At 43.6% G+C, this 135,772-nt stretch overlaps 17 protein-coding genes and 2 long non-coding RNA genes across 24 annotated transcripts; 7 read left to right on the top strand and 12 right to left on the bottom strand.

Moving 5' to 3' along the window:
• Window positions 1-1,087: 1,087 nt before the first annotated feature.
• On the bottom strand, window positions 1,088-4,357 carry LOC130518792 (secretory phospholipase A2 receptor-like). Of its 2 annotated transcripts, none has more exons than XM_057021691.1 (6): window positions 4,017-4,357; window positions 3,515-3,664; window positions 2,969-3,166; window positions 2,375-2,601; window positions 1,832-2,145; window positions 1,088-1,654 (listed from the first exon to the last, which is right to left on the bottom strand). In XM_057021691.1, the coding sequence occupies exons 2-6, from the start codon at window positions 3,652-3,654 to the stop codon at window positions 1,463-1,465; spliced, it is 1,071 nt and encodes a 356-aa protein (XP_056877671.1). In that variant the 5' UTR covers window positions 3,655-3,664; window positions 4,017-4,357; the 3' UTR covers window positions 1,088-1,462. The 2 variants fall into 2 exon arrangements, with proteins under 2 accessions (XP_056877671.1, XP_056877679.1); XM_057021699.1 differs by having other exon boundaries at window positions 1,832-2,133.
• Window positions 4,358-4,501: 144 nt separating this feature from the next.
• foxr1 (forkhead box R1) lies at window positions 4,502-6,370 on the bottom strand. The gene is made up of 7 exons (XM_057021798.1): window positions 6,208-6,370; window positions 6,041-6,133; window positions 5,470-5,651; window positions 5,304-5,363; window positions 5,116-5,243; window positions 4,810-5,042; window positions 4,502-4,671 (listed from the first exon to the last, which is right to left on the bottom strand). Exons 1-7 carry the CDS (start codon window positions 6,326-6,328, stop codon window positions 4,643-4,645), a joined length of 846 nt encoding a protein of 281 aa, XP_056877778.1. The 5' UTR covers window positions 6,329-6,370; the 3' UTR covers window positions 4,502-4,642.
• A 236-nt stretch (window positions 6,371-6,606) lies between these two features.
• atp6v0d1 (ATPase H+ transporting V0 subunit d1) lies at window positions 6,607-10,109 on the bottom strand. Its single transcript, XM_057021711.1, has 8 exons — window positions 9,883-10,109; window positions 9,112-9,283; window positions 8,794-8,972; window positions 8,623-8,702; window positions 8,432-8,509; window positions 8,156-8,332; window positions 7,965-8,042; window positions 6,607-7,754 (listed from the first exon to the last, which is right to left on the bottom strand). Exons 1-8 carry the CDS (start codon window positions 10,007-10,009, stop codon window positions 7,593-7,595), a joined length of 1,053 nt encoding a protein of 350 aa, XP_056877691.1. The 5' UTR covers window positions 10,010-10,109; the 3' UTR covers window positions 6,607-7,592.
• Window positions 10,110-10,462: 353 nt separating this feature from the next.
• LOC130518558 (protein NLRC3-like) lies at window positions 10,463-18,702 on the top strand. The gene is made up of 12 exons (XM_057021261.1): window positions 10,463-10,593; window positions 10,684-10,786; window positions 11,273-11,389; window positions 12,386-12,502; window positions 12,650-12,745; window positions 12,828-12,900; window positions 13,093-13,321; window positions 13,464-15,264; window positions 15,336-15,509; window positions 16,660-16,833; window positions 16,908-16,954; window positions 17,574-18,702. Exons 2-12 carry the CDS (start codon window positions 10,698-10,700, stop codon window positions 18,131-18,133), a joined length of 3,477 nt encoding a protein of 1,158 aa, XP_056877241.1. The 5' UTR covers window positions 10,463-10,593; window positions 10,684-10,697; the 3' UTR covers window positions 18,134-18,702.
• Window positions 15,885-20,018, bottom strand: LOC130519045 (uncharacterized). The gene is made up of 2 exons (XR_008948207.1): window positions 19,882-20,018; window positions 15,885-19,554 (listed from the first exon to the last, which is right to left on the bottom strand). It is a non-coding gene; the product is annotated as an uncharacterized LOC130519045 (long non-coding RNA).
• Window positions 20,019-25,357: 5,339 nt separating this feature from the next.
• On the top strand, window positions 25,358-27,558 carry LOC130518910 (hatching enzyme 1.2-like). 2 transcript variants are annotated; one of them, XM_057021839.1, is made up of 9 exons: window positions 25,358-25,548; window positions 25,654-25,678; window positions 25,765-25,815; window positions 25,902-26,033; window positions 26,148-26,268; window positions 26,472-26,650; window positions 26,906-26,987; window positions 27,061-27,182; window positions 27,257-27,558. In XM_057021839.1, coding segments are annotated over exons 1-9 (774 nt in total). In that variant the 5' UTR covers window positions 25,358-25,488; the 3' UTR covers window positions 27,259-27,558. The 2 variants fall into 2 exon arrangements, with proteins under 2 accessions (XP_056877819.1, XP_056877809.1); XM_057021829.1 differs by lacking the exon at window positions 27,257-27,558 and having other exon boundaries at window positions 27,061-27,202.
• Window positions 27,559-30,439: 2,881 nt separating this feature from the next.
• LOC130518902 (hatching enzyme 1.2-like) lies at window positions 30,440-33,038 on the top strand. The gene is made up of 10 exons (XM_057021817.1): window positions 30,440-30,485; window positions 30,571-30,644; window positions 30,756-30,786; window positions 30,886-30,936; window positions 31,024-31,155; window positions 31,299-31,431; window positions 31,560-31,738; window positions 31,884-31,965; window positions 32,144-32,265; window positions 32,493-33,038. The coding sequence occupies exons 2-10, from the start codon at window positions 30,579-30,581 to the stop codon at window positions 32,495-32,497; spliced, it is 801 nt and encodes a 266-aa protein (XP_056877797.1). The 5' UTR covers window positions 30,440-30,485; window positions 30,571-30,578; the 3' UTR covers window positions 32,498-33,038.
• A 376-nt stretch (window positions 33,039-33,414) lies between these two features.
• Window positions 33,415-36,180, bottom strand: LOC130519051 (uncharacterized). Its single transcript, XR_008948211.1, has 2 exons — window positions 35,984-36,180; window positions 33,415-33,714 (listed from the first exon to the last, which is right to left on the bottom strand). It is a non-coding gene; the product is annotated as an uncharacterized LOC130519051 (long non-coding RNA).
• A 21,664-nt stretch (window positions 36,181-57,844) lies between these two features.
• Window positions 57,845-62,526, bottom strand: LOC130518923 (hatching enzyme 1.2-like). Of its 2 annotated transcripts, XM_057021873.1 has the most exons (10): window positions 62,283-62,526; window positions 59,648-59,717; window positions 59,513-59,543; window positions 59,373-59,429; window positions 59,119-59,250; window positions 58,892-59,012; window positions 58,572-58,750; window positions 58,403-58,484; window positions 58,200-58,324; window positions 57,845-58,110 (listed from the first exon to the last, which is right to left on the bottom strand). In XM_057021873.1, exons 2-10 carry the CDS (start codon window positions 59,699-59,701, stop codon window positions 58,106-58,108), a joined length of 786 nt encoding a protein of 261 aa, XP_056877853.1. In that variant the 5' UTR covers window positions 59,702-59,717; window positions 62,283-62,526; the 3' UTR covers window positions 57,845-58,105. The 2 variants fall into 2 exon arrangements, with proteins under 2 accessions (XP_056877853.1, XP_056877842.1); XM_057021862.1 differs by lacking the exon at window positions 62,283-62,526 and having other exon boundaries at window positions 59,648-59,870.
• A 1,262-nt stretch (window positions 62,527-63,788) lies between these two features.
• On the top strand, window positions 63,789-78,441 carry c1qtnf4 (C1q and TNF related 4). The gene is made up of 3 exons (XM_057021678.1): window positions 63,789-63,945; window positions 73,855-74,216; window positions 74,957-78,441. Exons 2-3 carry the CDS (start codon window positions 73,857-73,859, stop codon window positions 75,713-75,715), a joined length of 1,119 nt encoding a protein of 372 aa, XP_056877658.1. The 5' UTR covers window positions 63,789-63,945; window positions 73,855-73,856; the 3' UTR covers window positions 75,716-78,441.
• Window positions 78,442-78,849: 408 nt separating this feature from the next.
• ndufs3 (NADH:ubiquinone oxidoreductase core subunit S3) lies at window positions 78,850-81,309 on the bottom strand. Its single transcript, XM_057021887.1, has 7 exons — window positions 81,174-81,309; window positions 80,759-80,824; window positions 80,410-80,507; window positions 80,120-80,269; window positions 79,613-79,738; window positions 79,404-79,523; window positions 78,850-79,113 (listed from the first exon to the last, which is right to left on the bottom strand). Exons 1-7 carry the CDS (start codon window positions 81,226-81,228, stop codon window positions 78,946-78,948), a joined length of 783 nt encoding a protein of 260 aa, XP_056877867.1. The 5' UTR covers window positions 81,229-81,309; the 3' UTR covers window positions 78,850-78,945.
• Window positions 81,310-81,561: 252 nt separating this feature from the next.
• On the bottom strand, window positions 81,562-83,755 carry ptpmt1 (protein tyrosine phosphatase mitochondrial 1). Its single transcript, XM_057021930.1, has 4 exons — window positions 83,481-83,755; window positions 82,485-82,565; window positions 82,203-82,394; window positions 81,562-82,079 (listed from the first exon to the last, which is right to left on the bottom strand). The coding sequence occupies exons 1-4, from the start codon at window positions 83,625-83,627 to the stop codon at window positions 81,951-81,953; spliced, it is 549 nt and encodes a 182-aa protein (XP_056877910.1). The 5' UTR covers window positions 83,628-83,755; the 3' UTR covers window positions 81,562-81,950.
• Window positions 83,756-84,239: 484 nt separating this feature from the next.
• Window positions 84,240-89,610, bottom strand: prc1b (protein regulator of cytokinesis 1b). Of its 2 annotated transcripts, XM_057021413.1 has the most exons (15): window positions 89,442-89,610; window positions 89,066-89,198; window positions 88,423-88,545; window positions 88,085-88,318; window positions 87,843-88,013; window positions 87,571-87,720; window positions 87,231-87,378; window positions 87,010-87,146; window positions 86,756-86,851; window positions 86,527-86,673; window positions 86,336-86,446; window positions 86,126-86,239; window positions 85,692-85,847; window positions 85,442-85,476; window positions 84,240-84,925 (listed from the first exon to the last, which is right to left on the bottom strand). In XM_057021413.1, exons 1-15 carry the CDS (start codon window positions 89,450-89,452, stop codon window positions 84,877-84,879), a joined length of 1,815 nt encoding a protein of 604 aa, XP_056877393.1. In that variant the 5' UTR covers window positions 89,453-89,610; the 3' UTR covers window positions 84,240-84,876. The 2 variants fall into 2 exon arrangements, with proteins under 2 accessions (XP_056877393.1, XP_056877401.1); XM_057021421.1 differs by lacking the exon at window positions 85,442-85,476 and having other exon boundaries at window positions 89,442-89,607.
• Window positions 89,611-89,855: 245 nt separating this feature from the next.
• On the bottom strand, window positions 89,856-95,377 carry vps33b (VPS33B late endosome and lysosome associated). Of its 2 annotated transcripts, none has more exons than XM_057021403.1 (24): window positions 95,102-95,377; window positions 94,679-94,806; window positions 94,242-94,322; window positions 94,104-94,165; window positions 93,974-94,023; window positions 93,427-93,494; window positions 93,302-93,347; window positions 93,130-93,224; window positions 92,613-92,717; window positions 92,432-92,522; window positions 92,286-92,363; window positions 92,034-92,107; window positions 91,881-91,967; window positions 91,715-91,805; window positions 91,568-91,642; window positions 91,425-91,489; window positions 91,264-91,318; window positions 91,138-91,184; window positions 90,912-91,044; window positions 90,708-90,781; window positions 90,526-90,627; window positions 90,373-90,448; window positions 90,169-90,288; window positions 89,856-90,069 (listed from the first exon to the last, which is right to left on the bottom strand). In XM_057021403.1, exons 2-24 carry the CDS (start codon window positions 94,772-94,774, stop codon window positions 89,990-89,992), a joined length of 1,851 nt encoding a protein of 616 aa, XP_056877383.1. In that variant the 5' UTR covers window positions 94,775-94,806; window positions 95,102-95,377; the 3' UTR covers window positions 89,856-89,989. The 2 variants fall into 2 exon arrangements, with proteins under 2 accessions (XP_056877383.1, XP_056877373.1); XM_057021393.1 differs by having other exon boundaries at window positions 95,090-95,283.
• Window positions 95,157-96,598, top strand: hddc3 (HD domain containing 3). The gene is made up of 4 exons (XM_057021944.1): window positions 95,157-95,362; window positions 95,888-95,943; window positions 96,024-96,264; window positions 96,394-96,598. Exons 1-4 carry the CDS (start codon window positions 95,251-95,253, stop codon window positions 96,522-96,524), a joined length of 540 nt encoding a protein of 179 aa, XP_056877924.1. The 5' UTR covers window positions 95,157-95,250; the 3' UTR covers window positions 96,525-96,598.
• A 512-nt stretch (window positions 96,599-97,110) lies between these two features.
• On the top strand, window positions 97,111-100,532 carry mfap1 (microfibril associated protein 1). Its single transcript, XM_057021531.1, has 8 exons — window positions 97,111-97,338; window positions 97,937-98,153; window positions 98,245-98,425; window positions 98,537-98,724; window positions 98,825-99,094; window positions 99,180-99,339; window positions 99,732-99,821; window positions 99,953-100,532. Exons 1-8 carry the CDS (start codon window positions 97,257-97,259, stop codon window positions 100,130-100,132), a joined length of 1,368 nt encoding a protein of 455 aa, XP_056877511.1. The 5' UTR covers window positions 97,111-97,256; the 3' UTR covers window positions 100,133-100,532.
• Window positions 100,533-100,561: 29 nt separating this feature from the next.
• On the bottom strand, window positions 100,562-101,870 carry hypk (huntingtin interacting protein K). Its single transcript, XM_057022056.1, has 4 exons — window positions 101,669-101,870; window positions 101,238-101,293; window positions 101,102-101,153; window positions 100,562-100,791 (listed from the first exon to the last, which is right to left on the bottom strand). The coding sequence occupies exons 1-4, from the start codon at window positions 101,828-101,830 to the stop codon at window positions 100,696-100,698; spliced, it is 366 nt and encodes a 121-aa protein (XP_056878036.1). The 5' UTR covers window positions 101,831-101,870; the 3' UTR covers window positions 100,562-100,695.
• A 3,944-nt stretch (window positions 101,871-105,814) lies between these two features.
• Window positions 105,815-116,814, top strand: serinc4 (serine incorporator 4). Its single transcript, XM_057021487.1, has 11 exons — window positions 105,815-106,253; window positions 108,420-108,587; window positions 108,700-108,878; window positions 109,442-109,521; window positions 109,882-109,975; window positions 111,403-111,614; window positions 112,242-112,337; window positions 114,026-114,152; window positions 114,235-114,347; window positions 114,444-114,597; window positions 114,689-116,814. The coding sequence occupies exons 1-11, from the start codon at window positions 106,134-106,136 to the stop codon at window positions 114,894-114,896; spliced, it is 1,551 nt and encodes a 516-aa protein (XP_056877467.1). The 5' UTR covers window positions 105,815-106,133; the 3' UTR covers window positions 114,897-116,814.
• On the bottom strand, window positions 115,801-135,510 carry adamtsl5 (ADAMTS like 5). Its single transcript, XM_057021453.1, has 14 exons — window positions 135,201-135,510; window positions 134,862-135,079; window positions 129,083-129,158; window positions 126,027-126,193; window positions 125,300-125,360; window positions 124,521-124,626; window positions 124,182-124,309; window positions 123,290-123,413; window positions 121,619-121,705; window positions 120,913-121,076; window positions 120,124-120,319; window positions 119,063-119,179; window positions 118,911-118,982; window positions 115,801-118,815 (listed from the first exon to the last, which is right to left on the bottom strand). Exons 2-14 carry the CDS (start codon window positions 134,879-134,881, stop codon window positions 118,475-118,477), a joined length of 1,659 nt encoding a protein of 552 aa, XP_056877433.1. The 5' UTR covers window positions 134,882-135,079; window positions 135,201-135,510; the 3' UTR covers window positions 115,801-118,474.
• Window positions 135,511-135,772: the final 262 nt, after the last annotated feature.

The following is a 135,772-nucleotide window of genomic DNA, read 5'->3' as shown; positions in this document are numbered from 1 at the left end:
CTACAGCCGAGATCTCGTGATTTTCAAAGCATCACACATCTATCCAGCTTCATTTTGGGGGGAATTAAACTTTTTGACACACCTCCACCCTCTTTAGGGGTTTCAATTCCCATAACACAGTGAAATATTCACAACTCCGCCAACACTTATTTTACACCGATTATCCCCAGAAAAAAAAGCAGTTTCTGTCTGATATGCACCATGTTTTTTTGTCTAATTACTTCCAGATCTGCTGTCTGGCTCACATCTTCCCCCTTCGACACAGCTTCTCAGCATGCCTGTGTCTTTCATCATTAGTATTCTTCTCTTCAGGACCCTGGTTGACACTGGACGTTTCCCTCTCATTAAGAGTATTTGTGAATAGAAAAGCCCGCGTTAACTCCATCACCCAATTATGCTGAATAACACAAATGTAAAAGGTCACAGGAGGGAAATCACAGGTTCTATAAGAGTTCTAAAGAGAGCATCACTGAACTCCTTTGATTTCTGGGTAATTAATCAATCACTCAATCTTTATTTAAATATTGTCTGCTACAATCAAAATTGTTTCTAGGTGCTTTACAGAACAAGCAACAGTGGCAAGGAAAAACTTCCCTTTAACAGGAAGAAACCTTGAGCAGGACCAGGCTCATGTAGGGGGACCATCATGCTGATGGGTGGCTGGGTAGAGAGAGGGGACAGGTAGAGGAGAGAATAGGCAGAACATAGAAATAAATTATATTAATTAAAATATGCTGCTGTTAGAGTTGGGTTTTAAATTTGCTTAAGGGGATAAAAAAAAAAAATCATTTATCAGGATTCTGACATTTAGTCAGGTGCTATATTAAGACCACACACTTACCTCACAGTTTTCTGATAAATGCAGCTGAAAGGACTCGGAGCTCAGGTGTCTGCCCAAAGACACCTGCTGTGTTATTAGCTCACTTTATTAGCTGTTTTCAGTTCTGCTGTATTTTACCAAGTTTTGTTGCCCTCTGTGAGTCAACAATAAAACCCGAAACTCTCGCAGTAAAGGCGATGGTACTTCATTTAAATTATCCGTGCATAGTTGTTTTGATGTTATCATTAAATGAGCTATAGCTCTCCCTTTTAGTTTTCATGTGAGCGGCTAACAAGTATTTATTTTTTAATGAATGATGTTAACATTCGGTTACTAAAATCACAATAGGTTATTCAAAAACAACTTCACAACAGCAAAAACATTTTTAAAAGGCTGATGAATTCCAAGTTAACATCTTTTCACTAACAATTCTCAAACCGGAAACGCCACGGCCCACTTCCACGTCTGGTTGTCGCTGCTACACCACATTTGACCAGAGAGGCCGCTAGAAACAACTCCTACTAAGTTGTCAATTAAAAGAGCACTGGAACTTGACATTTATGACCATCTAATCTAAATCACAGCATTTGCTCTGATCTTCGTTGGGTGAGTAGCTTTTCCTCTGCACCAGACGTTTAAATGCTAAGTTGAGGTGTAACAGAGGAAATTCAGCTTCCGCGAACAGTCTGTGATCTCCACACTTCCTTTGTCTTCCTTGGAAAGAACGCCACACCGCTGCCCCTGCTGGGGGCAGAGGGGCAGTTCAGAGTACCGAACAGTTGCCTTGTTCATCCACAGCCAATCACCAGCTAGGAAACGGAGACCTGTCCACACCTGGAGGGAGGAAACCTCAGATGAAGAGAATTCAATTAATCTTTACTTGAACTGGATCTGTTACAATCACAGAAACGCAACACCTGACCCCAAACAAGCAGCTGCGGCAAGGAAAAAGTGCTTTTTAACAGGCAGAAACCTTGAGCAGGAGCCTGGTCTCATATGGGGAGAGCCCACCTTGTTGGTTTCGGCCTCCATGATATAGCCCATCATTCTCCGGTGGTCTTCTCCAGGCTGCACGCTGACCAGCTCATAGTTGAAGGCTCGACAGTGCTCCAGAGCCTCCTGCCACGCCTTGTTCTCCTTCACCAGGATTAGATTTTCCTTCAGACAGACAAAGGGAAAGCGGGCTCTACAGTCCTGGGTGGACATCTTTCGGGTTATAGAAGAAATGGTCACGCAGTCACCATCGTTCTTTGGTTCGCCTGTTGCCCAGTTTCTGTATTCGGAAGACCCTTTGCTCCATTTCCACATTTTTCCTGCAGAAGAGACTGAATTCCAAAGAGTGTTTTCAAAGTTTTTTATGATTCAGTTTGGGAGTCTAAAGACAGAGGCTGTCACAGCTGTGCAGATTGTAAACCCCTCTGAGGCGAATAATATTTGTGATTTTGGGATCAAAATTACTTTAATGGGTGGAAACACACATTTAAAGGGCTAACATGCTGCTACTCTAGCTGGTTACAACCTGCTGGGGTGTTGAGGGCTGGGGTTGTGCTTTACCTTCTCTGTACAGGCCAATCCAGACTGGAAAGTCCTTCTGAACGACTGCCGATTTCAGACTGGTGTAGTCCTTCAGAGTTGCCAGACTGTAGAAGTTTTCCTTGCAGTAGTTCAGAGCTTCTGTCCACGTCTTGGACTGTGGCACCAGTGTGTAGTTCCAGAGACCATTTACAAGTGAGTGTTGACAGATGAAGAAAAGGTACTGCTGACAGTGCTGGTCAAGGAACCTTTCAGAGAGGAAGAAAAAACAAATCCTGTTTATCCTCATTCGGGTGGGTTTATTGACCTTTGACCTCTCGCTGCTAACAACTGTCTGTGCCAAATTTAAATCTCACACACTCCAAAATGAGGATCTGTTAATGTAAATCATCTTAGAATTTTCAAGGCGTTAGTTTGACCACAGGCCCAGAGTCAGATCTCACACACATCCTTGTACTTCCATCTTTGCGAGGACCTTAAGAGACATAATTCATTCCCCAGCCCCTCACCTGAAGCACCCCAACTAACTCTAATCCAAATTCTAACCTCAACCTTAAAACCATGTTATTTTTGTTCTCAGTATGGAGCAAATACAAGAACACACGAGTCACTTACTTTTTTGTGCTGGACTGGACCGAACCACAACTGGTATCATTGGGATCCTCCCCGGTGTAGTGTTCATTGATCCAAACAGAATAGTCGTTAGTCCATTGTTCGGGCATGTAGTATCCGATCCAGGCATTGTAAGTGTCAATCAGTATACGATCTGCGTCTGGCTGCTGGATGGTCGCCAGGTCAGTGTGGGGAATTGTTCTATTGGAAAATATGTGCATGAATGTCAGAAGGAATTAATTTAGTCACAAGTGATCAAGACTTTAACCATATTTAATAGAAAATTATTCAATATTCTTAGAAAATGTCACATTGGCCCTAAATCTGGTACCATCGTGTTGTGTAGTTACTTCTCTTACCAGAAGGGAGTGACGAAAGTTCTAATTTTGCTCAACTCGAAATATAAATATAGACACTACACATTTTAATGGGATACTTTCAATTATTTATAACAAGTTGAAGGCTGTGCTAGTTTTGTCTGGTGAGATGAAGCTGCAGTTAACAGCATTACAGCGTGTAATTATCAGTACTGCCAGCAGAGGGAGACACCTGCAGCGCGACTGGGCCTCCTGCCAGGTGAGATGCTGGGAGACGTGCCCATAATCCTTCACAATCACCGAGTCATTCCCGAGCACGCTGCTGCTGAAGAGGAGGGGGAAGAAGAGCCCTGATAAGATGCTCTTTGTCATCGTTAGAAATCTGTTGTACAGAAAACATCAGGCGGGATTATTGGCAGACGGAAAATCTGAACTATACTCGGAGATGTTTAAGTCATGTGAACGTGAGATCTGTGCAGTTTAATTGAATTTAGACAGTTGAAAACACGTAAATCCCCAGAACTGTTGCTCCATTCCCGACATTATAAAATTGTGTTATTTAACGGAACTTCTGCTCTCATTTGCCCTCTTAACTTCAGTGATTTTTTTTTTTTAAATTAAAAGATTGAAACGAGCAAAACAAAACAAGACCAGCCGTGGCTTTAATCACGGTGCATCGCAACGATGAGTAAAGTTATAAAACATTTAGTAAGGAGAAGTTTGAGTGTTCCTACCTGCTCAGGCTGTACTTCCAAAAGCTGATTTGACTGGCAGACGCATTTAAAACTACTTATACAGAAACAATTTGACTGTTTGCCAACGACGCGAGCCTTCAGCCGACCTACAGCGTCTTCCATGTGTCCCGACTCATCCAGATACCTGACAGATGGGAACAAAAGGTGGTTCTGAGGCAGAAATCACTGCAGCACCAAGGTTCTATGTGATATTTGAACGTTTATAAGAATCACGACCTCACGGTTAATCGAGCTTTTGGGACAATATAAGTTTGATTTGAAGACCGACTGGCTTCTGCAGCTGGAGAAATTAAAGGCGTTAAAATAACGCAGAGAAGTCACGTCTTAGAAGTCGCTCAGTTTAAAAATAGATAAAAAAGGATGAACATGGCAGGAAGGAAAGAAAAAAACGTTTGTGAAGAAACTGGACTTCTGTTGGAGGTTCTGCAGAGCCTGGTTTTGATTAAACGCGACACCACCACAACTTCCAATCACCAATTTTAATATCCTGTTACAAGTTCTCATCCGAGTGCACTTCTGAGTCCAAGCAAATACAATTTTCCATTTACAAAAATAGAATAAATCAGCATGAAGTGCAGGAAAACCCTTGGTTTGATCTTCTGAGATCAGAGTGAGAGCAGCGTCCTTATCACATCTGAAACGAGGAGGGAATTCATTAGAAATATATTGAATCAATGTCGACGGCTCCCCCTAGTGGCAAATAAAGAGACTAAAGTAGTGTCATATGGGGGGAGTTATTTTCGCGGCCCTTTAGACCCGAGGAGCTCTTCACCTGGGTGGGACATGCTCCGCTCCAGCTGCTTGAAGGTTTCTCCCGGTAACGTGCTGATCTCGTCCAGGAGCCGCCGTTGGCCGTCTGACGTCAGGTGCCAAAAACAGGACTTCCTCTTCCCGTCCCTGCACATCTGGTTGCAGGTTTTGCGGAAGCTGCTGTTGAAGCACAGGTTGTGTCTGATGGTGTTCTTCCAACCATCCGGAGCCGTCTGGAAGAAGGGGAAGTTCTCCCTGTGAAAGATCCCCCCGACATCTGTTAACTTGGGTCTTATTTGAGTTATTAGAGGTGGGCGATCGCTTGTACCTGGTAAATTGGTAGATCTGCTGGACCTTGAGGCTCCCGGTGTGGCTGCTCTTGAGCGCCAAAGCGATGAGGATGCAATAGTTGACAGGCGGGCGAGGCCAACATCCTGGTTTCAGGTTCTTAAAGTCCTGGAAGGTGACAAAAAGCAGGTAGAAACGTTCTAACAGGAAAAAAGAGTCATGTTTTACCTTTATTGCCATGGTTCTCCCTTTACGTCGGCTCTTGACCGGAGGACACGTGTTCTTGATCTCCAAACCAGAGAAAGAAACTAATTTTTCTGCCAAACATTTTTATTTGCAATATTTCCAAGTGTTTAATGAACTTTCAGCGGCCGTTCGGGCGCATCGGGTGTACCGTGTACTCAGAACTCAGCAGAACCTCCTGGACAACAGGCACACGGTTCTGTGCAGGGTCCGTTTGGATCTCCCCAGCTGGTTCCGACGCCGTCTGCAGATCTGATGACATCTCTCCGTACTGGATTGGACAGGCAATACTGGGATTCACCAACAGCCACAAGTTTGGCTTCACGAAAGTGTCTGATGGAGAAAAAGAAATAGACTTTTCCCTTGAGTCTGCAAACCTTTTCCAAAACGCTCCGTCCCGATTCAAAGGCTGCTCATTCAATTTTAATTTAACAGCAATTATTAATGGGCGGATAGTTCCCGTATTCATTGACAGGTGCAGCAGGAAAGACTCCAGATCTGTTATTTCAACTTTAGCAGCTCATTGATGATTTTTCCATCAGCTGCTGAGGTTTTTTTTTTCTTTTTAAGTCATTTTTATAGACAGTAATAGAAAAACAATAAGTTGTTGTCTGAATGATGAAGCGATTTCAGGACACGTGAATGGATGAAGTCGCCTTTGGACCAGAGAAGAGCTGAAACGGACAGAAGAGAGTTGGGACTTCTCTACATCCTCGTCTCACCTGACATCTTGTCATACCAAACGAATTCATCTTTCCTCCTCGAGGCTCTGGCCGCGGGCCTCTGGACCACGTACTGCTCGTTCAGTTTGTCATCTGGGACACACCGCACACGGGTTAAACGTCTCCACAGGTTCTGAACCCAACTGAGGGAAAGAGGAGAGCATCACCGTGGTAAATCTGGTCCGTGGTGGTCGCCAGTTTCAGCTCCTTGTCCATGTCCCAGTCGGTCAGGCCCACGGAGCAGTGCAGGTCGAAGAGCCGGGCTTTGGTTCTGAGCTGCAGGGTCATGGTGGGTCATGGTCTCTGAGGGAAGAGCTGCAGCTGCAGCCCCACAGCCTGATTACTGCCAATCAAAGCTGAAGCCTTCAGGCTGTTCTCAGTGGAGCTCACAGCCAATCAGATGTCACTTGTTTCTGATCCGGTTCCTTCTGAGTCCACCTGGCAGAAAGTTTCCTTTATAATCACATCTAGCATGGAAGGGGCCACTTTTGTGTCCCCCTGCAGGAGCTGGGGGGAGGGGGCCGCGCCCCCGCTGAAGCAGGACATGGAGCTGAGAATCACCTGGATGCAGTTTAGTCTGTTTTAATGTTTTCGTCACATTTACAACACATTTCACAAATAAAGAGTCGGAGCAGTACAGCAATAATGCAGCATGGAGAAGAAATGTCATTGCTCCATAAATATCTATTTGTATATACTTTAAACATAGATTCTTTCTTCCTCCGGAGGCTTCACGCCTCCTTCAAACCACGACACTGACGACTGGAGGCTCGTCAGGTGAGATGTCAAACATCTAACAACCATCACAGACAGAAAACAAGGGGCTCGCTGCTTTCGTCGCTGGATTTTGGGGGGTAAAAATCAAAGGATCGAGCCGACGTGCATGCAGAAACCGCCACTTACACAGAAATAAATAAAAAATGATACAGCCGGCGATGCTAGGGGAATGTGTTCACGCGCTTCTCCATCAGGGGAAGATCAAGGTGACCTTCGACCTGTCTCACACGGATCTGGGGCGCCGCAGGAACACGCCATCAGGTTGACTGATGAGTTGGGGGGAAAAAAAATCAATACTGAAAATCTGAAATAGTTTTCCAAATTCTCCGATCAGAAAATTACTCTGAAATCAAGGATTTCCTCCAGCTGGAATCAAGGCAGAGAACATAGGCGGGGGAGGGGGGGGGATCAATCACTGTACTGGTTATTTGTTGGAATAGACAAGTGGGAAAGAAAGCATATTGTTTACAAAGCTTAAAATCAGACAAATTTGGGCTTTTTACACATTAAAAATAAAATCAATATCTAATCAACAGCTGAAAATCTGAAGAAGCTGAGTCGCGTTGGCGGTGAGATCACCGCCACTGTGATTGTGGGAACACTCGTATTGGACCGTGTGGATTTACTGGTTGAAAACATAAACAAGAAGAAACCAATTTAGCCTGACAGCGAAGATCACAGAACATTTAGCATCCAAAGAGAGAGCGCGACACCGCAGCGGGTGCGGGGACGCTGCCGAGGACATGACGGGAGGAATCGATGATGGGACGACGGTTTAGAAGATCGGAATGTAGTTGTCGATCTTGGCGCGGTGCCGCTGGGCGATGCACTCGGCGATCCACACGATGTTTCGGCACTCCTGCTCCTTCAGCTTGACGTAGGCGTAGAAAACGCTGAAGTGGAACTGGTTGAGGAAGGCCAGCTTGTTCAGCTTCACCTGTGAGCAGGGAGATAAGGACAGATCGGGTCAGAACAGGGTCAGATCTGCACCTCAAAATAATTAAAAAGCTGGAAATCAAAACTAAAATATTTCAAATTGGTATCTTTGTATCTGTGCAGCTGCTGAAACTATCAGAAAAGTACTATGTTGTGGAATAAAAGTTCCATGAGCATTAAACCGGACTTCATATCCCATGATGCATCTCACCTCATGCTCAAAGAAACGGTCCTCCAGGGTTTTGTCGCCTGGGTTGCTTCCTGCGCCCTCGAACAGCAGCTTGTACTCCTTCACAACAGTTGCAACAATTAATAAAGCTGTGCTTTATGTAAAAAAAAAAAAAAAAAACCCAAACAGCTAAAATAAAACACAGAAAGGAAAAATGAAACATTTATACTTACAGGATAGAAATCAGCAACAGCTTTGACCTGCTCGTAATCATCGGCGCGGGCCAGCTGAGCGAGGCCTTCAGGGTAGAGTTTTCCACAGTGGGGGAACAGCTTGGCCCGGTCCTCTTTGGACAGTTCCGTGCCAAACGAATTGATGGTGATGATGAAGGCTCGCCTGTCTGCCTCGAACTGCAGCACAAACAGGAGGACGAGGTGAGGCGCAGCAGGCGAGAGGACACCATCACAGGGCTTCTCTCACGAAAGGCTTTGTTTGAAATACTGACCCACCTCTAGAATTGGACACATGGTGTCAGCTGTGGTTCCTCCAAGGTTGGAGCAGAACTTATAGAAGGCCTCCAGATAAGCCTAAAGGATGAATAGTTTAATGATAAATTAGGTGTGAATCTCTGTGGAGGTATTCAGACTGCAGTTTGACAGTAAATTGTCTCACAATCTTACATCATTTTACTTTGTTTTACCTTGTATAGCGTGTTTCGAATGATCTCAATGTTCATCTCATCCAAGTCTTGTTCAGATATACAGTCCTGGAAAAATGCAGCTGAAATCCAGAGACAAGATTTCATGTCAAACAGACAGGACTCCTAAACAGCCGTTTAAGGATCAAACGCAGTCTATGGGGAGCTACGGACCCAGCGGCGTGTCCACCAGGATGGCGTTGTAAAGCTCGGCGGGAGTCTGTGCGATGTTGACCGCCTCCATCTGCTCGAAGCTGCCCAGCGGGTGACACTTGGGCACCAACTCTGAGATGGCCCGCTGGTGTAGGGTGCCCGTGATCAGCAGGATGACATTGTCAATCATATAGCTGTACCTGCAATCACAATGTCAAACGCTGTTTTTCCTCAATACAGAGCAGCCGATTGAGGCGCGTCACTTCTGCTTCCATTTAAGGACACATCGCTCGCACAATCCACTTTTTCCAACAGTCAACATGGCAACTATCTGCTTACGTAATGAAGTCCATGAAGCTGGCCAGCGGCTCATAGGACTGATTCCTCATGTGGCGAAACTCAACCACCATCTTTTCCTTCAGCTTGTCGTCGATGACGGACACGGTGAGGGGGGATGCCTCATTTGCCAGGAAGCTGCCATAATCAGTGCTCTGCAGGTGAAGCTTCAGATCTGCAGGGAGCACAGCCGCTTTAAAACTTGCTCATCAGTATTTCTAATGTAAATAAAATGTAAAAACACTCATATCTAACAGCTTTTTACGAGATCTTAACACTTAAAAAAGCTAAATGTATGAAAATGCTATTTAGTCAAATATATACATAAATACTTCCTTGTTAACCAATAGAGCAGGTTTTGATGCAAATAGAAAGGATAATGGCAGCGAGGGCTAATATTGATAATCCATATTTTATTAGGTTTATACTGGATGCAACCGTGTAAAACAACAGTTCTTCATTTTCACTTCCCCATCTTTTTAAGCATCTATACGGCCAAACGCCGTCAAGCCATGTTTGGATTAGCCAGCTAATGCATTCTATTGGTAGCATGTTGAGAAGGAAATGCCATCTTAGCCGCATAAACTGTGACGTGACAGCAACACAAAACTGAATATTTACCATTACAAATGTAAATACCGTTATCATTGACACAAACCCACATTTTAACACCCGAAATAATCCAAATAGAGCCAAGTGGCTTTGCGCCTGACAGACACCGTTAGCCGCTAGCGGCTAGCTCAAACCCGTTAGCTCACGTCTGCTCTCACTCACCTTCCAGGGTTTCGCACTGGACGAGATTGAGATAATCCGCCTGGGATAGAATTCCAGCTTTAAACCCCCTGACCAGCCCTTCCAGGTAGCCATTATCGACATTAAAATACAACTCGGGGAAAGGCATTCTGTCTGACCGTCACCTCCGTCTCTAGGAGAACCGTCCAACTGGCTAGCGCTAGCATCAGCTGACTGAACCATGTGACCGTCAAGTGATCTTACGTCTGGTCACGTGCGAGCGTGTCTGTGCGCATGGGTTAGAGTTCCAAAATAAGAACGTACATAATCAATAGAATATTAAAATCAGTTCAGGTTTTATCTTAACCTTATTTATCCCAGTAAGAGAGATTAAAAACCAATAACGGCAATAAAACAACCCAACAGTATTTTTGTTGTGTTAAACTCAAGTCAACAGTGATACAATTCTGACCTATTTTTATTATAATAGCAAGCAAAGGTTTACTCTAAGAATCTTTAATATAATATTCACATTTTGTACATAAAAGTGTGCCCCTGATCCAACGCTTGTCACTGTGGGAGATGACGTTGAATAAGGTTCACAAGTATGTGATCCAACCAGTGCAGCCACAATTGACTTTGCTTAAAGTGTAACAGAAATTAAAGGAGGAAACACAACACAAAATTAGAAACGCACAGAGACTTTGGGTTCACACGTTTGCCACTTTCCCAGGGTTTCCCAGGATTTGACAGGTATGAGCTTTAAATACAACTTGACGATGCCTCAGCTGATCATTTAAAATGATTCATTTTGGGATAAAAAAGTAGCTTGTTTGTCTAAAGGTGGTTGCTCCACCATGGACTGGTACGAAGAGAGAGGAGACTCTGCCATCCCTGTGTATAAGGGCCATGCCAGCTGGACCCCAGCTCAGACATCTGACTGGTTGTTTGTTTGTTTTTTACCCTTTTTAACCCTTTTTAACCCTTTTTAACCCTTTCTGATTGATCCGTAATAAAGTCATATTTTCACCAAGCAGCTGAATCTATGTCATTTTCTAATACTATGGATAAGGACCTAATAGTGATTTTAAAGAAAAAAGAAACATTCTTGAATTAATTATGGCCGTCAAAGTCACGCAGTGATGACGCCACCCTGCTGATGACGTAACGATCCACGCTTCACATTCTGAAGCGGAAGAAGGATCCAGATCTAGGAGCTCTGTTCCCAACTGTGCTGAGATTGGAACGGTTACGCTCCGCGGAAACGAGTCATGAATTTAAAAAAAAAAAAACTTTTCTTGAAAAGCTGCTTTAACCATGAATTTCAATTTACTTAGAAGTGTTTAGAATTGGTTAAAGTTGAATATTTTAACTTTGTGGTTACCATTGTTTTCTATGCCTGATGTCAACAGTGAGTATTTTCTTGTTTCAGCCCGGAGACGCAGGACAGGCCTGACTCACCTGGCCTCACCTGCTTGTCCTTGAAGAGCGACCGTTCTAAACTGCAGACCATCACCTTTAACAATGGAGGAAACACTGAGAATGAAATGTATGGACATTACGATCTGTGATGCAACACTGTTTATTATGCTGCACATATGTGACCAATCAGCAGTATTTAATGAGTTTTATCTCACTAAATTAGGGGGGGGGGGAGTTAGTCATTCATCAGAATTAATGTCTTTGTGACTTTTGAAGACCAATAAAAGACAAAAGGTCGGACTCAGGTGAATTCAGCAGCTCAAGAGAGGAAGTGCAGTTTGGTAGAACTTCTTCATCGCTTCTTCGCTGAAACCAAAGAGGCCGAAATCTGCAGATTTGAAGACTTTCAGGTTTTGTTCATTTTTGACGGTCTAGACGAATGTCGCCTCCATCTGGACTTCCGCAACAGCCAGATCGTGACTGACGCCATGGAGGGAACCTCAGTTGAAGTGCTGCTGACAAACCTGATTAAAGGGACGCTCCTCCCTACTGCACGCCTCTGTATAACCACCAGACCTGCAGCCGCCAGTCAGATCCCCCTGAATTCATTGACATGGTGGCAGAGGTGAGGGGGTTTGGTGAGCTGCAGAAGCAGGAGTACTTCCACAAGAAGGTAAAGAAGCGGGAGCAGGCCAGAAGAATCATCTCCCACATTGAGACATCGCGGAGCCTCCAGATCATGTGCCGTGTCCCAGTTTTCTGCTGGATCAGCGCTGAAGTTCTAGATCATCTGCTGAAAACTCAAGACATAGGCAATTTTCCCCAAACGCTGACAAACATGTACCTCCACTTTCTGGTAGTCCAGACCACAAAGGCGAATGAAAAATATCACACAAGCGGAGCTCTGTTCCCAACTGTGTCGAGATTGAAACGATTACGCTTCGTGGAAATAAGTCATAAATTAAAAAAAACAAAAAAAAAAACTTTTCTTGAAAAGCTGCTTTAACCATGAATTTTAATTCACTTAGAAGTGTTTACAATTGGTTAAAGTTGAATATTTTAACTTTGTGGTTATCATTGTTTTCTATGCCCGATGTCAACAGTGAGTATTTTCTTGTTTCAGCCCGGAGACGCAGGACAGGCCTGACTCACCTGGCCTCACCTGCTTGTCCTTGAAGAGCGACCGTTCTAAACTGCAGACCATCACCTTTAACAATGGAGGAAACACTGAGAATGAAATGTATGGACATTACGATCTGTGATGCAACACTGTTTATTATGCTGCACATATGTGACCAATCAGCAGTATTTAATGAGTTTTATCTCACTAAATTGGGGGGAAAGTTACAATCATTCATCAGAGTTAATGTCTTTGTGACTTTTGAAGACCATTAAAAGACAAAAGGTCGGACTCAGGTGATTCCAGTCTGTCCTTCAGCAGTTTGGCTCCATCTACTCATTCTGAGGACAAGCCCACCCAAATGTGACGACTTTTAAAGTATTTTAATTTTTTTTGAAAATATGACAGTTGTACAGGTGTGTTTATTTGTGTTTCACATTTTCAGGTATAAAGGCCATCGGGAGAGGTCAGAAGTTCTGAGTAGACGACCTTCCAGGGACCTGGACTCTGTATTCAATGTATGTTTTATTGACTCGTGCTCTGAGTTTTCTCTGAAGTATTTGGCCCATTTAAGATGGTTGCAAATTTGTTTGCTCACAAATTAACCTTAAATGGTGACTCTAATCCCAATCCACCCTTTATTTAAAGGTCGGAGGCTGGTAGATGTTCTTATACAGGTGCTCTACTGATTCTATATCTTGCTATTCCAGGTTCTCGAAGAAAAAATCATCACATTTGTGAGGAACGAGCTGAAGGCACTCAAGGAAGATCTGTGGCCAGAATCTTCACAAGTCCCCAAGAATCAGAGACGTGAGGATGAAGTAGTGGATGGTAAAGAGGCAGGGCAGAGACACGCCGACAAAGACAATTTTCTTAAGATCACACTGAGTTTTCTGAGGCAAATGAAGCAGGATCAGCTGGCAGACTCTCTGCAGAGAAGTAAGTGCTGTTTTGTATCCAAGGTGCACACCACAAATACACAATTGTAGCCGCCATATTAGCGACCATAGCAACGAAAGCGGTTCCAAGTTTGTGGTTGAGTCAACATATTGATCATGAACATTGTCTGCTGTTCCTTCAGAGTCTCTCGCTGTCATATGTCAACGTAACCTCAAGTCAAACTTGAGGAAAAAGTTCCAGTGTTTGTTTGAGGGGGTTCCCAAAGCCGGAGAGCCCAGATTTCTGAATGAAATCTACACAGAGCTCAGCATCTCGCAGGCCTGCGGTGAAGAGGTCAAAGATCTACAAGAGTTTGGGGACATAGAAGCATCACGGACAACACAAAGTGCACCAACATCGGCCACATGTGAGAAAATGTTTAGTCCTTTGTTTGGACCAGATGGATCAGTTAGAACTCTACTGACAAAGGGAGTGGCCGGCATTGGTAAAACTGTGCTCACACAGAAGTTCATCCTGGACTGGGCTGAGGAGAAAGTCAACCAAGGAATACAGCTCATCTTTCCATTCACTTTTCGAGAGCTCAATTTGATGAAAGAGAGGAAGTGCAGTTTGGTAGAACTTCTTCATCGCTTCTTCGTTGAAACCAAAGAGGCCGAAATCTGCAGATTTGAAGACTTTCAGGTTTTGTTCATTTTTGACGGTCTAGACGAATGTCGCCTCCATCTGGACTTCCGCAACAGCCAGATCGTGACTGACGCCATGGAGGGAACCTCAGTTGAAGTGCTGCTGACAAACCTGATTAAAGGGACGCTCCTCCCTACTGCACGCCTCTGTATAACCACCAGACCTGCAGCCGCCAGTCAGATCCCCCCTGAATTCATTGACATGGTGGCAGAGGTGAGGGGGTTTGGTGAGCTGCAGAAGCAGGAGTACTTCCACAAGAAGGTAAAGAAGCGGGAGCAGGCCAGAAGAATCATCTCCCACATTGAGACATCGCGAAGCCTCCAGATCATGTGCCGTGTCCCAGTTTTCTGCTGGATCAGCGCTGAAGTTCTAGATCATCTGCTGAAAACTCAAGACATAGGCAATTTTCCACAAACGCTGACAAACATGTACCTCCACTTTCTGGTAGTCCAGACCACAAAGGCGAATGAAAAATATCACACAAGTGTGCCTACAGATGCTCTCTGGAACCAAGAGACCAAGAAGACAATTTTCACACTGGGAAAACTTGCTTTTGACAATCTAGAGAAAGGAAACATTGTCTTCTATCAGTCCGACCTGGAAACATGTGGGATTGACACAAAAGCGGTCTTGATCTACTCGGGCCTTCTCACAGACATGGCCGATGACAGGACCAGACTGAAACAGGAGAAGGTGTTTTGTTTTGTACATCTGAGCATCCAGGAGTTCCTTGCGGCACTCTATGTCCTCCTGACATTCATCAACAATGGCATCGATCTACTGAGAAAAAAACAGTTCCCCCCTGAACCGTGTGTACCTTTACAATTCAAAACAAACCTTAAAAAGCTCTTCCAGACGGCCATTAACAAGGCTCTGCACTGTCCAAACGGCGACCTGGACCTGTTTGTCCGCTTTCTTCTGGGTCTTTCGCTGGACACCAACCAGTCTGTTTTAAGAGGCCTTCTGCTGAAGGCAGGGAGTACGTCACAGATCAAAAAAGATCTTGTAAAGTACATCAAGAAGAAACTTGGTGAATGTCCTTCTCCTGAGAGAAGCATTTATCTGTTAGAGTGTTTGAATGAGCTGAATGACCAGTCTCTGGAGGAGGAGATCCAGCAGAGCATCAGACCGGGACGCATCTTTGAGAACCAGCCTTCTCCATCTCAGTGGTCTGCAGTTGCATTCATTCTGCTCTCATCTCAGCAACAGCTGGACATCTTTGACTTGAGGACGTTCTCTGCTTCAGATGAGGGCCTCCTCTGGCTCCGCCCAGTGGTCGAAGCCTCAAAGAGGGCTGTGTAAGTCATAGCTAAGGTAAATTCTCCTACAGAAGAATAAAGATCATTCTCTCAGTGTTTCTCTCCATCAGGTTGAGTGACTCCAGCCTGTCGTCAAAAAGCTGCCAAGCTCTTGTGCCTGTTCTCTCCTCGAAGAACTGCAGTCTGAGAGAGTTGGACCTGAGTAACAATGACCTATACGATGCAGGCGTGACGCTGCTCTCGGTTGGACTCACCAGTCCAAACTGTAGACTGGAAACACTCAGGTCAGTAACGAAAGTAATGAGCTTTACTATCATAGACAGAGCGACAGTGCAGTTTGTGTTTTCTAGTTTTGCAAATAATTCTTAGGCATGCATCACCTCTAGTTTCACTTGACAAGTGACACCATGTTGTGCAACTACAGCTCTCCTACGCCCCCTGGTGTGGAAATCAAAGCATCCCAAATTTTTACTGTTTGAGGCTGTAATGTTTCCTTTTTGTGCTGAATATTTTCAAGAACTGTCATCCCTGTTTCTCAGATGAGTGACAGTTACATTTAAGCAGCATTCAAGCCAGACACAATGAGACCAGCACAAGAGTGGATGATATTGTTACGAAACGAGTTGTACAGGACCCGAACGCAGGCCAGGACACAATGGTGGAGTGGTCAAACAGTTTTATTTACAGGGGAGCAAACACTGACGACAGAAAACAGTCCTCCTGGACTGCAGGGGGATCGGGAGGCAGCGTCCGCCCGTCACAGGGCCATCGGCGAGTCCCCAACCAGACGCATTCCCCTGGACTGTGGCGAACTCGGAACACCAGTGAGTCCTCAACCCGAAGCATTCCCCCTGGACTGCAGAGAACTCGGGAGTCCGGCGCAACAAGCTCACCGGTCCCGCCACGGCATGAAGACCGCGAACGTGCCCCGAGACAATGAAGACAGGGCCAGTCCTCCTAGACTGCAAGGGGAGCAGGAACGGTCCTCCAGGAGACACGGAACAGGAGCGGCCCTCCAGGGAAACCGGAAGCTCAGGAACAGGAGCGACCCTCCAGGAAACGCAGAGCACCAACACACGACAGGGGAGGCGACTAAACAGCCTCACCACGAACAGACACCCTTACAAACACCAAGGAAACCGAACAGACACCTCTCACATACAGAAGGAAGACGAACAAACACCCACACTAGACAAACAGACACACTCCCCACGCGAACAGACACCCTGGCAGGCACAACCTGCTAAATTTGGCAACAAGATGCAAAATTGCCCACAGGTGCGCCCAATTGTGCTCCCCTCCACCCCCTGCAGGACAAAGACCGACACAACCCAGAAACCCCAACAGATATTACATTTTGGAGGAGGGGATGTGATCAGAGATCAGTACCCAGATCTCAACGTAGGCGGTAAACAAGTTTCTCCTTCATTACAGACTATCGGGATGTCACATTGGAGAAACAGGCTGTAAAAACCTGGCTCTGGCTCTGGAATCCAACCCGGCCCACCTGAGAGAGTTGGACTTGAGCTTCAATCACCCGGGAGACTCAGCACTGGAGCTGCTTTCTGCTGCAGTAAAAAACCCACGCTGGAAACTGGAAACTCTCAAGTACAGTCAAACACACAGTACACGCCGTAAGCATTTTCCCTTTCTGTCATTCAATTTCTTTTGTCCCCCTCCAGGACTGATCATTGCGGGAGCTGCCGAATGAGACCTTCACCCCGCCAGTGTAAGTATGAAAAATGGTCCAAACCTTGCAACTCCACAAGCATGGTTGTACACTCAAATGAGCAGTTCTGTGATGGAATATTCAGACACTTGTAAGGCACAAGGTTGAGGCAGGCAGTACTTTATAGAGGTGTGCGCATGGGTTCTTGCTGCACAGCTCTGGCTGGTGCCAAGCAAGCAAACAGAGGACTTCAACAACTAGGTACCAAAGATTTGCTCTGAAAGGATAGGCGCTGCGACTAAAAGGTAAAAACTTTAAAAAGATTATCATTTCAACCAAAGGTCGCAATTTTGGACATTTTTGGACTGTAACCTTTTGTTGAAAAATGTTGTAATAAATGCAAGACATTTTCAGTAAGAACAGCTGTATATTTTGTTTGAGGTGGAGATTTAATTCCGTTTTCTGATGCCATTCTTTACTTAAGAATAAGAATTTCTTGTGGAATGAGGAGGCAGGACAGGTGCATTTGTGATGCTGAAATGATATGAAACAGCTGTTGTATGTGCTGCGATTGCACAGTTGCTACTCTGTTGACTTTATAAATTTGGAAATGATTTGGGGAAGAGACTGAACTGCGTGCACACACCTAACATTGTGTCTTCGATGCTTTCTGCTTCAGTTTTCTGTCAGTTTTCACTGGACCCAAACACAGCAGCCACAAATCTCATGTTGTCAGAAAACAACAGACATGCAGCACTTGTGAAAGAAAAGCAGCCGTATCCGGATCACCCAGACAGGTTCTTCAATTGGACTCAGGTGTTGACTACAGAAGGAGTGACTGGGCGCCGTTACTGGGAAGTTAAGTGGAACGGAAGGGTGAACATAGGTGTGGCCTATAGCAGAACGAGGAAGAGCAGGGATGACTATGATTGCTGCCTGGGACGCACCGCCCAGTCGTGGTGTCTCCTCTTCTCTGCCCAGGGTTGCACTGCATGGCACAATAACATCCCCACCAACGTTTCACAAGCACCCAGTCGCTCTGGCAGGGTGGGGGTCTATATGGACTGGTCCGCTGGCATCGTGTCGTTCTACTCTCTCCCCTCCTCTGGGATCAGAACCCAGGTCCACCTCTACACCTTCCACTCAACATTCACTGAGCCACTCTTCCCCGCATTTGGTTTTGAACACTTGTGTGACTTTGGAACAGAGTCGCGGTTCAGTTTACCTGCCGCAGATTGAAGACTGAAAACTTTATTACAGTCGCATCCACTGTAACACTGTAACGCATGTCAATAATGAAATTGTTTAAACGCTTCAAGTGATCATTTTTAAATATGCATATTTGATCTGTCAGCTAATCCAGATAAAACCAGTGTTTTAAAAAAAATCATATTTCCACATGAATGCAGCCTGTGTGTAGAGGTCACCCGGATGAGGTGAAGATCATATACAGCAGCCTCCAAAATAAACATAAGCACTTATTTTACTGTAACAATGAAAAACAATGATATGAATCCATTTCCTCTTTTAAAATATGTAACGATGCTGCCAGTAACCGCAATGTCTAATGTCTCCACCCCTGTGTTGTGTTTATGCCCCAGTCTTTGTCTTTGTGGTTGTGTGTTTGTCTTGTTTTAGTGCCAGCGTCCAAGCTTTGTTTTCTTGCCTGATCTTAAGATATATTTTTTGAATGTTTATTGCCCGTAAATTTGATCTGCCTTTGCTTGCTGATTTTGTACTCCTGCCTTTGCTGCCTGACCGTCTGTGTACTGACCATTTGGATTATTAAAACCCTCTTTGTATCTCGACGTCTGTGGAGTTTTTGTTTGAGTCCAGTAATTTAAGTGTGACGTGGAGATTTAATTTCCTGCTTCAATCAGATGGAGAGTTTAACAATTTCGTTGTGACTGAGATTACATCTGGTTATCTTGGTTAACTCCAGGAATGTCTTCTTTATCTGTCTGAAGGCATATTTATGCAGGCAGGTAATTACATGATGTGCAGATAAGAAAAAGTAAACATTATATACCTGAAAGAGCTGGCAGATGAGATTTTAGTTGGATTATTTTGTTGGTCACCATTGCCAGAAGTCAGCCATAACATGACCACCTATTTTGAGCTCCAACATAGTAGAAACAGAGGTGTCCATTTGCAGTCAAAATGGATCCTCATGCTCCTGAGGAAGAATACTCATATCAAGGGTATTCAGCATGTTGGAGTGGACCATAAAGTCTCCCTTTATGTGGATGGGATGTTATTGTACATATCACAACCTGCCTTTAGATACCTTCCCTTTCAGAATTTGCCTCAAGAAATATAAATATCCTGGAATCTTGATAACCAGCAAACGTAAGGATTTGTACACAGATTTTTATTTTTTACAAAATCTTTCGTTTCAAAGTCAAACAATTATATTCTTTTGAACTTTTATATGGCACAAGAAACCACCTTAAATAGAGAAGTATACTTCAGAGACCTTACTGGATCAGAGGTACGGCTGTCCTAAACACCACTGATGTTCTGGAGGAACAATGATACGGCAGCTCCAGTGTAGGCAATCCTCTCTGTCAGCTTTATTGTGCATCTGTACCTGTCTCTCACTTCTCCTTCATCAAGATGGTTATACACGCAGTTAATCTTTGGAATCAATTCAGGAGGTCCTGCACCAAAAATCGCAAAATACCAAATGGAAAAGGTTTGATCTCTGTGTCTGATCTCTATATTAAGGATGCTTTTGCCTCCTTTTAACAAATGGATCAGAGGTACAATATCTCCAGATCCCATTTCCATAGGTTGCTGCAGCTTTGGAATTTTCTAGCACGAACTGTGGTTGCTTTCTAATGTCCCCTCCCACTTCTCTACTACACATGGTTTTGCATTTTGAAATCAGCCACAAACTGAGCTATCAGCTTGATTTATGATTTAATCAACACACACAATCAATCTAACAAATGTAAACATCCTTAATGAATAGGTGGGAAACTGACTTTGGTGAGGCGATCTTAGAAGACCTCTATTTGGCACGCTGTCATTCAGTTGAAAGGTGTCTGTCTACTCTGCTCCAAGGTCAGGCTTGTAAGGATGGATGCTGACATCGATCCCAAATGTGACAGATGCAGCCCAGCTCCTGCCACACTTCTGCACATCTTCTGGAATTGACCAAAGGTTCATTCATTCTGGCAAAACATTTTTTGAACTTTGTCTTAGATATGTGGGAAAATAGTAGAGCCATTACCATATATTCCTTTGTTTGGAGTGGTGGGAAACCACCACGATGGCCTTCTGCTGTCTTTTAGCTGTAAGACTGAAATGGAAAGACTCTGCTCTGCCATCATTTAACCACTAAATTAGGGAAGTACTGTGTCATAACAAACTGGAAAAGATCAAGTACAGTGATCTACTGAGACATTTTACACCATCAGGCAGCCTTTTCTGAGCTCTGTTTAATACTAAATGCTGAAAATATAATGTAAATCCTTTTATTTTTGCTGTACTGGTTTTATGTATGATGATGGCAATGTATGTTGTATTTAGACTTTTTTCTTTCTAATGTAATGGTAATTTTTGGGTGGGTTTAATTTCCTCTATAATTTTCCCTTTTTTCTCATTTTCTTTTACTATTTTTGATTTTTCTTTGTTGCATTATACTGTCCCAATATAATGGTAAAAAAAAGACTAAATAAAAACACAAAAAGCAAACAACCATTAAAAACAGAATTAATTGGACTTTAATCAGTTTTGTCTGCAGTACAGTCACATCTATACTTTCTGTTTCAGGCTTAGGTGATTGATGATTGACAGAAAAAGAGTTGCGTGTTCCCGAAAGAAGGTGAGTAACAAGTGTGACCAGTTTTTTCTCAGCAGTGCTTATAGAAGAATGCATTTCCTGATACCCAATGAGCAGTTATGAAAGGTAAAGTTGAGTTTTTTCTTGTCAAATACACATTTAACAAAAACTACAAGACAACAATAATGGCCAAGAGTAATCCAAATGTTCTCTTGGTGTCAAACACATGGCCAGCAATGACACTGCCCAAATGACTCTGTGAGAATTCCACGAACACCTATAGCTGCTCCTGCACATTTAGGTATCAGACGCCTTCAAAACCTACTACAGCGGTAACTGTAGCCACCATAGGTCCCTCGGAGTTGGCTGAATCCCTCTGTGCACGGTGTATCTATCACTCACTCACTCGCGCTCTATAAAAACCTGAGTGCTCTCTTTCTCTGAAGTAAGGTGGTAATTTCCACAACATGGAGGACACTTTGTGGCATTTACAATGTGCTCTTGTCCATGATTATTATAGTATCATGAAAAAGTGCTTCAGAGATACTCTTCATCATATTTTGAAATGTGATCTATCGTGATGTCTATGTAAAAGAGGAACAATTTTCCACAGAGGTACAGTACCACATGGAGGAATATTTATGACCTCAAATGCAGTTTTGACATAAAAATAAACAAATAAATGAATACATATTACAGCATAAAGAATGTTTTGCATGTAAAGACGAAAAGACACTAAGAGGATACAGTGAAATTGGTGAACTTAAACGGAAGCGTCAGTTTAAAAAAAGTTTTTGATTTTTGAAGTTTTGATTATTGACTGATGCCACAGTTTGTTTATTTAGATTAAATTGTGGTGGAGGCAGTTTATAAAGCACTGCCTTTATGTGATTGCCAACCACAGAGAGCAGCATGGGATGGAAATTGGAGCCTTGACTGCTCTGAATAATTATTCCAAACACAAACAATGACTTGTGTCATTGCTTTTAGTAGTTATAGTTCTGAGTGGATAAGCTGCTTTTTACTCAGCACATGACAGTCAGCAAATAATTGTGAGCCAGTTCTGGATAGGTCAACGAGGCAACAGCCCAACATGGTCAATAATCAAATGCTCAAATGGCTGTTTGACTGCCTGGGTTGGTTTAGTGACATGTGCGACACTTTTTGATATATACTGAGAGATCATGCTTCAGGCAGGGCCCAAAACAGTACTGCAACAGCAGGTCGTATCTTTCCTTTACCTCCGGAGGCTAGTCTACTTTTCTTTTTTTTTTTTACAAGTTTGAAACGCTAATGCTCGGAACTTTCTTGGCACTATGAAGTGAATAACAGGTTCCCTAACAATAGCTTCTCTATCAGGCACCCGGTCTTTCAACAATAATTCCCCTGAAGAGAATATGCTTTGGCATGAAAGTGAAAACACTCAGCCAGACACATCTTTTAAACTAGAATCCTTCTTGCTTAGCAAACAAACCCAGACTGTCACATAGACTTAAAGAGATCAGGCAAAGTTACACAAACCTCTGCAGTTCCACCCCTCCACTTTCTCGGTAGTAGAACCGTGTGCATCACGTGCACTGGCACTGTCACAGCACAGGCCAGAGACATAATGGCAACATCTGATACACTTTCTGGCTGACCTTGAATAGGTATAACTTACTGGCTATATTAGGGAAGTGGACTGGACACAAATTTTCCAAGGCCCAATGCCTTTGCAGCAACTACCGTACATTTCACCTACTGACTGCCTTTTCGCGCATGCCATGATCACTCTTAGAAAGAGTCTGATGCCCCTTTTTGGTGAATATAACTCTCTCAGCACACCTTATCAGAACTTGATGCATTGAAAAGGCTTTTTTGAATAAAAGCAGACTCATCGGCCAACAATGCCACCTGACCTGCTGTACTAACTTTATGGTCCATGATGTAATTACCCACATTATTAGATACAAAGTTTTTAGTTCTAATTCCATGTTACCAAGTCACACAGTTTCCCAAAATGTGTCAGTCTCTGATGCTGCCGGAACAACCAAACTGAGTCAGTCAGATCTTGCACAAACTCGATGAGGGTGAGCCATGTTCTTTTGGTTTGTGTGCATTTGAATGTTTTGTTATACCAAAAGGCCATGTTGATGGCAAGCTGTACTGCGGGGGTGGTGCAGGATGTTGTTCAAAAGAAAGGTGGGTAATCATGCAGCAGGTGTGCCGCTGACAGTGGACACACACAGATTCTTACCGTCGCCATCGTCCTTGTTTTATGATACTGTCGCAAATGGAAGGCTTTCTTCTTTGACTTTTCATTCAACTTAATGTAAGTGTTGCAGCGACGACAGCTGCGTATTTGTTAAGGGCACAAGACCATAAATGTGAGTCTGTGAACTTCATGATGTGCAATTTAAATATTCAAATCCAGTTGAAACAGAAATTAAACTTAAAGCTCTTTTAAAACAGGCTGGAAATACAGCGTGTGGCAGTCACTGATATGCTGAAGACACGCATACACGTAATCTACACGAGGAAAAAGAAGTTACTCCTTACCTACAAAGTTAACATTGTACATATCACATTACATGCTTGCTCTGTCAGCATTCTGATGCACTGTAGGTCCGGACTTTTCCTGCAGTTAGAGTTTCCTGTTATCGCTAGCAGATGTACAGAGAAGTCATGTATGCATCTAATTGATACTCAGGTGCAATACTCACGTCAATAGCCCAAATAGATTTCACACAGCTGTGGCCGTGCATCACAGTTAAGGCTTGTAGAATAGCTGTAAAGTTTGATGCGTGGTGAAGCTGTATGCTAATCGCCTGAAACATTTATTTGACCTGACAGAAAGATCATAACAAACGATCTCATTGATAGTTAAAGCTAACTCAGGCCAAGTAGGTAGGCTGGGAGGGAGATGATGGAGGATTAAAATGAAGGATTAGGTTGGATTAAAGCAAGGTGTAATACATACGGACGGCTGTTTAGAAACGTGTCACTATGCCCACAGTAGCACTGTGATGAGCTTTTTTTGTTTGCACTGTTGCAGTATTACATATCTAGAGAATTGTGTGTGGAATAAAGGCCTGTGAAAGTGTGCATGTTTGAAGATGAGGGGGAGGTGAAGAAAGCATGGCGTGCAGACTTTGTCAGGGAAGTTCCATGCACACACATGCCGCTGCTGAGAAATCTGAATATTTCAGCTAACAAATCCAGAATGATGACAAGAAGAGGAGTCAAGAGATGGACAGACTGATCTTCTGACAGTATTTTCCTGTTCATGCGTCAGCCATGCGAGTCCTCCAACAAAAGACGAGGAAAAGGAAATTACTTCCCCAAATAGTTTTTTTAAAACCATATGTATTGAAACATATAACAGATTTATAGTATTTGCTATTTCAAATTTTCAGATTGTACTTCAGCAAACATTACATGTTAGCATGTAAGTCAATAGTTACAGAATCTTTTTTTTAGCTCTGTGTGTCTGTCTGTCTGTCTGTCTGTCTGTCTGTCTGTCTGTCTGTCTGTCTGTCTGTCTGTGTCTCTGTGTATGTGTGTTCTTATATATGAACATCATAAGGGCCAAAATATACATTTCACCAGCAAACTTGAGGCATTTTGCCTCAGAGGTGTGTTTGAGGGTCCAGGGGTTTACTGTAAGTGGACAGGTGAGGGTTACAGTAAGAGGCTGAGGAATGCATTATGTCACTGAAAGGCCTTAGAAAGAAAAAAGAACAGATGTGTGTGAGAACATATAAGGTGAGATGGGAATGCAGTGACTGGAACATGCAGTTTTTCCACATGTCTGCATCTCACACTGTCTGTTGACATCAGAGCTCAACTGTACTTTCAGTCAGCTTTAATTACCTGGAAACATTCGCAGTAATTACAGCACGGAAACATATGGGGGAAGATCGGAAAATAACGATCAACAATTGCAAAAGTACTTTTGGGAGTATTGCTCCCACACTGAGAAGACTAAACTAAATATTGACTTTAACCCAGTCAGGCTGAATTAAAGACTGATTTGAACTTTTAATACCCCTGTTGAGTAATACGTATAATATTTTGTCCCCCTGTGATAACTCTGTGGTGTCAAACAATATTTGAAAACTTCAAATGACCGCAGGGGTAAAATGTGGGAGGCAGATTTCACTGACATCATTGACCTTTGTCACTCTTTGTGTTCAGTTTCAGGGACACATGTGAGAAAGGCTGAGTTGCACGTGCTTTTTTGACAAGTTTGACAACAATGTGCTTCCTGGTCAACGCAATTCTCAACGCTATTTATGTTCGACGCCATCTCAGAAGAGTTTTATGTCACTAGTGTTTTTATAAAGTGTAAATATGCAGTTTTACACAAGACAAATTTATACAAACAGCTTTGTTGTTTGTTTTACATGAGTAATGTTGCACAGAATATCGTGAAGTTGCCGCGATTGTGCGTGAAACCTCAAGAACATTAATGCTTAATCATTGTCAACATCACCACCATCCACATCATCCACCAATCAGGAGCCCAGAAAGTTAGCCCTGTAAATTGCCTTCATTATTTCTCGCTGAGCACTTTGTGAGGTGTACCCTCTCAAATTCCAGACCTTGCTTGATTGACAGTTGACAGCAGACAAATACCTGTCCTCCCACCCAGTGGGAGGACCATAAGGCATAAGCATATATAGCACATGGAGAGAAGCACCTGCTTCACTGAACCTCCGGGTACGACAGATACGCTCCTCACCGACCGCCACCTCTTCGTGGATGACCCTTTGATGTTCTGACTGCCAGGTCTTACTGTTCTTTCACATTCTGGGATCAGCTGAAGATGACCACCATTGTGATTCCGTTTCTCCTCCTCATCCTCACTTTGACAGCCGTTCCTCCAGTAAGTCTGAACGTTTCTTTGGTAATTAGAGGAATTCTTCCTTCAACACCATCAGATTCTAGAATAAAAATCACCTTCAAACATTTATGAGACCTTTTGTTTCAGAGTGCAGCCCAGGATGAAATTGAAGGCAAGTTGAAAAAGAGTTGAGAAGAACTTAAGCTCTCTTTGCGACTCCTGCGTTTCTTTCTGTAAATGTGTTCTCTCTGATTCCAGACGAGTCTTCGGATGTTACCGAGATCATCGCAAAGGTTAACGAAAACATAGGTATGGCAATGATTCTTTCTCCCAGCTGTGGAGTCAGAGGTTTCCCACCATTAAAAATGAAGAAATAAGAATTTGATTGTTTGCAGAACAAGGAATTGAGCACGGCGACGTTGCCATTCCCCGAGTCAGGAATGCAGACCCCTGCACTGCCACGGGATGCAAATGGCCTAAAAGTGGAAGATATGTCTACGTTCCTATAGTTATCTCCTCTTCATACTGTAAGTTGCTTCCTTGGGTCCTGAGAGTCATTGCATTTTTCTGGACAATCGATTTATTTATCTCTTAGAATGCAACCCTCCTAAATGAGACTTTTCCTGTCCACTTGTCCACAGCAACCTCGCAGCGTAACATCATCATTCGTGCCCTGTTGACTTTCCATCAACGCACCTGCATCCGCTTTGTCTGGAGGAGATGGTGGCACAGAAACTACCTGTACTTCTTCTCTGGAAGCGGGTATGATGACAGAAACCTGTTGCTTCCCTGTAAAAATTCAAAGAGATCATCCCACTGTTTTCGCTGCCCTATCAGCCAGCAAACAAAAGATCCTCGGGTTCTGTTCACTGTGTTTCTTTTCCGGGAGACAAAAATGCAGTTCAGTGCCTGAGAAAGTTCACAGAGGGTTCAATTCCGGTAACACCGTCACTCTTGTGCATCAGGTGTTGGTCCTACATCGGTCGCCAGAGACGAGGACAGGCGGTCTCTCTGAAGGCTCAGGGCTGCTTGTACACCGGCACGGTGCAGCACGAAGTTCTCCACGCGCTCGGCTTCCACCATGAACAGGCCCGCTCTGACAGGGACACCTATATCACCATTCTCACCCAGAACATTCAGTCAGGTCAGCTCTTTTCAGTTTACAGTTTTATAAACAGCACCTTCAGAGGTTTTCCAGTAGAGTCTAGAATTAGTCTGAACACTGCTAAGTCCCAAGTAATGCCATCTGTTACCTCTGATGACAGAAGAGGGACAGATTCGGTATCACAGCTGATGCTCCAGCACATCACAGATGGCTCCTCTTTCACCTGTTACTAAAAAAAAAAAGATGGGCCCACTGAAGGGAAATAACATTTGAACTGTTTTCTGTCCTGCCCAGGAGCAATTGGAAACTTTGCCAAGGTGCAGACGAACAACTTGGGTACTCCCTATGACTACAACTCTGTCATGCATTACAGCAAGTGAGCGCGGATCACATTTGTTCACGGGTGAACACTAACGAAAAAACTAACCACGTCAACCTCTCTCAACAAGGTACGCCTTCTCCAGCAATGGCCAGCCGACTCTCATCGCTAAGTCCGACCCAAACCAAGTCCTGGGATCGCGGTACATGAGCGCCAATGACGTCGCGCGCGTCAACAGACTCTACCAATGCTGTGAGTCAATCACCTATTAATCAAATAGATCCCGTGATCCATCCAGCTAAAGAAAGCTCTTCTTTTGTCCCCAGGAGGGATATCTGGAAATGTCACGTCTGATGGGTTTTGCAACAAAAACGTGACCAGGAGATGACAAAAAAATCGATTTAAATATTACCCGACTCTTTACTGTCTGCTTATTCTTTATCATGTTCTGTTTTGCATGTGTTTCTCTTCAGGTTTATGGGGATGTCTCTAAAGATAAAGCATTGACTAGAATGTAACCATCTTCCAATGGGCTGAATTTCTCCCTCTGTTCGTCTTTCTTTTGATGCTTCATGGGTTTTGTTTTCCTGGTGAGACATTTAAATCAATAAAATAAGCAACAAATGTCTGACTTTAAGCGTTCATATCCAAAAGGAACCAACAGTGGTCGGGTACAGGGCACTCGGGGTTAAACCGAACCCCGGTCAAAGAAGCATTTCAACACTTCCTCAACCAAATAAATTCAGAAAAGAGAAACCATCAAAGAAGCAAAGGGAGAAAATGGAATTTTAATGAAACACCCGTTTGATCATTCTATCTTTGTCTGACAGCCTGGTGAAGAACACAGAAAAGTACAGAATGATAGCATGGATCAAAGTTAATGAGCAAAGTTAAAATATTTTGGACTTTAACGACACCTACCAATGAGCAAAATCCATTACTATTAATTTTGTGGGAACACTCACCTGTCAAGCACTTGTGGGTTCTTCACACATCTTAATGTGATGGTAGTTTGCTCTGATTAAAGCCGTGCACTGATGTGGTAGAATCACTGTGATTATGTGATTATGAGTATAAAATACTGTAGTGTGGGCCTATTCTTGTGCATGCCACATGTGGAGGGCAAGAATTTGCATTCCACCTGCAAAGTGAGGACACTTTTGTGAAGCAGGGACATTTTGGGTGGTCCGTACAATTTTAAAGGACTGTTTAAAGGGTTGACTAGAATTCAAGAATCACAGTTTGGGGCCTGGAAGCGTCAACTAGGGCCCTCACAGAGGGAAAAGTCAGAATTTATGTGCCAGACCTTCATCAAACCCCAAAAAGAGAAGAATAAAACTCGAGACATCAGATGGTGATGAAGAGAACAGCATCATCATCAGAGAAACATGCTCCTGTACTTCAGAATCGACAGGCTCAGATAAACAAAAGGGTCTATTTTCATCAAAACTGTCTCAGAGTAGTAAAGGCAAGAGTGTTCAGACGGGATCTGAAAGATCATCTGACAATGTTAGAGGAATAAATCAAAACTGTCCATCTGGAACTGGAACAACCAGCACAATGGCAGCCAGAGTAATTTTTTAACCTTTAAAATGCATATACATCCAACCTGCTGCTGTTACCTCCAACAGGAGGAAAACAAAGGCCACCAAAGGACAAACAAGAACTAAAGAACTCCCAAAAGTAATTAAAAACTAGGGGCATCCCAAACTATGGTTTCTCAGAATATGGATCATCATCTGCAGTCGGGTTTCAGACTGAGCTAAAGAAAGGATGAAATTGTATTGAAACTATGATTCTAGAAGGGCTTCGGGACCAGTTCATACCAGATCTGTACTGCAGCTGGAAAACATGTCGCAGTCACTGGACTGGTACAAGGTAGGAGAATCAAGAAGGGTTTGGCTTTTGGTCCCTTCAGTTGTGTCAACTTCATGGGTGAGTGACAGCTAAATCTGTCATATAAAATCTTTCATAGTGCATGACACAACAAAACAAAAACATCATTGCATGCCTATAGCAAAAACAACAGCTCCACCTGATGCGGTAGGTTCTTGCAATATTCATAGTCACCGCTAGGTGGTAACAAACGCAAAACGCCTGACCTATACTGTAGTTTATGTATATTTTAACAATTATATTTATGGTTACTGAATGAGAACTTAATTTACTGTGAGTTATTGATCAAACATGTTGTGAAACAAAACAAGAAAAGAGATTTGAGTTGATAAAGTTCTGCATACATTCACCAAAGAAAAATGAATGGGGAAGAAATGGAATTTGAATTTGATGCCAACATATAACAACAGGAATGCGAGCTTAGTCACACACAGCAGAGCTTAGGGTGTTCATTCAAAAGCTCCTTTGTACAAATGAATCAGGAAATGACAGCCATTTCCAGCAAGCACATTTCAAATAATCTGGATGACATGACAACCAAAACCAAAACAATAGCATGGGATGATTTTAGTAATAAAAGGGATTTTTTTCAGAGCCAGATATGTCTAATCAAAAATATCCACATCAATGTGTCGATAAACCTTACAAGCCTCACCTAACACAGGGGTCGTTAAACTAGTCCCCCGATGCCTGAAAGCCAGCAGGGTTTTCTGAACACAGCGGGGTCCCAGTGTCCTTGGTGGAAGCAGTTGTCTCTCCTGGCAGGACAGGAATCCCTGCTGAAACATCAGCCTCACCGGACGGTGCAGGTACAGATGGTGTATCCGGAGAAAGACGCATCGACGTTCACAAGCCAGAAACTCCTAAAATTACTGTTCCAAAAGAATAATAACAATATACCGGTAATGAAATTTGATGCACAGTGATGAAAACTATATTAAAATTATTCGGTTCAGGATTTCTCAGGTGGCTGGGAAAATATCAGAACCCGAATTTATTTCTGGAGTCCGAACTGAAGAGAAAAACTATTAATTTTCGTTACGTTACAATATTTCTCGGTTGCCAGTTGGTGGATTCTAAAAAATGCTGCAGCAACATTAGAAAGTTTATCAAGTAAATTATTTATATAATATATGGCTCTAAAGCTTGTTTTTATTAGCATGGGGCTGGTCTGTTGCCCTGATGTGAAGGAATTTATGTTTCGTTTTGGTTTCCCCAAAGGACTTGCTTAGCCTGATCTACTTCTGTATTCCGGATCACTTTTGGCCTCAATGTTAATCCTATCATCTGTACGGCCCAAACCTCAAATCGAGAAGCATACCAGAGCACTACTGGGTCAAAACCAAGACTGTTGGCAAAAACAAGGGAGGCCGCTTGTTAATCTGGGAACAAATGTGAAATATACTGCCTCAGCATCGGAGGTTGACGTCACTCCGAGGACGCTCTGATTTTAAAGATGCAGTTTGGCCTCAGCTATGCGAGGAATATTTGTCTCTGTGTGACACGTGCTGCTTGGAATTAGAGCCAGTTTTTCTGCTTGGAGAGCTTTTATTTGACAGCCGACGATGATGAAACTGCAGCTCCACCCTGTGTGAGCAGCCTATAAAAACGTGGAGACAAACAACTGTTCCATCAGGCATCAGAATACAGATGCGAGAGGTAAACACCCATCCTGACCTTTGCTTCCAGAACCACTTTGTCTTTTCCTTGGTGTTAAGGTTCCTGCTGTTCTCTTACAATTTAGATCTGAAGATGACCACCATCATGACCCCGATAGTCCTCTTCCTGCTCTTCCTCTCTTTGACAGCCATCCCTCCAGTAAGTCTGACATCTAGTTGTTTTTTGTTTTTTGGATAGTAAATTGTTTAATATTTCAGCCAACACTCAAAATAAGAAAATAAAATGTAAAACTGTGCTGTTCTGTTAAAGAGTGCAGCTCAAGAGAAACTTGGAGACGATGGTAATATTGAAGATTCATTTGGTTTACGTCTTACAGGAGACTATTTTTATTACATTTTACAATTTGTTTACTCAATCTTCTGATTTCTGTTTGACCCAGACGAGTCTGTTGACATCTCTGCCATCATCTCCGAAGCCAACAAGAACATTAGTAAGTTCTACATGCTTTGACTTCAAAGGGCAACATCAGGTTTCATGTCTGAAAAAGTTGTGAGAATGTTTGTTGGTTGCCGAGCAGCAGCAGGTATCGAAGACGGCGATGTTGCCCCACCGAGAAAAAGGAACGCGAGTCCCTGCACATCCAGAGGCTGCAAGTGGAGAACATCTCGAGGTTACGTCCGGATCCCCTACGTTATCTCCTCTTCATACTGTGAGTATGGGGAGCATGTTGTTTTGGGGGGAAGTTTGACTCATTTATTCTTATTTTTGTGAAGTAGAATACTTTAAACGCCACATGTAGCAGTAGTAGTAGGAGCCTGTGCGCTGAACATGTTTTATGGTTTGTGTGAGCAGCCAGCAGAGAGCGCAGCACCATTATTGGGGCCATGAACATTTTCAACCGCTACACGTGTGTCCGATTCTTCCAGAGGAGGTGGTGGCACTGGTTCTTCTACCGGGACTACATCTACTTTACCTCACGAAATGGGTGATCACACGCACACACGCACACACGCACACACACACACACACACACACACACACACACACACACCACACACACACACACACACACACACACAATATTAACTGGCTGAAATTCTTTTGGGGGGGTAGATGTTGGTCCTACATTGGTCGTCAGGGGGGGAGGCAGTACATCTCCCTGCAGCGCCCCGGTTGTGTGAGCTCAGGGGTGGTGCATCATGAAATTCTCCACGCTCTGGGCTTCCACCATGAGCAATCCCGCTCTGACAGAGATAGATTCGTGACCATCAACTACGCCAACATTCAGCCAGGTGAGCTAAAGCAGTAAATGTCTGATTAACTTGGCCCCAGGCACCTCAGCATGACAGTAAAAACAGACTGACTTGTGTTTAATTTGTTGTGGACTTGATTTGACTGAAAACAAAAGTGTTTAATTTGTTTTTTTCTGTTTTGCAGGAAGACAGAGCAACTTCAGAAAAGTGCAAACAAACAACTTGGGCACTAGCTATAACTACCGCTCGGTCATGCATTACAGGAAGTAAGTGTGTGTCTGTGTGTGCGTGTTGTATTGTGTCTGTGCAATCCTCCATTTAATGCCTGGCTGTTCCAGCAGGCAAACAAGAGTTTAGATCAAAGTAAATCTGATGAATGACTTATTGGGTCCTAAAGAGATTTGGCAAGAGAATGAACTAACCAAGTCTACTTTGGTTGTCAAGGACTACTTTCTCCAGAAATGGCCTGCCAACTGTTGTTGCTAAGGGCAATCCAAATCAGATCCTTGGATCCTCATTCATCACGTATTCTGACATCATCCGTGTGAGACGGCTGTATGGATGCAGTGAGTGAAAAGCACATTTAAATTTTCTGAGTTGCTGTTGCTGCTTAGCAACAGATCAGCTGAATGTCATCTTATTTTTAGGGCATATAACGAAACCTTTCAATAAACTGACTTACATGATCATTCCAAGTTTCAATGTCACATTCTGCGTAATAAATAGAATTTCAGCCCATGTACCTGCACTTAATAAATAAAATCACACTGACTGATCATCTGTCCCCATCCAGGATGAAGAAATCCACCAATGGAACTCGTCCCAGCTCATACTGATCAAAAAAGGCCTCAATGTGTTTGACCATGATTATTTGCCGGCTAATCAATAGTCCTTACTTGTTGGTTTCAGACTTTTAGGTGATGTTTTCTTTGTACTCTCATGATCTGCAACAAGAGACATTAAACTTACTTAAATCATGCAGAAAAATGCATTAAAGTCCAAAAAGGTCCCTAAATTTAAAGCTGACGCCCTGCCATCCAACATTAAAATAGTTATGTGCCATCATAAAACTGATTAAGTAATGATAAAGTTGTGAGACAGTAAAGGTCAACCTTAACCCTGTAGCAAAAAGCTTCATAGGTAAACCTAAAATTAACATTTGATTTATTGTGGATAACAATGGATAAAGTTTGACATTCCCCAATCATTCTTTTAGATCATTTGGATCAAATCCAGTCGTCTGTGCTTATTTGGTGGCATGTGTTTTTCTTTTGCTTTACTAAATCAGTTTCTTCTCCTGATTACTGTTTGAATCTATTGATTAAAAAAAGCAGCTGCATTTTTTTGTTGTATTTCTTATTTCACCCAAAAAACAAGATGGGATTTCTACACCAGGACTGTGCACTACTACAAATCTATGCATAAAAAAGAAATTATGAGTCTAAATATGAAACAGAAAGCAGAATGTTAAAAATATTAAGAACATGGATAAAACACTCAGTCATGATGCGCCTTCCATATTTGAAGGGATTGATGAAATCTGGGGGAAGATAGATAAAATAAGTCAGATCAGATGAAATCAGAGAAAGGACAGTTGAAATCAGAGGTAGGTAAGATAAAATCAGGCCGAACTGACAAAATCAGAGGCAGAACAGATGAAATCTTTTACGATATGGGTTTTAGAGAGGACCCGAGAGCAGACCAGAACACTGTGGTAAGAGGGTCCAAATGAGTTTTATTACGGGAGGGCAACACAAAGACAAACAGTCCTCCTGGACTGCGGGTAGCTCAGGAGTAGGATCTGCACTTCATGGGGTCCAACGGAGAGTCCTCAGACCAGAAGCAGTCCTCCGGGACTGCAGAGAACCCAGGAACCGGGTGCGGCACGCTCACCGGTCCAGCAGAACGGCATGGAGACCTTGACCATTTTCAACCACTACACGTGTGTCCGATTCTTCCCGGATCTGGATCCCGAGGATGTGGTGGCACTGGTTCTTCTACCGGGACTCTATCTGCTTTACCTCACGAAATGGGTGATGTGACACACACACACACACACACACACACACACACACACACACACACACACACGCGCACACACACACACACACACACACACACGGCAAATTCACTGCTTATGCTGTTTGTTGGTCAGGTGTGGTTCCTCCATTGGCCGTCAGGGGGGGAGGCAGTACATCTCCCTGCAGCGCCCCGGTTATGTGAAATCAGGGGTGGTGCATCATGAAATTCTCCACGCTCTGGGCTTCCACCACGAGCAATCCCACTCTGACAGAGATAGATTCGTGACCATCAATTACACCAACATTCAGCCAGGTGAGCTAAAGCAGTAAATGTCTGATTACCATGGCCCCAGGCACCTCAGCATACCTCTATAACAGTCTTGATTTAGAGTGGCTGAGAACACACAAAGGTCAAGATAAACTCGCCTAAGTATATTTGTTTTTTCCTGTTCTGTGCAGGAAAAGAGAAGAACTTCAGAAAGGTGCAAACAAACAACTCGTACACTGACTATACCGCTCCGTCATGCACTACGGGGAGTAAGTGTGTGTCTGTGTGTGCGTGCACCGGTGTGTTGTATTGTGTCTGTACAATCCTCCATTTAATGCCTGGCTGTTACAGCAGGCAAACAAGAGTTTTGATCAAAGTAAATCTGGTGAATGACTTATTGGGTCCTAAAGAGATTTGGCAAGAGAATGAACTAACCAAGTCTACTTTGGTTTTCAAGTAAATTTTTCTCCAGAAATGGCCAGCCAACTATTGTTGCTAAGGGCAGGCCAAATCAGAAATTTGGATCCTCATTCATCACGTATACTGACATCATCCGTGTGAGACGGCTGTACGGATGCAGTGAGGGAAAAGCACATTTTAACTTTATGAGCTACCTTTAACAGAATATTTTCACACATCTGTCTGTCATCCATCCCTTTCCTGAATTTATTAAATTTAATTTCACAAACATGGCCAGACCAACTGAAGGAAGTTCTTGGTTTAGAGTTTCTAGCATTTTAACTTAGCTTGATCCATTTGAGTTACTGTAGCTGCTTAGCAACAGATTAGCTGATTTCTAGCTTCTTTTTAACACTTACAATACAACCTTTCAATAAAACCTCTTACTTAAATTAACAATATACATTATTCAATCCCAGTTCATGTCAAAATAAATGCACAAATTACAAATGCACAAGCAGATAAATGTTTGTGGCCACTGTTTTGTGCTCAAACCATAGAGACAAAGACGATATCCTGATATTACTAAAGAACAAACAGATCATTCCAAGTTTCAATGTCACATTCTGCATAATAAATAGAATTTCAGCCCATGTACCTGCACTTAATGAATAAAATCACACTGACTGATCATCTGTCCCCATCCAGAATGAAGAAATCCACCAATGGAACTCGTCCCAGCTCATACTGATCAAAAAAGGCCTCAATGTGTTTGACCATGATTATTTGCCGGCTATATGAATAGTCCTTACTTGTTGGTTTCAGACTTCTAAGTGATGTTCAGGATCTGCAACAAGTGTCACAGCTCCATTCCCCCAGTTCCCTCCTCTCCCTCCCTCTGCTCCACTCTCCCTCCCTCTGCTCCACTCTCCCCCTCTGCTCCACTCTTCCTCCCTCTGCTCCACTCCACCTGCCTCTGCTCCACTCTCCCTCCCTCTGCTCCACTCTACCTGCCTCTGCTCCACTCTCCCTCCCTCTGCTCCACTCTCCCCCTCTGCTCCACTCTCCCTGACTCTGCTCCACTCTCTCCCTCCCTCTGCTCCACTCTCCCTGCCTCTGCTCCACTCCCCCTGCCTCTGCTCCACTCCCCCTGACTCTGCTCCACTCTCCCTCCTCTGCTCCACTCCACTGCCTCTGCTCCACTCCCCCTCCCTCTGCTCCACTCTTCCTCCTCTGCTCCACTCCCCCTCCCTCTGCTCCACTCCACCTGCCTCTGCTCCACTCCTCCTCCCTCTGCTCCACTCTCCCTCCCTCTGCTCCACTCTCCCTCCCTCTGCTCCACTCTCCCTGCCTCTGCTCCACTCTACCTGCCAGCCACTCCCACCCCATCAGCTCAATTCCACTCACCTGCGAGCACAGCTGCAGCTTATTCCCAATCAGCCCTGCTTATAAGCCTCCCCTGCACTCTCAGTCCTTCCCAGATTGTTCTTCTGCGTTTCCATGCAAGACTCCAGCACTTCTTACCTGCCTGACCTCCTGTTGCTGAACCTGTTTGCCTCTGAGCTGCCTGCACCACCTGTCTCCCGGTAAACTCACCAGCCTTCCGTCCCTGACCACGACTTCTGCCTCAGTGTTTCTGGTTCCTGTCTGCTCACATTGTCCTGACTTCTCCACCTGGTCCCGACTTTGCTGCTGCTCGTCCCCAGTCTGCTCTGCTGCATCATTGGCCTCATCTCCTGTAAGCCCCTCCCTGTCACTCCTGCCCGCTGTAAACGGAACTGTATGGTTCCAAGGGTTCATGTCCTCCCCCTCGGTTCCGCATTCTGGCTCAGCTCAACCCAATCCCCGAGCCTGAAACCCATAGACTTTGTGTGGGCCCTGAGCCTGAAGAACAGACTGTTTCCTTGTCTGCCTGAGTTCCTGTTTGCCCGTGTACCGTACTAATAAAGGTCATTACCAACGGTCCCAGCTTTCCAGAGTGCTGCTTTTGGGTCCCAATTACACCCATCACAACAAGAAACATTAAACTTACTTAAATCATGCAGAAAAATACATGTAATATCTGATTAAAGCCCAAAAAGTCCCTCAATTTAAAGCTGACGCCCTGCCATCCAACATTAAAATAGTTATGATGGCACATAAGTATTTTAAGCTTAACCTAAAAAAGAATATTTGATTTAATGTGGATAACAATGGATAAAGTCTGACATTCCCCAATCATTCTGTTTGATCATTTGGATCAAATCCACTCTTGTGCTTATTTGATTGTGTGTGGGTTTTCTTTTTTTGTTTTTTTAACCTGTTTCTTCTGCTGATTAGTTTGAATCTATTTTTTTATTATTGTTGTATTCCTTATTTCCACCCAAAATGAGATGGCATTTCTACACCAGAACTGTGCAGTGCTTTTACTCTCTGCTTAACATTTAAATGATGAGTTTAAACATGAAAAATAAAGCAGGATGTTAAAAATATAAAGGCAGGTAACATGAAATCAGAGGCATGTGGGTCACCCGGTGATTTTAGGAGCAGATGAGGTCTGGTCAGGTGGAGAATGACAGGGGTGCGGTGGCCGTAATAAATGAAGAGGTGTGTGAAGGCAGGAAATGAGGCGCTTTACTGGTTATGCTGGGACAGAAAGGATAGTTGGACTCGTGTTTGTCTGGACGAGCATTGCCAATAATTGTCCACAGAGACACAATGTGTGAGCCTCTGATGCTCCTGAGCGTCAGCATCGCCTTTATCAGCACTAATTAGTGAGAAGATCATCTGCTACAGATACAAGTGCAGCTTCACAATACACTCACACACACGCACTCACAATCAGCTCTGCTACAGAAGAGACAAGGCAGCAAGCGGGGTCGGAGGTTTTCCTATAAAAGTTGATGGAGATCATTAGCAACACGGAGCAACATGTCAAAAAAATGCCACTGCCGCAGAAGAAACGGCGAGAAGAGGTGGAAGCTGCAAAATTAGCCCTGATAGTCCAAGACAAGGAGACAAGAGTCTGAAGCAGTCACCTCCCATTCAAGCACTCACGCAAACATCCCGAAACATCTGGATATCAATATCTTACTGAAGAATAAAAGATGAGCTAAAGTGTCAACGACTGAACACAAGCTGATCAGGAAATGACCCTTTCTGCTCCACATGGACGTAACAGGCTGCCACAGTTTGTCTCCCGTCAATTATTCATCCCGTCCATGTGCGCTGGGAGGAACATTTCACTCACTTTCCTTCCTGTTTTTAACTGAATGTGTCTGAGTTGTCCTGAGTGATGCTTTTTGGTTTTAATGAGGGAGATCTCTGCATTGAAACCGATTTGCCTCCCTGCAGCCATAAATCCAGAACTTTGCTATAATTAAGACGGACCCGCACACTACGCTCCCGTTCCTCCACAGAAGGATTCATTGTGCAGGTGGTTATTATTTTTAACCATCAAAGGTTTGAGGTTGTTTTCAGGCAGGTTGCAGAGGCCTCTGCCACTGTGGGCTGCCCTACTTTCAACATGCGGCATCTTTATGGAGCAACATGCTGAACTAAATATAGCTGCGCTGGGCTCAGCAACCAACCCAGAGACAATGGAGAACAACAAAGTTTTCCTTTGCTGTGGACAACAAATGCTAATGATGATAAAGATGAACCTGATGTGATGCTAAGAAAGGAAGAATATTAAGTAACCAGCTACCAATTCACCTCCGTGAGGTTTTAATCTGGAGCAGATCTGTGGAGTCGTCCAGCAGATATGAAGGTCATAGCTGAAGGTCACCGTTGAGGGATCCAAACAGGGTCCTGACTTTGTTTATTGGCACCAGAGCTGAGAACTTGTTCGGTGTTTCCCTTAGCTCAATTTTTTTCTAGCTTCTCTAATCCTGTTAGCACACATCTGTGTATCTGGGTGTGATTGTGTGTGTGTGTGTGTGTGTGTGTGTGTGTGTGTGTTGTGTGTGTGTGTGTGTGTGTGTGTGTGTGTGTGTGTGTGTGTGTGTGTGTGTGTGCACGCGGGAGAGAGAGACACACACACAGAGAAATTTCATGTTATCATCATTTCTCAGGTATTTTTGCAAGCTGAGACATATTTTGCCAAAAAGACACACACACACACACACACACACACACACACACACACACACACACAGATATTTCTATTCTTGTGAGTACTTTAATAGATACAATGCATTCCCCAGCTCATTACCTAGCCCTCACCATTCCAACTAACCCCCTAATCCTGACCCTAACCGAAACCATATTCTAACCCTCAAACAAAACTTTGAAGTTCTGATGACCAGCAAAAATGTCCTCCCTTTTCTCTCCTTCCCTCCTCTCCTCTCCTCTCCTCTCCTCTCCTCTCCTCTCTCTAATCTCCTCTCCTCTCCTCTCCTCTCTCTCCTCTCCTCTCTCTCTCCTCTAATCTCCTCTCCTCTCCTCTCCTCTCCTCTCCTCTCCTCTCCTCTCCTCTCCTCTCCTCTCCTCTAATCTCCTCTCCTCTAATCTCCTCTCCTCTCCTCTCTCTAATCTCCTCTCCTCTCCTCTCCTCTAATCTCCTCTCCTCTCCTCTCCTCTCCTCTCCTCTCCTCTCCTCTCCTCTCCTCTCCTCTCCTCTCCTCCATCTTTCTTAACTCAGACCATTTTAACCTCCATCTTGGACTCTCCCGTTTCCCTGGAGCCCCCTCCCAGCCTGATTAATGCTGTGTTCCCCTGAATGATCAGTCTGTGGTGGCGCAGACAGCATCTTTATCAACAGATGCTCTCACATCTGCAGAGTTGAGGCACGGTGGGAGATAACGAGGAGGGGTTGATGTGATTGATTTGTGGTTTTCAGCTTTGCAACAGTTCTGATACACAAACATCTGCAACAACCTGTTGATGGCTGTGGACTAGAAAAAGAGAGAAGCTCAGCTGCAACATGTGTTTGGGTTATGGTTAGGCAACCTGGGACAGAATCCACCATCCACTGAGATATGACTCTGTGCCCTATATGACTGCTGTCACTCACACCCATGGGCCGTTTATGTGTTTGGAGAAAGCACACAGAGTTAAAGCGATTTGAAAAGCAATTTATTTGAGGGAGGACCAGACTTTGGACAACCAGGCCAGCACCCCAGAGGCATTCATTCTGGCCATTTCACGAGGACAATAAATAATTATCTCCAAATTAAGCAACTGTAATTAAAAGTCACCAGCTGTTATGTTTGAACCATCAATATTCCCGATTAAGTTGTAAGTACTACATGCATAAAACAGCTGTTAAGGAAGATTTTGACTGTAACACCCAGGTCAAAAAGCACTTTTGTCCTTTACTTTTATCCCCCACAAATTGTCCTCTAAATCTTTCTAGTCATTACAAATATTGACAGGCGTGAAGAGAGCAGGAGATTTTATCCCTCGCGAGATGCCGTGTGCATCACACTTTGCAGAGGTTCCCAAGGACAAGGTCACAGCTGCACACAAATTTACACGTCCGCTCTAATCCAACACCTCCACTCATCTATTCTCCTTGCTGTTTTTTTGCACCACACTTTGTCACATTTGTTGTAATTTGGTGGTAATTACCGTGGAATCACCCAATTATTAGCTACAGTAATAATTGGGTGATTACATGGTAATTACCGTCTAGTTCCTCTAGACAGAAAAGCTGTGACAGGGCAGCAGTTTAAGGATATTAGTTGCTGCATGACTGCTGCCATTGCAGTGTAATATTTTTCCTTAGCTTAAAAGATTTACATTTTTGTTCAGCTTAAAAGTATGTGGCCAGTGTAATGTGGTCATATCGAAGGTAGGGGCTCAAGACATGTAGTTTATGTTTTAAGAGAGTTATGTTTCTGGTTAATGTCTCCAGAAACGTCAGCTGAAGGTATATGGATACACAACTGTCTCGAGGATGTATGAAATGTGATGGGTTGTATATTGCATGGCGTCATGTGCTGACCATCAGTGTCAGGGGGTGATAGTTACGGAGACACTTTATTTTTAAAACAAAGAGAAGCATTCCTGACACCAGTAGATATGACAAATGGGGAAAAGACACAAAGAAAACTCAAAGGAGGAAGACACCAATAGAAAATGTTTACGATGGAGTCATATCAAAGTAATCATGGCAGCAGAATTCCACAATGAAACAAAGTTAGCAAAACTCTTCATCGGAACAGGCTGAGAATCCCACGAAGAACCATAGCTGAAAAACTCTTCGTCGGACAGGCTGGACGGCACAAACAGACGTCTGAATGAGCAGGCATGGAGGGTTGAACAACGAATTGGCAAAGATGGAATTGGGAGCGGTCCTTATAAAACAGGCAGGTGTAGATGGTTAACTGGAGATGAGTTCCAGGTGTGTAGATCACATAATGGGAGTGAACCAGGAAGCAGCACCGCCCAGCATGGAAACAGACAAGGGAAACACAGACAAGGAACAGAAGGGGAGGGGCAGAGAGAAAGCGCCTAACATAATCCACCAATAGAAACAACATATTTAAAATTATATAGGCAAAAGAGGTGTAAAGGGTGGTCCCCAATGCCTGGATTTCAAGGATTAAAAGACAAACACAGGCATAAGATCTTTAGTTCATCCTCGGAACTCCCTTGAGATTGCTAATGTCTCTTCTCTGTTGTACCATCACTGCTTTTGAGAATAAACATTTTGGACTTCTAAGCCCCTGTGCTCATTTGGACTGCATTTTGGAGTGCATTGTTCTGATCATGAAGACGAGGAAATCTCCACATCATCGTTCTTTCCAGTTTCATCTTTAGGGTAAACCTTTAGAGCCAAAAACCAACAGTTTATTTTAAAGAAGTTAGCTGCTATGATGCCATTGCTAGCAGTGATGCAGTTAGAATTCTCCACATTTGCACACATTGAAAACTCCTCTGACTGAGATCTTATTTCGATTAGAATTATGCAAAAACCTGCTATCAAACTATAAATAATTCTAAATTCTGAATCAAACCAACCAAACATTGAGCTAATATAAAGGTATAAATAACTACATTTTTCAGGTGCATCACTTAATAACAGCTCTTTCTTCTGTTTTTTTGACAACTTGTTTTAATCTCTTTTGTCAGTACTTTTATTGATGTCAATTTTTTCAGGGCATATATGCTGAAAATAAACTGTCTGATTTAACCACCACACAAAAGGATTGTCAATGCATTTCCTCAGAGCTTGTTTTTATGGGAATAAATCCAAATGGCATGATCCATTAATTATATTTGTGTAATAGAGGGACGATCCGTCCATCAACCTGCGCCCGAACGCCTTAGAAGCGGAATCTGCCGCATGAGCAGATGTTTAATTTTCTTCTTCGACTCCAGCTTGAAATTTCAAAGTGCCGTCATTGCACGCGTTAGGAAGGGCAGTTTATGGCGCTCCAGATATTGCAGGAGCCTCTGTGACACATTGCAGCCCTGTTTGCCTGCATTCTGCTTCATCGCCCTGATCAGAAGTGACAGGAGAGTTTAAAGTTGCGGCTCTGCAGTTCCCCCGACCACCAACTATTGAACTAGCTCAGGCATCCAGACTGGGCTCAGTCATAAAAGGCTCCAAAGGCTCCAAAGGCTCCAGCATCGGGTCCTTGTTAAGGCTCAATCGATCGCAAATCGGCCACTGCAGCACACTGCAATAAAAATCAAAACTGTTTTTCTAAAGTCCAAAAAAAAACCCTCTCAAAAAGTTTTAATGTCGTGTTTCAGGAGTTCCAATATTTCATCTTTTATCTCCAAGGACACACACCACAGTGTTCACACACATGGCGAAGCAACTCGACACATGGTGTTGAATTCTAATTGACCAGTTGTGTTGGCGAGCTCAGACATCAAACAGCTGGTGCCATCAGTGTGTGTTCTTAATAAACAAATGCAGTCAGAACCCAGCAGCCAGTCATTAGACACAGATGCACATGCAAATTGGACACGGACGCAGTCTCATCGGTGCAGTGAAGCAGGTGTGCGAGTCCCACAGAATCCATTAGAGATGGACACAGCCTAATTTGCTCCTAGCAAACCTTCCTGTAGTTTCTGCATTTAAAATACTTGCATTTATAAGTCGTATGTTGTAAAATTGGTTGGTTTTGTTTGGATTCCAGGACGTCAGTCACATTCTTCCTGCTACTGCGACGTTTTCCGCACTCGTGCGTTTCTATGTATATGCAGATTCACTCTGAGCATCGATGGACATGATTTGAGTCCAGTGGTACGGAGACAACAGCACGCCTGTTATGTTGTTGCCATGGGAACGTTTCATCTGCCTGCTCAATTGTCAGGCCCGGGACTCTCACTCGGTCAGCAATCGACAACTTTATTGAACAAAGTCAATCAGCTCCACAACAAAATGAAAAAAAAAGCTGGCCGTGGTGCATGATGGGAAAAAACAGTTAGGCACTGGTCAGGAGGAGATGTGCATGAGGGTGAAGTTGATCAGGTGTAAACCATTAGGAATCAGGGAGGTAACACGCGAGGTAATGGGAAAAGGAGAGAGAGATTACAAAAGTCAGGAGACAAAACTTCACGGCTGTGTGACGTCACTGATACATCAGGGACGAGCAGCACAAAACCACAGAGCGACTCGGGCTTGTTGAATCAGTTGAGCTGTCACACTGCAGCACCTGCACATCTGCAGGATCACAGAGAGAACTGGAGGACGTGCAGGGCGACTTCCTCCGTCGCTGCAGCCTTAGGCTGCCTTTTAAAGCAGGAATTATCATGCCGACCACACAACCTCACCCCAGCGCGGAGCCTCGTGAACATCTGCTCTTCTGAACTCGTTTTCTTTGATTTATCATCCCATTTCTCAGTGCTCAGATGGAAAAAGTGAAACCCTTCACATCGAGACAGATTCTGCTAAAGTGTTCCATGTCTGCACACTGATTCCCAGTAAAGGACAGCAGAACCCATCAGAGACAACCAGCCCGTTAAAGGTTGTCCCTGTGAGCGACCGTTTGGGCTGAGAGATTCTGACTCCAGTGCTCGTGCTCTTATTCTGTGACCTGCTTACACCAGACATGAGACTGGAATGTTCCAGGAGTCAAGGAGGGCACATCTCACACAGCATAATCTCAATCCTGGAGGCACAACTCGGAGCCCCTCGGAGTCCAATTACAGAGTTCGTTGATCAAGCCCCTGATCCAGACAGCAGCCATCATCTGCCCTCCCTCTGACATATACCAGGCTACACACACACACACACACACACACACACACACACACACACACACACACGCACACACACACACACACACACAGGTTGTCACTGTGCCTTTCCCATTTCTCTTTAATTCACCACATCGGCCTATATTACACTTTAAATCAAGTATAATGTAGTCCATATGAAGTCCAATGAAGTGCATATGTATAATGAACCACACAAAAGCTCATAACAGGATATATACTGTACAATGCAATTAATTTTCTAAAGATAACTCACAGTAACTTTGATACTGACGAAGAATATTACTGACAAAGAGGAAACTATCCCAACTGATCAGTATGAGGGAGAAGCCAATAGTGACTTCTCTGATATTTCAATACTGTATTAATTACACAGACAATACACGGTTTGCACTTACACTATATGCAAACATTTGCTCTCCTTGAAGCCAGCATTAGCAGCATTAGCATGCTAAACCACTACACTCTCAGTGTCGTATAGTGGCTGAAATCGGACTTATTTCAGAGACATCTCAGGAGGACGTGGAAAGGGAGAGGGGGGTTTCCCTCTCAGAAGGTACCTGTCTGCGTGTTCGTGTCAAAAAGATGCAACACAGAGTCCCAAAAGATTGTTCTTGTCCTCAAAATCATCCAGTGTTTATTAAAGTCAAAAATCGAACAGGATTGCAGCAGCAAAATCAATCAGAAGAGGTAATAAAGGTAAAATAGCAAAGATCTACCAGATCAGAACCTAGTGATGGGTCAAAGCCAAAAGTCAGTCAACTGGAACCGCAGCACCGCCTCCATTCTCTGAGGTACCTGAGCACTCATTGAACCAACTGTACCTCTCCGGATGATGCCTTATGCCCCCGTTCGCTCCTAGACAGTTTTTGTACCCAGCTATGGAATGTATCGTCTGACAAATTTTACAATCACGTTCAACTTAGGAACATCGGATTTTTTCTCGGTAAATTCTCTGCCTGAGTCCAGGCCCCTCAAAGATGAGAGTCGACTATGGTTGAGGTCATGCTGACCTGTTCGGAGGTTGGGTTTAGGAGATATGATGGACTGCTACCCGCAACCTAACAGATATCTGCTTGTCCTGCACAATATTTACGTAGCATTCCTATATCCTACTCACGCTGTTAAAACTTCAGCATGGCGAACGGCACTTTCAGCATGATTAAGTAGTGAGAGCGTTCTGAGACTGCTGCACTTGAAAACACACCCACGTATGCTTACATAGAACACAGATATAGTGATGACATTTGATTATATTGGGTGAATATATGATGGATCATAAGCTAAAATCATGGCAGTACACACGGGGCCCGGGCTGTGGGCCGATGAAGACTAAGCTTTAGCAACATCACGGTTTTAACCTCGGCCTTGCATATTTTTCTTTCTACACACCTGACATGGCTACGATGTCCTTTAAAGGCACGTATCAAAGGCTCCCAGGCTGTAACAACACCCACCGGGATGAGATTATTGCTCAGTGCCGGGGACCCTCTTCCACTCTAACCTTTCCACCTCACTTTGATATTTCTTTTTCACCAGCTGCCACCACCCTTCACACCTCGCCATCCCATCCCCACCTCTTAACGTTAACTTTTCCTCTCTACAGCAATGTTTGTTCCTGAGAATCTCGAAACAAACAGATTCTAGAACACCTCTCCCACCATTTATCCAGCTGTGTAATATTCATTACATGGCACATACATAAACTGCTACATCGTTGTAGCAATGGCCACAATCACTCATGCGTGGGTTCATCTCCGCCTGCCACGACTATGGCATCTGGTGAAACAGGATTTAGAGGCAAACCTCTGTTCATTTGAGAGGGTCTGCATTCATATCCACCTGTGCTTGGAGGGTGGCGGGGGGGTGGACGGATCATTTATACATCACAGCAGGTTGGATGTGTCACGTCACTATGTTAAATATAAAACGTGATGCTGATTTCAGAAAACACACCTCTCCTATGTGTCATCTTAGAGGGCTGCTACCTCGTTTGGATCATTTTAAAAGGGAAGAAAGTGCAGAAATACGTTAAGAAAATAGGTCACTGAATGCTAACCTCAACATGTAGAAGTGCTTTGATGATCATCTTTCCCAGAAATCCGATTAACCTACATGAGACTACCTACTTATAAAGCATTAGTAACTAAACGAAGCAGCTGGAAATACCCTTTGCTGTGTCTCTGAATTAAGTATTTATCATTTATTTATCAGCCTCATGCCGTAGATTTCTGCTGAGGAGAGAGTGATTATCCATCTGGTAAAGCACGGCTGTGATGCTGAGATGTGGGGTATGAGGCAGAATCACGCCAGGTTCCAGTCTGCCATTTAACATTTCTTTTCCAGTCCCTGGAGAAGCCAAAGCCATTCTCACCCCGGATGAGTGATGCAGAGACATGCAAAGAGGCGATGCAAGACGTGCCGCGAGGTAAGAAGCTACGATTTCATGGAACGCGAAGGCAGAAGAAGAGATGCTCGATTTCAAACTGCAGTCACGGCATTCTGGTGGTTCGAAATTAGGAAGTAATAAATGCTTAGTGGCAAAAGTTAAACAAGGAATTCCTTCATCTTCTCCAGTGCATCATGACACAGGCTGCACTGCTGCCCGACCTGGAATAGAAGCTCTGAAAATCCAGATTCAAAACCAGACCTTCAGTCCTGATCTCTTTACTGGACTCACCAGCTGATTCTCCAAGTAAAAATTTTACATTTAAAGGTTACAACCTTTCTAACCTCCCCGGTAAACAGAAAGGTTGAATAACAGCGTGTTTCTGCATGTGTGTGTGTGTGTGAGAGAGAGAGAGTGTGTGTGTGTGTGTGTGTGTGTGTGTTTGTGTGTGTGTGATACTCAAGAGGAAGAAAAAAAACATGTGCTCTTGGTTATGTGTGGAGGAGTAAAGATGAACGACTGGTATCTTAGCAACAGCATATTAAGGGAGGAGAGGAGAGAATATGATAGTGAAGGTGGATGGTATACTAAAACGCGCGCGCACACACACACACAGTTCTGTAAAAAGCGTACATTCACACTCTTGGCTTCCTCAAAGGTCACTTCTCAGCAGAGCAGACATGTTCTTTTGCTTCCCTCCTGCTTTCCGACACTTTTCCATCTCCTGGAACCTGCAGACTAATGAAGGAGGTTCATTAAACCGAGACTAGGCGGGAATCTTTCATCGAGATTCCACAACTATAAACAGAATCGTGTCACGACTCTGCAGTCCGAGCGCGCCTCTTCCACAGAAACAGTACAACCAGTACAGAGGATGAAGGATATGGAGAGAGATCCAACACCTGAGATGAAAGCGTTCTTTAGTTGCAACATAAATCATGTTGGATTGCAGTACCTCTCGTGTGTCACTGCCAATCCGCGTGTTCTTTAAATGAAGACTTCAAGTAAACAAATGTCAATTTCAAAATGTATTTAGCAAACAGATGTATTTAGCAAACAAATGTATTTAGCAAACATGTATTTAGCAAACAGAATCAATTCAAGATACAAATATTACAGAGCTCTGGGCCAGTTCATAACCCTAGCAACAACAAAGTCAATTGTCAGGGCATGAAGTCTGACAACCTAACTATCCCTTGACCCAGTCTTATATAGAAAGATATATGTAAATTATTGATGCTAATTCAGTCCAATCCAGTCCTTCTTCTTGGATGACCCCATCTTCTTCTTCCAGCCTCCTTTGGTGTTGGTGTGGTCCTTCTTGTCCATTATCTTCTCCAGATGGCCAGGTCCGAAGTCATATTCCTGCCAAGGAACTTATCAACACCAGTAAACTACGTTGTCATGTTTTACGATGGGGATCTACCATTTCCTGCCTGGCTGGCTCCAACTGTCTGACCAGTATTCAGGTCAAGGAAGGGTCAACTGACTTGCTTATGTGTATTCCTACTAAAGAGTATATAGTATTCCTAATTTCTAAACTAACTGTAACATAAAACAAAAAATAGTATAACACATGCTAATAAGATAAAATAATTCTCTTCGATCCCCCTTTTGGCCTAGCCTAAACTAGGCCAATACTACCAAATTATTGTCAATTCCCTTAAATCTCTCCATCACTTACTCCCATCAAGGGAATGGTTTCCCTTCGAATTTGAGCCATCTGGTAAGGAGGAGGTTGCTTTCCTTCAATTGCAGTTACGATTATACGATTACATAGAGAACGAATACAAGGAATACAACAACAACCACACAAAATTAGGCCGGCGGTTGCAGAAATTAATGACATCAAAACAGATACAATGATCACTTTCCATTTACCAAACATTCTATCCATCCATTTCTCTAGTGGATTAGTTACACCAGAATGCTCCTTCATTTTGTCTGACAATGTCCGCAAACCTTCCAGTGCCCGGGTCACAGAACCATCTGGAGCTGCATTATTAGGAATGAATGTACAACATTGATCTCCAAACATAGTGCAAACCCCTCCTTTTTCTGCTAAAAGCATATCAAGTGCCATTCTATTTTGCACAGTCATCAAAGAAGTGGCTGCAACCTGTTCTGACAAGCCTGCCACTGCATCTCTGGTGAGATTCGCCAATCGCTGCACATTATAATGAACATAATTGATTCTATCCACATTCTTATTTGGAGTTATAGGAAACAGTGCAGAGATTAAAGGTAAATTTTCGAATCCAGCTGATACCTGGTCCACTAATTTATATTCATCAGGGACTCCCCTTGGAATTCCAATTGAATCAATATATGTTGGGGATCCCTGTGTGAGATCAAATGATGTTCCTCTCCTATATCTAATTGGAGGTAGCACCTGCTCCCCCTTTGGACTTAATAGAGTGATAGGGAGTAGGAGACGAACCAGAGTACATGTTCCTGACCAGTCGGGTGGGATTACTGGCATCAGAGTGTGCGGATCACAGTGCCAAAACAAATCAGCTCGATGAACTGGAAAGTGTGAAGTGTTACTCCATGTAGTGACATTTACCATGTACTTACACCATGTTGAAGGCAAGTCACCTACCAACCTTCTTCCCATTCGTGGCAAGCAGGTAAAATTGGATCTGACTGAAACAAATGTAGGAGGAGATGTCTTATTCGAGACCACTGGAAAAAGAGCTGACAAAGTGGATCATACATGTGTCCATGTTCCTCCAAATTCCAGGGTCTCTACAGCCACCTATGATAAATCAAACTGAAATGTTGTATCACTCCCTTTAGTGTAATCAAGAATCACCCCTGTGTAACCCAGACAGATGTCTCCCACGTTGCCTTGAGATCTCCCCACAACGCACACCAAAGTAGAACTGTAATCATTGTGCCGTCTCCTGTAGATGTTTCCGAATCTGTCCAAGCGTTCTCTGTGGATTACCTGCTGGGGTACATTGATTCCAGTGATACCAGAGTTAGGGTTAATGTGTTAGAGTGTTAGTATGTTAGTATGTTAGGGTTAACATGTGATGTTCACTCTACAACTTCAAAGGGACCAGTCCACCTGTGCTCTGGCCATTTTCACTTGATGGTTCTCAGAAGAACCCATTCAGCTGTGTGTTGAGTTCCTGGATCCTTCCTGACTGTTGTTACAGAGATTGCCTGTTGGGAGAAAACTGAGAGAGTCGTTTTTAGTTGAACAAAATAAGATTTATATTTCATAAAAGTGCTGGGCTGGGCTGGTCTATGGATTTTCTGCTCCTGGTCCCGGAAAGAGAACACCCCTCTCGAGCTCAAAGGGGGTGAATCCTGTTCGGGAGCTAACAGAGCTTCTTACTGACATCAAGGCTATTGGAAGCGCCTGTGTCCATTTCATTCCACTGTGAGCACATATCTTGCCAATTTTGCTCTTCAGTGTTTGATTCATTCTTTCTACCTTCCCTTGTGATTGTGGATGATAGACGGTGCCAAATGCATGTTTAAGGCCAATGTTTTTTCTACTTCTTGTAAATCTTTATTTTTAAAATGAGTTCTATTATCAGACCTAATTTGTTTGGGGAAACCATGTGTCGGATTAATCAAAAATTTAATAACACTTTTTGCATCTTCTGCTTTTACGGGAACCGCCTCTGGGCAGCCAGTTTATGCATCCACTGCCACCAAGAGGTATCGGAACCCATTGACTCAGTCTATCATGTCAGTGAAATCTATAATTTTCTGGCCCTGTCATGGGGGCAATTGGAAACTTTCCCTCGTGTGGTCGAATTGTTGATTTTACATTAAAGTGTGTGCATATTGAACATTCTCTGATATAATTTTCTACACTGGCTGACAAAAATGGATGCCACCAATGTGTTAGATACCGCATCATTTGTGGTTTCCTGCAGTGTGTCAGGCCGTGGGCCTCTTCCAGAACGGCATCTAACAGACCGGGGGGAGAACAGGTCTGCCGTCTGGGCCCCGCCAAATTCCTTCAACTTTCACAGCCCCCCTTTCCTTCCAAACTGTTTTTTCATGTGGAGAAGCTTCTTCTTGATCACAACAAGTCTTTCCCTGTCGTATCTTGGAAGAATTTCATGAACTGTTTTCTCTGCCAACAACAAATTGTAACTTGGTTTATAACCTGCAGCCTTCTTTGCTGCCTGATCTGCAGCCTCATTACCTCCTCCCTCCAGAGAGTTTCTCTTTGCTGTGACCTTTGCACTTTACGACTGCGACCTCTGCTGGTTCCATGAGTGCCTGTGTCAGTTGCCTCATCTCTGCCTCATGTTTTATAGGAGATCCTGATGCTGTGTTAAAACCTGCCCGCAACCATTGACAAAGTTCTAAGTGTATTGCTCCCACTACATATGCTGAATCTGTATAGATGGTCACTCTCTTTCCCTTTGATATTTCTAATGCTCTAATAACTGCCTTCAATTCTGCAAGTTGTGCTGACTCTTTACCTGTTAGGTTTCCTGTTTCCACTTCCTCAAAGCCTTCTTCTGACTGTCTAACTATTGCATAGGCAGCTTTCAGACCCTCTTGTGGGTGTCTGAAACAACAGCCGTCTGTGAATAGTATTTCATCTGGATCCTTTAACGGCTCCGTCTTAAGATCTACTCTGATTTTTCATCTTTCTTCACTTTCTCTTCACATCTGTGTGGTTCACCCTCTCCCATGCCATCTGCCATATTGATCCCTTCATGTGTGTATGTTATATGTGGTGCCGTTAAAATCTTGTCCATCCTGGTCTGCCTAAGTGAGGTCATGGTGAATGCTGCTGACCTGACCAGTGATACCACACTATGTGTTGTAAGAACTGTCAGAGCGTGACCCATCACTAAATGTGCTGTTTTTTGTAAAAGTTTTGCTACCCCTGCTACATGCCTTACACACGATGGGTGCCTGTTTTCAATGGGGTCCAGCATTATACTTGCATACATTAATACTTTCCTTTCACCCCCTTTTTTCTGAAAGAGAACACCATTTACTGTATGTTCTCCTTCAGAAACATCCAAAAAGAAAGTATCTTTATATTCCGGAATGGCAAAACATGCAGATGTCGTGAGTGCCTGTTTAAGAGCAATGAACGCTTTCTCTCCCTCAGTTGTCCATGTCAACCGAGCTGTCAAATTACGCATTCCCTGTTCATTCACCATTGCACGTAGGGGCGTAGTCTTTTCTGAGTATGCAGGGATAAAGTGTCTACTATAGCCCGCAAGACCCAGAAATGACAACATTTCCTTTACAGTCTCTGGCTTAGGATGTTCAAGGATAGAGGATTTATGAGCTGGTGATACACCTGTACCCTGAGCAGAAACCACCCTACCCAAGAACGTCACAGAGCGACGACAACACTGAAGCTTCTTTCTAGAGACCTTAAAGCCCTTTTCCCCCAAATGCGTAAGGAGTGCCTCTGTTGCCCGCAAACAAGACTCAGCTGATGTAGCCGCCAATAAAATGTCATCAACATATTGAATCAAGACCACCCCTTCTGGTAGAGTGAGGTCCTTCAACAACTTCCGTAATGTCTGATTGAAAATACCAGGGGATAAAATAAATCCCTGTGGTAAACGTGTATATCGTAATTGTCTGCCTTTATATGTGAAAGAAAAGATGTCACGCATAGCGGAGTCAAGTGGGAGACAAAAAATGCATTAGCCAGATCAATACATGTGAACCATTTATGGGAAGGAGACAAAGCTGATATTGCAGTATATGGGTTGGGAACTGGCACTGTGGGTGTTGTCACGATAGAATTAATACGTCTCAAATCATGAGCCATCCTATATTTCCCTTTTTCCTGCTTCTCAACTGGCAAAATCGGAGTATTCCATGCTGAAGTGGAATACTCAAGAACCCCAGAAATTAACAGCCCTTCTATTGTTTCCTGAATGCCTTCCTCAGCAGGTGGTCTGTGTTTATATTGACTCTGCCAGACAGGGTTGTAATCCGAGACACTGAATGTCACTGGCTCAACAGTAGAACACAACCCCACATCTGTCGGGCCAGAGGACCACAAAGTTTCTGGAAGTGAATTTAAATTTGTGCACTATCCGGATGATCAGTCTTTTCTCTCCCATGAAACCTCTGAATCTGTCGATGTTGTAAGATTACTGAGTTAGTAGTTGTATGCATTATCTTGTAACTCTTTTCTAAAGGAGAATATAACAGGCCAGGAATCTGAGTAGAGCTCCAATCTGTGACACTCATTAACCTTTTTATCATAGGACCAAGGTCCTTTGCCTGATGTTCAGCATGGATGGCAAGGGTAACGTGGGGACACGCTTCCTCAGCCATCTCATACCACTCATTTTGTTCAGCAGTAAGGTCAACCTGCGCAGCCACACCCTCAGGCCCCACGAACAAACACGGTGATGTAATCATCCAAAAATTTCCTTTTAACTTTTCTCTAAACGCATCCTGATAGACCTCATTATTCTCACGGTCATAAAATAGAGTGACATGATAGGGATCAACTGGCGGGGCAAAGGGACTCAGCATCGACAGCCAGGGCCTCCAGCTCTGAAACAATGCCACAACCCCGACACCAGGTGAGGTCTCAGGCTCAAGTTCTCCCCATTAAATGTCCGCCCACACCCCTTGTTCTGGAAAGGGTGTCGCACTCATCAGCATCTGTCCCTTCACACCTTGGTGTGGAATACAGTAGTTCAATTTCATTCCATTAGGAAATTGCACCACCAGACCTTTGTCTCCACACAGAGTAGCTGCTCCTGTCCTCACCAGGAGATCTCGTCCCAACAGGTTGATAGGGCAATGTGGTGAAATGACAAAGGGGTGCAACACAGTCTGTCAGCAAAACGAGTCACTAATGGCACAGAAAACGGCAGTCTCTCCGGTCTCCCTGAGAACCCCACAAGCTCGACGACGGTGTCAGATGAAATCAGCTCCGGTGTTAAATTCCATGAGATAGTGGAATAGCGGGCTCCTGAGTCAACCAAGAAAGAATGTCCTCTTCCCTGCACCGTCATGCGGACGAGGGGATCTGCCAGTGCCTCGTCCGCGGGGGCCCCTGGGCCCCATCACTGCCACTCATCGTAGTGCCAGTTTCCCGCTGGGAATTGGCCTTGTGGAGCAACCTCAGGATTTGGAGCACGATATTGAGGTCTTCCCCTTCTCTGTTTCCTCTGTTAGACTGGGGGAAGAAAGGAGGGTTTGGGCCAGATCTGAATGTTGGAACACCGCCTGGTACATCCGGATAGTTGCGATATGGACAGTTCCTTCGCCAATGACCATACCCTTTACAGGCGTGACACTGATCTCGGCCAAAGTATCCACCCATCGAGCTGTATCCCTGCCCACCGCGTCTCCCACGCATGCCTCCCCTAGGACTCACCCAATGTGGGTTTCTAGGTACAAAATCTTGCTGCGGACCTAACGGATCTGGCTGCACCTGCTGAGGAAACTCCTGAACCATCTGTTTCTCTTCCTTTCGTTTATCATTAAGCTTTTTCCGTGCCTCATCTAACTGCATTTTTAGGAGCTGTTCCTGGGCTGTCATCACCCCCTCTTTCTTTCCCTGTTGTTTAACTTTAAATGTGTGATGTGGTGAGAGAGATGTCTCTCCCAGACTTCCGCTGTACTGCCTGGAAGGTCAGGATTTCCTTCCATGGCTTCTTTCACTGATTGTGGAAGTCCTAAAATTATTGCCTGACGGAACAAAGTGGTGTGTAGATTATCTGAGCCAGGATGGCACCCTGTGGCACACATCCATTCCTCTTTACACCTCATAAGGAACCCATGTGCCGACTCACTTTCCACCCACTTAAATCTTAAATTCTGCATTGCTCCTGGAGATACTGGAAATATCTGTCTCATAGCTTCACCAACCCTGGTTGCACAAGGGCCAAAACGTGCAGCATTAGGTCTGTCTTTAATGCCTGCTGCTACTTCAACTTTATCCAAATCCCAGAGAGACACTTGTCTCCCTAAAATTCCTCTAAAGTCTCCCACCGCCAGCTGCATGCTCTGTGTTAAACTGAAAAGGGTAGACATCCACTTGCCGCCTCCCTCTGCGGGTGGGGGCATCTTATCCACCAAACAATTAATGTCTGTGACAGCAAATGGAACATATACTGGTAGCTGTCCTCCTCTTTTCTGTATCAGAGGGGCCTGTAGCTGCCGTCTTCCTAAAACAGGCCCCTTACTCCGCGTGTGTATTCCTATCTGACTCGCCTCCTCATTATTTATGGTCCCTGTCAACGGTACACCTCTATACTCACACTCACTCTCTTCCCATGATTCTAATTCATATAATTCTGTCTGAGCTTCAACAGGCTCCTGAACCTCCAATTCTCCAATAAATGTAGCCGGAATTTTGTAGGTATCTGTCTTATTCTCGCTCTCCTCTTTATCACTGCCATAAATCAATCTTGCCTTCTCCTCCCTGTGCTCAGCCCTGGCAAATCCTCCTGAGGGATCAGCTCTTTTCACTTGTTTTGTTTGATTACTAAGTATTTTAAAGACATTTAATGCAGATTTTTGACTGTCCTGTTTTTTAAATATAGTTTGTTGGGAGATTTTAGGGCGAACCACCTGGGCTTCTTCTCTAAATTCAATTTTTCCTAAGTTATCTTCAACCTCTTCCTATCCCTGTTTGATCCTGCTAACCTGTCTCCAAAGTTCACCCACTGTCTCACGTAACTCCTGCATTTCTTCATTTCTGTCCACATCTAACTGACCACTGTTACTAGTCAAAACTGGCAATTGATATGGGGGTGGGGAAGAGGTAGTAGGTAATGATGGGTAAAGAGTGGTGTTAAGTGTCAGTGTCTGGTTTGGATCTTCTAATGGAGGCTTCTCTGCATTGGGCACTCGTGTAACCCCCCTAGCTCTGCAATTGTGCACCGCTGCACATGTCACAGCCACAGCATGTATCCTTCGGCGCTTATCTTCCAACTCCTTACCCTGTTTTTGCCACGATTTTCCTGCTATACAACCTAATTTTGGATTATCAAGATGATCCTGTAATATAGTGTGAATTTCTGACTCCCCCTTACACAATGCTTCAGCTAAGTTAACCTTCACCTCTGGAGGGGGAAGTGTCTTCTGCTTCTGAGCTTCCTTCCACAACTTTTTTATTGCATCCAATTCTCTTTCCCTGTCCTCTTCTTTCATGCCACTCACCACCTGATCAAGAGTCCACTTCCACTGTTCTTCCACAGACCGAGGATAGGGAGAACATTCTCCCTGATCCCAACACGCTTTACCACATTCCAGTTCCATCTTTAACTATGCTCCCAAGTGAGATTGAATGTGAATGACTCCAACGGTCAACTCAATGCCTCAGTGAAACAAGCTTCTAGATCAAACGTCTTTGATCCGGTTCCACTCTGGGGGTTAATTCCCAAGGACAAAGAGCCTTTTAATTCACGTTCACTCTGGCACTTTCCAACCCACACAAAAACACAAATCTCGGGCGTCGGGAGTGTCCGTCCCGTCAACTGCGCTCCGAGTCCCAACCCAAATTTTTGATATACAGTGCACTGCATACAGCAATACAGCACTGTACTAGTTACGGTTTACTCTAACCGTAATTCCCTGTTTTTTTCAACAGTACTTCCCTGTTTTTCAACAGTACTTCCCTGTTTTTCAACAGTACTTCCCTGTTTTTCAACAGTACTTCCCTGTTTTTTCAATATTTTTATATTTGTATCTGGAATTTATAACTAGGACACTTCAATTGACAGTGACAACAAATCTTTTGGAAATTGCCAATGTGCAGAGCTTTTGATTAAACAGGTGTCTGCTTACCTTTTATTAGGGATCCCTTTGTCGTCAGTTGTCTTCCGAAGTGACCATTGTTGAATTCTTTGCCTCAGATGACTTCTCTGTCTTCATCACGTCGGGGTCACCAAATTGTTGGATTGCAGTACCTCTCGTGTGTCACTGCCAATCCGCGTGTTCTTTAAATGAAGACTTCAAGTAAACAAATGTCAATTTCAAAATGTATTTAGCAAACAGATGTATTTAGCAAACAAATGTATTTAGCAAACAAATGTATTTAGCAAACAGAATCAATTCAAGATACAAATATTACAGAGCTCTGGGCCAGTTCATAACCCTAGCAACAACAAAGTCAATTGTCAGGGCATGAAGTCTGACGACCTAACTATCCCTTGACCCAGTCTTATATAGAAAGATATATGTAAATTATTGATGCTAATTCAGTCCAATCCAGTCCTTCTTCTTGGATGACCCCATCTTCTTCTTCCAGCCTCCTTTGGTGTTGGTGTGGTCCTTCTTGTCCATTATCTTCTCCAGATGGCCAGGTCCGAAGTCATATTCCTGCCAAGGAACTTATCAACACCAGTAAACTACGTTGTCATGTTTTACGATGGGGATCTACCATTTCCTGCCTGGCTGGCTCCAACTGTCTGACCAGTATTCAGGTCAAGGAAGGGTCAACTGACTTGCTTATGTGTATTCCTACTAAAGAGTATATAGTATTCCTAACTTCTAAACTAACTGTAACATAAAACAAAACATATAGTATAACACATGCTAATAAGATAAAATAATTCTCTTCAATCATAACCGACCTTCTCCCAGTAATCTAGTAAAGACATTCGGACAGTGAAGGAGTAGAAAACCACAATAAAGCTGATTTCTGACTCTGTTGAAGGTTAATGAGATGGATTTGTGACTCATTCTTCCATCTTTGGAGAACTTCTTGTTGTTAAGACCTTCTATTGTGGTACTCCCTTTTACTTTTGGGGGCGGGGCTGCAGTGCAGAACATTTTCAGCTTTATTATTTATTCAATTTGAGACCAATAATTCTTCAAGTTGCTGAAGGTAGGAAGGAATAATACTAATTGCAGAGACTCTGTCGCTCACACACACTTGTTTTAGGAAGTAAACACACACATACAGACACATTGATTCCATGTGCTGGTGTGTGAAAGCCTGCAGCACATTAGATAAGAGGAGACATCTCTGAAAATAAACGTCTCTGTGAAGCACCACCTTCCTGCTGGGGCCTAATTTTAGTTTTCGCTGGGAGCTGATCCGGGAGACGAGTCGAGTCCCAGCACTCACGTATGATGACTCGGGTCTGTCACACAAACAGCAGAGGGAAATGATCTTTCTGTGACAAGCATCCCTTCTCTACACGTCAGCAGTGATCTGAGTGATTGGTTTCTGGAAACTGTCTTCACTCCTCCCAAATACGCTATATCACACAGTCTTTTAGAAAGCTGCTATTTGGCACCTGCCCACCAGGGGGCCCAGACATTTGTAGCCAGTCAGGGCATCAGCTCCCATCAGTCCTCCAATTAGGATAAAGCTGTATTACATGCATTTGTACAACAAGTCCTCCCATTTTTTTTACGTTTCTCCATGGTGATATTGTCTGTCTGATTTCCTGCCTGGTTTGTAGACAGATTAACTGTAGCATCAGTCATCAAACACAATCCTAAAATATTGCCACATCTGACATAACAGTTATTGCCTGTTTGAGTGGGTTAATTGGATTTGTTCAGTCGTCCTCTCGTGTCTGACTCACTGACTCAGATTAAAATATGACTTTAATTGTTTTTTAAAAATCTTTTTGGGATTAAGTTCACCTGATGACTAATTAAATACTTTGCTTCAGTAATTCCTAATTCCCCTTTCAGCAAAGAGGAAAATCAGGTTAGGCGACGTTGTCGTATCAACTTTACAGTATAACATGTGCGTGATTTTTGTTTAGAAACTGACTTTTGTGGTTAATAAAGACCTAATTTTTTGCAGTGTTGTTGCTTTATTGGAAAAAGTTAAAGAATGCCCAAATCCTTTGTGTATAGGTTACAAACTCAGTCATGTTCGTAGGTCCTGTTTCTGTATTTTACCCTTATCGAAGTGGATTCATTTTTTTCTTTTTTAAATGTGTGTTCACTCAGACATTAGAGCGTCACTCTGGTTGCTGCTCAAAGTGTTTTATTTCAAGATCATAACAAGCATCAGTTTGCCTAATTATTCATGTTAATTCTATTCTGCTGATCAGATTATGGTGAAAGACACAACAGAAAACAACAAACATCCTCAGCAGTAGAAAAACACCCACAGAAATGCTCCCAGAAAAGCAACAGATAATCCTCTTAAAAGTGTTGATGCTAGGCAGACGAAATTCTTTTGTCGCACTCGTGAGAGCGGAGGGTTCCTCTGCGTCCTTCCTGCATCCTCACTCTGTTTCCAAAAGGACAGAAGTGGACATTAACGCCGAGGCAGTTGTAGATAAGGACACTGCTGAGGTTGAGGGCAGAACGGACACTCACCACATTCGTACAGCCGGTTCACACGGTCGATGTCGTTCTGGCTCATCTCTCTGGCCTGGCCGAAGATCAGGTCGGGATTGCTCTTAGAGACAATAGTTTTCTGGCCGTTTTTGGAGAAGGCAGTGCTTCATGAGGAGAAAAAGAGCATCAAGAATAGGATCCCCACACACACACTTAAACTGCGTGTGTATTCACACACTCACTTGGAATACTGCATGACAGAGTTGAAGTCATACGGCGTATTCAAGTTGTTTGTCTGCTCGATCCTGAAGTTATTTTCCAAGCCTGTAAAGAGAGAGAAGAATGTCATAACGGGTTAAATGACCGGAGGGAAAACAATGAAAACACGAGCGTGTGTGTGGCCGCACAAACCTGGGAGGATGTTTTCAGTCAGGATTCGTACATACGAGTCCCGGTCAGAGCGCACTTGTTCGTGATGGAAGCCGAGAGCGTGGAGAACCTCATGCTGCACCACATCAAGGTACAAACAGCCATTGGCCTGCAGGGACACATCCTGTTCGTTCCCTTGACGACCAACGTAGGACCAGCAGCTGACACAAACAAACACACAATCCATTCATCAACTTCCCTGTTGAAACTCAAGGTCTTATTTTCATGAATATTTCTATAAATTTAAGTAAGCACAGGTTCATTATTGTTTTTCTTGTGTGTGTCCGTGCGTGAGATCCTACCCGGATCCAGAGAAGAAGTTGAGGTAGTCGCGGTGATGGTACTGCCTCCAAATGAAACGGATGCAGGTGGATTGGTGGAAGGTCAACAGTGCCGTAATGATGAGGTTTTGCTGTTCTCTGGCTGCGGTTGCACAAAAGCAATAAATGTTACATTAAAACACATTTATATCCAAAGAAGAAGGAAAATGTTCCTCGAAGATTAACCCGCCCAATCTGCTGCAACCTACAGTAGGATGAGGAGATTCTGACTGGCACGTAGACGTAACGTTGGGATTTGGGCCACTTGCAGCCCGCAGCGGCGCAGGGAGCCGCGTTCCTGCGCCATGACCTCCTGATGTCCCCGTGTTCCAGCGCCGTAGCTGCAGAACAACAAACACCGTTGATGGATCCTGACCGACTCTCCTCATTCCAACCACTTCAAATTAAAGGAAGATCTGACATTTCTTAAAACAGATAACACATTGCCACAAATCTGCCTTACTGGAGTTTTTGTTGACGTTCTCAATGACCATGGAGGTGTATGGGTCCTCTGGCTTATCTGCAGGCAGAGTCAGGTCATAACAGTCAGAACCAATTCCACTGAAAGCGTTCCCACCATCCAATTGAAGGTTTTTAACTCACCTGCAATTACATTCACACTGCGGGAGTCACCCTGAAGAGAAATGAAAACATGAGTTTTCAAATGTTTCGGTGGGTTTTAACAGATTTAAAGCACACTTTTAAACCAAGGCCACATGCAACGTTGGTGACACTCACTGTCGGAAGGGTCCCCAGGAAAAGGACCAAGAGGAAGCAGAAGAACGGGGTCATGATGGTGGCGTCCGAGCTGAAAACACAAAGTGTCGGTTTGGTCCAGATATGCTGAAGTGGTGAGATGCAGCAGGTTGCTCTGCTCGCTCTTTATAACCAGGTCATTGTGGGAGGGGCCACATTTTTGAAACGCTTCACTCGCATGCAAACCTCAGACAGAGTTTCTGGCATCCAAATGATGTAATCACAGTGTGACGCATCAGATTTTAATCAGCTCATCAATCACTTCATATAAAAACACTTTATTTCTACATGTGGGTTCGTCCCCCTGAAGATGTTGCAAAGTTGCAAAGAACTTCCCAAGCTAACGTTTTAAACCTCACATTTTTGAAGGTTGAATTTTTTGGAATTCCAAAAAAAATCTTCTTCTTCTGAAGTATTTGGTGCGATTGGTTTCTGAGCGAAAATAATCTTCTTCTAATGGTATAAATGTAGTTATAACTACCTAAACACTTTCACTCCTTTGTGCCATCAAGATGACTTAAAAGACATTAATCAAGAAGTTTTTTTACAACTTAATCTTTATTTTTATGAGTTGGTGATACATTTTACTTTAACAAGTAACTACTAACACATTCAAATTTGTTTTTAAAAAGTCCTTTTGTCATTTTGACCTGAACTCAGGATTCATTTGTCCTGAGTTCAGGTGAACACAATAGTTGTGTTCAATCACGCAATCAAAATCTATTTAAATGATCAAAAAAAAAATTCCACCTTTTTGAAATTTGGTACATTTTCAACCCCTGAAGAAGAGGTATAATAAAAGAGGAGAAAGTTAATTAGTCGCATCATTCATTCATTTACTCATTAATTCACTAGTCAGTAAAAAATAAAACAAGATTATTGTAAAGCTGAGTGAGGAGCCAGAGTTAAGACGTTTTTCTCTTTTTACTTTCGTAAGATTAGAGAACAAAAACCTTCATCTGTCAACATGGATTCAGCCAGCAGGAGGAAGAAAGGCTGTGAATGGATGACTCATGTTCTGTGACAACATATGGAGGCAAAAGGACCGACCAACGGAAGAATGCAGCTCTTTATTTAGCTTCATTATAGATAATCGTGGGAAAACAGATGAAGAAAACCAATTTAAACTGTTCTGATTAACAACCGCAAGCTCGATGCAGATGACAGTGGGACCGTGGTTATGAATATATTTGGTTTCTTTACATTTTAAAACACAAAAGGAGATTTACCACCCCCCCTCAAATAATGTCACGTTGATGCTTCTTATTTTGGGTGAATTATCGGCACCTGCAGAAGAAAGACAGGAAAGACAGATCTTGGTTTTGGACTGAGGGGGTCGGTCAGGAGGTGGTTGCAGGTTCCAGTCGTGGCCAATCTCAAATCAGTACCCTCTCTTGTTTGTGGTTCCAAATTGAATTGAAAGTGTCTATGTTTTTTGACATTCATCGGGAATATTATGTCATCACTGGAACAAGAAACCCACAGCACGAGTCCACACAAGGGTCACGAGTCAACAAAAGGAGGCTTTAAGAAACTTTTCAAGGTTCTCTGTCATACTTAAGTTCCACAAACAAGGTGCTAAAACGCACCGGTGAGAATGAGAACGCCTCATCACATTTGTCAGGCTGTCAGTTATGAAACACAAACCAGCTTAACTCGGGGTTTGTATCAGACCCCATTGCGTAATATGATGTGAGATTTGAATGTTTTTAAATGACTTTCTGATTGTGTTTGCTAAGCTTTTAAATTTGATTGTTTTCTTTTAGCTTTGCTGCTAAAGGTCACCTCTTCGACAGTCGTCTGAACATAAGTAGAGGATAATGAGTGAATTATCTCACGATGCGGGTGGAGGAGAGTGTGGTGTGGTTGCATCCCTGTCGGTGTTACTGTACTTATGTTGTTGATGAGATAACATAGGATTTATGTCATAAGACACAGCTTAACTGTCCATTTCAACAGAGTTTCACAATTATGGGTTCTGTTGTCAGTCAAGAACTCTCTGTACACACACTAATCCCTGTATTTCTATCTCTGCAAGGACATAATTTATTCCCCAGGGCAGAACCTAACCCTAAATGTTCCAGCTATCTCCCTAACCCTGACCCTAACCTAAACCCAATTCTAAAATCCACCCTAAAACCACATCTTCACCCTCAAACAGCAGTCTGACATTCTGGGGACCAGCCAAAATGTCCTCACTTCCCAACAATGTCCTCACTCTGGTAGTGGAATGCAGAACACACACACACCATACTGTCCATTCACATAGAAAGGAGAACCTGTGCGACATGTATGATTGTAAATATAGATCCTGTATTTCTGTTTTTGTAAAGGCTTCCGGTGTTTCACCCTCAAATTTAGCTAAAATATCCATTCCCATCATAACCAGTCAAATTATCCTCTATATTCCAGTACAACCAGTCTATGTATCCACTCTGTCACAGTATAACCAGTCTATTCTTTAGAATTAATGTTTTAAACATTATTTGTTGTGAATTCTTTCAGACACAAACAATGTCATGGATTTAAAAACACTAAAGTGTCAGATCTGCAAACAAACTGGGACCATCAAATAAATGTGCCCGTTTCCAGTGGTGTTTGTGTTGGTTCTTCCTACGTGTGCACGTGTCCATTAGACACAGCAGTCGTGGACTTTGTCAGGGTTCCGCAGAGCCATTTGCGTGCCGATCCGCTCCCACTCTTGAAATTCTATTTCGACGTGTTGGCGGCAGCACACAGAGCACGCTGGCTTATGGAGACGCGGCTCCCAGGATGCACCAGAGCGGCGACGCCTGCCAGCAAACCGAAGGGCCAAGAACTGCAAAAAACAAACTGCTCATTTAAATATGAGTGAACAACAGACGGCACGATGTGAATGAGCTTATAAGAGGAGACGTGATAGGATGAATATCAATTTGAGAGAATTATATACCCCCCCGCACACATACTCCTCTTACCCCCATCCTCTCACACACCCCACCACCCTCCTACCCCCCACCCCCCCCGAGATGTGATAATGAGTCATAGAAGGAGGAAGCTGCCAGCTCTGCCTTCAAATAACAGAGTCCGGTGCAAGCGCTCCTCCCACCCTGTTAACATGAACACACACACACACATACGTGTTCCCAAATTCTAACCTGGCCCTTTAAACACACCTCTGAAATTGTGAGCCAAAATTTCTTCACTTTGCTTGTGAAATATATCTTCTAGTTCTCCCTCTGTGGCACACACACACACACACCCCATTGCGGGGACACTGTTGTTGAAATGCACACTGAACCAACCGTCCTCTGTCCACAAGGAGCTTGAAGCTCCTGTGGTTTGTTTTGGAATTCCCTGTTGGAATCCTTCCGGGGCAGCTTTCTCAGCTGTGGGGGAACCACAGATGGAAAAATCTGAGTACGACATTCAAATCAGCTCAAATTACGACCTCAAACAGCAGGAGGAATTCACAATGACATCACGTCCGTACTTATTTCGCTCAGAAACCGATCGCACCGAATACGTCAGGCCAGTGCCAGGCGGATGTTTGACCTTTTCCAGTGCAACACACTGCCAATTAAAGGCAGCAAAATGAAGGGAACACAGAAGGAACAAAGTCTGGCTGCTTTTTTTAAAAACACCTCACGTGTTCTTCTATGACAACGGTCGACTCAATAAAGGAGAGAAAAACAAAGAGATGAAGGAGCCGATGCTGACTAGAGATGCGTACACTCCATCAGGACTGATTCTGGGTGGTGCTGGAGGTGTCTACCCACCGCCTGTGGTCAACTCCACATCTTCATCTCATGCTCATATCAGCCCACCTTTAATTTATACATCTAGAAGTCTAAGCATTGAATCAGGTGCAGTATACAGACTCAGATGTTGTATACAGAAGCTTTTTCTGGTTCCTCAAGCCCCCACCGATCACGCAAGCTCATTGCTTTAACAGGTCCGTTCTAGTGATCCAGGCTGCACCTCCTGTGGGTGATGCAGCCGCAAAGAAAGTGACTGAAGAAAGATGCTGATGGAAGAAGATCAAGGCTGATGAATGAAAAGAAAACAACCAAGTGATGGGGAAAAGAGCAAAAAAGGGCAGGCTGGTGGGAAAGAACAATATGGGAAACGGAGGGGGTGGGCAGACAGCCGGAGAGAGAGGAGAGACGGAGCAAGAGAGGGAGAGGGAGAGGGAGTGAGGAAGAAGGGGAGGATTTTCCAGCAGCGCTACTGTTGACAGAAGTTTCATCTCAGCCGTCACACAAGCAGAAGAGAAGATACCTCACACACACCACAGTCAGGTAAGACAACACTTCTTCCTCTTCCTCTTATTCACCTCTCTGGGAGGCTTCTGGATGTCTGAACGCACCAGCGTGACGCTCGGGTGAGAACGTGTCAACTTGCTGCTCAGGCTGAACCGTGGCATCATTCAGGAGGCTTGTCATGCCCTGAGGGCACATGAGGAGGACAGCCCGCAGCTCCACCACAACTCAGAAAACTGAAACGATCTGCGTGCGCGCGCTTGTGTGTGTGTGTGTGTGTGTGTGTGTGTGTGTGTGTGTGTGTGTGTGTGTGTGTGTGTGTGTGTGTGTGTGTGTGTGTGTGCGTGTGTGTGTGTGTGTGTGTGTGCTTTTAGCAGTTATGGCTCGTGTGAGCAGCATGCATTATTTATCGGCACTGATCTCCCGAAGAAGCAATACCTCTACATCGGCGGGGGAGGGGGGTGCACACAGTGTGATATATTCAGAGCGTTAATATCATGTGACTGTGTGCTGCACAAGCAGAGAGAAAACTGACAACCTGCACCTTTTTTCATTACGTGCGGTTGAGCTGTGCTCACTTCAGTCTTTTGGCAAACACTGCCGACGGCTGCCGATGGTACGTATAGATGTCCTGTGGTTTATCCTCCATCATTTGTGCCGCAGCAGCAGATGAGCCCATGAGCTCCTCTCAGGAGGTCGACTCCTTTTGTCTGCAGATACTCCGGATCTTTATCTGCATCAGTGTTAACGCTGTTGCTACTGCAGGAGATAGGCTGCATAGTACACACCTCTAAGACTTGTTATCTTTATGTTTTTCTACTGTGTGTGTGTGTGTGTGTTGTGTGTGTGTGTGTGTGTGTGTGTGTGTGTGTGTGTAGGTGTTCTTGTACTTGCTGAGTACCAAAATACTCATTCTACTACTGAAATGAGGACATTTTTTGGGAATTGAGGGCATTTTGGCTGGTCCACAACTTCAAAGGACTGTTTGAGGGTCATGTCCGTTGAGGTTACAAATGGAGTTAGGTGTGTAATTGTGATGGTCCTGGTTAGGGTAAGGAGCTGGGAAATGCATTACGCCTATAAAAGTCCTCACAAAGATAGAAGTGCAAGGATGTATATGTGTGTTCTGCTCTTTTTATTGAATTCTGCAGCTCCCAACATGCAGAAACTGTCCATTTTGAGCCAGTTAATTTGGCCCGTTCGACACGGATTTCACACCTCAGTGAGGAGCACTCAGCACCCGTGTCTGACTATCTATTTGTCTGAATACTAGCAGCTTCGTGACCATAGATATTCTGGATTTTCCTGGACCCAAAAGCTTCTTAAAAACATTTAAAAAAAGAATCCAAGACTAAACGTTCGTCTTGTCCGTGTACACGGTGTGGCTGTTACTGTGGGTAGACAGGTGTATCTTATATGTCTGGCAAATGAATGGATTTTCCACACAAGCGTAAGCTCTTCAATCTGTGGCCGGGTCATTTAATAAAGGGGACATCTGTGCAGCCACGCTCATCAGGAAACAGCAGCACCTGCACATCCCTTATGCTGCACATATGCTGGAGATTTGCATCTCGACCCAGAACAAAATGAAACTCATCTTCAGACTCCAAACCAGATTAACAGGCTGGTCAATATGAAAGGGAACCAGAGCAGAAAGATTTTAAGGTGGTGTAGGAGGAGGAGGAGGAGGGCTGGACCACTGTACAGTGTTTTTCCTGGTCCAGATCCACTTTAAATAAAATGTATATATGTGCCCACCACAGTCACAATCTGACTACGTTTTTCTACTCGTTAGATGGAGTCTTCCTCCTCGAGAGAATTCTGAGCTCTTCTTACAACTGAGATCATAAATATGTAAGAATCCCTCCCTGCGTAACAATTCTGATTCACTAACTTTATTTTAACATTAGACAGCAGAAGAGACGAGCTGTCACACTGAAGGATTAGAGGATTATACACGTTGCAGGATTAGAATTTTTAGGTTAAAATTAGACAAAAAAAAAAAACTTGGTATGTAATAGAATTACAGTTTCATTGTTGAGAATTGAGAATAAATTGCTGCAGCAACACCTGAGGTTCTTTTGTTTTCAGTCCTGGATGCCTGTAGATGTAGACGTTTGGATGTCCATCTTTGTGTGCCACACTTCGCTGCAGAGCAACACATTTGAGAAAAGTTCCGCCCAGTACTAGGTGCCGACTTTGTGACTAACCTGCTGTCAGGTTGCTGAAAATGCGCTCGTGTAAAGCAGAACGTAGGCTGCTTATAGCCCTGATCACACCTCTGCAGGCAACATCCAGAATTTATTTTTTCAACTGCAGCAAACCTTAAAAATACAACATCGTCGAGGTGTCGTGAGCAGAGCTGCTGAGTGAAAACTGCACGAGTGTGAGAGCTCTGAAGTGGTGCTATTTTTGAAATTCCAGTTCACACCTTGAGTTTCAGTGTATTCTGTGTCATAAAAGGAGCTTGAGCCGAGAAACATGACAGCGCTGCAGCCGAGGATGTCTTGGAGTCATCATCTCATAATCCCTCTGTTGCTGCTTCTTATCCGTCTCCAGCAACATCCTGAAAACTCGTGGCTCCATAAACAGCTCACTCTTGTGCGAAAGAAACAACTCTTCTGGTCTGACATTTTTCCCTGGAAGTTCACTGTGCAGACATCATGCTGACAGCCAGACTTCTCTGCCTGTCCCCAGATGAGATGTCCCCAAACTTCAAGCACCATGAGAATCTCCAGAGATCCTCTCCAGACCAATCACAGCAGGCCTCTGTAAAATAGCCCAGATGATGCAAAAATCTGTAAAAAAAAAAAAAACAAAAAAACACTTAACATATTTTTTTTTAATTTAGCACAAAAAAGCAATAGGAAAACTAATTTTTCCCCAAAAAAAAAACTGGTTCAGTTGGAGCATCAGTACCAAATATACTCCTTTAATTGCATTGTGACACCGAGCCAGATAAAATTACTGCAGTGTTTTTTTTTCCTTTCAAAGTTTAATTTGAAACCTTCTTTTGTTCAGCTCAGCACAGAATATTGGTAAATACACAGATAAGGAGCAGCAGACACCAGCTCCCTACATGTTCTCCGGCAGGTCCCGGTGGCCACTGAGCATCTATGTGATGGGATTCCTGAAGCTGACAGTCCTGACTCGTGTCTCAACCCTTTGCCTACTCTTTTGTATTCCTTCTTCATGTGCTGCTCTCCATCTTCCGGGTCCCCTGGCTGGGCTTGTGTCTCCAGCCGGGCAGACAGCTGACAGGTTGGCGACGCGTCTGGAGCATGAGAGGCTGCTCAGGGAGCGAGGAAGAGCAGGGAAGGGGAACTAATGAGGGAGCGAGCAGCAGCAGGGGTCTGTCACTGCGCCTCCAGATAAAAGCTCACCCGAGTCCCTTTGATTTCTGTCCAGAGTGACCAGGTCGCTCCGTCTCCAGTCTGTGGCAGCCGGGGGGGTTGCTTGTTAGCTATGTGTTTTTGTTTCCTCTATTTTGAAAAGACAAACCAAACCAAAATAATTGCGAGTTCTCGACAAAGAACAATATAAACCTGGCTTTTATTGTCAGATTTGTAGTGTTCTCCTGGGACTAGTACTGGAACCAGTGCTGGTCCCAGCAGCACCAACTCCGGGATGATTCTGCACTGTTGAAGGACATAAGAGGGAAGATTTCATGAGTGCAAATCAACATGGAATGGCTCACAGGACTGGGCCAAAACAATGCCAGAAGAGTTCCGTCAGCATCATGGAGACCGTACTGTTTTGCACCTATTTTATGGTGCGTGTGGATGGAAGCAGTATCGATCTCCTGGTGTTTGTGTGAAATTGATCGGAGGAGGTGAACCAGCCTGCCTCCATGCAGAGGACAATAATCCTCGGGATGTTTTCAGGTTGTAATCAGTCACACCGGCCACTGACAGAAACAGGTAAAACGTTTATTGATTTTCTTTCTCTCTCAAAGTAGCAACACTCAATAGATCAGAAAGAACCTGCTGCGGGGGTTTGAACGTACATGAGTGAACTACGAGGCTCTGCAGCCAAGCTGATTTAAGTGGACTAATAGTATCGTCACATTTCAATATTTACACCCAAAACGTCAGGAACGGTCGCACCAATGTGAAGAATTAGCAAACAGCCTCTTTACCTGCCCGGTAACAGGCAATGCTCTGTTGCTACGAAACAATTTCAATGAACAAAATGGATCAAGGTCATGCAGAAGATTGTTGAAATTCAGGATAAAAGCATGAGGAAAATGGCTGCATGGTGGAATTTGACAGAAGAAAAGTGCAGCTTCTCTTAATTTGGTTTGGAGATTTTTTCGGTTTAAAATCTTTTTGCACATTGACTCTGCGTTTCTGTGTTATGGGTTTAGTCCACAGATCTGCAGTTTAGATCTCTTCCAAAGTGAAAAACTCAAAGTTAAGAGCATATTATTGGACAATCAAGCGTTCCAGCTGAATTCACACCCTGAGGGCTCATGTCTCCAGGTCCAGCTTACTGCTTCTGTCTGCAGAGCCGGAGACAGCAGCAGCTCCGAGTCCCTATGATCAGGTTTGAATTGAGCTGCTGCGCTGAGACCAGCAGCAAGAGGATGAGTTTATTATGTCTGTGTTGTTTATTTTCTTTTCTCACATGTATTTTACCTCCCATCATATCACATTTCCTCAGTAATTCGACTAATTTACCTACAAACATCCATTTTCACAACTCAAAGGCCTTTAATAGCTTATATTAACATTTATTGAACCAATTACCAATATTCTTTTTGTTTTAACAAAGAATTTAAAATATGACTAAATGGAAAAATTTTCCTTGTAACTCAGAGGTGCAACTTTCTCTTCGTACTTGATATTTTATTATTATGAAATTATTAAATACATCTCATCTAAGAAAAAAAAAAGAAAGAGGGCTGAACGCCGTCTGAAAATGAAAGCATCGCTTTCATGATACCATCTGACAGCTCAGTAGATACCAGGAGAGGGGAAAATGTGCATCTCAATAAGAAATCGCTGCCGTCAAATCCTGCTTTAATCAGCGCTGATCAATTGTTGCCAGATCTGCTGCAGGCTGTACGTTTTGATGAGGAGATATCTCTGATGAATCTATTGTTTGGAGGGGAGAACCCCCCCCCCAACACACACAGCCCTCCAAACCTCCCCCTTTTTTGTTGTAAGGAGATGAGCAGGGCTTGGCCTTGAGCCGCCCCTTCACAATGCACGTTTGTCTGAGCTCATGAATCAAAAGATGAATCATCGCATGTGTCGGTGTCCGTGTGTAAACTGGGATTTGTGTCTTTGATATTGAGCTTGCCCGGAAGGACAAGAAGCACGTTGGACAACATCAACATTGACTTGAGCCGTTTATCAAATCTAAATGTTTTAGTATAACTGCGCATCCGTAAAGAAAACAGCACGAACAAATGCAATTAGTGACACAGACGACCCTGGGTTAGCAAAGAAACTGAAATTTCATTTAGACACCGCTAATAATTCCTCACCGGAATCTATAAAGTTTTACATTTCAGTGCTTTAGTTTGTTTGGCAACACCGGGAGCACACAGGAAGTAGAATGAGGCACTTTTCAAAAGTCGTGCTAGTGCTTTGACCTTTGTTGTTTGATTTTTTTGACACGGGTAATTTCTTTGTAGTCATTTAGTTGTCATCAGTCGCTGCCCAAGTATGCTTCCAAAAACCGCACCTGTGAATTGAGAAATTCGCCTCAGTGTCTTAGCTTGTTGCTGCTCAAACAGTTGATAACAAAACAATGAGCTGATCCGCCACCGAGCTTCCACCTGAACCACCCAGCCCACTGCTGCTGCAAACTCCTGTGTTTTAGCTGTGAAATGGTGGCAGGAGTGAAGGTTAAGCCTCCTCCTGAGACCCGCAGATGTTCCTCTGCAGGAGGAGGCTCTCAGAGAAGAAGGGGAGGAATGATCCTCAGCTATCTCAGCACGTGCACACACACATATTGTTGGAACTCTGCATCGACTTCATCCTCAAATACCCCAGAATCTAGACAATTTCAGTCCACTCCAGCCAACCTTGATTCATATCACAAAATGTAACCAGGAGCTCAGGTCATGTTCCTCCTTTTGCCACACGGTTCTTCCATTTTTGCATTTTTCCCCTGTCCATTTCCTCTCTCTCATCTCAATCATCAGTTATTGATCTGTCTCCAGGGGGGAGAAACCAACCCCAACCTCTATTTTTAGACATACAGCCAAGAGCTCAAACACAACCTGGAATATGGGCGTAGATTCTCTGAGATGATGGTTAATTTGGTCACAGCAGATTAAAGATGGGGTCTGTAAGATATCATTTTTGATGTTCAGCTGAAGGGAAATGCAGAGAAAAAAACAATTAATTAAAAAAAATCATGAAGGTCAACCTAAAAATAAGGCTGGTTTTGAAATCCTGCTGACCTTTTGGAGACAGGAGCTTTTCTGAGGACACAAACAGCTGATGTTGTGTGCAGATATGTCGATTCTTTCTTTTTCTTTGAAAGGCGCGTCAGCCGTTTCAGCTGAAACGCTCAAATTCTGCCTGTCAAGCACTGTTAGGATCAAGGTCCTGGAGATTTCAGAGCAACTGTTTTTAGCATTAAGCCCAGACAAGCCAAGACATTTCCAATACCTCACGTTTAAAGCCCCTCCCCCCACATTCACCTCAGATTACCAATAATGGACCTGTATTATCACAGAAAAGTGATTTCATTTTTACTGAAGTGGACCTGTAACACGCTCGCGCACTGGTTGGTTGTTTGATTTGGCTGAGACGGGACATTTGTAAAGCAAGTCTGCTTAGACCTTATCCTCCCTCAGACATCTCAGCCCTTTTCAGCATCGTCAGACATTACCTGGCAGATTCGTGGGGATTTAACTTCAAGTGAATCGTCCCACCAGGGTCACTGAGGCGTGGCCCCTTAATCAAGGAATCATGTGGGAATCTCAGGTTTATTCCATAGATTTTACCAGGCAGGAAGTGCTTCCTTGTCTGAACCTGGGATCCCACGTTCTTTGGAGCAAGTGTTTTCTACCTGGTAGGACAGAAAACCTGACCCATCTGTGGTCCTCAAGGACTAGATTTGGGCACCCCTGTGAAACTCTTTGACATTGTTACACACTGTTGGACTGTGATGAAACCCAGAACCATAAAAAAGGAGAAGATGGGATTTAGGGAATGGCTTCTGGCATCCAGCTGTGATTGTATGAGAACTGCAACTGGATTGGGAGTGGGGGCTGCTAGATGATTTGGATAATCATATAATATGACACAAGTGGATTCTGAGCTTGCTCTTCATTACAATTAAAGATCAATCAACAAAGCATTGATTTGCAGTTCTGGTCTAAATTATGTTTAAGTTCATTCTTGTGTTAACTTAAGTGGGATTTAAGAGGAACAAATCTCTACGTCAATGTTCAGATGTGGGTCTAATTCCTCATCAGTGGGAGCTGCGTGCATTCACGTCTTGGGGTTGTTTGCCCAAACTGTCCGTTTGTTTGGACATCTGGCAGCTGAAGCAACAGTTAATCCTCAGCAACAACAAGGAGGATTTGCACTGATTCATGAGACGTTCATGCATGGAAAACATCTTTGCAATGTTGGAAAGTCTTACGTCTGATCCTGCACCTTTCTACGTGGGGACCTACGTCTTATCACCCTCCCCTCCGTTAGCAGCACCCTCCACCTTCTGGCGGAACAGGTTTCCTGAGGAATTGTCGAGAAGGTTTCTCAGATCGCAGTTTGTCGCCGCTTTTCACCTCATTTCTAAAATTGTCATTAGTAGGTTACATAAATGTTGAAAAATAATCAGCTTATATCTGTTTTAAAAGGAAGCGGAAGCTTTTTTTCTATTTTGTCAGAACTGAAAGTATGATGTTCTATTTTTAAGGAATAAACTGTGTGTTTGTAAATGCAAACGCTCACATTGTTGCTATTACTGAAACTCGTTTGCCGCTGCAGCATCAGGAGGGCGACATAAAACATTTAGGAATTTAAAAGTCATTTCAAGTAGATGAGATCACGGGGGCTCCATCTGTAGCTGATGACGCAATGCCTCATCCAGCAGCAGCTGGGGAAAGGTGTGGACTCCAGGGGGGGGGGGTTTCCTGTGCTTTTCCACTACCTGGCTGCAAATCCAAGATGGCAGCGCTCACACCAGGGTATTATTGTGTTAATATTGTGTTAATGTTGCTGAGAAAGATGCTTCCTTAGAAAGACTCCATTTAAATTCAAATCTTGCACATAACTTGTTTTTCTATGTTTGCCTGGACTAATTTCGCTCGGTGGTGTTGCTGCCGCCTGTGCTTACCTCCCGTGGGTGCTCATTACGGAAAAAGCTTGTTAGATCTATTCTTTCATTGCCGTTTGAACCTGAAGCTCTCGCCTGTCGACGCGACTATTTAAAACCTGCTGCCATCACGCAGACAAACCAACCCCGTCTCAGCCGCCACACAAACAAGCCTAATGGAAGTGCTGCATTGCCGATTGACTTTTCTTTCCAACGTAACTTTCATAGCAAGAAAAAAAAACACAGATTAATACGGAAAAGCTGCTGAGAACTGCTGCAACAGGCTTTGTTGCAGAATTCCTTTCTTCTGCCGTAACGGGAGAAATATTCTCACAAAAACCAGCATTTGGGCCTCTGAGCCCCCAGTGGAGAAAAACAACCTGCTATAATTAGTTCTCACTTAAAGACGCCGCCTTAGTATAAACATGCGTGAAGAGCCAGTTCCAACAGTAAATATCTTCAAGGCTTTGGCAGTCGTGCAGCACCGCCGACAGTTTAAAGACACAACAGAAACATCAGCAGCTCACAGGAGACGCTGGCTGGGCTGTTTTATTGTTTGGTGTTGATGAAGAGGAGGCTGCTGGCGGCAAACACTGCGATAAGCAGTGATTCACACGGGCAACTTAATCACCGCTTACAACGCAGAGGAATCTGACACACAAGCATGTACCTGAAGGCAACATCAGGACAGTTTCCCTCATGGGTCTTTTCTCAGCTCTGGCACATGATCAGTATAAGACTGAAGAGGTATATGTTGGCAGCGTGGTGCAAAACTGGAAATACCCCCCCAAAAAAAAAAAAAAAATCCACAAAAAGCTACCAGCTTTGACATTTTTCTGAAAAGAAATGCAGATGGTATGAAAAAGAAACATCTCAGCAGAGATTACTCCTCTCTGAACCACTTCAAGTCTTGAGCAGCAGATCCTCAAAGTTTTACCATCCAGAACCCATAAAATAAAGGTTTCTTGCACAAAATGTTTGATGCTCTGAATTTCAAACTCTTGGAGGACATCAAATAATTAGAGAACATCAGTGAATCGCAACAATTAAACCTTAACATCAGGCTGTAATCCACCTGTGTGAACCTTTTCAAACAAATCAGTTTTGATGTGAAAGTGCACAGGTTATGATTAAAGCGAGTGTCACACTGAGAAAGTGAGTAAAAAGCAGAGCCAATTCATTGATGAGAGAAGGTAAACTCACAGGTAAGATTTTATTTTTATCACGGGTCGGAATCGGAGCACCAGAGGAAATAAACACCCACTTGTGAAAAATTGAAAATAAAAGTCAACGAAACAAACAAACGCTAAATAGAGAGGGGGAAAGCCTGGAGGGGGTGTCAGGTTGAGCTAATCAGGAATCATGGGAAAATGGGAGAAGTTTGGGGAAAAACACTTGGATTCATGACTGAATAAATCAGGCAATATAAGAGTTAAAACAGTCACATGATAGGAAGGTTGTTGGTTTGATTCCAGATCAGGTCTTTATCAGGTGTTGGGACACACCACATTTGGGACGATTATGACTAGGGTTACTGGTTCAAATCCCTGCACCAGCAGGAGAGCAAAAGAGAGGCCCAAAGGTGGCTCCTTCTGTTCTGCCCATGGTGCAGTTCAAAACTGGAAGCTGGATCAAATGTTGTGGTTTTATGTTGTTTTCCTGCAGACATGATGCTGTTCCCAGCGAGCCTTCTGATTGGCCTGCTTTGTATGAGCCATGCAGGCGGTGCCCAGGCTTTCGCTCGCCTGCCGGATGATGTGGAGCTGCGCTCGGCTTTCTCTGTTGCGCGTACCAGCAGCATGGAGGGTGGGCCCAAGATGACGGTGACCTTTGACACCGTCTATGTCAACATCGGAGGGGATTTTGAGCCCAAAGCTGGCTTGTTTCGCTGCAGAATCCCCGGGGCCTACTACTTCTCCTTCACTGTGGGCAAGTTCCCTCACAAAGATCTTTCTGTGATGCTGATGAAGAACAGGAATGAAGTGCAGGCCATTGTCTATGAAGAGAATGCTGGAGAGGAGAGGAAGGTACGTGGCACTCGTCATCTAACGATCGGCTGGGTGGGATTAAAGTTATTCATCTGGTCTAACAAATCATGATAAAATAAGTCCAGTTTTTGAAGCTTTTTAGGCAAAGCCCTCGTCTTCATGGGATCAAATTAAAGACTGAATCAAAATAGTTTCAGAGTTTATGATGCATTTTTATTTAAATGTGGAATTTCAGTCAATCCTTTAAAAGTAACCAAATTTAAGAGGCCAGAATTTCAGTATAAATCTTTGACATTGTGAACAAAATTATTGCAAAAAGGGGGAAAATCCCACTTTATAGTTTTAGAGACTGAATGTTTAAAACAAATAAATGTTCTAGTCTCCTCATTTTAATTTACTGTAAATTTGATCTATTTCTAATAATCTCTGTCATTGTCCTTGTAGGTGTTCTAGTAATGTAGTATAAAAGGTTGACATCAGAAATCCCATTTGATATCAAATATTGGTCAGAATATGAAGATAAACAGTTTTTTAAACTGCTGAAACGTGCTAAAAGCGTCTGTTTTTAATGGTTTGAACTCAGCTAAACGAGCAGTGCCTGATCTCATCTCCCCGGTGATGATAGTGGTTCAGAGTTACTCATCTAAAACATTCTAACCTGAAAGAGCAAATCTTCCTGTGGAGAGAGCTGCCTGATTCCTGGCGGGCGCCAGCATTGAGTTTGGGTGGTGAAGCAGAAGGACGGAGGCGTCTGAGTAAACATCTGCTTCCTCCTTTAGGTGCAGAGCCAGAGCGTCATGCTGCAGCTGGATTTTGGCGACACCGTCTGGCTTCGTCTTCACGGTGACCCCCGCTACGCCCTCTACAGCAACACGGGCCACTACACCACCTTCAATGGTTACCTCATCTACCCGGATGTTTTTGGCTACCAGACTGAGCACCGCCACAGCCGTCCTGCCCCGCAAGACAGCATCCTCCAAGACAAGGCCAATGAGCACGCCGCAGTGGAGGACGGTGTGTTGGCCCAGAGAGAGGATGAGGAGGAAGAGGAGGAGGCCAGTGATGAGGATGACCAGAGGTCTGCCTTCTCTGTAGGACGGACCCAGAGCATTGTGGGGGTAGACCAAGTGGGCTTACCTCATCACCAACCGGTCAGCTTCGACACGGCATTTGTCAACATCGGGGAAGACTTCAACGTGACCGAGGGCATGTTCACCTGCCGCGTTCCAGGCGCGTATTACTTCTCTTTCAATGTGGGCAAGATGCCTCAGAAAACGCTCTCCGTCAAGCTGATGAAGAACCACCTGGAGGTGCAGGCGATGATCTATGATGACAGCCAGGGAGAGAAAGCTCTCCAGAGCCAGAGCTTGATGCTGTCGCTGAAACCTGGAGACACAGTCTGGCTCTACTCCCACCAGAGGGATGGCTTTGGCGCCTACAGCAACCATGCCAAGTACATAACTTTTACTGGCTTCCTGGTGTATCCAGACTTCCCCACAGCTCCCACTAACCACTCGTATGCCGACAAGAAACCCTAGCTGTGACGCGTGAGCTGGAGACTGTGGGAGGAATTCATGCAAAGGAAAGTTTCTGGGCCACCACAACAGCAGTTTCCCACATGGAATTGCATCATGGCTCTATAAGGGTTTCTAGTTCTAATGAATTCCTTATCTCAGACTGGCAGCATCTCTTCAGTTTCCAGCTAATGGCTTCCCAGGAGGAAAAAAATGCAAACTACTCAAAGATTTCATTCCATAATGTAAACTCCGTGGTTACCTTCTCACCTCTGTGTCCTCCAGACTTGCATCTCAACAACAACGACGAGTCCTCTCCCAGTACTTCTGTGTTTTGTGCGGCTGCACCCGCTCCCATTGCTGCATGACTGAAGTATTTTATATTCAAGTGAAGATGTTATCGAGAATGACGGGCAGCTTTACGCCTCTTTCAGATGTAGCATACTCGACTCACACAGAGACAGACAGCCGAGGCATCGCCGTGGTCCACAAGTGAAGCAACGACATGTTAAAATGACCATATTTAACTTGTGCCGCAGGTTTGTAAGTGGGAGTCGGCACCGCGGGAGCAAAAAGAGTACAGCTGTCAAGCACGATGTCGCTCCCTCGATCTGAAATTAACTCCCGATTAAGAGTATGAAGGATATATTTGAGGCGACCGCTTCTGAGTCCTGCCTGCAGTGGTGGCGATGGGGGGGCTCATTTTATGACTGCTGAAGATAATTAAGATGCTTTGGCTCCTCTTCTGTGAAGCTCTGATATTCACTCTGCTGAATCATGGCACTTACAGGAAAAGAAACTAAAGTAGAAGAGGAATCTGTTATCTTAGTTGTGTATTGTTGGCTGTCTTGAAGGTCGTGTTCGTTATACTCGACTTGATGTTTCTGCTTGTACAGACGATGTCACTACTTTCTCCGTGTCTTTGGCGGCATGTGAAAACCATAAGTGAGCAGTGTTGTCCGCTGTCAGTTGTCCCTTTTTTATTTATTTTTTGCTTTCACCCTGACATTCACAGAGGAAGATGAGGATGAGCGCATCGAACAGATGAACTTTTGAGGAGTGCAGACTGTGCCTCCACCCCAGCTGGTGGCCACATGCTGCTCATGGGCCAGCGGGGACTTGGGACCTTAATTTGATTTTTCTATTTCCAACGGCGTAGGATTCATTTCCTCAGATGCCGACCACTGTGGGGGGAACTGGATCGCTCCTTCAGGGCCACTTCAGCGTGCATGGCTGTTTAATTTCACGCCACCAGGAGAAAGATGATGCTGTTAGAGCTGCACAGGAATGTGAAGCGTGACCTCTCTGTGGCTAAATTGCTGTAGAGTAAGAAAAGATCGGAGTTCATAAACAGCAATTAAGTGATGCAAGCTGACCGGGTTTTTGGAACATTATGTACCACCAATTGGACTATGTTTTAAATGATTACTCTCTTATTATAAATGGAAGGTTCAACTGATTTTGCTGCTGTTTTTTTTTTTTGTTCAACAGATTTGTAAATCCAGTTCTGTATGGACTCCACGTTTGTTAGTCTTGACTTTAAGCCTGTTTCACCTCAAGGCTCAGGTTTTAGCAGCCCAGAATCCTGGTGTTTTAGTCTCATGCTCTTGTTTCCAGCCAAAGGTAAAAGCCTCTGCTCCAGTCCAAAAGTAAGAAAAGTAGTTTGGCACCAAGTTTTACCTCTGTAACATTTAATGAAACACAAGTACAAGAGTCCTTAAACTTTAGGCTGGGTAAAAAGGCCTGAAGGTGCCCAATACATCTGAAAATGTTTCTCTATTATTGATCCAACACAGCTCTAATGGACGTCACTTCCTGTTCTCTTTCTGCTGCGACACAACTTATTGTTTTTGTTGCCTATGCGTGGTGTTGTGAGTTATCAGGCTGAGCTAAAGCAGGTTGGACAGGAACCACACAGTTGCAAAGGTGAAGCAAATCACAAGAATAAGGTCGGAGAAAGTCCTAAAGCTGCCACGGTTCCCCTCTCAAAGTAAAGGTTTTAAGGGATCAGAACAGTATCGTTGCTCTCAGGCTACTGCCTGTGTGAAAACTAAGACTTGGAAAGTATTCTAGAAAAACACTAAAGCACTAAAGTGCAGCTGGTTGCTCTCAAACTGGAAGTGTGAGGATGATGTAGACTGTGTTTTTTGGCATCTTGGAAATGGTCTCACACCTTCATACGCTTCCATTTCAGCTCCTCATTGCTCATCAACAGCCGCCTGTCCTGCCTGACCTCTAAAACGCAGCCATTTTAGGGCTGCGAAGCACTAATTTGTTTTTCACAGTATGAGATGTTACAGTGAGCACATCTCATATTAGAAAATAACACATCAAAGTGAGACCCTCAGTGAATCGCTGGAGCCTGGAGACGGAACCAGTGGCCGGGTAAAAGATAAAACAAGAGAAACTGAGCAGAAGTGAAGAATTTATGTGATGTATGCATGTAACAGAATAAAATTGTTTAGACAGTTTCACAGTCCCTGTCAGCTACTTTAAATGAATTAACTAAATGAATTATCCGTATAGCAGTTATTGTTATTGACGTGGTGGATTTTCCTGATCCGTGCATCTTTGTTTCTGCTGAATTAAAAATTGTTGTGCACCTGGTTAAAAATATGGCTCTTTAAATAAGTCTACCAAATATGAGCTTTTCTGTTCCTCGTAATCACAAAATATTCAAACGCATTCTGGCGAGAACTTATTTTGTTGAGAATTTTTACATGTGAAATAAAGATGTTTTGAAAATTAAAGCATTGGTTGTACAGCGCCATCTGTTTGTAAGGAATCGAGGGTCATTAAACGCCTGAATCGTTTTTTCTGTTCCGATATAAGTAACATTGAAAATATAAAACCAGTTTAGTGGAATTTTGTTCTTTAATCCCAAAGTTTTAATTGTGCTCTTCTTTGAAGGTTCCAGGTGTAGGATTTTACTTTGCCTCATAAGTTGTTCCTCAAACCTCTTGACTTCAAACATTGTACAATTTATTTCCCTGATGACAAACTTCAATGTGGGACAGAAAAAAACAAAAAACAAAAAACAAAACACAATATATGAACAGGTCAGAAACTTGATCTGGTTTGGAATAAAACTCTGATGAAGTTCAGGTTTATCCACAAATTTAGGCTAAAAGATTTACAAAACCCAAGAATCCAGAAGATCTTTTTTTCAAGTTATTTTATTAGTATTTGTATTTACATAAATATTTCAGGTGTGGTTGTTCTGGTGACTAACAGACATGAACATGGTAATGACATCACTTTTTTTCGGGGGTCTCGCCGGCCTCCAGTTTGGGCGCAGCCTCTTTGGCCTCGCGATGTGCTGGGAAAACTTCCCAGGGTGTGTTCAGATCAAACTTCCTGAACTCCTGCGACAGCTCAAGGGGCTCAGCCACCACACGCTTCACCTCGTCATCATAACGCACCTGTAGAAACAGGACCAGCATTCGCTCAAATCAAAGACTACCGAAGGTAACAGAGACGAGACTTCAGTTAACAGAGATAAAGTGTAAAAAGTTCATTCTTTTAAGTTTGTTTTGGCCAACAAATCTCCATCCCAACACCGAGTATCAAAGCTCTTCAAGGCTTGGATCTAAATTTAGTGATGACCTGAAGATTTGTGCATTTTCTGAGCAAAAAATGTATCTTCTCTTTAACCACCAGCATTTTCACATCAATCTGAAAGTAATCAGATTCTCAGATTGAGAGAACTCACCTCTACGTATCCAGAGAGGGGGAAGTCCTTCCTGAAGGGATGACCTTCGAACCCGTAGTCTGTAAGGATGCGCCTCAGGTCTGGATGGTTAGCGAAGAACACACCAAACATGTCCCACACCTGAACGCACAAACAAAGACTCAATTCATCTCAACAAAACAGAATGAAAACACACCAACCTCAAGCTGGCCGCGCAGGCTCAAACTCACCTCCCTCTCATACCAGTTGGCAGCGATGTGGACTGGGACTGCCGAGTCCACGGGTGTCAGCTCATCCGTGTAGGTCTTGACACGAATACGAGAGTTATAGCGTAGTGACAGCAGGTTGTAAACGATCTGTAAATGATCAGAAAATAAGAAACAACGAACACCATTAGAAATAAATGCTAGCTGCTCCTTTACATCTTACACAGATTAACCCAGTCTCTACATTAATAATTCAATCTTACAAAAACAGCTAATCTGTATCCCTTTGAGCTGCTACTGTTGCCATGGTAACTGACATCAGCATTGTATTGAGCCAGGAGTTGCACCAAAGAAATCGGCACACATAAAAGCCCAGACAGGAATGTCAATGCTGCAACCACACTGAACCAATTCTCGTCTCACTTCTGAGGACTCCTGAAGGTTCAGTCAGATTGTAGGGGGCTTCTAATAACATATAAAAAACCCAATGAGCCTGTTTCAATGTGTGTGTTTGTGTATGCTTAAGAGAACCTCAAAGCGGTTCTGGCGTGTTGGGATGTCAACAGCAGTCAGATCAATCATGTTCCTGAACTGAGCATTGGTATGGTCCCTCAGGAAGGTCAGAACAGGTACGACTCCATCAGGATGGATCATCACCTCCAGCTCATCGTAGCAGGTCACCTGCAAACCACCAGTTAGTATGGGTTCATAAGCTGGCCATCTTACAATTAGTCAATGCCTTGTGAACACCCACAAAGTTGAAATTAACTTCAAAGTGATTAGAGGTTTTCTGATTCAAGAAGAGGGTGAAGAGAACGGACCTGGACCTGCTGGATATATTTTGGCATCATTTCGGAAACATACTCCCCAAATGCAGCCAGCTGTTTGTGAATGACAGCATCTTTGGGCCTGACAGTGGCTGCAGGAAGGACAGATAAATATATTAGTAAATGTCTTACACGTGGTCACAATAAATATGAATACAGAAAAGCATTATTACAACAACAACCAAAATAAACATCCCCAAAACCCTGCAGATTATTTAGGTCGCTTTGTGGGTTTGTCATATGTTGACAATATCTAAGTCAGAGAGGCAGAAATAATTACATATATCAAGGACCACAAACAATCTCAATAATGTGCTCCAAGGAAACCTTAAAGCGGACTTACGTTGAGTGTCAGATGTAGAGCTCTGCAGTCTTTTGTGCTGCTGGAGTACACACGAAGATCTTGCAACTATGAGAACATCGAAAGACCGTTCTTTAAAACCTTGCATAAGATATACGTTTCTGCATAAGGGAATCTACACAACTGATATCTAATAAACATGAATGACGGGGCATGGTACAAACGAAAGATTTTTACTTAAATATGGGCATTTTTTCCATGCATGTTGCTGAAATAACAAACTATTCTCTATCGCTGTGGTATGTTAGCTTTAGCTAGCTCGAAGGTCAAACCCGAGACGTTTGACTGCTGAATACGAAAAAAAAAGAATTCATCGGCAAGCAAGGGCAGTTATATCGAAGCAACTGTAAACAACAAGCATCGCCTGCCCTCCCATTGGAATATTTAGACGTTATACCGTTAATACTCCTTCCAAGACCCCCGCGGACAAACCGCACTAATGAGGCCGCCATCTTTGCGCCGGTGTGGCTCGTCTCCACAAGCAAAATTGTGTGCACTCTATCGCCACCTGGTGGATGGGAGGGGTACAACGTGTACAGTTATAAGCGCAATTACTATGAATACCTATTTATAATTACTACCGGAAATTAGGTCCTTATGAAATTAGTCTAGCAGGAATTATTACGTTGGCTGCGGTTTATTATAATTATGTGGATTTTCCACGTCAGCAAAGGGAAATGTGCTTAAATAAATAAAACTACCATAATAAAAGATCAGTTTTAACAATCTGTGTGTAATGTTCATTTTCAGCCAACTTAAAAATTAACTTAACAATCATGCAGCAATCATCAGACAAATATTTTATTTTATACCACAGCATTGTAAACTACAAAGGCACCGTTTTTAAATTAAATAAGGTAAAATAAACAATTCCTGCATTATGCACAATGTACAGTTTTTGATTTAAAAAAAAAGAAATGACAGTAACCAATATCCAAAGAAGAAATTGTTGTCAAAGTTGATTTTCATATTCAAAATGTTCATCTTTTTAACCTCACAGCTTTCCTTGAAACTTTGATATTTGCCTGTAAAATATTTCTTAAAAATAAATATTATAATGACAGGAAATAAATGAAAATCAGAGGTGTGGACCATGTCCCTGGTGTCCACCTTTCCAGCTGCCAACAGATTGTGAATTTGACGGCTGAACCACCGCCATCGCCCTTCTGCCTGTTCAGCTTGACTGCCCACACACCTGCCGGTAATACCTCCTCAGCATCTCCATCTGAGCAGTGCGCACCAGTACGTGTGGTCGAACTGACGCCAGCATCTGACAGGCTTCCTCTGGAGTCCAGCAATGCAGCTGTAGGCAGGAAAGCACCGAAATCAGAAGACAAACAACATGTGTCACTCGTGTGGTCCCTCTTGAAAACATGTTCTCATTAAGAGTTGAGCATGTGTGTCCTGCTCATCTTTTTACACTGACCCTAATGAGGTACGCAGCAACCAGCGTGGCACTGCGGGATCGTCCAGCCTTGCAGTGGATGTACACACTGTTGCCCCGCTCTCGGTGCTTTAGGGTAAACTCCACACCTTCATGCAGGTACTCCAAGGTGGGAACGCCAGTAAGGTCTACAGTGTCCAGTCTGAGCTGCTCCACCCCTGCTGCCTGCCACTCCTGCAACAGGCCAAATTAGGCGGCTCATTTATTTATATTTTGTCAAATGGTGATTATATCAGTGACTATAAGTAGTACAGGTGGACTCACCTCAGCAGAGTTGCAGAAATATTTAGTTTCGTACATCTCATTCATAGTGACAACCCCTCGGACATTTTCCTTCTCCACCAGCTGCAACAAAACAGATCATCTTTGTATTTACTACTGATCAATATTTACTTGAGTCTGAGGAGGTGAATTATGTTCCTGCAACTGTGAAATATTACAAAACCAAAACTTTCTCCTTCCATTTACTTATTAACATCCTATTTGTTACAATTTCTCCAGATTTTTAATTATTTCACGCTTTCAATCCTTCTGAAAAGGTTAATAAGTAAATTTCATAATGTCATAGATTCCAAAATTTTACAACCCTGTAAATAAACAAACACATCAATATACTGACAGAGCAGTTTGAGTGTTGTGGAGTGTTTCGCTGCAGAGTCCTTGAAATGCTGAGTGGAAAGATCGAAAAACGCTGACCTTTCTGCGCCCGGTTCAATATTTAATGTCATCTGCTCATTAAATTCAGACACAAACCAAAAGTGGAAACCTGAAGTAGCTCAAACCTGATCTGTCAAACAGCTTTACTGGTTGAACAAGTCAGGACAATTATCGGAACACTGTTCACACAATGTAAATTCTGAGTTTCCTCATAAAGACTTTCACCTCCAGCTGAAAGAATAGTCTCCAGTGTCAGATAAACCAGACTTCACCAAGAGGCAAATGTGCAATAATCGAGGATGAAATTTAAATGTAATGCCACGGCATTCTAGTGTTTTATATACCTGTAGAGGAACAGAATACCAGATCCTCCAAGCTTAAATGACATTTGCTGTCGATCACAAATATTCTGGACAAAATCTTTATGGTCACAGAAAACTGATGCTTCCTAAACAGAATGACTTTGACAAAGTTGTTAGACACTGGTCGCAAACACATGTGAAACAACGACAGATAAACTGAATAAATATTTAAGAAGATCTGTCTAAATTCACATAATCGCAGCCAGTTGTTAAGAATTAGCCGCGGATGCTAACGTCTGACCTGTCTGGTCATGGATCGGAACGGCAGCGCTCCGAGGATGACAGTCTCGTCCACCCGGTCGAACCATCGTCTCAACGACACTTTCTCCATCACTACATTGTAGGCTAAGGTCGGGTAGAAGAGCAGCCTTGCTAGCGCTCCCGACATGACTCCACCGACACTAAAATGGCTTTAAAAACACTTAGAAAACTTTGTTGCACCAAATCTTCGCTCAGACCAACCTGTCACCGCTAAACGTGTTCAGCGGCGATGGCCGGGATCCACTTCCGGAAGCAATATCAACACTTCCGGTGAGACCATTTCAGTCTAAAATCCGCAACAGGTAAACTCTTATACCATATAAAGATACATTAATATCAGCGTAACAATATTGTTATTAAAATTGGCAGTAGCAATATATTTCATTAGATTAATTCAAAGAACAGATGCATTAGGACTCAGGTTGTAGTGGCACCTTTCCCAGAAATTATATTCACCTGTATCATTTAGGTATATTTCGATATATCCAAGGAATCAATTCCATGTAAACAAGTGTCAAATGAACAATGCATTTTCTGTCCACATTTTTGCATGATAGGTAAGAGGATTATTAATATCTTGAATTTAGTAGTGGGATACTCATACTGTCAATATTTGACTCTCCTGCTCTAACCCGAAAAATCAGTTTTTCTGTTTAGTGAGGAAAAACATGTTAAACTTGTGCCAAAACTCAAACCAATCAAGACAAAAATAACACAGTGAATCCTCAATAACAAACATTTTACAGTGGAAAATAAAAATTTATTGTCTTTTGGAAAAAAAAAATTCAAAGTCAGACATGACAATGTTCTGACCTCATGTGATTTATCTAGATTAAAACTGTTATCGAGCGTCCAGATGACGCCCTGCAACAGTTCAGCATGTTTAAAATGGACAACTTTCAGAAACTGTGCAGAATCTATAGAAAATAGATACAAAAATATATACATAAATACATAACACATTCTGATGGAATAGTTTGCTTAAAATAACAATGCGCTGATTTTATAAACAAAGTGCAAAGTATCTAAAATATAGTTGGCCTGTGTCCCCAGATTGCATAAATTCAGAAACTTATCAATTTCATTTTTTTTTTCTAAATGTGCAGTGAATTATACAATTTTTGTCACATCTTTATCAATCTTGGAGCACTACAGTAGTGTTAGTTCAAATATGTAGATGGTGCCAAAAACCCTTCAATGTGATAATATCACACTCAGGAATGGAACAGGATCCTTTTTCATCAGCCAAAAAACACTCAATATATTAAACCTTCATTTCCATATAAAAGCAGTTTGCAGTGAAAGGTAGTGAGGCGGTGACTTTGTTGAAAGGACGCCAACAGCTTGTGACGATCAGAAGTTGGTGATGGTTGAGTTCAGGACGCCGTGCTGGTTCTTGGTGTTGGAGGCCTTGGAAAGGTCTCGCTGTAGAGGAGGACAACACCATCATTATAATTTATTGTTGACATAGGAACTTTGCAAAAGGGGGGTTCTGTCTCTTTTGCATTCATGTTGCACGCTTATCTAGTCTGAGAAAAGATAAGAGTTTGCTGTTGCTATTTAATGTAGCAGTTTAAATCATCCTGCCGTGAATTCGTTACAAAGGCTTGAAGTTAATTAATTACAATTCGAGAGTAATAGTTGAGCAGCAATTAAGAAAAGATGGAGCAAAGCAGTGGAGGATGAGAGCATTAGTGCTTCATTCAGATTAATTTGTTTAAAGATAAGTTATTTCTGTAGAGTATAAATACCAAACTGGTCACCCTGGTCAACCATTGGCCAATGAGCTGATTTTGGCTTGGATGCCCACTATCTGATGTGTTAAGGCTACACTGGTGTGTTAATGTCATTTCTGCAGGTGATTAATACACATGCAACCAACACAGCAAATTAAAGCATTAGTCAGAACTTCCACAAGAAAAATTCAACCTGAGCACAGACCTTGACTGAACAGATTCGGTGTTGACCAGGTCCCTCTAAGATATAAATGAATCCTAATTAGATATTAGGATATCTAGTTTGATTGAATTGGTTGCTGCACTTAAAGATCCCATGACAGGCTGCTTTTTGGAGGCCCATAAACCAGCCCCCCCAATGATAGTGGGTGTTTTTCATGACATAGGACCTTTAAATGAATAGTTTTTTTTATTTTAAAAAAGCACAGAAGAAAAGAAACAAAAATGCAAGTTACCACAAATTCTGAATATGTGCTGGCAACAGAGTTTATGCTGTAGTGGCTAGGGCAGGCCAGGGGAGTCCCCTTTGGTTGCACCTCATTTTCCTTGTTACAGCCTTTTGATGGTGGGTGAGGTGGTTTAGCGCCACCAGGCGTTCGTGCAGCAGAAACCTAAAAAGACAAGTTGTCAGGATCTGTGCAGTTTTGTACAAAAACCATGTCACAAATAATTCCCAAAAGATTCCAGATTTATGCAGTTAAGGTCAGTCTTTGGGGAACAGTGTTTTTTCTGCACATCTGTGTGAAAGTTCACCTGCTCCAATAGAAGGTCATTATCACTGTTCATAATCAAATGAAACTTGTTCATCCATTTCACGGCTAGGTCAGCTGGTGTTAGACTCAAACCCAAATCTACACAAGTCTTCCGTTAGCCGGACAATAAAACGAACCTTGTTCGCTGAGAGAGGTAAACGAGGCACAGGCGAACGACAGACTGTCCCACCAAAGGCACATCGCATGGTGCTGTTGGGCGTGGCACTAGAACTGCTGGATGTCGCATTAAACTGATTAAAATAAGACAGGAGGTTAGAACAAAGGACAGGCGGGGCTGCATTTGTACGTCTCAGAACCACACGCTCAAACAGAGACAGGTTTGACACCTTTCTGGATTTATTTGGTGTGGGGGTGCCCAGGAATCTGCGCTTGGTAGGGGTTCGTATGATGGTGCCATACAGCATATCCTCCTCGGTCTGTTTGCTCTTTTTCAGATGCTGTTTGGTTGAAAAAGAGAAAAGTTTAGGCATTTTCCTGTAGAAAGGATGAACCTCCAACACAAAGATGAAGGCTTTACCCGTTCTTGCTTCTCCCTCTCCTTCTCTATTTGATACAGCTCCCACTGCTCTTCCACATACTGCAGAAACTTCTGCCCATTCACCAAAAACTCTCGACCATGTTCACCTTCCCATGCTTCAATCTCCGATTTCAACTTCTTCTCAAGCTTTAAATCGAAGAAATGATGATTACAAGAAAAAACAACTATTGGTTGCGAGAAAAATAATATGACAGCCTTTGTGTTTCACCTTGGGGAGATGTTTCTGCAGCTCAGATCTTTGTTTCTCCTCTTTGAGGAGATTACCTCCTCTGTTTGTAAATCGTGTTGGATCAGTTGCTTTTTTCTGTGAATGAAAACAATAAAGGCACACGTTTATGGTCTGAAATTATGTTGGTTTTTTTAACCACCTTATACAAGTAAACCCATAATTGGAATTTGGAATTGTTCAAATCTGCACAACTCACAGGATAAAGACAGCCTTGTTAAAATATCTAGACTCACCTCGAGCTCCTGGAAGTGTCTCCAGTTTTCCTCCCACTGGTGAACTCCATCAAAAAGTTCTTTGTGGTCTTCATAATGCTGCTTCATCCTTTGAATCTCAGCATCATGCTGACTCAGCAGCTCTTCTGTAAAATCCTCTAAAATGCAGAGGCAGAGTCTAAGCACACTCCCAAACCCTCCAGCTCTGACTGGGTCCAAAATGTAATCAAAGAGAAACTCACCACTAAAGTATGGTGTGAACGCCTGCCTCTGTTCTGTGCTGAAGAAGCACTTCTCCCAAAGCACAGCAATCTCAGAGCGAATGGCATCAGTGACGTTGTGGATGTTGAGAAGTTTAAGCTCTTCCAGACGCTGAACTTCTGAGCGTAACTAAAAAACAAACAAACAGAATAAATAGCCATAATAACAGCTAAATTAAATACATGACATAGAAATAGCTGATTCTGGCTAAAGAGTATCCATGTCCTTATGGCATCTAAAGTTGATTTTAATAAATGAGCATCATCACACATTACAGAGATAAAAACTAAACTCAAACATGAAAAATGTTTAAAAGCTCACTGCTTCCAGGTTCCTCTTCTTAGATGACACCATATGTTCATTGAAGGCCTCCCTCTCCTCCTGTGGGACCTGCAGTCTGTCCCACAGCTGCTGGATCTTCTCTCTGTGATTCTCACACGTCGCCTCATTCTCGGCCTTACGTTCCTCCAGCTGCAGGATCAGAAGAACATCATATTTTTGTGCAGCTGCTTCTGCAGGGATTCTACATTCAGGTTCAGACTTTTTCAATTGGCATTTCGAGCTGGATCACACAGACATTCGGTCAGACTTACCTGGCAGATGAGCAGCTTTAGAGATGTAATATTTTCTCTGGAAAGGCAAAATGAATCTTCATCCTCACATAAAACATCCTTTTCAATGCTGGTCTCTGGGATGTGGTCCAGCTCTTCCATGTACAATATAATCTGCTTTTTCAGGGCCTTGAACTCAGCATGCCGCCTCGCCTGTAGACACAAAAGTGACTAGTCTAAGAAGCTTAAGATAAAATTAAGAAAACAAAGCATTGATCCTCTACCTTCTCTTCATTCTGGTTCTGAATGTGCTGCTGGAAGCTCTCCAGCTGCTCCACTGAGGGGACAGAGTCTGCAGCAATTCCATAAGGCATGGAGCAGAGGATGTCGCACAGATCCTGATCCTGCTCCAGCAGAATCTTCAGCTGCTGCATTCGATTAGCCTTCTCCTTAGTCAGAACCTCCACCTGAGTGCGCATGTTCTTCTCCTGCTGGAGCATGCTGATGCCTTTTTCCTCCTGAAATAACAAGATCACATTTACAAATCACTTTAGTCAGCAACAGTTAAAGAAAGGTGACTGTGCTGAAGAGGAGAACATTGAATTATCTTCATTGCTCTAACCTCAAAAATAGGAAGCTGAAGTTCGAAGCAGAGCGTCTCCATTTCTGCCCTACATGCTTGAATGCTGGTTATGAGCCTTTTTCTCATTGATTCTTCCTCTTGGATCATCATGTCCAGCAGGCCCTGGCGCATAAAGACAAGGGAGTGATGAGAATAAAAACCTGTGTAGAATCGGGCAGATCATGGCTTAGGACCACCCCTAAACCAGCAATCCTCCGTTCACAAGACCAATTTCTTTCCTCTGACCCAGCAGTAAAGTTCTGCCCACCACTCCCGCACATGGCTTGTGTGTATGTGTGTGTTCACTACTGGAGTGTAAAGGATCAGTTAAAGGTAGACATCAACTTCACTACCACTAATTTGCATTTGTAAATATTTTAGTTTCTTGTACATTGAATTCTCTCTAATCTACCGTAATCTAATTATCTCTTGGTGATCTCTTGTGTTGCACTGTTTATGCGTGTTGAAGAGCATTAAAACACATAAAATATCGTTTAACTTTGTTCACCAATGATCTCATGGATTTTTCCACTGGTCGTTACTGATGCTGACGATAAGTGTGAAGCTGCCCCCCATCCACCCCCATCGAAACCTATCAGAAAGCACCTCGTTTAGAGACTCCATGCGTTAATCTGTGTCTCACCTTCACATGGTTCTTTACTACATTTGTTCTCTGTAGTCTCTGATCCTCAGGAATTCCGATTTCTTCCCATATGTCCTTCAGATGGTTCAGCGCTTTATTCAAGCAGGTCACCGCCTCCGCTGCAAGCACCTCGCTACGGTGTCCAAAGAATCAATAGAATCGGTTTCAGTAAACTCAAAGGCCTGATAGCATAGCTGGTAATATTTTAAACCAGTAACGAACAATGGACATATTCTAACTGCGCTAAACCACGAACATGGTAGCTGCCATTACGGGGCTTCGCTTGATCACAAGTAGTTCGAGTTAGCTAGTTATTTACATGGCCGTGGAGTAACTCCACACATTAGGTAAATCATACTATGGCGAATGTTCTTACCTCTTTCTCATTGTTAAGCTCCAAACTCGGACGCAATTTTATTTTTTCGTAGCAAGAAAATAAACGCCAAAATCTATGCGAAACACAGCGTCTCGTCTCTATCAGCCGTGAGTCTGGTCCGTTTGGATAGTTCAAAATACGCGTCTGGTGACGTCACGCGCGCTGATTGGCCCGTCTTCAGAGTGCCCTTGTTCTGTAAGCTAGGGCCGGCCGTTAGGAGCGTCCTCAAGGGAACAGTTGCAGAATCCGCCCCTCCAGCAACAATCATGATCAAAGAAAACGCACCACTATGGCTGTTGGAGGTCGGTAACTTGTTTCAACGAACAGTGTCGTTTTTGTCCCCTCTATAACCAAGGATCCAGCTATTCAACTTAAAATGAAATTAAAATTAAAATGGAAGAAAACTCCAACATGCACATGATAAAAAAATGTTTATTTACTTTGTACATTCTTGTGGCGCCTTTTAGTATTGGACACTGTTAATCTTTGATGCAGGCAAACTGTAGGCTGGAGAAGACAAAGTAGCAATGAAAAATGCAATTGGAATGTCAAACACGGTTCTCAAGCAAAGCCTCCATCATTCTGGAACTGTTTGTAATTGCAGTTGTAACCACAATGAATCTATACCCTGGAAAATAAAGGATTAAAAAAGTGGATTAATAAAAGGATTTCAAACTAATGCCTAAAGTATTGTGTGAATGAAAGAAAAGCCGATTCTTGAATTTACCTTTCTCCTTGCCAAGGAAACGCAGGGCTGAAATCTCAGAGAAGGTGCAGCCACCAAGGAACATGACAAAGATAATACGCTGAGCATCACTCTTTGGACTCAACTCGGCGTTGTTGCTGACTAAAGAAAGAAAAAGACCTCAACATTCATTGCGCCGAGACATCTAGGAGCAAATATTACATTTGGATGTGCGGTCGGTTCAACCTGTAACAGTAAATTCAGGGCTGTTTATTAGCCTTGTGACTTCTTCAAGCCCTGTCCAACTGTCCCTCTCCAGCACCTGCACATGACCGCAAGAGGAAATAATAGCAAACATGGAGATCAGGCAAGTGGAATCCACTTCACGGGTCTTCTCACCTGCTCGATTATCTTGCAGCTCAGAGCGTTGTAGGCGCCACTGAAGATGTAAGCCATGTCTTTTGGGACGCGCAGGTCATAGTCCTTATCTGACTTTGGCACCTTTACACAAGATGTGATGACATGAGACACCCTCCAATTTTAGCACTTTGATCTCAAGTGAAATCCTGAACTATACAAACCAGATTGAGTTTTCTACTTAGAGCCCTGAAATGACTTTTCTTGGTCAGAGAAGAGAAGGCATCGGTCAGCTTTCCTGAAAATCCGACAGTAAAGAAAATATAAAAACAAGCGCGACATTTATGTGCGAAAGAAAAAAAACAGAAAAAAGAAATATAAACATCGGATATGTGATCAATACTCCTAGAAAAGCTCTGCTCCATCACCTGCCGTTTTGTCATTGACCAGTTTGCCCACTTTGCTCTCCATCACAGTCAGCGTTTCGCCCGGTTGCTGCTCCACCAGCAGCCCCAGTTGTCTGAGGTTGGCAAACGTGAACAGGTGATCTGTGCCGTAACTCTGAGGAGGCCAACCAGATACAACATTACACTCGTGACAGGTGAAAACCTTTGACGGCACATCTAATAATAACATCTAGGAAAACAACTTCACCTGTAAAAACTGTGTTTTTAACGAGCGGTAATCTTTTGAAAGGAGCCCTGTGGAAGGGAAACGTGTTAGTAATACGGCACTTCATGCATTTTTAATGCATTTAACATTTAAACAAAGCAAGCTCACCATTTTCAGTCATGGACAGAAGACAAAGCAGCCTCATACTTTCTGTTATGGAGGCCTTTTGAAAAAGAAAAGGGTCTTTTTAAAAAAAAAAAAAAATTATTCCTGAAGTTTCTGACATCCAATCAGTATTTTGGATTCTGGACACTGATAATCAAACGCACCTGTCTTATGATGTGCTCCTCTATGAAGGAAATACATTCACGAATATCAAACCCTTCAAGTAAAGCTGCAACAGGGAAAAATAAGATCAGAGTCACAGTCACGGTCACAGTCAGCGTCAACATAGAGATACGACGACTCCTACAGTGCTCGATCCTCAGGAGCTCCTGAAAGTCCTGACTCGTTTTCGTCTTCATTATGGACTCGCTGGCACTGATGTCTGAAAAAGACACCGGACAGTGAGAAACGCACGTCTGACCACAATTCCTAAGTGAAGAGCAGCAAAACTCACGCATGCTGAGCAGCCGGTGCTCCTGTTTTAAGCTTTTGAGTTCTTCGGATACAAACGCCTTCATTTGCTTGATGTCCATCCCCTGACGCTTCTGTGGGGGGGGATCACAGCTTTAAGCATCACAACTGTTAGTCACCTCAGCAACAATGACTGACAAAATCCTCACATCATACGCGGTCTGCAGATTCCTGGCTTTCTGACTGAGATAGCCAAAGACGTTGGAGAAATGCTCGTTTCTGATTTGATTGAAGACCTGAATGAGAGTTGAACGTGAACGTCACGTCGGACTGATCTGGAGCCATTGTTGGCGATGACCCACCTTATCCTGAGAGTTCAGCATGACTTTGGTGCTGCGGTCAGATGAGGTAACATCAGGGCCAAACTCCACACAGCCTGCAGAAGGGGACACAATGATCACACGTCACAGGATCAACAGGTGACCAACATAAACCAGCTGCAGGGTCGTAGCGATCAGTTGTGACTTTCAGGAAAGGGATAAGACTGGAAAAGTTCAAAAATCACTGAAACTTGAGGGTTAAAGTTAATCTACTTGAGATTTATTCATACTCACCACATTTGATCCGGAATATGTCATCTACAAGTCCTTCATAAACCACTTGTGAGCACAGGGGAGTGACGAAGTCCACATCTGTGAAGACACATTTAAGAGAATAAAGTGTGGCACTGCGCGTGGAAGAAGCCTGGGCTGCGTCTCACCTCTGTCAATGAGAAAAACCTTTCCGATTTTAGCCTGTTGATTCTTCGTCGGCCCCCGTTCACCCTGCTCTCTCCAACACTTCTCAACCATCTGAACAAAATTAAATGCAGTTCAAGTCAAAAAATCGCTTTGGTGGGTTGTATTAAATTCAGATTCTCCAAACAGATGAATGTGGGGAACCTTGGAAATTCGTCCAATCCCATAAACATTGGAAAAGGGACCATAGAGGGATTGAAGGAGGCACAGAGAGTTGCTGACTGTCCTCACCCACCGCTGGTCCCCCGCCTGTGTGATGGACCATTAAAGATCATTTGATTTAATACAGTGTTTCAAATTGTTGAAATATTAAAATAGCTTTGTTTGAATTTCTTCAGCCCACATTAGCAAACATTTACATAAATATAATCTCGGAGCAGGAAAGCAAAAGAAATATTTTTCATCAAAGAAAATTAATCTTAATCAGGCTTTACCAAAAAAATGTGGTAATTTATTAGTTGGAATCTTAAAAGCAAATTTCTATCCAAGATGTAATTTTATCTTCTTTTTTTTTATCAAAATGCAACAAAATAAAGGAAAATAACCCCAAATCAAAGATTGATGGGCCTAGTTGACATTAAATGCTTTTTTGAAAAGAAACACATCAAATGTGAACACAAGTGCGAACCAGTGTTGGGTAGCACCATGATTTGCAGCCTACCAGGAAGCTGTCTCGGAAGAATTCTGGTAGCTCTAAACTGATGATGTCATCATCCAGGGGGAGAAGGTAGAACTCCCATTCATAGGTGGTCACTTCTGTTCATAAGATCAAATATCAATAAGAATTACTGACTAAAATCAATTATATTAAAAGATCATAAAAAAGAATTTACCTTCAAAGAGTCCCTGCTCCTCCAGCACTGCGTCACAGGCATAGAACTGGACCAGACAAGGAGCCAGCAGAGAATTATCAGCATGATGCAAAATAAATCGAACTTTGTAACAAGACAGGAAGTACCTTCTGAGGGGTAAAGATGATGTTATACCGTCGAGACCTTCCGGCTGCCTTGTCTGCATTCGCCACATCTGGAACAAGGAAAACCATATACACATCAAACAGCACATCCAGTTTTCAGAAGAGAAGAAGTTGTGCTCTTAAAACTGCTTAAACCACTCAGAAATGCCTTTTTATTTTTGTTTTACTCGATGAAGAATTTATTTCTATTCATTTTGTCCAGTAGTTTTTAACATGTACTTTGTGTTCTTGCATCTTCTGTCATACTCAATTCACTTTAGCATTAAAACATCCAAATCCAACATTAAAAAAATATATGGATTGTTTCTTTTTTGGAGAATATGATCTAAACAACAAAAGAATTATAAAAAAAATGTGTATCTTTAAAAGCACATTGCTTCTGAAATGCTGTTTAACAGGTATCTTTCTTCAAGCATCGGGAGACTGGTGGGTAGTTGGCCTGAGGGTATGATCAGAGTTTAGTCTTTCGAAAAGATTCCTTGTTATAAAAAAAATATTGGAATACTGAGCATTTATTAACACCATTTACCGCAAATCCACTTCACAGTTTGTATTCTCGGGCGGATCAAAAAGCAGAGCCTACAAAAGAAAGAAATGCCAGACATGTCAAATCAGCCTGTGTCTGTTTAGAATAGCAGCTTGAAAGTTGAAGGACTCACTGATCTGAGGTGCTGATAATTGGTTTATATTCTACTTTGAAGAGTTTGTCGACTTCATGTTGCTGCAAAACGGACAGAAAAGAATTTACTTAAAATGATTTCCAACTGTCAAGTGACACAGCAGCTGATGAAGTTCACCTTTAGCGTTGACACATTAGCAATACGATCCAGGGGGCTCATCAAGTCTGGCTCGATGAAAAGGTCCTTTTTCCCCGGAATCTGAGTGAGAAAGACGAAGAGGGAATGCAGGATGTTAAAGGCTCTACCAACCATGATCAATAAGCTTTCTGTCACATGACATCTTGGTCTGTTATTAACACTTCATTTCACAGTTGTACACAGTGTTGTCAGATAACACTGATATTTTTTTACCACTCTTCTCATCACTAGATGTATGTTCTAAAAAAGACATATAGAACAAAACATATAGATGCCTAAATGTGTTTTATTGTTTTTATACATTAATATTTGTATACGGTCAATGTGGTGATGGTGACATTGATTCATAACATTCCTTTACAAATCACTTGTTTCTCCCAGAATGAAAACAAACAAACAGAAACAGAAAACCTTACTTTTCTTAACTGGTCAATGAGATGATCTTTGGCCAGGCTCTTCAGATAAGAGAAGTCAGGGAGCTCCGGCGAATCTTTCCTGGCACTGTGAGCCATACTGGGGCACCACGGAGCCAACAATCACTCATCTATTGTGCAAAGAAAATACACAACGTTAGTGCCCCAGAAAGACTCTATAAAAGCTAAATTTCGGAACATCGGAAACAGAACAATTCTGTCAATGTTTAACCATCAGCTAGGTTAGCTTGTTTGCTAAAAATACTTCCATTCGGGAAGCACGATTTCGACAAGCGTTTATAGTCGTTGACAGATTAACCAAAACAACTCAAGAATTATATGTAATAATAATAATTCTAAGGTAAGGACAATGTACATGCTAATACCATTTGAAAAAGTATTAACCAACATTACCTGCTTCCGTACCTAAATCGGCGGAACAAATAGAAGTCGAGTTGTTTCTTCCGGACATAAAAGGTGGCGGACTGCTACAGTCTCATCTTGACGCTTCTCTCGCGTTAGGGCGAGTGTAAATAGTTATCGTTTTTCCACTACTTTTTGTTCTTAGTTCAATAATGAATTCAGAAGCAGTTTTGTTGTTAGAGACCGTTCATTTTGCCGCAGAGAAACACCGTAACCAACGACGTAAAGACACAGAACAGACGCCGTACATTAACCACCCTATCGGTACGAATGTCTTGACTTTCTTGTGACGCCTTCAGGAGCGTTACGCAAATCAGAAAACTAGTGAGAAACTAGAATGAAAAGAAAGTTAGAAATAAAATGTTTTTTATATAAATTAACATATGTAACAACCTATGAGACAGGAGGGACTATAAAATAAATTACATTTCATCAATTTTATATAGATATGGACATATAAGGCGTTTGCTCATGTTCTTTTAATAATTAGCGTTGTGTGTAGCAACAAACCCGGTTACGTTTTGTTATCTATATATTTAAGATTATTAAATAGGACATAAAACTATTACAGATTCATATAGAACTCTTAAAAGCTTGTTACAGAATTTCAAAGACTACTACAGCAGTTGAAATTGCCAACGTAATGTTCCACAGGAATACAGTACTGGGAGAAGCAAGTGTGTCCTGAATTGTTCTGAAATTATGATCCTGATAGTGTTTCAGTGGCAGATGAAAATGGGAAGACTTTTCTCTCTCTGATGCTCTCTGCCCTATGTGTACACTTTTAAGGAGTAGCCAGAATCCTCAGCCATGAAGGTGGCGTGATGGACGTTGAGGTTTTGCAGGTATGCCACAAGTGTTACTGTACAATGCTGTTTTGAGGTAGGGATTTAGAATTGAGGCTGCATGTTGTCTTGTGTCAAAGGCTGCTCTTCTTCATGACACCGTTGAGGATACGGACACTTCCATAGCAGAAATCCAAGCAACATTTGGACCCGTCGTGGCCCGTATTGTTCAGGAGGTAACAGATGACAAAAGCCTGCCCAAGCAGGAACGGAAGCGTCAACAGGTGGAACATGCACCACACTGCAGCCCCCAGGCCAAATTGGTGAAGATGGCTGACAAACTGTACAACCTCAGGGACCTGAACCGCTGCACACCCGTCGGTTAGAATTTCACTTCTGTTATTATTTTCCCCTTGATTTTCTACTGTTGACATATTTTATACCAGGGTGGCAGCCATTATGTTTTCACTTGATGTTTGAGGTACCGTTGTTCGGTCTCTTTGTTTTCAGGTTGGACGGCTGAGCGGGTTCAAGAATATTTTTTGTGGGCTTGTGAGGTTGTGAAAGGCCTGAGAGGAACTAACTCAGTTCTGGAGGAGAAGCTGGATGAGCTTTTCAAACAAAGAGGAGTCCAGCTCTGACTGCAGGGCCACACTCAGCACACAAAATATACATCTTCTTTGTAAATTATACAAATAAAATGATATTTTATTTATTGGTGTTTATTAAATATTTATTTGTTTGTGTCATGGATTTATAGTTAACCTGGAGAAGAATGGGGATTGGGAGTTAATACTCTCTCTCCTATTAATCATAGATAGATGACCAGATTCCAGTATAATTCATCAGAATGTTTTATTTTTTTTTAGTCTGAAAATATATACAGTAATTCAGCAACAGCTCAGTAAAGCACAGAATTAGACAAAATACACAAGAATAAACTAAAATTTAAAAAAACTTGGAAACAAATACATTTAAAAAAATCTTAAAACGTAAAAGTAAAATTAATGGTATGGCAACAGGAAACAGCGCAATTGAACCTGCGTTTAAAACAGCGCCCACTAGAGGGCGATAATAATATGCAGAAACCATTTTACAACAGTCTTTTTCGTCATACAACAAAAGTATTTACTTGGGAAATTCTCTATTCCAAACAATAACCATTATAACATCATTATGATTACAATGATGGCACGGCATAACACATTTTTGAGTAATTCGCTCTTTGAGGAAGAGGTTTCTGCCGGAACATATCTACTTCCTGTCCACCGTCTAAACTTCCGCTTGGCTAAAGCCACATTTAGCATTTCGTTTTGTGCGGAGTTGTATACATTTTTTGTTGTGGTTCAACTGTTATCGTCGACCAGACAGCCATGTCTAGTCGAGAAACCCTCAGCATGAATCTGCCCCCGATCCAATCCACGGCCGGAGCCGTGCCGGTCCGAAACGAGAAAGGTGAGGCATAAAGAGTTGGTAAACGACTAGCCGCGTGCTAAATAAATCGGTTAATGTAACGTAACCTTATTAAATGTCTTGATTAAGATACTAAACAAAGTTTAAAAAAACAAACAAAAAACTATAACGTTGATGTAAATAAATCCCCACAGACAGTCACTGTATAATTTGGACTCTGTTTCAAGCGAGATGCTAATTATCTTGTAGGAATCGTTGGAGGTCCAATGAATTTCCCACCTAAAGAATCAATATAACTATTGGTCATTAAAGTTGCTCATATCTGTAACACTATGTTCAGCATATACATATGCAAAAATAATAGCTTAGTCTATGGACGAATATGCTGCTGATGCCCCACAATACATATAATAATCTATACATTATATAATAAGCAGGTCATTTCCACACATATTGTGACTTACATTCATAGTATAGTATATATTGTACATAAGCAGTATTATTACAAAGTTACATAACCCCCTCTTTCTATTTTGCTAGCAGACAAACCCTGGCTGTCACATAATCTCCTCACCAAATTTGACCAATCCCCCCCAGTCTGCATATTTATTAGAGGTCCTAACATCTCTGCACTTTCTAGGTGAGCTGTCCATGGAGAAGGTGAAAGTGAAGAGGTATGTGTCAGGTAAACGGCCAGACTATGCACCCATGCAGTCATCGGACGAGGAGGAGGAGGACTTCCAATTTATCAAGAAGGGAAAGGAAATTGAGCCTGAGGTGGAGCAGGAGGAAGATGATGTCTCTGACCCTCGTCTCAGACGTCTTCTCAATCGAGTCTCTGAGGATGTGGAAGAGAGGTACCCGCTGGCTCTGAGGATTTGATTCACTTATTGTGGTGCTGAAATCTGCATTCAAATCAATGCTGCTTCTGCTTCCTGTCCTCACCAGGCTTGCAAGACACCGTCAGATTTCAGAACCTGAAGTTGTAGCAGAGAGCAGTGAGGACTCTGATGAAGGCACTTGGCACCCAGAGCGGGAGCAGAGCAGTGAAGAAGAAGAAGAAGAAGAAGAAGAAGAAGAGGAGGAGGAGGAAGAGGAAGAAGAAGAAGAGGAGGAAGTGGACGATGAGGTTCTAATGTTTTTTGCATTTAATTTTATTGAGCATCCTGAACACAGAATTTGTGTTGCTTTAGGTGGGTTTAGGAACCGTTTTATGTGGAGCATTGTTTGTGCTGTGCAGGAAATTGAGAGGAGGCGAGCAATGATGAGGCAGCGTGCTGTTGAACGGAAGAATGAGGAGATGGAGGTGATGGAGGTGGAGGAGGAGGGGAAGTCTGGTGACGAGTCTGAGTCCGAGTCCGAATATGAAGAATTCACTGACAGCGAGGACGAAGCAGAACCACGACTCAAACCTGTCTTCATCCGCAAGTAAAACACCACAACGCAGTGCCTGATGAACACTCTTGTAGTGGAAACGTGTCCCCTAAAGCTTCTGATTTTGTCAAATTTCCTCTTTTCTGAATGACAGAAAAGACAGAATCACTGTGGCAGAGCGTGAAGCTGAGGAGCAGAAGCAACGAGAGCTGGAGGCCGAGGCTAAGAGGCAGGCTGAGGAACGCCGGCGATACACACTCAAGATAGTGGAGGAGGAGGCAAAGAAAGAATTTGAGGAGAATCGAAGGACATTGGCAGCTCTGGAGGCTTTGGATACCGATGGAGAGAATGAAGAGGAAGAGTACGAAGGCTGGAAAGTCAGAGAGTTGAAACGTATTAAGAGAGACAGAGAAGCCAGAGAACTGTGAGTAGAGGGGTGCGATTTTCATTAATTAAAACATAAAACACATTAACATGGTACTAAGAAGGCTAATGTGGTGTCCACCCAGGATGGAGAGAGAGAAGACTGAAATTGAGAAATTCCACAACATGACAGACGAAGAACGTCGGGCTGAGCTGCGCAACAATGGCAAAGTTATCACCAATAAAGGCACCAAAGGAAAATACAAGTTCCTCCAAAAGTATTACCACAGAGGGGCCTTCTTCCTGGTGAGTCGCACCGCCAGCTGGACCACAGCAAGCTCCATTTGGATCAAACGACAATAAGACCTCACGCAAAGTTTAAATGAAACAGGCAGAAATGTTTCACAGTACTGTCATTCAAATGTTGTGACACCTAACACATTTAAATGTGTTGAGTCTCTTAAAAAAAAACCCACACATTTTTAATATAATCATTTAAAATTCTTAAGTACTGTAAATCTGGCTTATTGTCCCACTCACCCCCAGAGATTGGAATAGAGATAAAATGGACCATTGACAAGATTCTAATCCTAGATTTTACAAATTTGAATGTCATCAAGGTTTTGAATAGTCTTGCTGTTAGAGGGTGAATCTTGTCAGATAGAGGTTCTCTTAACTGTAAATGTCATCTGCTGCAGGATGAAGAGGAGGACGTCTTCAAGAGAGATTTCAGCGCACCGACTCTGGAGGATCACTTCAACAAAACCATCTTGCCCAAAGTCATGCAGGTTAGCCTTGTCACGGCACCGGAGGCACAAGCTTTGAACATGACCTTAAACTCTAGGTCATATTCTGCAATTCTATTATTTTATATGCCATCATCACCTCTCACCTTTACCCCCTCCCCATCTGTCACCAGGTCAAAAACTTTGGTCGGTCTGGGCGTACCAAGTACACTCACCTGGTGGACCAGGACACCACATCGTTTGACTCTGCCTGGGCCCAGGAGAGCGCCCAGAACAGCAAGTTCTTTAAGCAGAAGGCAGCAGGCGTGAGAGATGTGTTTGATCGGCCCACAGTAAAGAAGAGGAAGACTTAAAACTCTAAACATACTGCATCAGTCTCAGCTGCAGCTTCAGACTGCTTCATCTGATGATCTTGGACTGACTCCACCTAAAGCTACTGGGAGGCACTTCTCCCAAGTTAGAAATGTCAGGTGGATATTTGTCACAAGTTTAAATGGATATTTCTGTTTTAAAAGGTAAGATTTTGCTTAAGGGGCATTTCTACTATCGGATTTTTTTTTTTTCTTAGTGATATATTGTGGACTACTGCATTTGGACACCAACTGCTCCTTCAGTTTTATACCTGTTGCATTGTAAATCTGTGTACATTTGTTCAGAATGATGAACTTTACTCTTCCCACACGGTCTTTCGTTGTATATTGAGAACAATTCACATTGGAACTTCAACTGTCTGAATAAAAATTGTATTTTCAATTTTTCAGAGGAAGAAATTCAGAGAAACATTCGTTACAAAATTTAATTTAACAATGGGCACAAAAGTAGGCATGTCAACTTAAAATGAATTGATCTTCAGGGTCCAGTCCAGGATTGTTGTCTGGATGTTGTTGGAAAAAGCAGTCTGCTGTTTAAAATGGGCTCAGTTGGTCAGAGTCACCAGGGCTTCCACGACATTCCCCATGTGTTCCCTCAGACTGCGTTCAGCAACAGCTCGGGAAATCTCCATCTCAGACATCTGCAACAGAACACAGGCGGTGACAAATCAGGCAAATTTCGGCCAGGCTGCAGGAAAGGTCAATGTGTCGCGTTTACATCCTCCAGCCTCAACTTGAAACATTTGATGTGAATACTTGTCGGGCTGGATGCTAATGAATGAAAGCTTCACATACATCTTGACTTCAGTTCTGTCCTTGTCACCTAGCAGTGTTAATGGGAGAAAATCTGAAAACCTTTCAGCATATGTGCACTTGTTTTCTAAAAATGTGGGCATGCCATTAAGTTATTTAGCCAAAATCGATTCATGGAAGTAAAGTAAAGCAGCTTACAATTAACTCTACGTCCTCTTTCTTGATTGTGACTTTGGCCAGCTCCTTTTCACTGAAAGAAAAAGTCAATTTTGCATTCAGTTTAAGTCTAAATAAGTCAACAGGGCACTTTGGTGAAGGCTTCTGCTGTTCTTACCGTTCTTGTTTAGCTTTCTGTTCCCTTGATCTTCTGTCTCCGATCACCGACATGGCCTGAAGACATATGGGCACTTGTGATTATTACCACAGCTAAATGTCTCTATCCCGTCTTAAGATTATCCACAATGTGTGAAAATAGTTTAGTGATAATGGTTTGCACAGGTGATTTTCATAAAGCATTCTGAAATAAAATAAAACGGGAGGGACAGCTCCAATGAGACTATGGGTCACGAAGTCAACCAACCACAATACGGAAATAACGAGTCTTTCAATTGGCAGTCACGGCATCTTTGTAGAACAATGTGCTTTTAGAAAACTAGGGGGTTAAACAATTTAACTGTGTGTCAATTTTAACTCTTTTTTTTATAGTTTGCTGACACCGCAGCCTGCTGGGGCCGCATGTTAGCTAGCGTCAGCCTGGTTTCTCACCGTTTCTAAATCGGAGCTGGAGATTTCCTTCTCCTCGGCATAGTCCGTCACTCTTTCCAAATCTGCGGCCCCACTGTCATGTTTCCGAGGCTTTTCTGCCGGTTTTCCAGTACAGTTTTCCTCTGCTTCCAGATCCAAATCGACGTCCCCCTCTGCCGCCATGTTCGCTCCAGTAAGCCCGGAACAAAGAGGATGGTTCCGATCAACGGCGGAGGGATAATGGAGTAGTACCGGAAACGATAGATTAAAAAGAAAAGGTGTAATAATTATTAATTAAGAGTATTTGTATAGCATGCAATGTTAAAATTTCGTTCAACTGTAATTTCTGCATTGTAAACAAAATCTAAAATAAATTTTATGCCCCTAATAAATATGGACAGTAAAGTAGCGGTCGTGGGCGCCATCTGTTGATAGATTAGTGTATTTCTCTGTCACGTCGTGGTAAATTAGAATTCAAATGCGACGGTAGAATTAGAAGCTATGCGTATTTTTTTTTTAATATAAATGAAAATGCATTGTAGTAGTAGTAGTAGTAGTACCTCACCCATTAAGTGATAATATATATTGCGGAGGGTAACTGGAGGACAAATCGTCACATAGCCAATTAATTAACTATTATAGAGGAGTTTCTTTATTTATTTTGTTGGGGTTTTCTGTTTGTTTTGTGAATTCATTTTAGTAAATAAGTTCTAAATGATTTTAAATATTTTTTTAACTTATGGATGATGTAGAAGGACAATAAATGGATTATGCTGACTTTTAACAACATCACTCAGTGCTCCTCCTTCTTCTATTCCTGTTGCTTTTAAGAGGTTTACTTTTGCTTGGATAGCCATTCAAGCACAAGAACAGGATTCTTGTGAATTTTCCAGATCTTCTGGGTACTTGAGCTCTTTTCCATCCACCTGGCAATAATCAGATTAAAGCAAAAGGAAACCTGCTTGCGGCTGAGCTAGACACTAAAACCACACCCGTGCTTTCTGGCTTTTCTCTCCTGCCCTTCAGAGGATGTGTGTGGGGTCTGGAATCAGGAGAAATGGAATGGAGGACAGAAAAGCGATGCTGTCATCACACCAACCCGTTCATCCTGCTGTATGACTGATGACTTTGTGAATGTGTGAAGACTCATTGCCTCGTGATGTCAGGGCGTAAGTTGCAAGCTCAGGTAAGTCTGTGCAGGATGCATCCAAAACATCTTTGCAAAGGTCAGAAAACTCGCTCAGAGTCAGACAAAAAGAAGTTTCACCAAAAGCTGTTTGTTTTTTCTGCTTTTACATTCTTGAATGCCAAAATGTGTCTGTTATGCATGATTTATATAAATAGACTCTCTGAATTGGAAACTTTAACTTCCATCTAAACCAATAAAAGCCACAGGGCCACCAGGTGATCAGTCACATAAACTTGTTGGATTTTTTTGTGCTTTTCTTGTGAAAATAATCCTTAAAAGTTCTCTCTTTGACACTTTGCTCGTGTCAAATTGAACTATAGGCCCTTGAAGATTTCATGCAGTCATGTCACATTAATGAGTGGGAACATTGTGTTCCTGTGACACTTTTTCCTGCCACAGTATGTGGATATGTTCACACCTTTCATAATTGTAGTCCTTTTCAGCTCAAACAGTGAGCCAAAAGTGGTTGCATTTTCATCCAAATGATTTTATGAATGGCACATTTTTATTGTCTGTTTTTCCAAACAAGCCTGGATCTCAGCCAAGTGTTATTGCGCAACCCTGCTGTAGCCATAGATTGAATGCTTTCGCTCTAGCGCCGATTTGCATCCGCTTATTTGGTTTCGTTTGTTCTCTTTGGCACTACCTCCTCTCCCACAAGGCAGCGGCAATTATCCTGGAAGTGAAGGGGGCCCCTAGGAATGCCCGGCCTTCGGCTCCCCGGACCACTCAGTCAACATGTGTTTGTTACAGGGACGCCACGCAAACACAAACTCATCGTAGTCTGAAGCCGGTTTAGGGAAACTTTTGAACACGGCTCTCCACAGGTTGTTGAGATGTCATCCATTGACAGATATTATAGATATGTTCGATTTTTACCTTATTTCCAAAGGGTGACCTGCTTTATTTGGTCACTACATTAGAGGGATTATCGCCACTACGCCTTTATAGTTCTGTTTTAATTGTCCCTGCACCAGTTTGTAAGCAAAGATTAGTGGTTTTGGAGATGGGACCACATTATCATGCTCCAAACGTTTCTGACCTTAAGGCACGGCTGAGTCATCATGTTGAGGCTCAATCTACCCCCTGTAACACCTGCTGACGAGCCTTCACAGTGCAACAGAGGAGCTCCTCTGTTGCACTGTGAAGGAAAGTGTCAGGTTCTAGTTGCTCATGGAGGTCATGGGTATTAACAGAATTAGCTGCTCTTCTGCGTAATAATCCCACAACTGTGAGTTCATTCACTAGGTTTGCAAGGCCAAGCCTCTTAACACTGTCTGAACTGAGCCGACACCTCCGCATTTAACCTCTCTCTTCACTGGTCAGGTCATGAAAAGTGGCCCGTTGATAGACGTCTGCCTCTCAGAAGGAGATACAGCACATGAGTTCTTGCACCTTCTGGTAATCTCCCACCACAGTTCAGTGGTCAGTCAGTCTCTCACTTTATTGCTGAATGTCTGACTTTTGGATATCGACACATCTTTCTGTTCCTTTCCTTTTTCGATCCATCAAGCCAAAATAATGTACAGTAATGCAAAGTTTGATGTCTTTGACCAGCACAGGGAATAGATGTCCCAACAATGGGCCGTTTCCAGTTAAATTGCTCAATATTTTAAGTACATTTTTATTTTTAGTAATCAGTGTTAGGAAGTGAATTGAGCTTTATTATCTGATAAACTGATGGAGGTCCAACTTCAAAATGTGGGCTAACGGTTGACCTGCTGCTGCTGCAGAGAATAATCCGAACAGCGCGGGTCAGACAGAGGCTGGTTTTCAGAGGACATTTAAAACTTCCCCTGATTGTTGCAGCAGGATAAATCCGTATCACCGTGGTCGGCGAGGGCTGAGCGGAGCGCTGCTCCCGGTGACCCACTTAGGCTCGTGAAGGTCAACGTGCCTGAGAGGACGGAGATGAGAACAAGGATGGGATTATCCCAGTGCTCCGCCCTGCACACTACCCGAATCTAATCTCAAACTCTCCTCATGCACTCAGCTCTTTTTTGTCAGATGGCTCCGCTGCATCCCCCTAGTGCAGCTGCAGCATTCAAGCTGTCAAAATGACCCCGAATCCCAACATCGTGTTCCAGGATTCTGGATGACCGTTGGTGCCTGCTGACAAAAGAACCCGCTGCACTTTCTTGCACATAATTTATTCTTATTTTATTTATTCTTGGACGCGAGGAAGATGGCTCACCATCACTTTTTACACTTTTGGAAACAGTTTTACTTTAAGCCAAAATCTCCTAATGTTAAGGAAATCTTTAGAAAGGGCCTGTATTCAGATACAGGTCGGCCCCGTGGTAACTACCATGGTAACTAAGATCACCCTTGGTGTCATTTTCATGTAAAACTATTCGAACACAATGTGGAAAAACTGAACAAGTAAAAATGATCAGTGCAATTGGTCTCGTGTAATAAACTAATTATGCAGATCACTTTATCTCCAATTTTTCTCCTCCGATGCCCTTTCAGCCCCCCCAAAAGTGCCCCCAAACTTCAATTGGCCTATTTATTAATAATCTGTGAGTGCATGTAGGGCTGCGCCTGGTTGTGTGTGGATTCCATCACAGACTCGCTGCCCCATTTCGGTATTTCTGGGGCAATATTCAGCCATGATAACTTATTAGGATTAGAGAGGTGGCCTCTTTCTGTGAGCGCCCGGGTTGGCTGAGGCCAGAGGTAGATGGGCGGCTGTGAGGTGTCAAGCGTGAGCATCTATAAATCACGCACACAGAGTAACTGTTTAATTTTCCAAATCTGGATTACAGTTTGCTACGCCCAATCCCACTGTAGTATTTGCACCAGCTGGGGGAAGGGAAAGTAAGGACAGATGGGACTGACACATGGTCCCTGTCGACCTCCTTCTTCTCACCCCTCCCTCCTCCCCTCGCCGACTCTCTGCCTAATCTGAGAGGGTAGGACAGGAGGAGGGTGGGGGAGGACGCTGGGCATTCACCACCACCTCTCCCTCTTTTCTGGCAGCACCCACCAGAGTCACAGAGCCAAAGCACGCAGGATGTGGGCAACAAAACAACCTGTTCCCCAGTGAGGGTGGACTGAAAGCAGCCGAAACGGTTCTCATGCCGAGGGCCTTGGCTGCAGCCAACTCCTCCGGACTAAATTCATTGTTAATCCAGCATAAGGAGGACACGGAGGGGATAACCTGCAGGACTTTAAGCTCTTACTTTTTCTTCCTACCCATTTTTCTGAGCAGAGCAGTTGGTGGAAGTTTGGTCGAGGCCATTTTGAAGATGTGAATTTTCCATCTTTGGCCAAACCTGTTTGTGCTGGAAGTTTATGGCCAAATGTAGAGTGGTGGTAGCCGAGGAGAAGCAGGTTAGAGGCACGATGTCGGCCACTCAGGGGATGAACCGCAGTGGCATGTACAACTACTTCCTCAACATGGTGGCCTATCAGGTGAGAGGTGCTCGTAACGGCGGCCCTTTTACATCAGATCTGATACGGAAAAAGATTTTTTGGTTTGTTTTTGGGGGTTATTTCTTGATCGAAGACACATTGGAATTTGCAATAAACCCATTACTGTCAATTATTACCACATCTCGGTCGAACAGGAGGAAATATTTCACATCACTTTGCTGCTGCAGGACTGTGAAAATCATAGACTTTGGGGCACTGTTTTCTCCCTGACTTGAAAATTATAATAATCCTGTGAAATATTTGGTCAAATATTTAAGATTTTTATCACTGTATGCAAAATAAATTCAGTATTTAGTAAAATGTGTCGTGCAAAACAGAGTGAATACATCCGCTGGTGTCATTCCTGCAACATCTTGAAGCAAAAGAAAACAACAATACTTCCCAGCATGGTGAAAGTTCCATTTGACCTTATCAGTATATCAGTGTTGCGTTCAGATAAAGCCCTGCTGCTTTATTTCCCACCTCTGGGTGATGATCAATGTAATGAGAGACAGAGAGGTCAAAGCACCTCTGTTGCCTCCTGCTGATGTGTTGCAGGAAGTGAATAAGACCCTCAGCCTTTTATTTAAAAAGCAAAAATGTAAAACATTCTGATAATGAACTCTCTTAAATGAGTGCTGGATGTTTATGTTCTGCCTTAGCCTTGAATTGAAGTTATTTGCTGGATACTTTCTTGTGTTTGTGAACAAGCTGCTAGTTTTAATTTGCAGGGTTTATGTTCAATCACAGAGTTGCTAACATGACTGAACGATAATATGAGCAACCTCAGTTTGAGTCATCGGGTTTGACCACCATAAGCAGGCATTTGTGCTGTCCTTTTTTTGAGCTACTGTTCGTGATTGAAGTTCTATTTTTATCCATTTGTTCACTAAATGAGATGATGGTGCATAATCTCTGCATCATCCGTCAGATTATATTGTGTCCTGCTGCTGCACATGAGGTAGACAGCATGAACAGATCTGCTGTACCTGCAGCAACCTGTCTCCAGAATATTGTTATTTCTGTTGCAATCCCACTGAAACTGAAAGCATCACTTCACATAGAGCAGAAAAATAGGCCCGTTTGCTGGACTGAAGGCTTTTCATGACTGTGAGGATGCAGCGGAAACTCTAGACTTTAATCTCCAGAGTTTGCTGAGGCAACAGACAGCTCGACTGCATCTTAACCATCGCCCTGTGCAGCTCTGATTTGTCAGTCAGAAAATGTCAAAAATTGATGGACAAAATGACCTTTGAATGTCTTCAGACAGCTTAGATATAAAGTCCAAACTAGTAAGCAGGCAAGCCCAAAGGACATTTGAATGTGACGGAATTTGGTGCAATTGTTAATTTTGTCTGTATTTTGCACATAACAGTATCAGACATGTAAATATAAAAGAAATGTTTGTTTAATTTATGCCTCACCAACTCTTGAATTGAACCTTTTTCCCATGGATACAGTCTCACCAATTCAACCTGACTTATCAACTACAAAGCAAAAATGTTTCTCATAGACACAGTTCCAGAAAGGTTCCTGATAATACCGGTCGGTGCTGTCGGCCGCTTCTACCTCACATATGCAGTATGTGTGGATGTAATGAGGCTTCACCTTTTGATGATTGCTTCACCTTAAAATACCTATAGCCTGAATGTCCCCCTTCCTTAAAGGAAAGGTGGCCACAATATAAAGTATATCTTGGTGATTGTACATGACAGAACCATGTCCTGATGGGAATAAAGAGCACCTGGAACTGGACAACTGCACGTGTGCAATGAACTGAATGACTTAGGAAATGGAACATGAATATGGTCTCGTTGAATATTGTCTCGGTTATGTTCACAGAATATGTTATCATGGTACCTGAGCATCATCAGTCATTTTTGTGTATTTAAAGTCTGATACATGCTGGGACAGTTTCATATATATGGAGCTTCATAAGGTGACGTCTATGTCTGCATGCAGGCACAGTTATGAGTCTCATCACACATTTGCAGCAGTTTCATCCTTGCGTGTGCACATAAGCACAAATTGAAGTGTGTTTCCTGTTCACAGAGGTTGCTCATTGCTGCTTCGTCTGCTTTTATGTGGATGCTTTGTGCACATTTTCACTGGTTTACCTGGAATGGTGGCCGTGCGGCCTTGTCCTCCCCCCTCTCCTCTCCTCAGATATGCTGTTGTTGTGGACCAGCGCCGTGCTCGCTCTGCTGTGCCTTCTGCCCGCCGGTCAAATCGTCCACCAGTACGCGGGTGATGTACACCCTGTTCCACATCATGAGCTGTGCTGTTTCCTGCCTAATGCTCTCACGCACCGTCTCTGAGCTCGTCAGGGAGAACGTGAGCACTGAACCAAAACACCTGAATTCCCCTAATCTCCGAAAAAACCAGACTATAATCTTAAAGGATGGTGCCGATATTTTTATTGTGTGTGTCTGCATATTTTTTCCAGGTGCCTTTCTTTAACGTGGTGTGTGACCAGGCGCATGGCGGTGGTCACTGTGAGATGCTTGTTGGATACTCAGCAGTTTACCGAGTGTGTTTTGGCACTTCCTGTTTCTACCTGATGCTGGCGATCTTCCTCATAGATGTGAAGTCCAGTCAGGACTTTAGAGCGCTCATCCACAACGGGTCAGTTCCATCCCTCCATCTACCCGACTGCAATTCCTGTATTTTTGTATGTTTATTCACTACATCTCACTCTTAAATATGACTTTCACACATTTGTGGAATCACAAGGATGCAACATTCTCCTCATCATCATCATCTTCAACAGCAGCAACAACAACAATCCGCTGTCTCATTCCCAGAACATCTTAAATTAGCCGTCTGTTTTCTCCCGCGCTGTCTCTCACTTGAGCTGCTGGTCTATTTAAAGCCCCTCACCTGTCACACTTTCCATTGCGCCGCTGTAGATTAGAGCCTGACATTGCTCAGATTAGGATCTGACAGGCTGGACTAGATTTTTCTCTGGAATAAATCCACTCACTGAGTCCATCAACTGCTACAATCAGAATCATGACCCAGAGGCCTGTTGGAACCTTGACGATCCAGATTCATACAGTGTTATGGCTTAATCATTTTAATGATTTAAAAGAGTGATATAATCTTTATCTGTTGGGTTTTTTTTTAGTTTAACACTGATGCATGTAAAACTTCAGTTTGAATTAAGTTCTTTGGAAATATCTCGACAGCTTCTGGTTTCTAAAGTTAATCACCCTGCTTGGAATGTGCACTGCTGCCTTCTTCATCCCAACAGAGTCCTTCCTCCACGGTGAGAAACTGCACCCTGTGAGTTTGTGTGCTCTTATTTGATTTTAATGTGATAAACTGGATGGATGGGTGGATGGATGGATGGATGGATGGATGGATGGATGGATGGATGGAATTACGCACATACTTAGCAACAGTTCGACCTATAGTCCGCTAGGGGGCAGACGAGTCCTGAAATCTATCCACGTTGCCTCGCAGCTGTGAATTATTGCACCATAAATCTCTTCTCTTTTTTTTTTTTTTTTTTTTGGAGCATTAATCTGGCTCCCAATACAACCCTGATATCAGACTTCTTTGTGATTTACAACCTGCCTCAGCCCACCAATACAAATCATTTCACTGTTTTTCTTCTTTGTCTCAGCCTGGCATTATGTCGGTGTAGTGGGAGGATTTGCCTTCATCCTAATCCAGCTCATCCTCATCACTGCTTTTGCACACACCTGGAACAAGAACTGGTGAGTGAGCAAGCAAAAATGATTATACTCCATATTATGTTCAATCATGACAAACCATGACACAAAAACCTTTAGGACAAACTTCTTCTGTCACCTGTGTCCACACACACATCCCTGACCTCAGCGACCAGCTTCTGACCTCTTCATCGCTCTTTTTTTGGCTCAGTGGGAATAAATCCTTGCAGCTGATCACCACATCTGGTGGGAAAACTGAAACCAGCAGCAGCAGATAACTTTGGGGTGACGTTTTTAGAGTCACACATGGGCACGAGGTTTCTTTGTCCTCACATTTCTGGCCTCGTCATCTGAGTGATTTCATCACATTGTTGCAAATAACAACAGGCTGGAACTTTGTACTGTACTTAATTAGATTGTTATATATTTTTATATACAAAGTTCGGCCAGTCCAGAACTTTGTGGCCCGGACAACAAAAAGGATCTTTCTCTGTTTTTACTCCTGAGAATTATTAACAGGCTGTGCCTGGAGGATGTTGTGCTGCATCCTTGCATCACACTGATCCCATCAGATGTTAAATATTGTCTGGAAAAAGAGCGTTCGGGATGCGTTCGTGTTCATCTGTCAGGTTGCGTAAATCACAAACAACCACCAGAACTGTGCCTCATTCGCTCTTTCTCATTTTGTTTGTGACGTCCACAGCTCCCAGCTGATCAATAGATGACACAATTACAGCCACTTCCTTTAGTTGGTCTTCATCAGTTGCCTACTGGTCAATGTTCCCTGTCTACATTTTTCCATCGTGGCCCCACCAGACCGCTCCTCTACCAGCCGGCACAACCCAGATATTATTTACTGCATCCAGCTGTTTGCTGTTGCACCATCAGTCTGAAGTGGTCTAAAGAGGATCCATTCACCCGGGATGTTTTACAGATCTAAAAAAAAAATCCTCTACAGTGAAGAAATATTAAAGGATTGAAGGGAGTAATCTGTCTGCGTCTCCTTTGCGTGGGTACGGCGCCACTACAAAGTCATCACGTGCGCGGTAATCCAACTGGTTTGCTGCAACATGCACAAGAATGTCCCTGCAAGTTTTCAGTTCCAGGACATTACTCATAACGCCAGTGAGAGACAGTCAAAAACAGCGCAACCGATTCAAGGATAAAAGATCATATGACATCTTTGCTACTGCCACTGTGTTTGAGCTACGTTAGAACATCATCTACCTTTGGAACGGTGTTTGGACACACAGACCTGTCCACTGCAACCTTCTGTTAAAGGAAGAGGCAAAGAGGAACCTGCGGAGCAGTCGTCTGCCATTAAGTCTTCGTACAGCTGCAGGACGTCAGGAGAATCAGGAGTGAATTTGATTCATCCTGTCTGCACACAGTTTTTCAAACAGATTTTCAAAGTAAAAGCACGAGAGGCAGAGGACTTGTAAATCAAGATGTTTTTGCCTGATGTCCTTCAGGTTAACTGGAGCGGCAGAAAACAAGCGCTGGTATCTGGCCGTGATGTGCGCCACCCTCTTCTTCTACACTATCGCCACCATGGCCTTCACCTTCATGTACAAGTACTACACACACCCCATCGCCTGCCACTTTAACAAGGCCCTGCTGTGGATCAACCTGGGGCTCTGCGGCCTCATGTCCTTCATTGCTGTCACACCGTGCGTGAAGCAGAGTAAGTTGATGAAACACGTTTGCACATCTGTCATCGATGTTCAGCAGTGAAATAACACTTAGTCCACCTCTGCAAACACTCCCCCCCCCCTCAAACAGCACTGCCTCTGATAATGATTAGATGTGAGCTAATATTATGTTCCTTTAAAAAGCAAATGTTAAAACCAGGCCGGATTTGCCCGCACATGCCTGCTTTTTATGACCAAAAACATACAGAACCGCACAGTAGTAGATGTATTTATCCAGGTATTCTCCAGCACAGAGTGAAGTTTTGGCATGTTGTGCTGCAGGATTTTGAAATGTCAGTTGACAAAAAACATCTTAGTTTTATGTTTAAAATCAATAATTCAATGTTATTTTCCAGCACTCTTATCTGCCACACATGCTGCAGCTTTTCTATTCTTAATCATAATGTGTGTGTGTGTGTGTGCGTGTGTGTGTGTGTGTGTGTGTGTGTGTGTGTGTGTGTGTGTGTGTGTGTGTGTGTGTGGTGTGTGTGTGTGTGTGTGGTGTGTGTGTGTGTGTGCGTGCGTGCGTGCGTGCGTGTGTGTGTGTGTGTGTGCGTGCGTGTGTGTGTGTGTGTGGTGTGTGTGTGTGTGTGTGTGTGTGTGTGTGTGTGTGTCTACAGAGCAGCCTCGTTCAGGCCTCCTTCAGGCATCCATTATCAGCTGTTATGTCATGTACCTGACCTTCTCTGCGCTGTCCAGCCGCCCACCAGAGAAAGGTATGCCAACTCTTCACACACACACAAACACACACTGAGACAGCAGGTTTACCTGCGTATCTTACTGGTTTGCTCCCAGTTTTACTTGCATGTCTCCAGAGGGAGGATTGATCACGGTCACTTTCTATCTGGTCATGATAACATCTGACCTGCATTTGCTTACTCAGTACATCAGAGAAGAAGAGAGAGACAAAACTTTCATGATTTCGCTTTAATTGCCTCATAATGGCCAAGGTGAGACACGGGGCCTCCTCACCTCTGAGTTCAGAGATGTGATCAAGGGTTTACATCTTGAAGCAGATACAGACTCACCGCCGGTGATGCGAGGTGTTCGGACATGCTGTCTGCTGTCCTGTGAGTCAAGATATTCATCTGACATTCCTCTTGGATGCATTGATGGTCAGAGGGGCAAGGAATATAGTCACCCATAGGACAGAGGCCATTGGCTGTTTTTCTTAGAGTCATCTGCTTTAATAACCATAAAAACAGCCAAAAAAATGTGATGCAAAAAAGCACATATTTATCATATATGTTAGACTGTCTGCTGGAGTATTTTCCATCATCTGATCAAGACATGTGACCACAGAACTGGTTTTGCTGGGCGGGGTAATCCACTATTATACTATAGATTACATCTGTAGTGTAATAGTTTTATTTTTAAATTTAGGGCCACATGTAAAGTTCTGCTTCCTTTCAAAATCACTTTGAATCACTTTTCTGTAATTTTGTATACAAGATGAATTGGTTTTCTGTTTGTGTTCTGCTTTTGTTTTGGTACTTTATTCTGCTACCTTGTCATTGATGGACAGTGTTTCATAGAAACTGAGTATGTCTGTGTGAATGTACAGTATGAGTGTGCACTGTGTGTGTGTGTGTGTGTGTGTGTGTGTGTGTGTGTGTGTGTGTGTGTGTGTGTGTGTGTGTGTCCTAAGGGCAGTGCAGAACTTTGTAGCAACTTGTTGAGGAAATATGCGCTCAGGGTCTGTTATAAAAACACCTTTTCAACGACAGTGAAGTGCTCGGTGTCACACAACAAACACACACATGAACAGTCCGCTCTGTAATATTAAATTTCCACCTACTGGTTCCTTTCTCAGATGCTTTAATTCAAGGGTTCAGCACTTGTCACTTTAACACGTCCAGGCTTGCACGCGCGCCACACACACGCCAGCCCACGTGTGTGTTCGTGTGCGTGTGTGTAAGACAAATAGATCCATCCTCATTGCTATTTCAAAAGGTCCTGGTCTCCAAAGTCTGTCCCTGGAAGGCTCAGTCTGCTCTGTGACCTCACTATCATGCAAACACACACACACTCACACACAGACGCACACACACACACACACACACACACACACACACACACACACACACACACACACACTGTCAAAAGTCAAAGGCATAACAATTACTGTATGTGTGTTTGTGTGTGTGTGTGTGAGAGAGAGAGGGAGAAACAGCAGGCTGTATTTAGCCAATGTTTTCTCTGAGCTCATGTCGTCAGTAATCACTAAAGAAATGAGTTTCAGAGGAAATGAAATGATGGGGAACAAAACCCCTTGTGGTGCTGACTACTAAAGGTCATCTGTCACACATTGAAATATCTTAAAGACTCGTTTAAGAAAGTCCGTTTTCTTGTCGCCAGTTCCTTCCTCCGGTGATGGTGAACATGTTGTGGTTTTCTGTCTCAGTGGTGTATCAGGGCATGAACATGACCGTCTGTTACCCCAGCGTGGGTCAGGACGGCATCCAGAACGAGGGCAACGCCGTGGCCATCATCGGAGCCGCCATCATGTACTGTTGCGTCCTGTTTGCCTGGTGAGCCCATGATGTCATCGCTGACTTTCCTGACAGTTCGAGGTTAAAAAACAAGCCATCAGCTTTTTCTGTATCCCTGCAGCAATGAAGCGTCCTACCTGGCAGAGGTGTTTGGCCCCTTCTGGATGATCAAAGTTTACCGCTATGAGTTCCAGAAAGCCACCTGCTGCTTCTGCTGCCCTGAGGAAGAGGAAGGTTTGTACAAGCTGCTGCTGCTGCTGCCACACTGACCTCCTTCAAGACGTCCGAATAATTACAAGAGTTCTGATTTTCTAAATGTATCCTTCTCAGTTGAGGAGGAGTTTGTGATGGACGACGACAACAAAGGCTGTCAGAAGGTGATTCATAACGAGACCCAGAGGGTGGCGTACAGCTACTTCTTCTTCCACTTTGTCTTCTTCTTGGCTTCGTTGTACGTCATGATGACGCTCACTAACTGGTTCAGGTTAGTTAACCACACCCTCTTGCTTCCATACATACTAAAGTTAAGATGCTGTTGAGTTCAAACCAAAGAATCCAATGAATGATTGCTGCAGTTACGAATCAGCCGTGTTGGAGACCACCTTCACCCACGGCAGCTGGTCTACCTTCTGGGTGAAGATGTCATCCTGCTGGGCTTGTGTCATCCTCTACCTGTGGCTGCTCCTGGGTCCTCTCTGCAGCTGTCACTCCGAGTCCAGACCTCGGCGCTCACGCATCAAACGTCGCTCGGCGTCCTGCCGCCATGTTTCCGTCAGCGTATGACACACTCTGTCTGTGGTCAGGGGATTCCACTCCCCGCCTCTCAAGAGGATTCACGGAGGCCGCCGGGGTCGTGGGGTTGAAAAGACTCGCAGTGCTCTGCGATCCGAGCGAGTGGAGAGCTCGGCAGATCGGACCCAGGCCCAACATCACCGTGTGGACGTCATGAAATGAAGCCACTGGTGGGAACCTGAACGAGGTCATTTGCCAAAGGGATCAGAAGGGGTGAACACCCGCTCTCTAAAGTGTGCGAGTTACAGGATGTAGGCATAAACATGGAAAGATTTATTAAGTGTAACGGTAATATAATTTTCACTTTCTTAGACTTTAACCCTATATTAGATGTTTTATAGTTATTTGGTGTAATAAAGTAGTACAACATCTCAAACACACCAATTTACTTCATCTGCAGCTGATCATTTTGGCTTTTTTCTGAGAGCTGGAAGTGTTTAGTGTTTTATTTCCCTTAAACTCATATATTATATTTTATATTTCATTTTGTACTGCAGAGTAAACAATAGTGGTTATGTGTGAGTTTAAATTGCAGCTGGACATGTTTTACATGCCCCCCCCCCCCCAACACAGATGTGGGTGATTCTGATTTGACCCGATAAACCAAAAACATTTTCTAGTTCTGCACAGCAGTGTTTATCTTGCAGGCCCCTGTCAGAAGGTGAGTTAAAAAAAATCCCTGCAGGGTTAAATGGATCGTATTAGAATGCGTAATTGTTTGCACTTGCTGTAAACAATTTCCATCACTGGCCTCAGGAGAAATTTAGCTGGTGAGTGACTAAGAGTGACCAGCAGGTGAATCAGAAAGCAAGGGTGAAGAAATCTGTCATAAAGTTCAAGATGGAACAAAATCTACAAATCCAGGCAACAAAAGTCACACTCTCATTACGTAAAATATTGCTCTGAAGTGTATTTTATTTAGTGTGTGCAGAAACAAAGCAGAAAATGTACAAATGTCGTCTTGTTGAAAGCGCTGCGAGACACAACCTCAGGTTCTGATGTTCAGCCCAAAGACAATGAAAGATTTGTTCGGGATGCGTTCAGGATTGTGGGAATTACAGATTATCGATCTTCTCTGCCTATTTCATATGTTCACATTCTCAGTGATGGTCTGCCAGAGAGACTGAGAGGCAGCTAATCGGGAACGTATGATGTAATTCAAAATTGCACGCTTGCATTCCCTTTTGCTTTACAGCTCACTAAATTCACCAGAAACTTCTGCATTGATTCTCTTGTTTACATTTTGTGTTACACTACTTTGTTTTGGATTTTATAAATTGAAACCAAGAGTGCTTAAACATAGAAAAGGTGCAGAAACACTGAGTTTCATAGGGGATCGCTGCTTTCTGCCTCGCACCTGAAGTCAAATGTTTTCAAGGTGTCCCAGCTGAGAGGACGCTGAGCTGTGAAGACTGTTACAGTTAATGAGCAGCAATCTGGCTCCTTCAAAACATACTTGCATAATTATATTGTCTGGATTCGATGTAGGGTTTTTTTTTTTTTTGGTGTGTCGTAGATATGGAGTTTGTCTTTTTTTTCTTCCAAATACATACTTTTCTTAAAAAAAAACAACTGTTCTCATGCCTGGTTTATGGTACACAAAAAACAAGTTTACATGTTTGGCAAACCCAGAACACAAAGGCACACAAGGTATTTGGCCAAATCTTTTGTGACATTTGTAACTCATTAATTCCAAACATCAGATTTACATCTGTTTTATATAAAGCAAAGCAGTCATGATCTTTAAAACAATGTATAATACCTCAAAGGAATAACACGGCCACAAAAATGTTAAATAAATGACACACAGTGTAAAGTTTAAACTTATTTATAAATACATTGTGAAGCATTATATTGTGAATATATCTTGAGTTAAAACAATAAAAACACACCCTTATAAAAAGCAAAATGAGCCAGCAAATTTAATCTAAAGTTGTATCGTATTTATTTAACTCCTTAATCCTGATTTAGACAAAAAACATAGATGTTCTTTTGATGGTGTGCGGTCTGCTGCTATGCTGCTAGCCTACGTCATCTAAAAGCATACCAAGTTTACATCAAGTCTAAATGTTTGTGTGTTTTTTTGGATTTACCAAATGTTTACTGCACGCTCCAACTAGTGTTATATAATTTATAGTCATATAGGTACAGGAGGTCAGCAGCATATGGTTCAGGCATGAGCATGAAATGATGCCGTGTTCTACTGCAGGAGGCATAAGCTGCCTGAGAAAACCATAATTAATGTCTGAAATCTGCACGCACACAGATAGGCATCTACGTTCTTGTGTGGGTCAGAGGAAGGAAGTAAATGAAAGGAAATGTAACATTTGGTGCATTTGATCCGCTGTAAATCCTGCATGTTTTCATCGTGGCGGCAGTGACGGATGAGGAGTTCTCCATGAAAACATCTGTGGTTTCGGGGGGCATTTACTGCAGCCAGGGCTGTGTATGCATAACAAGTGCTCAAAGCCTGGAGTGTGTTTCTGTTTTACTGCTTCTCTTCAGCGGGCTGGCTTTACATCTAAACAAGCCCCTAGTGACAAATGGCAGAGTTCTAATATTTGACCAGAATAGCTGAAGCAGAGAGAAGAAGCATCAGCTGTACAAGAGTGGTGTTTCTTTTATATATATGCATCTGTCCTGCTGTTTTAACTCACCTTTCTAAGCCAGAAACAGGAAGATAGCAGAAAAACTGCACAAACCTTTGGACAAGCCAAAATGACTGGTTTCAGAGTCCATAAGAACATGTTCACGAGGTAATAAAAATGATTTAAGGCAGCTATAGGAGTACATTTATGCATGATCACACTGTCGACTAACAAATAAACACGTGAAGTACGCTGACCTCCGCAAAAAAAGCAGAAAAAGTGCAAAAATCTGAAATGGGTGTGGAAAAACAAAATCAGACACCGCTGCATCAGTTTTACTGACAGTCCGACTCTGAAGGCTGCATCCATCAGCTGCACCTTTAAAACCAAAGGCCAAGGGAATAATTAATCAACTTTGGGTTCTGCCAGTCAGGCTGATGCGACTGCAGGCCAAATCCATCCACCTCATTGTGTCATCACGTCTCCGGGAGGATAATGTGTCACACCAAATGCCAAATACCGGTAGGGTACGGCTCAGTGAGCACAAGCCTGAGGCCTCCGAGCTATCAGATCCATATCAGTCACACATCCACGGGATGTGTTGGAACACAGGATCCACTGTCAGTGCCCTCTGAGCTACAGGAGATGTATGGGCGAGCTGTAACATCAAAGATTTTGGCACTAAATGCTTAATATACCAGTGCTGAGGTGATTTCCCCCCCCCCCAAAATACACTAAATTGCATCCATGTTCTTCTCTTTGGTATGTTTAAAGGTGGATTCGAGCATCCACCTAAAGTGCTCTCTGTGATACGGCAAGCTGATGAAGTTCTTCTGCGTTCTAGTATTTTTCCAAGAAGGTAGAACAATGAAGGAACTCCCGCTCTCCTCCTGTGGCGTCACTTGGAAACAGCCGGATCATGTGATGATCAGAATAGCTGAAGCAGAGAGAAGGGGGCCCGATTAGACGTGATCTAAAGCGTCAGGACGATCCTGACGACTGTTCTGCGTGTTTGTGTCCTCGATTCCCGCAGAGCTTTTCGTGCTGCCGCAGCTGCTCATCCTCTCTGGGTCTGTACGGCACCACGTAGCTGTCCTCCTCCAGCAGGATCCGGTTCAGCGTGTGCTCGTAGTTGATGTGACGGCGCACCATCAGGATGTACTGCCTCCCCACCTCTAAGTGGGGGCAGTCGCACAAATTGGGGGCCCAGATGAACTCCCTGTGCTCCAGGCGGAAGCTGTTCCTGTAGGTGTGGATCACCTGCACGTCGTAGCGGGTCTCCTCGCCTCTGTACACCTTCCCAACCACCTTGGCCCGGAAAACTAACAGGAAACAAATTCAGTTCAGTTAAACATTCATTTACTCTGGCAAGTTTCCAAAGCATGAAAGAAAAACATCGTAAACGCTTCCAACTCACCAAAGTCCTTCCGGCAATACTGCCTCTTGCGCTCAGTTCGGCCTTTAACTCGCTGACATTTCCCACAATTCCCTGGAAAACCCAAACAGACACAAGTTCACGTATCGCTAGAAATCACCCATTGTTTTCACGCAGGGAACTACTGAACGTACTTCCAGGTGCAGGTTGGGGAAGAAGGTTTCTGTGGTTCTCCTGCTCCGGTCGGGGCAGCGCTGGCTGGGGGGGGCGCTGCTGAGGAGACTGGCGTGGCAGCTTCACGGGTCTTAGAACTGTCAAATGACACAGTTTCATCTTTTGTTAGGTCTACGGGGCAGCGGTAGCTCAGTCTCTAGGGGACTGGCCTTAGATGTGGAGGGTTCTTGGTTCAAGCGCCAGTGCAGGCCCAACTTGGGAGGTGACACGACACCTTCAGAGCACCACTGAGATACCCTTAAGCAAGGTACCAAACACCTAATGTTGAAAGAGCGCCCTGCAAGAAGCTGGTGAATGTGAATATGTTTTTGAAAAATATCACCAGTTCCATCAGAACCAGTTAGTTTTATTGAACCAATTTCATTAAAATATGCTTGTTCTCAGCGTTTTGGTCTGTTGCAATCTGAAGAAGACACAGTCTGTTTTGCGTTCCCATGTGAATGGGGACTTTTTGGATAACAGGTAGAATGCCACAAGTAAGAAACCATTATTTGGATCACTTTCACTGCCAAAAACCGCTTTACAAAACAAAAACCTTCTGTTCACAGCTTCATAAAACCTTCATAAAACCGTCCATGGTGAGGCAGAATCAAAACAGACATTCCCATTAGCTTTTAAAATGAATATCATTCTAATCATGTTATGTCTCAGACATTAAGAAAAATCCTCAATTGTCAATTTCCCCGTTGCCATCAAAGCCATCAACACACTTTTTGGCATTAAATCAGGTTTTCTTTGGCAGGATTTTGCTACATGTCTCCACAGACAGATTCATTAATTTACAGTACATGTCCTCGAGCCGCCAGAAGAGTGTTTTTAAAACGAACATGTGTTCTGCAGGCTTATCGTGATGGAGATACACCAGCTGCTTCCCTCCCAGCAGACACATTGGTCCGCAGACGAAGCCATTTTTATCTCAAAAATGGCAGATAAACAAACATAGACCTCATCATAAACCCTAAAACTCTAATCAAGACTCACAATTTCCTGGTAACTGGAAGAATCCTGTAAAGCTACTTACACCAGTGTGGTCTGGTGGTGATGGGAGGTGCACGGGTGGTGGTGGTGGCTGGAGTCAAGGGTTCATCCCAGGGAAGGTAGTTGGCGGTGTGGTGAGCTTGACGCAGCGGGCTCTTCCTCCCATGGTGCAGGGCATACTGGTCTGGGGGCAACCAGTACTCGTACTCGATGTCTGGGTTCCTGTCTGTGGCAAGAACCTGCACAGGTGCACAAAACAGATGAAGCAGAAACCAGCCACCATAATGCTGCCGCAATCCACATCTATTTTTTACACTGGATTTATTGTCCAGCTGGAATATTTTTATGCGCTACAACACACATCGTCATTGAAATAAACTAAATGTGAGGCCCGACAGCCCAGGCTTTACTTAGTTCTTCAGCCCTGGAGGAGGCATTGAGGATTTACTCAGAAAATGATCACCACTTACCTGGGTTGATATCGGTAATGCTCGTCCTGCTGCAGTTAAACAGTGAATACAAGTTATCTGCAGAGCTTGAAGTGTTTGTTTTGATTGATGAGGGGGAAAAAATAACCACCAGCTTTGGTAGCAGATTCTGGAACAGCTGCGCATTAAGTGAGACTGGAAACGATCAACTGTTTATTAAAACCCGATGCCTCCGTTGACATGTTAAACACACAGCAATTAGCAGAATGACTGCAACCACAGTATTTTGCAGAAATGTTCGAAACCTTTATAGCGAAGGCCAGCTTTCTAACAATCTGCTAAAGTGTTGGGCAATTAACAGTTCCAAGAGGGGAAATGATTCAGATGCATATTAGAAGTCTCACCATTAGATGAAGATCCTCTCGGGTGGGCCCAGGCACCTCAAAGCTCTCCCAGGTGTCCGCAGAGCGGCGGTACAACAGTTTTGTCCCAGCTACATTGTACTCTCCTGGAATGCTGATCTTCCAGTCACCATTGATCACAAACTGGGAGCGACCATTCTGGAGGGCTGGCGAAGAGGAGGAAGAGGCTATTCAGAGAGGTCAATAGCTGTAAGTATGAAAATCTACATCTCCAGAGAAGTGGGACATTCTGAGGTGAAGCTATGCTGTCAGGCGGAGAAATAGCCCAGCTGGCTCCATATGGCAGCTGTCTGTTCTCAAGCACTAGAGAGGGATTACCCATGACATGAAATGGAAACAAGCACCTTCACCTGCCGTGGCCCCGCGTTCAGAAAAAGCTCTTTACAAGCCTCCCTTTTCTGAACCACAGCAGGCGCCGGGTTAACAATGGCTTTATTTTCGTCTCAGAAACAGGGATGAGAATAGATGGCCTCAAGTTGAAAACAACACGGAGCGTCCAGATGGAAGTGCTGGAGCCCTCCAGCCTCCAAGGAGAGGAAGTTACACACAGTCTAAGACTTTAATTTGAAGCTCCTGATTTGCACTGAAGCCACAGTGTGTGTGTGTGTGTGTGTGTGTGTGTGTGTGTGTGTGGTGTGTGTGTGTGTGTGTGTGTGTGTGTGTGTGTGTGTGTGTGTGTGTGTCTTACCGAGATAATTCCTGCTGTTATCAGTAACTCGGATGTGAGTGGCTCCAGCTGGTATCATGGCCACTTCGTTGTATCCAAAAGGTCCACCTGGCGAGCAGAGATTCAGGCTCAAATGTTTGGTGCTTTTAAAATAATTCACAGGTTAAAAGAAAAAAGGCATTTCTTTTCATCTTTTTTTATAGACTCAAACAATTTGCAGGGCTGAAAATGAGACAATGAGACCAAGATGATAAACAAGATGAGGTAAAGAGCCTACGTGGCCCCGCTGTAAAATAATTAAAGTGCTGAACTGGCTTAGTTTGCTTTGGGTCATGACTGTCAGAAAGACCTTTGTGGCCTTGCGTCAACAAAAGATGAAGATCAGGGCTTATTTTGGGGCCAAAGAGCAGACAGTGCACGACAAAGAGACTCTCCAGCATCTGAAGTGAGAAGCTCCTACATCTGCGTAGGTGATGACGCCCACGTTAACTTTGACCTCTGTGCACGATGGCAGGAAATGTCACAGCGGGTCAACGTTGAAAAAATGAACACAGAACTTTTAGTGCTCCTGTAAAGAACACTGATATTTGGCGGCTGTTTGTATCGGCTGTCATTTTTGTGATCCAGCAAACATGCTTTCTTTGCTCGTCTGTCGTCGGATTGGCGAATAATTGCAGCGTGTTCGGTATTTTATCACTGAAATCACAGCGATTACGAGCGTAATTCTCTCTTTCAGAGCTATAATTCATCACTGATTTCCTTGCGGTTTGCATATAAGGTCAGATTCTGTAATTAAGTTGTCACCTCGGGTGGTTACTGCGGCAACGGTGAAAACACAACAGAAGAAGAAGCAGCAGTAGTGACACGCTCCAGTCTCTTAAGGAGGAATGATGATTATTGGACAGGATCCTCCTTAAAAACTCAAAGACAAGGAAGTTGTGGATGAGATGAGACCATCTGTTTATTCTCGAACATTTTCACCTCCAAACCCAAACTAAAAGATGCAACGAGAACATGAACGTGGTTCTCCAGAACTACCAGCAGAATGAGGTCCTGACGGCGTCTAAAGGGTTGGCCCAGTGTAAATCAAGCTCCTTTGGCTCAATGGAGATGTTGCCACAGCCAGACAGACAGACGAGATTAAGGCCATTGGTGCCTGACCTTGCGAGGAACGGCTGCAGGAACAGAGAGAACCTCCGAGGCTGACACGCACAGACAGTGTCCTTTATCGCCCCGTCATTCTCAGTTCTAGTCAGGTGTGAATTCTTTGGAAATGATCTTTTTTTCATTTCTTTGTACAAATAATCCGCCTTTGCAAAATATTTGTGAACAAACATCAAGCACAAGATTGGCTGTGGTTTAGTCACTCTAGAACAGAAGAACCTGGAGGGCCCATCTTCCTCCTCCTTTCTGTATTTTGAACTATGGCACGACTGTTCCTGGAGGGCAGCCAGTTGGCTTTTCTTTTGCAGGAGCGTTGCCATGGTTATTGTTCGGTTTTGCCCTGAATGGTTGATGACAGAGTCTGGAATTATCTACAGCCCTTGTTGGTCTGAATATACTGCAGTTGGGTCCTGATGGTAATTGTGTGTGTGTGTGTGTGTGAGTGTGTGTGTGTGTGTGTGTGGTGTGTGTGTGTGTGTGTGTGTGTGTGTGAGTGTGTGTGTGTGTGTGTGTGTGTGTGTGTCCTACCTTCCTGCTGACCGCTGCTCTGGTACACACTTTTGTGATGCATACAGGTGGAGTTTTGTCCTCCACACACCATGCAGGCGTCCTCCTGTTGCTTTGATCCCAGTATGGAGTCACAGCCGGGCTTCTGTTTGAGACAAGAACAGCATCAGATCTTTCCGTCCCTACAACAGGCAAACTTTGACCAGTCTGTCTCAGTCCTCCATCTCTGTCCTTCTATTTGCTTCTCCCCATTAGTTTCTCTCTTTACCAACATTTACTTCAGAGTGGGAACAAAAACAGTTTAGGGCCTCACGAGCAGAGGATGGATTAAAGAGCTGTCTCTGTGAATGTTACAAGACCGAAACAAAGAAGGCAGAGGATGGGTTGGATGGTTTATGGCGCTTTCTGTTGCTTCTGGATGGACTACAGTGGCTGCTTTCTTCTCTGGCCCTTCTTCTGCAGAACCAATCAAAGGGGAGGATCTCCAGCGAGACAGCAATAATTTATGGAACCCGCAATTACCCCCAAATCCCTAAAAACATAAAAACATGTGTGTGTGTGTGTGTGTGTGTGTGTGTGTGTGTGTGTGTGTGTGTGTGTGTGTTTGTGAGCATGTGTGTGTGTGTGTGTGTGTGTGTCTATGACAGGAAATGCTCCTCGTGGAGCTGCTGCAGGCTGTATGCTATAATCTGCATTGTCTTTATTGCCGGACCTGAGGAAAGTTCCTAACTGACGGGGGCTAACGATCAGCTGCACAGAAGAATACCTGTCGGACCTTTTACCACATATATCCACACTGAAAAACAGGCTTGTGTCTCTTACAAAATAAGACATCATTCCAGCTTTTTGTGTCTGCGGACTAAACAAAGTCTAACTTCAATTCAAGTTGAAATCACTCCCGATAAGCACTCACCAGGCAGCGCCCGTTGACACACACACCTCCAGGCTCCTTGTCGCAGGATGTGCCGTCAAGCACACGACCAAAATTGTAGTAAAAGTTGTGACCCAGGGCCAGACAGCTGAGTTCACAGGGGTTTGAGCCTGAAAGGAAGAAGCTTCATTACTTCATGGTGTTAAAAAGGCAGCGGAGGAGTAAATCCATGTGGAGTAAATCCCCAGCAGGACTCTCAGAAGGCACCATTGGTAAGTAAAGCAGAACAGTAGCTTCACCAGTGTTTAAGGCTGGCACATACTGAAAAGCATGTATTCAGGCATGATAATATGGGCGCCGTGCCGTAAGGAGACACCTGACCTCCGTGAAACGTTGTCCATTTGAAGGAGCTTCCCGTCAGTAAAGGCCTGTCATTGAAGGCAGCACACTGCATCTCTCTGAAGTCCTCTGCGTTGGGGGGGCACTCCTGCAGACACACACTTGATAATGCAGCTCCACATCCTGGCTGCAACATCAGCCCCAGATATTACCCATCAAGTGGAGTTTATTGGTGTAATAGGAAAAAGCCTTGACCATTTCTAGCTTCCTCAGACACGCTGACATCTGCCAGGTCAGTATGTTGGGGATAAAACAACACTGTGTTTTAATCTCTTGCTATCATTTTCAGCTGATGTGTTAGACTCCAAAACATCTGTTTAACGGTTCCAGCATGTGACTGACATGTTCCATGGGGCAGTGCCATCTCCACAGCCGGACCTGATGACCTGTGACTCGAGCTGTGAACTCTGAAAGTGCCACAAATGTAGGTAGACATTCAGACATGTTGTAGCACGTTGCTACGTTCATGTACGTTTTCTTGGTTGCAGCCACTTTACTGTACACACACAGAGCTGCTGACCTCAGTGTGTTTCTAACATAAAGGCAGGACTGAAACCCAACTGTAGGGCAGTAAATCCCTTCAGACACTAATGACGCCCGTTAATGTGTCAGTTAAATTCCTGCTCACAGTCAGTCACAGAGAGCCATCAGCACGAACACACCTGGCGCACTTTCTGAGCAAACACCATCCATTGTTGTAAAATGTTTGCATATAACCTGACTTTCACAGGTACGGTAACAAACCTTTACACTGCACTGACCTTGGTGTTGCAGATTTTGTACTGTCTGGGGTCTCCATCACATGGTCCGCCCACTGGGTTCCTGCAACTCAGAGATGAAATCTTGTGAGACGTTTTTCATCTTCAAATGAAAAGAGATGTCGCCAAAGTGTGATATCTGAGCAAAAAAACTCAAGAAAAACTCCTATAAACAGAAGTTTATGTCTTAATGCTTACACATGCTACAAACTACACCAGTGAGATCATCAACACCCACAAACATTTACAGAAAAGGATACACAACTCTACAAGGTTAATTATGTATGTTTCAGACAGAAACATCATGTAGTTCCCACTGAAGCTACTTGTGGTTTTGAGATGAAACATCTGGGTATTTTCTCATGTAAATCAAAGCTTTAAGTCTCATTTATGTTCTACAGCTGATACACAAACAAAACTGGCACAAGCTTACAATCATGTGTACCATCAGGAAACACGAGGGCAGCCCGCGGCTCCAGCAGACCTCCCAGTGTCCAAGGTCAAGTGTTACAAGTACACATAAACAATAAATACAGCAATGAACAACCAGGAGAGCCTCTACAACTGGAGAGTTAGTAAACTAGATGAGACAGCTCAGCCATCGCAAGACCACAAGACCTTCCCTGAGCCAGACAGGCCCAAGCACCCCAGTCCAAAAGCGTAAAGAGCTATTTTAATGCACATTTGGTTTCAACAGGTCATGAGAAACAGGTAAACAGTTAGCCTTTACCTGGTGATGCAGGTGCGCATCCTCACCGAGGCCCCACTCCCGCAGCTTCGAGAGCAGACGGACCAGCCGCTCCATGCCGACCACTCGTTCATGAAGAGCAGCTGCCGCCGGAAACGCACTGATCGCCCCAACGATGCAGCAGAAGGAGCCCAGGAAGAAATCCACGACTGAGGGATGTAACAAAGATTTTAACCACTTTCACTACATCAAATTGAATCACAAGACTGTACGTGAAATCATTTGTATTGATTCTGGGGATCCACACCTCCACAAAGACATACTCTCATGGGAACGGCTGTTTTATTTAAATTAACAGCAGCATTGAGCATGAAAACATTTATGATCAGTGGAAAATGTCCTCTGCATTCATGGAGGATTACCACGTTCTGTCCTGTTGTGCTACTGGAATTTGTTTGGTTTGTTTCCGGGACAGAACACGACACTGGGCCGACTATCTGATAGCTCTTCAAATGTTATGTGTGTGTTGATCATGTTGTGTCACTTGGCAACTGTCAGCTGCTCATAATGTGTGTATCAGCTAAAACCAGTAAGGAGAGGGGTGTCTTAGAGTAGCTGGGAGATACAATCGGCAGATAAATCTATTTATAAAACGTTGCGTTAGGAAGGTAAAAGGATCCGGATGGTTGAGCCAAACAATAAAAGTAATTAAAAATCTCTCAAACACATTCCAGAGATTTTGCCCTGGAGGACCGACACTGGCAGTGTTCCCAAAGGAGCTGCCTCACACACACATTTAACTCTTTAAACACACTGGGAACAAGTGCTCCGACTACAACTCTGTAAGGGGTCATTTGGAGTTTTCACATATGGTCTTTGCATAGTTAGTTGGAGCGAGATATTGTTTCTACTTGGTTGACAATGACTTCAAGGAGCAGTTACAAAGAAGAAGTCTAAACTATTGGAATTTTTTAGAGACAGCTGCAAAGTTGTGAAATCCTGGAGCCACTGCTGCCTATAGCAATGCTGCACCAGCCCGTACACAACGCAAAAGCATCACTGGCTGACATCTGGCAAGAGAACCTGGATCGAGCCGTTTCATTTTTAATGTTTGCATAGCTTTTGAATGGATAAATGAAGGTATTAACACAATAACAGGGAGCGCAAACAAGATCACATTCTAACATAACTGAAAATTCAACACACATCTGCAATAAATCTTCCACAGCAAAACCTCAAAGTAGATGAACTGTATTGGTGTTTGGCTTTTATGGAAAAACACACACACACTTGTGACACGCGCGAGCACACACACACAGTTGAGAGTGACCTGTTCTATGACTTCGCATCATTTTCCATGGTGGGGGTCACCTGAGGTTGCCCTCATTAGTGTTACTGCCAGTCAAATTAGCATGGACATCAGTTGGAGATGAGGTCAGCTGGCATTCTGGAGTAATGAAAGTGACATTTGACCTTTACATTAACACCCCCCCATGCACACACACACACACACACACACACACACACACCACACACACACACACCACACACACACACACACACACACAAGTAGCTCTTGTCCAAGCATACAGTCAATAGTCTCCAAAAACATCAAAATGACCACTTCTCCCAGTCTGTTTTAGACGGCCTTGAGCTGATAGACAAACTGGAGAAATTTTCCACCTAAAAGGCAACGTGAACCCAGCAGGTAAAGTGTTCAACCGCTGCCCAAATACGTTCAGATAGCAAACCTTCTACACAGGCATCCATCCGCTGAGTATTTCCTGGATTGCAGGTAAGAAAATATACGGGATAGACACTTTAATCAGATTAGTCCAAATAAAGAGAAAATTAGAGAATTAAAAAGGTGTTTAAAAAAGGAAAAATCAGAGACATCGGTCCATGCGAGCATGGCCGATGATGACCTAATACAGAAAACGTGCCAGCAGCCTAAAACAACTCTTAGAAGAGGTGTGTTTTCCTTGGATTGACATTATTTCTCTTTAAATGACACTGGTGTGAGACTGATTGGTTGTTTTTCCTGACAGGTGGGAATGAAAAAGCATGTTGACCCTCCTCTACATTCCTGTTGTATGATGCTTCAGAGTGCGTATCTCTGTCTACGCCTGGCTGTTCCAGCGAGCCTGGGGGAGGCTGGTGGACACCTGCCTGACGACAAGACAAACAGTGATGAGAGATGGTGCAAAGGGGGGGGCGGACAGCAGCAATCAGAGAGTGGAAAGAGGATGCCACCATGAAGGAACTTCACCATTTCCGAGAACATGCACCATCAAACGATCTAATGGCACTTCTAAAACTCTGCTCTACCCTCTGAATGAGCAGGGCTTTCCTTGATGGAGCAGCCTTTTCCTCTGGACTAATTAGCTTAATCACATAATTTACCACTGCCAGATGAGACAAAGGCAGAGAGGCTGTGGGAAATGTCAGCGGGGCCCTGACAGACCCGAGGCTTCAGTGTGGTTCCCTGACACCGTCGCTATGCTATTAGCTTTGTATATTTGTCCAACGCACCACAAAGGCTGACATCATGGCTGCAGAATGAATTTCAGATCAGCTCCTTAAATATCTGTCCAAGTGCCCTAATCAGCCTGTTCCGAGTGCTGCTGTTGTCTTCTCTGCATACACCAACCAGTGTGATGCTTGCAGTGTGGTAGCACACTGAGAACACCTGCATCTCGCATTGAGTCTGTTCATTATTTATGCCGCTCAGCTTCACGGTGGAACATGTGCACAACCGCTGACCAGTTTTGCAGGGGTGACCGTTCAGCACCCTCCCTACTTACAACACTCACACACAATCACACACATTTGTTCTCCACATGTTTTAGTCAAACTAGTTGCTTTGACCTGAAAAGTTTCTGAAAAGGGGGCCAAGACTCATGATTAATAAGATGATAATTGGTTCTCCGTTGTGGGGCTGCAGGTTGTATTTCATTTGTTTCAGTTTTACAGCCGTGCACAGGGTTACGTGACCGGGAGGTAGGTGGTTGTTGTGATTGACAGGAGGTCCAGAATCAACAGCCTTTCTTCACTCCATCCAGGGATTTGTGTTGTCAAGATATGTCTTTCAGACTTACACTCTGCGGCGTCGACAGGCAGTCGGTAGCGGCCAGCAGCAGGGCAAAGGTCAGGGCCTGGCACAGAGTCAGCTTCCTGTAGGCAAAGAGAAAAACAATCGCAACAGGTTGGAAACATCAGCCTGATCTATTTTCACAAGAGCACAGAAATCAAGGAACCCTTTAGGTGGTAACCGGAGGGGAATCTGAGGAGGAAACAGAATGACCAGAAAGAAAAGGCGAGCCTGACATTTTAACCATGAGAGGTCTTTAGGTCGATGATAATATCCACATATAATCTGCTGCATTACAATGATCCCCTGTGGACAAGAACCAAGGACAGGAATGCCCCGATCCAGCAACTATCATTAACTTCACCGCTCACTTCCCCCACCCACCTCGAGGCCGCCTTATTAACTCTCACGTAGCCCAAGAGGCATGGACCGCCCGCCTGCCCGAAGCACCCGTGTCCAACATTAAAGACTTACAGGACCACCTGCTGAGTTTACGGGACAGAATAACTGGCTGATTGAGGAATACGGCAATAAAACAATACTAAATAACTGGGCAGAAAAGCATCGTGTTGGATTTATTTTTCCTCCAGGGTTTTTAAATGAAAGGGACTTTATTGCCATGGAGCAGGCCCAAAATCTGATAAGTAGTATATGATTATCATAGTACATTATTGACATGATTTATAATCTCAGGCAGCACTGCAACGAAGAAGAGATGCTTTAAGTCATTCTAGGTCATCTGAAAAAAAAGTGGGGGGCCGAAATGTGAATGGCAACAGCACAATGAGGCACCAACAGACAGTGTTGAAAGGCCGTGTTTTGTCTTCATCTCTACCTGGAGGCAAATGTGAGTCTGTCCCTCTGACTCATCAAAGCAGATCTAGTTTCCCAGCGGTGCCCATAATTCTTGGAAGTCCTTCAGACACGGTTTGTGCTGACAGCTGTGGTGCGTCACACCTTTACAGCTCTGTTCCCTGACTGGACGTGTCATTTTTATTTGCTTTTTCTGGGAAAATATATGACCCGTTTCAATTGGAAAAGTACAACAACTTAATCTTCTCCATTTCCTTTGTTTCATCGGTCTGTCCCTCATTTATCTTCGAGGCTGTTTTGACTCCTTTATTTCTCTTCGGGCCATAAACACAGATCTGGTCCAAAGCTCTGGGAGCTCCCTGTTGGCTCAGTCCCAGGTCAGTAGTTGCCCTGTCTAATTAAACGATACACATCTCCCTCACACTTGGCTGAGCAGTCCTTCCCTTCAGCTCCTGTCCTGCCCTTACATGGGGGAATTCAAATCAGAGGAACCGGGGAGGTCACGTTGACCAAAATAGGACAAGGAAGGCTCATAAATCACACATAATTAGATGTTCAGTTTGATGTTTCAAAGTTCCAGGAAGTAGATGTACTCTCACAGCCTGAGGAAGTTATAGTAAAAACAGGTTATATTTGAAATGAGACTATGACTTTTAAAGACATTTAAATGAAGATCGCAGGGGGAAGAGGGACCACAGGTGATAAAGCAGACCGTTGGACCAGAAAATGTCCTTTTTACTTAATTTATGGAAAGCTGTGAGCCTTCCTGCATGAGCTTAAATGTCAGAAAGTTCCCTCACAGCATAGATCTCACAGCAAGGAACGGTGTTGAAATGGTCAAGATAGGCAGACTGGGAAAAAAAGCAAATCAGGTGTAAGAGGCTTAATTGGGCTGAGTCAGCGCATCGAGGTTTTAAGAGGTCCACATTCATGGTGATGATGGATTCATTTTTTCCCATTTAAAAGATGCACACTGATCCCTCAGTTAAGATTAAAGAGTCAGAGATCTACATCTTTAAAGACAGGATTTCAGTACCTCAACTTTACTGTAAAGGCAAATATGAAATCATCAAAGGTTTGACTGTGAGACTCTCAATGTGTGAAATCACAAATATGGAAACAGAACTGCACACATGCCTCCAATGTGAGACAGGCTCAGAGGTATTACAACTTAGATATGGATAAATCCAGCACATGACACTGATTTAAACGTCTGATCCTGGAACATCTCTTGTTTCCACAATATCAAAATTCGGAACAATATTCACGCACAATTGAACAGCTCCGATCTTTTCTCTGCAACTTCAGTTGTCCAAAATGAAAAACACATCAGGTCCATTTACTGACCACCTCCCTCCCCTCTCAGAGGGGCCCTAAAAGAGACGAAGAGGGGGTCATTCCTCCTCCTCCCACCCTCATTAAGACTATTGCAGCACATTAGGGAAAAAGCTCCAGGGCAGAGAGACAGGAAATGACTTCAATCAATACCAGACAGCTTGTTTATTTTGACCGACATTAGTCACTCTTACAGCAGCCCCACCCAACACCCCCCAACACCCCCCAACACCCCCCAACACCACCCAACACCACCCAACACCACCCAACACCACCCAACACGTGAAGTCGCTCTGCATTCATAAATCAGCAATAAAGCCACTGAGCTCTTCCCTAAAGATGTTATTAAATAAAATTGAATGATCCTGTTCTGTACCCTGCACGGCTGGAGTCTGCTGCTCTTGGATTAAAAACCTGAAGGCTCTCAGACAGGTAACTTGACCTGCGTCCACCCTCAGCAGCAGGAGACAGGGTGACCTCTCCCCTCAGTGTGCCGGTTGAACTCGCGGACCTCTGCGCCAACACAGCCTGGCCAACAGGTATAGCTCCCACATCCCCACCCTGCACAAATAAACAACACTTCCCTGCTGTTATCTTTCAATTACAGCGAGGCTGCGGCTGCTTGGCGTCTGGCCGGAGCGCTGCAGGTGAGAATGTGTTCTTTGACCTCGGTGAGGTCTGAGTCAACACCGGGGACACCTGACCAAGGCCAGTTAGCGTGTCTGTACGGTGACCCAAGGCACCCTTTTCTTTACGAGGCTCTGCTCACCCACCATGTTCGGAAAAGCAATGCATCTTCCACCCAGTGTCAACCTTTGACCCCCACTGAGCCTCAGCGGTGACCCACCCTGGCTTTTTGTGAGCGCCCCGTGGAGGGTCTGATGGTTATATGGAGTGCCCTGCTGAATGGATTGACAGAACCTTTAGCAGATGTTCAGTGTGAAACGCCAGCGCTAGGCTCTAACCCCTGGGTCTGCGCTGTGAATGCAGCAGCAACAATTGGGCACCACGGAGGCCTCGGTCACGCATGCATTAATGAAACGAGCCACTTTTAACACGAGTGCAGGCCCTTTGTGCAGTGACAGCTGCTTCTTTTAAAGACATAGTAATTTTGTTGTGGTGAAAAGAGATGAAATACTATTGTGCGCGAGGATAAACCCCCCGGAGAGGATGGGTGGCGGACGACTACAGGACGCGCACTGCTTTCTCTGTTGGCTTTGCTGCTGCCAAAATGTCTAGACTTAGCCTCTTGCTCAACCACGGTCCCTTCCCTCCGCTTCACTGCACTTAACTACACGACAGGGAGAACAAACCTGGTACACCGTCATACCTCAGGGATTATGAGATTATCTTTTCACAGCCACTTTGACTGAAGCAGGCTCTCTCATGTCATACGGTTAAAGCATGAAAAACAGATAGAGATGCTCAAAAGTATTTAAAGAGACGGGTAGTCGTGACCAGAGACACACAACACTTTCAACAAGTGAAGGCACCTACAGGACCGGGGAAGCTTTATTTCCTCCGCCGGAGTCGTAATTATAGTAAACGGATTTATGGTATGGCCACAACGTGAAGACACGTCCATCACAATTCATGAAAATTCCTTCACGAGTTTACAACCTGCTGACAGACAGACATGATCTGAATCCTGCAGAGAGTACGAGACACACACACAGGCGCACATGCAGAGCAGTTAACTCTTATCTGACTGAACATTGAGACTGCGGAGGATCAGTTTCAGGAGCTGCTTCAGTGGAAGCCAGAAACCAGATACGTGCGTTCATACACACATGCAGTCTCCACCCTTTCTGTCAGGTGGCAAAATAACAGAAGCTGCTCTGCAAAGTCTCCAGAGAGATGTTTGACGGCACCTTAGATCTGTAAAAATCTGGACAAGGACCTGTGTGACATCCAATTTAATGATCCAGGTCGGATTATTGCTGTCCAGACCCACCAGAATGGGACAAACACTTAAAAGCAGAGAGCAATACCTTCACTGAGCAGTCTCACGTGGACCTCAGCTGTGATATTTGTGGGTGGATGCGGGAAAATCACATCAGACGATGTCGTCACATGAACATCACGATCACAGATTACAGATAAATGTTATTTCCGTTTTTTTGTGGATCAGAAAATCACAAAAAACATGTGCAGGAGCAACATGTGATCATGCAGCTGGAACAAATAAACTCCTCTGCCCGACGCTCCCTCGAGCCAGCTCCCAAGGATACAAGTGTCTCTTCACACACAAGTGAAGAAATTCCTTACCAAGCAACAACAGCACCAGGGTCATATAATAAATACAGCACATGATAGCGCCGTGGTTACCGCTGTGATCATCACCAGCACTCTCACATTGTTTGGAACTGACAACAATTGTTCTTCATCTAAAAGTGGAATGTTCCCCATTCTTGGTGAGGGATTTCAGCCATTTAACCTTTTGGGCGCTCCTTTGTTGTGGTTTGTGTTTTATTGTGTGCCAAATATCCTCAATGGGTGACGGCTCAGGAGCGCAGGAAGGCCACTCTCACCAGAACCACGCTGCAGTAATCACACAGAACAGAGTTGAAAGCGGAACGCGTCTTCAGAATACGTGTTTGGAAAGGAGGACATTCTTCAGACTCCTGGATCAAGTTCCTGCAGTTAAAATCATCGCTTGGTTCAGCATCTGTGGACAGATGTGCAGTGAGGTCACACTGCCCTGCTTTAGATGCAGGGCAGTCATGGGGGCGGGGCAGATGGTGGCCACCCAACACTGATCTCAATATGCTGATTGTCCTTCCAAAAACTCGAGTTTAGAGTTTTAAGCTATATGCCCAGTGTTCTGTGTCTGTGGTCAGAGGACAGAAAGAGGCGCCCTGAGCCAAGTTGTCCCCCTGTGGACCAGTCAAGGCTGACAGCCCCCATCTGACAGACAGACCACACATTTCTCCAAAAATACAGCCCATAAAAGGGAAAACTCTGTAGGTCAACATCCTGGGGGTGCTGAAGTGTCCCATCAGAGGATGGGGGGGGGGATCTTTGAGTGCAGTTTGACTCTGCTGTTCGCCCTGGGTTTGTGTGCCCTCTGTTGCTGGGCTGGGATTAGATCAAATATGAGCAGGCTAATTATAGCCAGTGACATTTAAGAGATAAAGGTAGGTTGGCAGGATGGCTGGAATGTGAGCGCTGGAATTGCAATATCAGAGATACTGTGAGTGAGGATTGCCTCACTGACAGGAAGTTAAGCTTGGTGAGACTTTCTCTACCTCAGAGCAGAAACAACAACAACAACAACAACAACAGCAACAAGTGACTGTGTTTATGTCTTAAAGAGACACGGGGTAAAAGATAGCCAAGGACAGAAACTGTATGTCCAAATCCACAACTCACTCCTCCAGTTTTTGGGAAGGAATGAAAACAACTTCCAACCAGGGGGAAAAAACAAACCCTCAAGTGTCCCTGGAATTTATCACCTCCCATCCTTCACTGTACTGCAGCTTTGCAGCTCCTCGCAAGCAAAAGCCACACAAGGTAAATATTTGAAGCATCAACTCTCCAGTCCTCCCTGCTGGACACTCCACTTCGAAGACAGAAACGCTCCCTCGGCTCCCCACTGCATCTCCAGCAGAGACATTAAGAAAAGTCCCGTGTCTTACCTTGTCACTAATGAAGGCATGGTAGATCAGGTAGCTCTAACTTCAGCCAGGTAGGTTTCCTCCGTCTTCGTGCACCTTTACGCACGCACAAGATCATCACGCTTTAAAATGTTGCGGATCAGTTGCACAGTGCCTCCCGACTGAAGGCTGCTTCAACGCGTGGATTTTAGGTCCAAATGTACCCATGACCCCCCCTCTCACAAGGTTCTTCTTTTTTTCTACAAATGTGACATTAAATCAACTTTCGCTTTTCAGAAACCCTTTAATCTGAATTTTTGTCCATCGGATCCAAAATCACATCACATGCTGTATTTTACGCACGAAAGCCGATAAATTCACCTCTCCTTCTCGACCTTAAGTTGGGGGGAAAAGTCCTCTTTGACTTCTTCTTCCTGTTTCTTCTCTGTATTAAGGACTAGTCGTGATTTGCTGCGGTGCACTTTGCTTAAACAGAAAGTACTGAATCTTTTCGAGCGCGTCGAAAGTCTGTCGCCTCCGGGCAGGTGCTTTAATGCTCCCGCGCAGCCGTACCCGCAGGTTCGGCCCACAACCCGTTTCTGTTCCTCTGAACCTTCTGTTCAGTCCTAACAGGTCCAATGTTCGCAGAGTGCGGCAGGAAAGCGATAAGGAGCTCTGCGCTCACCTCTCTCTCTCACACACACACTCTCTCTCACCCTCCCTCTCTCCCTCTCTCTATGTCTCTCTCCCTCTCTCACTCAGGTGTTTCTGAAATACGTCTCATGTAGTCAATCACCTCGTGGCAGCAAGTCTAAAGTCACAGGTGTCCAAACTGATCGTAGGGGCAAACATGCGGTTATGACAATGTCATTGTAATTTGTCCCTCACAGGTTACCGTGGAGAAGAGAAGGGTCTCTTAGGTAGAGTCGTTAGACTCTTCATTGACTGGAAAG

This window comes from Takifugu flavidus, chromosome 2 (assembly GCF_003711565.1).
Source record: "Takifugu flavidus isolate HTHZ2018 chromosome 2, ASM371156v2, whole genome shotgun sequence".
Taxonomy (NCBI): Eukaryota; Metazoa; Chordata; class Actinopteri; order Tetraodontiformes; family Tetraodontidae; genus Takifugu; species Takifugu flavidus.
The sequence above is the reverse complement of the archived record's forward strand: the minus strand, read 5'-3'. Positions and strand labels throughout refer to the sequence as shown.

Bases quoted from the DNA above. Each gene is read 5' to 3' on its own strand.
- ptpmt1 (XM_057021930.1), bottom strand. From the start codon at position 83,627: ATGTCGGGAGCGCTAGCAAGGCTGCTCTTCTACCCGACCTTAGCCTAC. The intron at 82,566-83,480 runs GTCAGACGTTAG...GTTTTGTTGCAG, and splicing joins TCCGATCCATGACCAGACAG to CTGGTGGAGAAGGAAAATGT. The intron at 82,395-82,484 runs GTGAGTCCACCT...GGCCTGTTGCAG, and splicing joins ATTTCTGCAACTCTGCTGAG to GAGTGGCAGGCAGCAGGGGT.
- mfap1 (XM_057021531.1), top strand. From the start codon at position 97,257: ATGTCTAGTCGAGAAACCCTCAGCATGAATCTGCCCCCGATCCAATCC. The intron at 98,154-98,244 runs GTACCCGCTGGC...TGTCCTCACCAG, and splicing joins TCTGAGGATGTGGAAGAGAG to GCTTGCAAGACACCGTCAGA. The intron at 98,426-98,536 runs GTTCTAATGTTT...TGTGCTGTGCAG, and splicing joins AGGAGGAAGTGGACGATGAG to GAAATTGAGAGGAGGCGAGC.
- serinc4 (XM_057021487.1), top strand. From the start codon at position 106,134: ATGGCCAAATGTAGAGTGGTGGTAGCCGAGGAGAAGCAGGTTAGAGGC. The intron at 106,254-108,419 runs GTGAGAGGTGCT...TCCTCTCCTCAG, and splicing joins TCAACATGGTGGCCTATCAG to ATATGCTGTTGTTGTGGACC. The intron at 114,153-114,234 runs GTGAGCCCATGA...GTATCCCTGCAG, and splicing joins TGTTGCGTCCTGTTTGCCTG to CAATGAAGCGTCCTACCTGG.
- vps33b (XM_057021403.1), bottom strand. From the start codon at position 94,774: ATGGCTCACAGTGCCAGGAAAGATTCGCCGGAGCTCCCTGACTTCTCT. The intron at 92,364-92,431 runs GTGAGACGCAGC...GTGTCTTCACAG, and splicing joins GGTTTTTCTCATTGACAGAG to ATGTGGACTTCGTCACTCCC. The intron at 90,628-90,707 runs GTTTGTATAGTT...TCTTGTGTAAAG, and splicing joins TAAGTAGAAAACTCAATCTG to GTGCCAAAGTCAGATAAGGA.
- LOC130518923 (XM_057021873.1), bottom strand. From the start codon at position 59,701: ATGACCCCGTTCTTCTGCTTCCTCTTGGTCCTTTTCCTGGGGACCCTT. The intron at 59,544-59,647 runs GTGAGTGTCACC...ATTTCTCTTCAG, and splicing joins TCCTGGGGACCCTTCCGACA to GGTGACTCCCGCAGTGTGAA. The intron at 58,485-58,571 runs GTTTGTGCGGCC...CTCTCTTTACAG, and splicing joins GACTGAAAACATCCTCCCAG to GCTTGGAAAATAACTTCAGG.
- adamtsl5 (XM_057021453.1), bottom strand. From the start codon at position 134,881: ATGCCTTCATTAGTGACAAG. The intron at 120,320-120,912 runs GTGAGACTTCTA...GCACCTGTGCAG, and splicing joins GAGAGGATCTTCATCTAATG to GTTCTTGCCACAGACAGGAA. The intron at 119,180-120,123 runs GTAAGTAGCTTT...GTCATTTGACAG, and splicing joins CACCACCAGACCACACTGGT to TTCTAAGACCCGTGAAGCTG.
- atp6v0d1 (XM_057021711.1), bottom strand. From the start codon at position 10,009: ATGCCTTTCCCCGAGTTGTATTTTAATGTCGATAATGGCTACCTGGAA. The intron at 8,333-8,431 runs GTGGGTCAGTAT...TTTGTGCTGCAG, and splicing joins CCATGTGTCCAATTCTAGAG to TTCGAGGCAGACAGGCGAGC. The intron at 8,043-8,155 runs GTAAGTATAAAT...ACTGTTGTGAAG, and splicing joins CTGTTGCTGATTTCTATCCT to GAGTACAAGCTGCTGTTCGA.
- hypk (XM_057022056.1), bottom strand. From the start codon at position 101,830: ATGGCGGCAGAGGGGGACGTCGATTTGGATCTGGAAGCAGAGGAAAAC. The intron at 101,154-101,237 runs GTAAGAACAGCA...TTTTTCTTTCAG, and splicing joins CAGAAAGCTAAACAAGAACG to TGAAAAGGAGCTGGCCAAAG. The intron at 100,792-101,101 runs GTAAGCTGCTTT...GTTCTGTTGCAG, and splicing joins AAGAGGACGTAGAGTTAATT to ATGTCTGAGATGGAGATTTC.
- hddc3 (XM_057021944.1), top strand. From the start codon at position 95,251: ATGAATTCAGAAGCAGTTTTGTTGTTAGAGACCGTTCATTTTGCCGCA. The intron at 95,944-96,023 runs GTATGCCACAAG...CTTGTGTCAAAG, and splicing joins TGGACGTTGAGGTTTTGCAG to GCTGCTCTTCTTCATGACAC. The intron at 96,265-96,393 runs GTTAGAATTTCA...CTTTGTTTTCAG, and splicing joins GAACCGCTGCACACCCGTCG to GTTGGACGGCTGAGCGGGTT.
- LOC130518558 (XM_057021261.1), top strand. From the start codon at position 10,698: ATGGACTGGTACGAAGAGAGAGGAGACTCTGCCATCCCTGTGTATAAG. The intron at 10,787-11,272 runs GTTTGTTTGTTT...TTCTTGTTTCAG, and splicing joins GCTCAGACATCTGACTGGTT to CCCGGAGACGCAGGACAGGC. The intron at 16,834-16,907 runs GTACAGTCAAAC...GTCCCCCTCCAG, and splicing joins TGGAAACTGGAAACTCTCAA to GACTGATCATTGCGGGAGCT.
- LOC130518792 (XM_057021691.1), bottom strand. From the start codon at position 3,654: ATGACAAAGAGCATCTTATCAGGGCTCTTCTTCCCCCTCCTCTTCAGC. The intron at 3,167-3,514 runs GTGTCTCCCTCT...ATTTTCCAATAG, and splicing joins GAGGCCCAGTCGCGCTGCAG to AACAATTCCCCACACTGACC. The intron at 2,146-2,374 runs GTAAAGCACAAC...TTTGGAATTCAG, and splicing joins GATTGGCCTGTACAGAGAAG to TCTCTTCTGCAGGAAAAATG.
- LOC130518902 (XM_057021817.1), top strand. From the start codon at position 30,579: ATGACCACCATCATGACCCCGATAGTCCTCTTCCTGCTCTTCCTCTCT. The intron at 31,156-31,298 runs GTGAGTATGGGG...TTGTGTGAGCAG, and splicing joins CGTTATCTCCTCTTCATACT to CCAGCAGAGAGCGCAGCACC. The intron at 31,432-31,559 runs GTGATCACACGC...TTGGGGGGGTAG, and splicing joins TACTTTACCTCACGAAATGG to ATGTTGGTCCTACATTGGTC.
- ndufs3 (XM_057021887.1), bottom strand. From the start codon at position 81,228: ATGGCGGCCTCATTAGTGCGGTTTGTCCGCGGGGGTCTTGGAAGGAGT. The intron at 80,270-80,409 runs GTCCGTTCTCTT...GGTGGTTTGCAG, and splicing joins AATATATCCAGCAGGTCCAG to GTGACCTGCTACGATGAGCT. The intron at 79,114-79,403 runs GTGAGTTCTCTC...CTGTTTCTACAG, and splicing joins CCCTCTCTGGATACGTAGAG to GTGCGTTATGATGACGAGGT.
- LOC130518910 (XM_057021829.1), top strand. From the start codon at position 25,489: ATGACCACCATTGTGATTCCGTTTCTCCTCCTCATCCTCACTTTGACA. The intron at 25,549-25,653 runs GTAAGTCTGAAC...CTTTTGTTTCAG, and splicing joins CTTTGACAGCCGTTCCTCCA to AGTGCAGCCCAGGATGAAAT. The intron at 26,988-27,060 runs GTGAGCGCGGAT...TCTCTCAACAAG, and splicing joins TCTGTCATGCATTACAGCAA to GTACGCCTTCTCCAGCAATG.
- foxr1 (XM_057021798.1), bottom strand. From the start codon at position 6,328: ATGACCCTGCAGCTCAGAACCAAAGCCCGGCTCTTCGACCTGCACTGC. The intron at 6,134-6,207 runs GTGATGCTCTCC...GGTGTGTCCCAG, and splicing joins CACGGACCAGATTTACCACG to ATGACAAACTGAACGAGCAG. The intron at 5,244-5,303 runs GTAAAACATGAC...GTCACCTTCCAG, and splicing joins GGAGAACCATGGCAATAAAG to GACTTTAAGAACCTGAAACC.
- prc1b (XM_057021413.1), bottom strand. The intron at 88,546-89,065 runs GTGAGACACAGA...TTTATGCGCCAG, and splicing joins TAGTAAAGAACCATGTGAAG to GGCCTGCTGGACATGATGAT. The intron at 88,014-88,084 runs GTAGAGGATCAA...TTGTGTCTACAG, and splicing joins AGAACCAGAATGAAGAGAAG to GCGAGGCGGCATGCTGAGTT.
- c1qtnf4 (XM_057021678.1), top strand. From the start codon at position 73,857: ATGATGCTGTTCCCAGCGAGCCTTCTGATTGGCCTGCTTTGTATGAGC. The intron at 74,217-74,956 runs GTACGTGGCACT...TTCCTCCTTTAG, and splicing joins ATGCTGGAGAGGAGAGGAAG to GTGCAGAGCCAGAGCGTCAT.